The following is a 144,179-nucleotide window of genomic DNA, read 5'->3' as shown; positions in this document are numbered from 1 at the left end:
TGATGCTCGTTGGGGAAGAGGGCCGACTTGTTGAAGGCGGTGGCGGCGAGTCCTTCGTTGTCGGAGTCGGACGACAAACAATCCGAGTCCCACTCCTTTCCAAGGTGTGCCTCGCCCTTAGCCTTCTTGTAAGCCTTCTTCTTTTCCCTCTTGTTCCCTTGTTCCTGGTCACTATCATTATCGGGACAATTAGCGATAAAATGACCAATCTTACCACATTTGAAGCATGAGCGCTTCCCCTTCGTCTTGGTCTTGTTGGGATGCTCCTTGCGACCCCTTAGCGCCGTCTTGAAACGCTTGATGATGAGGGCCATCTCTTCCTCATTGAGTCCCACCGCCTCAACTTGTGCCACCTTGCTAGGTAGCGCCTCCTTGCTCCTTGTTGCTTTGAGAGCCATGGTTTGAGGCTCATGGATTGGGCCATTCAATGCATCATCCACGTATCTAGCCTCTTTGATCATCATCCGCCCGCTTACGAACTTTCCAAGTATCTCCTCAGGCGTCATCTTGGTGTACCTAGGATTCTCACAAATATTGTTCATAAGATGTGGATCAAGGACAGTAAAAGACCTTAGCATTAGGCGGACGACGTCGTGGTCTGTCCATCGCGTGCTTCCATAACTCCTTATTTTGTTGACGAGGGTCTTGAGCCGGTTGTATGTTTGGGTTGGCTCCTCGCCCCTGATCATTGTGAATCTCCCAAGTTCGCCCTCCACCAACTCCATCTTGGCGAGCATGGTGACGTCGTTCCCCTCATGTGAGATCTTGAGAGTATCCCAAATCTGCTTGGCGTTATCCAAGCCGCTCACCTTATGGTATTCATCCCTGCACAATGATGCTAGAAGAATAGTAGTAGCTTGTGCATTTTTGTGAATTTGCTCATTGATAAACATGGGACTATCAGTACTATCAAATTGCATTCCACTCTCTACTATCTCCCATATGCTTGGATGGAGAGAGAACAAGTGACTACGCATTTTGTGACTCCAAAATCCGTAGTCCTCTCCATCAAAGTGAGGAGGTTTACCAAGTGGAATGGAGAGTAAATGAGCACTTGTACTTTGCGGAATACGAGAATAATCAAAGGAAAAGTTTGAATTAACCGTCTTCTTTTTCTCGTAGTCGTTGTCGTCATCCTTTTGGGAAGAGGAAGATTCGTCGCTGTCGTAGTAGAATATCTCCTTGATGCGCCTTGTTTTCTTCTTCCTCCCATCTTTTCTTTTGTGGCCCGAGCCCGAGTCAGTAGGCTTGTCATCTTTTGGATCATTTACGAAGGACTCCTTCTCCTTATCATTGATCACCATCCCCTTGCCCTTAGGATCCATCTCTTCGGGTGATTAGTCCCTTTCTTGAAGAGAACGACTCCGATACCAATTGAGAGCACCTAGAGGGGGGTGAATAGGTGATCCTGTAAAACTTTGAACTTCAATGCCACAAAACTTGATTAGGAGTTAGCACAATAAAGCCAAGTGGCTAGAGAAGAGTTCTTGCAAGACACGATAACCACAAGAAGATCAATACAGATAGACACAGTGGTTTATCCTGTGGTTCGGCCAAGTCCAACACTTGCCTACTCCACGTTGTGGCATCCCAACGGACGAGGGTTGCAATCAACCCCTCTCAAACGGTCCAAAGACCCACTTGAATACCATGATGTTTTGCTTTTTACTATATCTCGCTTGCGAGGAATCTCCACAACTTGGAGCCTCTCGCCCTTACACTTTGATGTTCACAAAGAAGCACGGAGTAAGAGAGGGATGAGCTACGCACACAAGACACAAAATCAGAGCGATAATACGCACACAAGTCACAACACGAGCTCTCAACACAACTCAAAGAGTTCTCTACTCAAATGGAGCTCTAGTTGCTATCACAAAGAATCGAATGCATGGAATTGAAGTCTGGGTGCTTAGGAATGCTTAGAGAATGCTTGATGTACTCCTCCATGCGCCTAGGGGTCCCTTTTATAGCCCCAAGGCAGCTAGGAGCCGTTGAGAGCATTCCAGGAAGGCAATTCTTGCCTTCTGTCGCATGGCGCACCGGACAGTCCGGTGCACCACCGGACACTGTCCGGTGCGGATTTCTTTCCTTCTTTGGCGAAGCCGACCGTTGGTGGTTCAAAGCCGTTGGCGCACCAGACACTGTCCGGTGCCCCTTCTGACCGTTGGCTCTTGCCGCGCGTCGCGCGCGGATTATGCGGCCGACCGTTGGCCCGGCCGACTGTTGGCTCACCGGACAGTCCGGTGCACCACCGGACAGTTCGGTGATTTATAGTCGTATGCCGTTAATTGCTTCCCGAGAGCAGCCAGTTGACAGACGCCGGCCTGGCGCACCGGACACTGTCCGGTGCACCACCGGACAGTCCGGTGCACCCAGTCTGAGCAGACTTTTGGCTGCTTCAAGCCAAGCTTTTCCAATTGAATTTTCTCTAATTCTAGCACTTAGACAAACATGTTAGTACACAAAAACCAATGTACTAAGTCTAGAATCATACCTTTGTATTGATTTGCACCTTATCCATTATTTGGCATAGTTTATCACTTAAGCACTTGTGTTGGACACTAAATCACCAAAATACTTAGAAATGGCCCAAGGGCACATTTCCCTTTCAGTTTCGGCTCCAGTGGCTGTGGTTTCGGCAGTGACAGCGCTTTCAATAAATGGTATTTTTGACACCGATGTCGGTGGCGGTGTCTGATGAATGACATCGGCCACTTGGATAATTCTCCGTTTTTTCGGCTTAGCGGGACTTTCTGTTGCCAAAGGTTCTTTTTCCTTCTGAAAAAACTTCGTTAGTTCTGGCGCCAGCGGACTTAGCTTGATGGGCAAAGGTTTAGTCATTACCTTTAGAATCTCTTCCACTTCGGCAGCAGAAGGTGTTGCAGGAGCTTCCTCCTCTTGGGCCAACGTCTTTGGTTTTGGGGATGCAACTTTTCTTTTCTTTGGAGCAGCTATCTTCGGCTCAGGCCTTCTTTGTCAAGGACACTGGCAATCCTTTTTCTTTTCTGGCCTTCAGCATCTCCACCCAGTTGCTCATAGTCAGGGTAATCAAAATTCAAGGCATCCAGCACCCGATTCAATCTTCGTTTCGGACGAGTGTCGAAGGCTGGAGTCATTAACTGATCTTCTTTCTTAGAGTAGTTGCCGAGGATCTCGTTGCACATAACCTCAATTGTGTCCAGCCACTCTTGGCAGGGTGCTTTAAAATGTTTCTTAAACTTGTAGTGATAAGGCAATCGAACAAGTTCTCCCTTCTTCTTTTCTCCCTCTAGCTTCGGCATCTCCCATTCCCTCAGTGTTGGGAACACTTTAAAAGCCAAAAATTCCTGCACTAAGTCTCTAGTGCCAATATGATCTGAAATCACTCGAAATTCAGCCAAAGCAATCTGACTCGGGCTCCCCATTATCATGTTGCATCGGGGCCTCGTCTCTCCGAAGGTTAGTTCTAGCGGACTCTGGACCAATTTATCTTCATCTTCATCAACTTTAACATAAAACCATTCAGACTTCCATCCGGCTGGCCATTTGCTTCGGTAGCTTATCACTGGAAACTTCGTAGTCTTGCGATAAGCAAAGTTGTAGCAGCCAAAATTCTCGTGCAGACCATCTCCTCTGGCTTTAGTCTGGTAGTGTAATTCATGAACTCGGCAGAAACCCTCACCGAACGGTTCCACTCCCTGGCTACGAAGGGCCCAAATACAAACACTTAACCTAACGATAGCATTAGGGGTCAGCTAATGAAGGTAAATCCCAAACTTCTTTAGTACAATAGCAATCATCTTGTTTAGGGGGAATCTTAAACTAGCTTTAAGAAAACTTTTGAAGACTACTACCTCATCCTTTCCTGGCTTTGGGATAGTTTCTTCTCCACCAAAACGAATTAATTCCTTCTTGGCCTCACTAAAATAACCCAGCTTCACCATTTTAGGAAGATCAGCTTCAGAGATGGTGGACTTTCCAAAGTCCAGATGACTAGGTTTACTTGGCACCCCGCAGCTGTACTCATCTTCGGAACCAACTTCTTCAACATCAGCTTGTGTTGCTTCGGCAGCAGGTGTGTACTCTGATGAAACCAGCCCAGAACGCCTCATTGCTTCCCGGCAACGAGCTCAGGGAAGGTGTTTTTCGGACCTTCGGCTTCCCGAAGCCTAAGAGACTTTTTTCACGGATCAAGCTCATTACGAAAAACGATCTAGCACCGCGAAGGGGCTACTGTTGGGACCATGCTTCGTCGCCGAAGGTCTTTCAGGAAGAAACACCTTCGGCAAAACCTGTTTATAGCGTATCCGAAGATGAAGGATCGAACTGACTTAAAGATGGAATGACTTTTTAGTCCATAAGGGTCTGATTCATAATTGTAATCTTTTGTAAGGGGTATGATTGTAATTTCTTACAGGCTGCGTCCTGTGCCTATAAATAGTGAACAGTACTCCTTTACTGTTCACGCAATCCTGTAATTGTCAACGCATTACTCTAGAATTATTGTTTCCTGCTAAGGCGAAGGTATAAATGTAACTTAACATCATGTTTTAATATTTTAGTTTATATTATAAAATAAGTAAATAATGTTATTTATTCTTGGTATTCTTTAACATTTTAAATTTTATATTTCATTTCGCATTGTTTTATTTCTGAACACGAAGCTAGGACCTTCGTGATTTGTCATCCATGACCTTCGTCCGAGGCTCATTAAATCCTCAGGGAAATAATGCTTCAGCGGACGGAGGGCTTTAACATTTAACATTTTATGTTGCCTTGTTCTTAATTCATAGCATTTGAGAACAAGTCCCCAACACATAGCATTTGAGAACAAGTGACCAACACCAGTCCACTGTGGTAGCGATCTAATCGTGACCCTCAGTTTTGATCGAGCGGCCAGTATTGGAAAATATTCCTTAGGCGTGGAATTTTGCATAACTGGCCCTTGGGTTTTGTGAAACCAACCCACAATCCACACAGAGGCAAACATTAGAACACATAGGTTCTAGAATGTGTGCAGCCCAAAGGTTATGGCCACAGCCCAAAGGTTAAATAAAATGAGGAAATTAATATAGAAAAGGATTTCTAGTATAAAAATAATTCCAGAAGCTTGTTTAATTCATAAGTAATTCATTTTAACTCTAAATTGATCAATTCCAGTTGCATTAGATTCATATTAATATTATTTATCATCGGTAACTTGAGTTTGCTATTAAACCTAGATTAAAAATTATGCACTTAGTTCCTTTTATATCCGACACTTAAATCTTTAGAAAATCATAACCCTTTAACCGTAACTCTGAATTTAGTGGTTCTCGAACCTAGGTTCTCATTACAATGTGTAGAACCTTATTATGAAATTTGTTCTTCTGTTTCGTGTGATTTTAATTTTGTCTATACTATGTTTGTTTGTATTGCTACGATTAGCAGCGAGGTGACGAGTCATCTGAAGATCAAGTGGTACCTAGGAATCTCGAGTCTCAGGCAAGTTGTGCCCTTGATCACTTTTCTGTACCTAATAATATTTCTGTTATTCACTGTGACATGCTCAAGTTAATTTGATGGGACCCAATAGGTTTCCCTAGCATTATTTATACCTACCTTGCAAACAGAAGCACTATTGGGTAGTTTTGCTATTTCTCTACTTGGTTTTAGGAAATTAATGTTATATTATGATCATGTTCCAGTTATACTATTGTTTTAATTATTATTCATGACAAGATCATTATGTTAATTGGAACAAGGAGCGACCACCCGGGAAAATAGAGCTACCACAACGGTGGTATGGGACGCCCTTTGCTGACTAATTAGGAAAGCTAGTAGAAGACTACCTTACCCAAAAGGGGCAAGGGCGGTAGAGGAGCTGCATATAGGGAGGTTCTCGAGTCGATCATGCTGCGATGGCTTTTCGGATGAGGGATTCCTATATTGCCCTTCTCAGAAACCATAGCGGGTTTTCGGAAGCTAGTGGAACTTTGTAAAGGCCTCGTAGTGGTATCGTGCCTCGTCTCCTCGGTAGAGATGAATGGGAAGTCATGATCCCTTGGCAAATGGGTAACACGACTTGTGCGTTAAGATGTGCAACCACTGTAGAGTGTAAAACAGGTATATCAGCCGTGCTCACGGTCATGAGCAGCTCGGACCCTCACATGAGTAATTTACGGAACTAAACTTAATTTGTCATTTGCATTGCATTGTGGGCATTGTTATTAATTTGATATCTTATTTAATTGGGTTTGTATCTACTTATACTTAGTAACTGATAATAAAATTTTGACCAACTCTAAAAGCAATGCTCAACTTTAACCATCTCCTTTGGTAAGCCTTACACTTCACATGAGCTCCCACTTTTGGTGAGTTCATGCACATTATTCCCCACTACTTGTTGAGCAATGAACGTATGTGAGCTCACCCTTACTGTACTCACACCCCCCGGTCAAGAATAGGTACCACATGATGAGGCGCATGAAGGATGGTGCGATGAGTTCATGAGAAGTCTAGGCCATCGTCTCTCAGTCAACTATGGTTGCTGGATCGTTGTCTTCTTATGATGTAATTATTTAACTATTTTGTACAGAACTCCATTATATATTAATGATGTGACATTTATTCTGTACCATGAGTCATCATATGTGTTAGACTTGATCCGAGCACACTTGGTGAATTTCGCGCCCGAGTTTTGGCCCATAAAACCTAGGTGTGACAAAGACTATATTCCCTTGTTTTTGAGTCATAACCAAGTAAAAAACCTTCTATTGCTTTAGGACCAAATTTTTAATTTCTACCTTTCTTAACAAGAATAAAGAACTTGCTCCCAAAAAATCTAAAATAAGAAACATTGGACTTTTTACCGGTGAGGAGTTCATATGATGTTTTCTTGAGAATTTGGTGAAGGTAGAGTCGATTGATGGAGTAGCAAGCGGTGTTAATCGCCTCCGCCCAAAACCGTTCCGATGTCTTTATTCCTCAAGCATGGTCCTTGTCATATCCAAAAGAGTTATATTCTTTTTCTCCACTACACCGTTTTATTGAGGTGTGTAGGGAGAAGAGAACTCATGCTTGATGCCCTCCTCCTCAAGAAATCCTTCAATTTGAGAGTTCGTGTACTTTGTTCCATTGTCGCTTCTAATCTTTTTGATTCTCAATCCGAACTCATTTTGAGCCCGTCTCAAGAAGTTCTTTAAGGTTTCTTGGGTTTGTGATTTTTCCTGCAAAAAGAACACCCAAGTGAAGCGAGAATAATCATCCACAATTACAAGATAATACTTACTCCCACTGATGCTTATGTAAGCAATCGGACCGAATAGATCCATGTGGAGTAGCTCAAGTGGCCTTTTTGTTGTCATGATGTTCTTGTGTGGATGATGAACTCTAACTTGCTTCCCTACTTGACATGCACTACAAATCCTGTCTTTCTCAAAATGAACATTGGTTAGTCCTAAAATGTGTCCGCCTTTTAGAAGCTTGTGAAGATTATTCATCCCAACATGAGCAAGTCGACGACGCCAGAGCCAGCCCATATTAGTCTTAGCAATTAGGCAAGTGTCTAGTTTAGCATTATTATTAGTGAAATCAACTAAATATAGTTGACCATTTAACACTAACTTAAAAGCTAGTGAATCATCTTTTGTTCTAAAGACGATAACATCAACATCAGTAAATAAACAATTGTAGCCCATTTTGCATAATTGAGACACGAAAAGCAAGTTGTAACCTAGAGATTCTACAAGAAGTACATTAGAAATGGAATTGTCAGGTGAAATAGCAATTTGATCCAATCCTTTGACCAAACCTTGAATTCCATCCCCAAATGTGTTTGCTCTTTGTGGATCTTCATTTTTCTCATATGAGGAGAACATTCTTTTCTCCCCTGTCATTTGGTTTGTGCACTTGCTGTCGATTATCCAACTTGTTCGACCGAATGCATAAACCTACAACACAAATTTAGGCCTTGTCCTTAGGTACCCAAACAGTCTTGGGTACTTTAACATTTGAAACAAGCACCTTGGGTACCCAAACACAAGTCTTTGGACTCTTGTGTTTGCCCCCAACATATTTGGCCACTACTTTGTCGGATTTGTTAGTAAGAACAAAGGATGCATCAAAGGTCTTAAATGAAATGCTATGTTCATTTGATGCATTAGCAATATTTTTCTTAGGCATCTTAATATGAGTTGTATGCCTAGAATTAGAATCCTCATTTCTGTAAATGTAAGCATGATGAGCAACATGATGACATTTCTTAGCATGAATTCTTCTAGTCTTATGCTTAGAATAGTTTTCAGGATATAAAATGTAACCTTCTCTATCTTGCACCATGGGAGCCTTGCCCTTAACAAAGTTGGAAATCTTGTTTCTGTGGGCATTAAGTTTGATGCTATTTTTGCTCCCAGGTTGGAAGCCAACCCCATCCTTAATGCTAGGGCGTCTCCCATTGTAAAGCGTACTACGAGCAACTTTATTTTTTCATTTTCAAGTTCATGCTCGACAATTTTGGCATTCAACTTAACTACGTGATCATTTTGTTCTTTAATCATAGCAAGGTGACCATTTATAGCATTAACATCAATATCTCTACATCTAGTGCAAATAGTAACATGCTCAATGGTAGATGTAGGAACATGGCAAGCATTCAATTCATCAATCTTAGCAATTAAACTAACATTTTCAGTTTTGAGACAAGAAATTGAATCATTGCATGTATTTAGCTCTTTAGTCAAGTTTTTGTATTTTTCATCTTCAAGAGAAAAAGCATCTTTTAGCTTAACAAACGTTTTGTTTTCCTTAACGAGCAAGTCTTCTTGGCATTCCATGATTTCATCCTTCTCGTTAATGGTTTTTATCAATTCATTGATTTTTCCTTTTGTTCTATGTAAGTTTTACAAAAAGAGAAGACAAATCATCATTCTTTTCTCTAGAGCTACCCTCATCATCGAAAGTAGTATATTTGGGGGTGTCTCAAGAGTATACCTTCTTCAATTTGCTTTCCTTGGCCATGAGGCACTTGTGGCCGACGTTGGGGAACAGAAGACCTTTGTTGATGGTGATGTTGGTGGCGTCCTCGTCGGAGGAGTCGGTGGAGCTCTCGTCGGAGTCCCACTCCCTTCCCATGTGTGCATAACTGCCTTTCTTATTGTTGTAGTACTTCTTCTTTATTTTCTTCTTCCATTTCTTGTCCTCGTCCCTGTCACTATCACTTGCATATGGACATTTAGCAATATAGTGACCGGACTTACCACAACGGTAGCAAACCCTCTTGGAGCGGGGTTTGTATTCCTTCCCCTTCCTTTGCTTGAGTATTTGTCGAAAGCTTATAATAATAAGAGCCATCTCCTCATTGTCAAGCTTGGAGGCATCAATTGGGAGCCTACTTGTTAGTTTAGGCTCTTCCTTCTTTTCTTTGGTTGCCTTGAATGCAACGAGTTGCACCTCGGGTGTGGAGGTGGCACCTTACTCCAAGTTGAGAATGTGCTTGGAGTCTTTGACAATAAGTTCAAAGCTCACAAACTTGCCAATCACCTCCTTGGGAGACATTTGCTTATACCTAGGATTCTCACGGATTAATTACACTTGAGTGGTATTACGAAAAACAAGAGATCTTAGAATAACCTTGACAATTTCATGGTCATCCCACTTGGTGCTCCCGAGGTTGCAAACTTGGTTCCCATTGTCTTGAGCCAGTTGTACGTGGCTTGTGGCTCTTCTGCTTTGTCGAGGACGAACAGACCGAGTTCTCCTTCGATCGTTTCCCACTTGGTGATCTTGGTCACTTCATCCCCTTCGTGTGCCGTCTTGAGGACATCCCAAATTTCTTTGCCATTTTTCAACCCTTGCACCTTGTTGTACTCCTCTATACACAAGGAAGCGAGGAGTATGGAGGTGGCTTGAGAGTTGAAGTGCCTCACTTGGGCGGCCTCACCGGAGTCATAGTCCTCATCACCCACTTGTGGTGCCTGCGCTCCAAACTCAACAATATCCCAAATACTTTCGTGGAGTAAGGTTAGATGGTGCCTCATTTTATCACTCCACATACAATACTCTTCACCATCAAAGTATGGTGGTTTGCCTAAGGGAATGGAAAGTAAAGGAGCATGTTTAGGAATGCGAGGATAGCAAAGAGGGATCTTACTATACTTCTTACGCTCTTGGCGCTTTGAAGATGTCGACTCGGCGTCGGAGGTTGAGGGCGTGGAAGAGTCGGTCTCGTAGTAGACCACCTTCTTCATCTTCTTTTTCTTGTTGTCACCCTTCTTGTGTGATTTGATGGAGCCGATAGATTCATCCTTGTCCTCCTTGTGCTTGTTGTCGGCCTCCTTTCAAGGAGTCTTGCCTTCATTCTTGTTTCCCGAAGATCCGGGCTTTTCTCCGGTTATCAACTCCCTTTTGGCATGTTCTCCTGACATCACTTCGAGTTGTTAGACTCTAATGAAGTACCGGGCTCTGATACCAATGGAAAGTCTCCTAGAGGGGGGTGAATAGGCAAAACCTGTAAATTATAAACTTTGAACACGAACTTCACCCGGGGTTAGGATTAGAAACAAATAATAATGAATATGGAGTGCGTAAGAGAGTTCTTGCTATGAGTTGTTCAATCAATGCAGATGACTTTGGGAGCCAACTTAAAAGATTGTGAGCAAGAGAACTTAGAGAGAGGGGAGAGGAGGAATCAAATCATAAGATGAAGATCAACACAAATGAACACAACGACTTGTTCCCCGAGGCTGGGTCTTTTTCAACCCTTTCCCTCTCTCAAACGATCACTTAGACCGGATGAGTGCTTCTTCTTAATATCAAGGATCAGTAAGACCCTTCAAGGACCACCACACACTTAGGTGTCTCTTTCTAGCTTTACAAGTCACTAGAGAATTTAGAAGGAGATGAAGAAAGCATGATTAAAAGCTAAGCAACAAGAGCAACAAATGAAACACCTTTCAGGATAGGTCTACGGGCTAGCAAGAGAGGGGGTGCAAAGAGTTCGGGATATTTGGCTAGCAAAGAGTTCGGGATATTTGGCTTTTAGATCATCTTCTATTTCCTAGGTTGCTTCTTCCTCTGAATGGTGGCCCCACTTGACTTTACACATTCTGATGGTGCTTCTTCGAGTGACTCTGTCTGTTGTCTCTAGAATCTAAATTGGCTTCTCGATATATGTCAAGTCTTCTTGAACTTTGAGATCCTCGGTTGACAATTGCTCTTCTGGTACTCACAAACACTTCTTCAACTGAGACACATGGAACACATCATGCACAACTAACATACTTTTTGGTAGGATGAGCTGATATGCCACTTCACGTCTTGCCTGAATCTGGTATGGTCCGATGTATCGAGGTGCTAGCTTGCCCTTGACTCTGATCCTTTTGATTCCTCTGATCGGTGACACCTTTAGGTAAACATAATCTCCCACTTAGAAACTCAGCTCTCTTCTTCCGGTGTCAGCATAGCTTCGCTATCTAGACTGTGTTGTCTTTAGATTCTCTCGAATCATTTTAATATTCTCTTTGGCTTAAAGCAAAATGTCTGGACCGAACACCTGCCTTTCGCCGGGCTGGTCCTAGTGCAATGGGGTTCGACAATTCCTCCCATAGAGTGCTTGAAACGGTGACATCTTCAAACTGGCCTGATAGCTATTGCTTTAGGAGAATTCTGTAACACCCCAGGTGTTACTTAGGGTCTTCACTCAAGACTACACAAGCCAAGCCCATCATCACATGTGGTTTAACTGGAGCAAAGTACACCAAACTTGGAACTCAAGATCCTAAGTAAGTGCAACCCATCTTAGATGTCATTCCTTAACTTATCATGAACATATAATGGGGAGAATTGCCCAAACCCTAATTCAAACCCCTTTGGACAAGTGGAGCACTAGAAGTATGAACAAAATGGTATGAAAACCACATGATAATGACTTGGGCCAATTATAAAAGATGTAGTACACTTAATACCCTACAAATGATAGTAAGAAAGTGACCCCAAAAAGAATTCAGAAAGCCCCAAAAGGTTCACCATAGGGTTGAGCATAAGAGAAAAATCAGAATTCTTCTAAGTCCAAAACCACCCCTTTTCTAAAGATCAAACATGTTCACCTTGATCCCAAACTCAAAACCACTTCGCCCAATTGACAAAGTGGCGCCAAAATACCCCTAGAACACCCTGGAAAAGTTTGAACCCAACCCTAAGTCGTTTGACACAACTTGGCGCAAGAATTGTCTCGGTTTGGACAGCTAGGACAAAGACAACTTCCCACCCCCATATCTCTCTAACCCGACCACATCTCCCCTTGGAACTCACATGAACTAGGTAGCCCTAGGTGCAGGGAAGAGATCTCTCACAGGTCATAGGGAAAGATTCGCACGTTTTGGCCACTTAGCAGAGGGTAGAACAAGAACAGAAACAAAGAGCCACGTGTTCGACGCGCTCTGAGCTCGCCAGAGCACGCCCGACGCGCGCCCTCGCGTGCCCCGCGTCGCGCCAAAGCCGAGCCGGCGCCGTTGCTCGCGCCCGCGCCTATAAAGCCCCCAGGGACTTCGACCATACCCCTCCGCGCGCGCTCGACCTCACCGGAGCACCAGATCACCGGCATTGCCCCGCGCACGGCGTGCCCGCAACCACCCGATCCCCCGCCACCGTAGACCGGCCAGCAGAGCCTCTCCCAGCCGCGTCTGACCCTCGGAGTAGGCCGTGCATGCCTTGGTGAAGCTCCCCGAGCAAGGAATCGAACTCTGCCTCGCCGGAGAAGCTAGTCCACGGTCGCTGGACTTCACCCGACCGCCGGTGAACGTAGACCGAGCTCCACGGTGAGTTGTTCTTCAATTCCTTGCACGTGTCGACTCATTAACACCCCGTGAAGCTTCCCGTGCCCTTGGATTGACCTATGTCTCCGTGGTTAGGCCGGAGCACTCGCCACCGACGAGTTCACCCGCCTGCGCACGTGGACCGGCCGATTCCGACCACCACCGTCGTCGAGCCGTACCTCGCTGTGACCGCCAAGACCTCCCGGAGCCAACCCCGCCCCTCGCCGGACCTCTCTTGCCGCCGGTAAGCCGCGCCGCCCTTTTTCCTTCTGCGGTTACTGTTTTCATAAGGGGAGGGACCTCGGGGGAGAAGAAGAAAAGGGCAGGGGGTTTTGTGCATTGTCAGCGACTCAAAGGAATAGTGGCGCAGGGGTATAAATGAAGGGATTGATTTAGAAAGAACCCAGGGTCTTTGGTGCAAAGTGGATTTCCAGGAAACCTTTTTAAATATTCTGATTTAAATTCCAACAGAACTTGAGAAATTCATAACTTCAGTTTGGTTCATCCAAATCAAGTCAAATCAATTTTGCCAGATCCTAAATAATATAAACTACTTAGGAAAAATATAAAATCCCTAAGTGTTGCAGAAAACTTTAAAGTTATGATTTAATTGATTAACTGGTCAAAAGCTAAAGAAAATAAGAAAAAATAGCTACACTATTAGACTGGGTTTAAGAAAATTCAGAGAAGTACTTAATCACTTCCTAACCTGTCTAAAAATAATAAACCCCTCTGTACACCAAATTAAGATAGAGTTTGCCATTTAAATCATTTTTAGCCTAAAGTTAGAGAAAATATAAAAGGTAGTTTAAAATAAGAACTAGGTAGCACCCACATTTTTGTTGGCTCCCTTATTCAGTGTAGTTCACTAGAAAAATTTATTATACCTTTGTTTAGTACAAGAGAAAGGAGATACCTTTTATTTTAGGAAAACAAGGAAAACTTAGAAAAATCCTAGAAAAATAACCCTGAGGAGAAAACACCCCAAACCTTGGGACAACTAATGTTTGGTATTGTAAACATAGAAAAATTATGAGTTCTGCTGTTTGACAGTTTTCAAATAACGAGTTAGTTATAAATATCTTTTTAGCATTAAACTTTAGAAAATCATAACTAAATAACCACTAAGTAACCTTCTGTGATTTTTGGCACAGAAGCATGTTATTACCTATAGATACCAGCAAAAATGACTCTTAGTACAGAACGCACCCCTAGTTAAGAGTTGTAGTGCAAAGTGACCCCTTTGCCCCAACTTTTTGTTATTTTTGTCGAGGGCATATTCTACATATTCTGGACCTCAAATTTATAGGACAGCATGCAGTGATAAATAGTAACCCACTGTAATTTTTACAGAATTTTTGGAAAAAGTTAAATCACTGTTGTAGTTCAAACCCACATTAAAATTCATAAATAGAAAATGAAAAAGGGGAATTAATAGTGGAGACTAATGTTACCCTAACCCAACCAGCAAAACCCCTTGAGTGCCTACTAAAGCATTTAAGAGGCAATCCAAGTCTTAATCCATTATGCTTAGGCAAAATCTCAAACCTAATTTGGTAAGCATAAACCACTAAGAGCCTTTTATGATAAGGAAACCCTAAGTTATCAACTAACTTGGTTTTTCTTCACTAGGCATAATTGTTAATAAATTTTACATATCATAGCATGCATATATCTTATTCATTGCATTCGATAGATTGTAACCTCGCAAACGGAGAATACATCCTCGTGCCGGAGCAAGGAGTTGCTTAGGAGGTAGCCCCAGATCTAGCACCAGAGCCTGCCCCAGAGGATCTGCCTGCCCCAGCTTTGGAAGGCAAGCCTGTAAACCCTGGAATCTAGCTTCTAAAGCCCTAGCCAGTCAAAAAAATGAGATGAGGAATCTATGTTAATCATGTATCCTATTAATGAGGCATGTTTCTTTTAAAGAAATGCCTTCTTTTATAAGGGGAGGGGTATATAACAAGATACTTATATGGGTAATATATTTATAAACACTTCCTTGAAATATCTAAGTAAACATATGACCTATATTAGAAATTAATTTAAAAATATATATATATGTAATAAATACAATTCGAAATATACAAGTGACATATTCAAAAGCATTTTTATAAATAAAATAACGAATAGATTAATAAAAATATATTCAAGTATTCGTATTTAAGTTCTGACTAAATATGTATTTGAAATTTGAAACTAGAATTCTGTTTGATTTTGGAATTTAAAATAGAAAACAGTAAAAGAAAAACAAAAGAAAATCCTCACCTTTACCTGGGCCGAAACCGGCCCAATTCTCTACGGTGGCCTGCCTGCGCGCGCCTTGGCTTGCTCTGCTGCCGCTGACGACGCAGGCCCACTGCCCAGGAAGATCTCGCGCTCGCGCCTGTTTCGCTGACACGCGGGCCCTATCGCTCAGTTTCCCCTCCACCCACTAACTCATGGGGCTGCCTGTGTCAGCTTCCTCCTCCGGATAGGAACAGAGTCCGCGACGGACGCGCGCATTCCCTCCATGCCGAGAACTCCGGGGACCGAACCACCAAGGCGAGATTTGGGCTCGGGTTCTGACTACTTCGGCCGTGCTCCTCGGAGTATAAAATCGGGGCCCCTCCTACCAATGCCACGCACCAGGAGAGCAAAAGAAGAACACGAGAGAGAGAATGAGGAAGTTGCGCCGCCACCGTATTCCAGGTTCATCGGCGGAGGGCGAGAAGGGGTTGCCGCCGCGCTGTCGTGCTGGCCTGAACGAATCGAGGGGGTGAGAGAAACCACAGGCCGCGTCGTCGGGATCGACTCCAGGGAACCACATAGTGGGCACGCCATTTGCGCCCGGGAAGAATGGATTTCCGCCGCTACGGCTGATTCGCGTGGGCGTCGCGTTGGGTGTCTCGGACCAAGCCTGAGGGCTTCGCTGCGTCTTCTTGGGAGTGCCAGTGACCTTCACGGGAGGGGGAAAACCACTCGGTTGCCGGTGATTTCTCACCGGGATCACAGTACCTCCGCCGGGCCGCTGTCCAACGTTGCCAACCGCGCTCTGTCCGCTATCAACTCCAGTAAGTAGCCAATGCAGTTAGCCTTGTTCTTCTCTTTGTGTTGCTCGGTTCAATTTCAAATTTGGGGCTCGGGGGCACGTGAATCGTGGTCACCGGCGTCTGCACCGCCGTTAGCTTGGGGGCGCTGCCGCTACAGGGCATCCGGTTGGGGAAGAATGGCACCAATCGTTGATCGTGGAGTGGACGCTCCAGATTAGACGGGAGAGTACCCTTTCGCGTGATTGATCTGGGCCACTGATCTGTTAACAGGCGGATCCTGTTGGATCTCATTTCATAAAATCGTGACCGTAGAATTAGGATCTTGCGGCCGGGATCGCGTACCGTTTCGGGTGGGTTAGAATCTAATCCTAACCCTAGGATTTTGATCTGGCGGCTGGTGTTAGCTCCTACCCCTTTGCCGCGGTTATTTTTCTAAAGAGCCCCTAGGATTATTCAAAAACAACCTGCAGTCCATCACTGAATAACTATGTGTCTCAGAATTTTTTATAGTTTAGCCCTTGATCTCTTAGGAAATAATGCGCCCAGTCCAGTGAGCAGTGAAATTAGATAATAAATTGTGGAAAATGATTTTTTTTAAAAAAAACAATGTAGAAAATTGTAAAATTCATAGAAAATTCATATTAAGACCAATTTGATCCATTCCAGTTTCTATAATTTTATAATATTATTGTTTATCAACTAGTGTCTCTGTTTTGACATGAAAACCATATTAAATTTAATCTCCTAACTAATCTTGTACCTAGCACATAGAACTTTTGAAAATTCATAACTTAAAACCTATAACTCCAAAATTAATGATTCTTGTTCCTACGATCTAATTACGTAGCGTAGAATATTATTACACAGTTCATTCTTATGTTTGGTGTGATGTTAATTTTGCCTATACCATGCTTGTTTGTATTGCTACGGCTAGCGCGAGGTTACGAGTCACCTGAAGATCATCCTGGTACCTGGAATCTCAAGTCCCAGGCAAGTTGTGCCCTTGATCACTTCTTTTTACCCATTCATGTTCTGATTAATCATAATGATCTGCATAGGTTAATTTTGATGCGACCCAATAGGTCACCCTAGTTTGACTATCTTTATGCCTTGTTTACCACTAAACTTCTGGGTAGTACTTGCTAGTGCTTTATGTGGATTTGGGCATTGAGATACACATTATTCATGATTATACTTTTGTTATCTGTTGTTATTTACTGTTCATGATAAGATCATTATGAACATGGAGCGACCACCCGGGAAAACAGTGCTACCACAAGGGTTTATGGACGCTCTTGGCTGATTAATTAGGAAAGCTAGTGGAGGACTACCTTATCCGAAAGGGGCAAAGGCAGTAGGGGAGTGGTCAGTGTAGGGAGGTCCTTGGTTGATTTTGCTGCGATGGCAGTCAGGCAAGGGATCCCTGCATTGGAGCTTCCTATAAACTGTAGCGGGTTTTCTGAAGCTAGTGGAACTTTGTAAAGGCCTCGTAGTGTTACCCTGCCTCGCTTCCTTGGTAGAGGTGTATAGGGCCCGTACAACCCCGTGGCAAATGGGTAACATGACTTGTGGTTAAAGATGTGCAACCTCTGCAGAGTGTAAAACTGGTATACTAGCCGTGCTCACGATCATGAGCAGCTCGGACCCTCACATGATTAATTTATGGAACTAAATTCAATTTGTCATATGCATTGCATCGCAAGTGATGTTATTACTTTTTTTAATTGGGTTGGTATTTACTTATACTTAGTAACTGCTAATAAAATTTTGACCAACTTTAAAAGCAATGCTCAGCTCTAACCATCCTCTTTGGTAAGCCTTACACTTCACGTGAGCTCCCACCTTTGACGAGTTCATGCACATTATTCCCCACAACTTGTTGAGCGATGAACATATGTGAGCTCACTCTTGCTGTCTCACACCCCCCATAGGTCAAGAACAGGTACCACGGGATGAGACGCATGAAGGATGCTGTGATGTGTTCGTGAGAGATCTAGGCCGTCGTCTCCCAGTCTACTTTGGGTTGCTGCACCGTTCTCTCCTTATAATGTAATTACTTATTTATTTTGTATAGAACTCCTATTATGTAGTAAAGATGTGACATTCGATCTTGTGCCATGATTCATCATATGTGTGAGACTTGATCCCAGCACACCTGATGATTGTGTTCGCGCCGGGTCTTGGTGCCCCAAAATCCGGGTGTGACAAAGCCCCAGTTTATGCATAACCAGTTCTATATATTATTTTACTGCACTTAATGATTGTAGGCTTGTATTGTGCACTTAAGTGTAGGAGTTGCCTAAAACCCTAGTTGCATTACCTCTGGATTTCCTTTGAGATGGATACTAGTATGCTAGGTCGAGTAGCTTCTTTGCTAATTAGGGATCTTGGTAGAAGTCGAGTGATTTTTCTAGCACTCGCGCGAGGTCAGGAATTTGGTTGTATCTACTTTCATATCATACTGATATTGGTCGGTAGACACGAATCCATGGGGATGCGTGGGCTACAAGATGGAATTGGAATAAGGATTAACGTGCGGATACCTGTGTCAAGCGTTTGAACGTACTAAGCACATGCCGAGAAATATGGTAAATCGGTAAGCCTAGTACCTGATTGAACCTGGCAGTGGACTTTACCCCTCACACGACCTGAGACGTGGTCTCCCATTCCGGTTAAGGTGGGTACAAGTGCGGTCACTGCACGACGGCAGTCGGGGTCAGTGAGGCATTGTACGCCAAGGAGGTGAGCCCTGATCTGCTGACGAGGAATCGATGGGGACGGTTGATGTGTGTGGGGACGGAGTGCCTCGCCACGTCGTGTGTTTAGGTTTACCTTGCAAGGATAAAAACTTGATTCGAATCGTCTGCTTCTCGCAGCTAATGAGACTGCTTGATCCATTGTACTGCATTGAGTAACAAGTGGAAATGTGATGATCTGGCAAAAGATGTTGATTGCTAAATTGCTTGATACCATGAATGAGTAGATAGTACACATCTAGTCTTAAGAGAGTCACACTAAAACTTGACAAAGCTAAAACTTGATTTTTAGACTCAGCTAGTGCTTTTGGCAACCAAACCCCTCAGCCAAACAGCTGCATGTCTAGAGGTAGAGGAGTAGAGTCCTCACACCGGGTAAGTCTAGCTGAGTATTAGTATACTCAGCCTTGCTTGTGGCATAATTTTTCAGGTTCTCTGGAGGACATGGTTGCTGGAGTGACTTGGCCGTCCATCTTGCCACCGGGCTGGACAGTCGAGTGGGACCCTACCTCGGCTGAGGAGGAGCATGAGAAGTGATGGGACAGGCTTCCCCATCTCTTTGTTTATTTATCGTTAGTTTTATTCCGCTGCGTTCCGAACAATGAGGACTACTTTTGTTAAAACTCCGATGATGATGTAATAAATTTAATACTCCTCAATATATGGTTTTATGCTTTATTGTATTTGCTCTGTGCCTCACCATCGAGTGAGTACGTGGTACTTGATTCTGTTAGTGGCCTCATCGGACTAGATCCGAGGGACTGACGTGTTATTCCCATTTAAGTGTGGTCTAGCCTCTAAGGCAGGACTTAGGCACTTAAGTTGGAATAATTCGGGCGGTTCGACCACAGCTGGTATCGGAGCTCGTACCACCACAGAGGAATCAATAAACTATAAATACCATCCTTTTTTCAAAGTAAAACTTGGTAGAAACAAATGTTGGATAGACCGTAGGACGATCAGGATAGACCTAGGACGTGGAGCCTTAGGATGATAGAAGGGTAGCTAGGTGGCTAATTGTGTAAGCCCTACAGGCTACTATAAGGGATGGGAGTCCCCCCTATTCCCTCTAAATTGAAGTGAGGTCGTTCAGGACGAGCATGCATGCATCCTTAATTAAACTACTTAATAGTTGGGTAAGAACTTTAATACACAATGATGACCAATTTAAGTACCCCAATACCATTGTCGTAGTTATAGAGAGGCTGAGTTGCGATCCCCTTTCTTTTTATAATTTTTTTTCTTTTACTTACGCTTAACCGTACACAGATGACTTCTCACGGATCCTCGGACGAAGGGAATCCACAATCCCACACAGACGGACTTGCACGAGAGGGTTTCCCCCGTATCTTGTGGGAGGTACTTTAGGGAGCTGGTTACACGACGCCTCCCCAGTACGCGGTGCAGCTGTTTGAGAAGCACCGAGTGCCCCGCTGTAGGGTGAGGATGACCCTAGAGCCTCACCCCCTACAGCCAGGCTGGCGTTCGCTGTACTCTGAGTCTTTTGGATACCGGGCTGAGGATACTATCGAGGTGATTGCTCTTCATGGACTCACCACCTTCTGTGGTTTCCATCCCTTGGAGCTGTCCACTCACCCCATTGGTTTGTTCCCCGCGGAAGAGGACGACCCAATGTGGAAGGACCGAGTGGAGCATGCTAAGGATATATGGGCTATCTACCTAGGTCAGACTGCTCACTTGACGGTGCGGTGTATGAATGCCCTGTATCGTCTGCAAGTAATGCGAGGAGAGGCAATGTCTCATCTAATGGCATTATTGGAGGCTACCAAGATCACCTTGGATAACAGGGAGGAACTTGTGGTAGACTTGTCCACTGAGATGGTGGAAAAAGACTTACAAGTGGAACAATTGTAAAATGAGATCCAAGAGCTTGAGGAGCTAGTGGGAACCAGGGAGAACACCATTGAGGTTCTCGAGGATAAGCTAATCAACACTCAGCAGCAGCTTGCAGAGGCTAACCAGCATTTGGATATGCACCACCAGGAGATCCAGGACATGGAGGCCAACGAGGATGTCGACATCGAGGGAGGAGAGGAGCCTGCCTCCAGCTTGGACACTCCTGGCTCAGGGAGACCACCTTCCCCCAAGTCGAGCGTTGCCTCGTTTGCTCACTAGGTCACAGAGATAGAGTTAGAAGTCTGTGACGGTAGAAGTCCTCGAAGCTAGCTTAGCTTTTGCACCCTCGGGGTACTAGGCTAGATAGAGTTGAGTCTTTTGAGTTATTGATGTAATCATGACAAACTCTTTTGGAAGCATGGTTGATGAATGATGTCAGTCTTAATTTAAGAAGAAAAGTTTATGCCATGTGGAATCTTTTATAATTATGCAAGAATATATTGGTTTTACCCTTTCGACTCTTTCACCACGATTGAACCTTGAACCTCAGGAATGTGATATTGAGAATATACATGATTTTTCAGATGGCAGGAAGAGCGCGTTGTGGACAGAATGAGCGCATTCCTCCACCACCGCCACCACCTCCTACTCTGCAAGAGCTGATAGCTCAACAGAACGAGATCTTGCGATAGCTAGCTCAGCGTCAGCCACCACCTCAGCACTATGGTGGTGGTGATCATCAGCGTCACCCTACGGCAGCCACTTATCAGGAGTTCCTCAGTACCCAGCCACCGTTGTTCACTAGGGCAAAGGACCCACTTGATGCTGATGTATGGCTTAGGGTAGTGGAATCCAAATTCCCAGTACTCAATGGAGTTTGTTCTGAGGTGACTAAGGTCAGGTTCGCCACCCAGCAGCTTCGCGGACCTGCGCGGACATGGTGGGACCACTACCTTTCTATGCAACCAGTTGACCATGAGGTGGAATGGAGAGAGTTCAAGGCAGCTTTCAGGGGACATCATATTCCAGCAGGCATTATGGACCGCAAGCTCAATGAGTTTCTAGCACTCGCTCAGGGGAACCGGATAGTGTTACGGTACGCTTAGGCCTTCAATGACCTGTGCCAGTATGCCGGATATCATGCAGACACCGACGAGAAGAAGAGGGACAGGTTCAAGAGGGGGCTCAGCACTAAGCTCCGTGACCGTCTCAACACAGTCAGGGCCAATAGCTATAATGAGTTAGTCAACATGGCCATTTCTCAGGAGGACTGTATCACAGCTCGTCAGGCAGAGAAGAAGAGGAAGACCCCTATGGCAGGACCTTCAGCTCAGCCACAGCGCTTCAGGATCGTGTCTGACACTCAGAACAGAGGACCTCAGTAGCAGTAGGGACGTTGGGTGATCCGACCACAGCAGCAGCAGCAGGCACCCAGCCGCACCCAGTTTCCAGTTCAGAGGAACAATCAGCCATAGCAGCAGCAGTACCGTCAGGTCAATGACAACAAGTGTTTCACTTGTGGTAACACCGGACATTATGCTAAGAATTGCCCCAGAAACCAGCAGAGGCAGGGACAGAATGCCAACCAGAACCAAGGCAAGAGGCAGAAGGTGCAAGTGAGGCAAGGCAGACTGAACTTCACCACCATGGCTGACATTCCAGAGGGAGCACCCGTCATGATTGGTATCTTTTCAGTTTTGAATTATCCTGCTATTATTCTTTTTGATTCTGGTGCATCACATAGTTTTATCAGTGCCAAATTTAGTGCCAAGTGCCAATTACCTTTTCACCACACCAATGGGGGTATTACAATTTCAACACCAGGAGGCAGGGTTGCCACCTATCAAATCAACAGACATGTGCCTATAAAGTTTGGTAGTCTGATAATTAAAACCACCCTCCTCATTTTGGGTTTGGATAGCGTGGATATCATATTGGGAACTGACTGGTTAACAAGACATCAGACAGTAATTGATATTGCAGCTAGGGCCATTGAGGTGCACTCGCCGACTTGTGGTGAAACCACGTTATATTTGCCCGATCAGGGTTGTATCTGCTCCTATGCATTCACTATGATAGAGTCCCCGGTTGAGAGAATCTCTGTGGTCTGTGACTATCTAGATGTTTTTTTGGATGAATTGCCAGGGATGCCACCCGATAGAGACATAGAGTTCGCAATTGAAATGCAACCCGGGACTGCGCCTATATCCAAGAGGCCTTATAGGATGCCTCCAGCGGAATTGGCAGAATTGAAAAAGCAACTGCAAGAGTTGTTGGAAAAAGGGTTTATTCGCCCAAGTACTTCACCATGGGGATGCCCAGCCTTGTTTGTAAAGAAGAAGGATGAAAGTCTGAGAATGTGTGTCGATTACCGCCATCAAGAACAAATACCCACTGCCCCGCATTGATGTTTTGTTTGATCAGTTGGTGGGAGCCAAATTGTTCTCCAAGATAGACCTTCGCTCGGGCTACCATCAGATCAAGATCCGTGCCAGCGATATTCCCAAGACGGCTTTCTCTACAAGATATGGGCTTTATGAGTTTTTGGTGATGTCTTTTGGGCAGATCAATGCCCCAGCTTATTTCATGTATCTAATGAACTCACTATTCATGCCAGAGCTGGACAAATTTGTGGTGGTTTTCATTGATGATATTCTGGTCTATTCCAAGAATGAAGACGAGCATACTGAGCATCTACACATCGTGCTTCAGCGACTGCGCGATCATCGTTTATATGCTAAGTTGTCTAAATGTGAATTCTAGCTGAGGGAAATTAAATTTTTGGGTCACACAATTTCTCAGGATGGGATATCAGTTGATCCTGAGAAGGTACAAGAAGTAATGGATTGGAAACCTCCTACCACAGTGCGGCAGATACGAAGATTTTTGGGATTGGCAGGGTATTATCGACGATTCATTCCGGATTTCTCCAGAATTGCCAAGCCAATGACTGAATTGTTGAAGAAAGGAGTCAAGTATGATTGGGGCCAGAAGTGTGAGGATGCCTTTCATACACTAAGGCAGCATTTGACAACAGCACCAGTGCTAGCTCAACCTGACAACACCAAGCCCTTTGAAGTTTATTGCGATGCTTCCGGTACTGGATTGGGATGTGTCTTAATGCAAGACAACAGAGTCATTGCTTATGCCTCCCGAGCACTCAGACCCCATGAGTAGAACTACCCCACACATGATCTGGAGTTAGCAGCTGTGGTTCATGCTCTCAAGATATGGAGACATTACTTGATGGGAGCTCACTGTAACATTTACACTGATCATAAGAGTCTCAAATATATCTTCACCCAGGCTGATCTTAATATGAGGCAGAGGAGATGGTTAGAGCTAATCAAGGACTATGATTTGGAGGTGCATTACCATCCTGGCAAAGCCAATGTTGTGGCAGATGCCTTAAGCAGGAAGGCCCATTGCAATTGTATGAATATGGATGCAAGAATCACCACCCTATGTGATGAGTTGTGCAAGTTGAAAATAGAAGTCATTTCCTCCGGTGCCTTGAGTTATATCTCAGTGGAGCCCACTTTACAAGAACAAATAGTCATGGCACAGATTGGTGACAAGGGTGTTCAGGTTATCAAGGAAATGATCGAACAGAAAGCAGAAAAATACAAATGCTTCCAATAGGACAGCAAAGGAATTCTATGGTTTGGAGACCGACTGGTTGTCCCCAAGAACCCTGAGCTCAGAAAGAAGATATTGGATGAAGCTCACCTTTCAAAATTCTCCATGCACCCCGACAGTAATAAGATGTATCATGACCTCAGATCCTTATACTGGTGGACCAGAACGAAGAGGGAAATTGCTAAGTATATATCCGAATGCGACACCTGCCGGAGAGTCAAGGCCAGTCATTTGAAGGTAGCAGGTACCTTGCAGCCCCTCCCCATACCATCTTGGAAATGGGAGGATATTTGCATGGATTTTATCGTGGGATTTCCCAATACCTCCCGGCACCATGATTCTATTTGGGTCATTGTGGATAGGTTGACCAAGACCGCTCATTTCTTGCCAGTGCATACCACCCACAAGACAGAGAAATATGCAGAAATCTATGTTGATCAAATAGTGCGTTTGCATGGCATTCTGAAGACCATTGTATCTGATAGAGGAGCACTATTTGTGGCACGCTTTTGGGAGCAGCTACAAGAATCACTTGGGACCCATGCAATAAGAAGCTTCGCATACCATCCACAAGCAAATGGTCAGACAGAAAGAGTGAATCAAATCCTCGAAGACATGTTGCGAGCTTGTGTGCTACACTATGGTAAAAATTGGGACAAGTGTCTTTCTTTGGCAGAGTTCTCCTATAATAATAGCTACCAGTCCAATCTAAAGATGGCACCTTTTGAGGCCTTATATGGGAGAAGGTGTAGGACACCGCTCAATTGGTCTCAAGCGAAAGATAGGGAAATATTTGGACCAGACTTGGTACTTGAAGTAGAGGAAAAGGTCAGAGTCATTAAGAAGAACCTAGAAGCTGCTCAGGCCCGGCAGAAGAGCTATCATGATAAGAGGAGGAAGCCTCTATAGTTTGAAGTGGGAGATCATGTTTATCTTAAGGTGTCACCCACCAAAGGTGTTCAGAGATTTGGAATCAAGGGCAAGTTAGCTCCTCGCTACATTGGACCCTATGAGATCAAAGCAAATTGTGGACCCGTAGCATATCAATTGAAGTTGCCACCCCACATGTCAGCAGTTCATGATGTGTTCCATGTATCCCAGCTACGGAAATGTGTCCGCTTACCCACTGAAGTACTACCTGAACCGGAAATTGAGATAGAACCAGACTTGTCCTATCAAGAGCACCCCGTCAAAGTATTGGATCAAAAGGAGAGATCAACGCGGGCAAAGTCGATCAGAATGTATAAGGTTCAGTGGAGTCACCATTAAGTGGAAGAAGCTACCTGGGAGACTGAGGATTTTCTACGTTCTCGCTTCCCCGACTTTCTGCCCCAGGGAGTCGGTACGTAATCCAAAAACCCCACCCCCACCTACCCTTTGAATTTAAATATAAGAAAAACTTAGATGTTAAAGGTATTGTAAGCTTTAGAAATGACTCAAAAAGGACTTCCTTCTGAAGTTGCAAAGAGAATGACATTCGAAGAGCAGTTAACTAGAGAAACTTGGATAAAGGAAGGAGCAACACACCAGCACCTTCATGGCACCCCTCCAAAAGGACTCTACCTAAAATCTCGGGACGAGATTCCTTTAAGGGGGGAGGGTTGTAACACCCCAGGTGTTACTTAGGGTCTTCACTCAAGACTACACAAGCCAAGCCCATCATCACATGTGGTTTAACTGGAGCAAAGTACACCAAACTTGGAACTCAAGATCCTAAGTAAGTGCAACCTGTTGGGGGCCTTCGGCTTCCGAAGGTCCTCAAAAACATGATTTGACAATGTTTTCCAAGTGAAATATGTGAACAGGTATCTTCGGAATCGGATCACGGGTATACAAGAGTATGGTCAAGACGAAGCTTGAGTAGGACGGAAGGCGATCATGACGAAGGATAAGATGATCACGAAGCTATGCGCAGAAAAGCTTCGGCATGACAATAGAAAAGGGGAACCGACTTAAAGATGAAAAGCCAAATTAGACCTCGAAGAATTACTATAGAGTTATTGATAAATGCAAAGGGCATTAATGTAATTCTACATGGGCTGCATCCCGTGCCTATAAATAGATGAACAGTACTCCCGTACTGTTCACGCTGACTTGGCATTCGCTTTTTGCATCACGCCTGTACCTTTACTTTCCGTCAATCCGAAGGTACATTTATAATTTGTTATTACAAAGATGATAATGCAAATAAAAATAAGTCAATGATAATATCTGTATTATTATTCGTATTTCATGTATGAATTCTTTTTTATTATCTATGGAGCTTACGAAGGGTTTTTCCTTCATAACCTTCATCCGGAATTCATTATATCCGAAGGGATATAATGTTTTGAAGGACAAAGGACTTTAACATTTAACACTTTTTATGTTGCCTTGTTCTTAATTCTTAGCATTTGAGAACAAGTCTCCAACATTGGCGCCCACCTCCGGTGAACTCACGTCCATTTTTTGAGTTTTGAACATCTTCGGCAAGCATCACCTTCGTCATGCCGCCGAAGAAAGCTTCAGCCACAGGGGCTGCCACTCTGCAGCCGCTGGATCCCAATCAGGATGTCCTTTCTCTTAGGGAGGCTCGAAGTCAGAAGAGGAAGGCCACTAGTCCAACGCCTCCGGAGGACGACTTGGATCAAGAAATCCAAAACTTGGAGATGCTCCATCAACAGGTCCAACGAAAGAAGGAAAAGATGGCTCGTCTAGCTGACCTACAAAGGAAGATAGACGAAGCCTCTGAAGAAGTTCGTCATCTTGCTCAAGATGACCAGAACCGAAGGCCTCCGCGCAGAGAGCTTCATCAGGAGGGCTTCTACAACGAGGACGACTGGTATGAAGATTTCCATCATGGAAATTTTGCTTTTGATGATACTTCTCCTCTGTCAACAGAACTGCAGGCTACACCTTGGCCCCAGTCTTACAGGCCACCCCAGCTCCCCATGTATGACGATCATTCAGACCCGAAGCAATTCTTGATGAGCTATGAAGCAACCATATCTTTTGTATGGTGGTAATACTGCGGTCATGGCAAAGTCTTTCGTCATGGCTGTAAAGAGTGTTGCACAAACCTGGTATTCCTCTCTTTGGCCAGGAACATTCACCTCATGGCAAAAGCTGAAGGACATGCTGATAACCAGCTTCCAAGGGTTTCAAACAAAGCCAGTCACTGCTCAAACTTTATTCCAGTGCACCCAGGACCACGAAGAATACCTTCAGTCATATGTCCGAAGGTTTCTGCGTCTGAGGGCACAGGCACCAACAGTGCCCAATGAAATTGTCATTGAGGCCATGATTAAGGGGCTTCGGCCGGGACCTTCAGCTCAGTACTTTGCCAGAAAGCCTCCTCAATCTTTGGAGAAGCTGCTCCAGAAGATGGACGAGTATATTCGAGCTGACAATGACTTTCGCCAAAGAAGGGAGGAAGCATTCAGGTTCTCTGAAATGACCAGGGGCTTCGGAGGAAGATTCCATCCGAGGCACGTCAGGTCAATTCAGAACTCTACTCAAAGTGATGATAGAGGGAGTCAACAGCAAAGGCCACAGTACTCCTCGCAAGCTTCGGGGCAGCAGCAAAGCTCTTTCCGGCCGCCAGCACCAAGGGGTAGAGGCGCCAGGGGCTTCGGGGGAAGATTTGGGGATCAGCCAAGAAAAATTTACTGCCTATTCTGTGGTGAAGACAAGGGCCATACCACCAGGATGTGCCATGTTACCATCCAGAAGCAAAAGGAGATAGCAGAAGCTGCAGCGCAACAGAGCCAGCCGAAGCAAGTCATGCATACTGCTTCGTACCATTCGCCTTACATTCCAGAATATGTAGGCAATCACCCTGCAGCTTCTGTTGCTTCGGCAAGTCAACCCCAAGCATCTTGGCAACAGCCTCCACCGCCACCACCAACGTAACGAGGTCAGCAGCCAGAAGGGAGTCAGCACACTCACCTTCAGCGGGACTTCAGAGAGGAGTCCGAAGCTCGCACAGTCAATAGCACTGTGCCAGAGTCGAAGCATATTTACTGACAAATATCCTACCTCGACAGCAGCTTTTCGCATTTTCGCATTCAGTATTACTTTCTTTTTAATGAGGAACAATTATGGGAAGTTTAAGTGCTTTTTATCGTTTTTCAATCTCTTGTAACATTTTCGCTTTTTATCATAATGAAAATATATCTTCTCCATAGGCTTAAGTTGCCGAAGCATAAGAGTTTATGGTGGCAAGGAGGACCTTCGAATTATCAAAAATTTGTTCTAAGGAACGTAGTGCAATTTCTTCGAAGCAGCAAAAAGTCGTTCCTAAGGGAGCGCAGTTTAAGTTTTCTGCTCAAAAGTCGTTCCGAAGGGAATGCAGAGCCTACAGCGAAAAATAAGCGTTGATTCCGCTGAAAGTAAAAGGCGAAGAAGCTCCTAAGGGAGGCTTAGAGCGAAAAATAAGCGTTGATTCTGCTGAAGTAAAAGGCGAAGAAGCTCCTAAGGGAGGCTTACATCGAAAAATAAACGCTGATTCCGCTGAAGTAAAAGGCGAAGAAGCTCCTAAGGGAGGCTTACAGTGAAAAATAAATGTCAACTTTCGGCAAATATCATTTTGCATAACATCACATCATTACATCATTTGCATAGCATAACATCATACATCATAGTGCATTAATAACGCAAGAAGGGGGGTCTCGATATTGATATTCGAAGATTGTTTTGAAGAAATAGTGACACGACACAAAAAATAGCCATTGAAGAATTATACCTTCGTCAAAATCTGAAATGGAGAGATCTATTGATTATTGATTTTACAAGGATTGGTTACTGATTTTATGAGAACACGGATATTATTTACGAAGCATGAAAAGAAGGGAAGGTGTTTTTTCGCCGAAGGCTCAAAAACGGTATGTATATGATGTTTCATGCATAGTAAAGAATAGAATTATAAACAGCTAATATACTACATCCAAAGTTACACAATATTACACATGATTCTCAACAAACATTACATTCTAAATGTTTTTACAACAGCATTTAATCTTCCCTTAGGACTACTTCTGCAGCTTCATTTAGTAGCTGATCAACAACTTTATCCATGATGGCTTCGCCCATTTGTCTAATTTCGTCATCCCCCTTCGTGTGGGGGCTTGGAGATGGCTCAGCAGGTTCTGAGGGAAGAGTAGATACGGATATATTACTATTACAAACCGTGAACAAGTTCGAAATCAAAAAATTACAACAAAGAGTCAAAACCACTAGTTAATACCTATTTGCCCTTCGGGCTTTGCGCTTTTCTCAGCGGCCTTTGCTACTTTTCTAGCATCATGGATGCCTTTTTTGCTTTTTTGAATAATTTCTTGGGCCATTTCCCGGCCACCATTGTCCCAGATGTCGGTGAAAAATTTTCCACCGACCAGGCTTGCTTCGGCCAAGGGGTCTTTTATATCTTCGGAGGATAAGGCAGTTTCGGATTGTGCCAAAGATTTCACATGCTCGCAGCCTTTTCTCTCCAAAATAGTAGCAATCCCCCTGGCACCCGAAAAGGCACATATGTCTCCGCGGCTATTCAAAATTTCCTCAAAGGCCTCAGCTTCGTGACTGATCCATTCAATCGGGCCTTCGGGGTTACCCCTTGTGAAGTTTTCCTCGCTCGAGAATGCGCCAACGCTGGCGAAGCTGGTTTTTATTTTCATAGCGCATTCTATAGATTTGTCATAGCACCTTTTCTTGGATGCACGAAGCTCTTCAACGTTTCTTTCTAAATGATTTGCCCACTGATAACTAAGTTCTCGTTTCGTCTCTTCAAGTATGCGTTCTTCTTTAGCTCTGGCTAACTGTTTCCGAAGATCCTCAATTTCGCGCTTCTGAGCCTCAGCTTGAGCTTTAGAAGTAGCTTCGCCTTCCTTTATCTTATCCACCAATGTAAGCAGAATTTTATCTTTTTCCACAGCTTCGTTCCTCAGCTTAATAACCTCTGTTCGTAGGTTGTTGAAAGCAATATTATAGCTCTCGTCTTCAGCATTCTTTTGCGCTCTCAAAGCGTTGCTAAGTATTAAACCCTATATGAAAAGAATTAGTATAAGAATAAAATAATAATTCAAAAATTATAAACTTCCAAATATACAATTTTCATACCTTCAGACTATTATATGCGAGGCTATCTGCAAGATCGTCCTTTGTCATAGCGCAGAGGCCAGCTTCAAGCTTCGGGAACCCCATACTTCTAGCCATCTCCCGGCAGACAGATAATTCTTTGTTGTCTGGGAGACAGTATAAGAAGTCATTTTCGTCTGTGCCATTGAATACTAAGGCCCCCTTTGGATACTTCAGTTCTCGGGCATAGTGATTAGCTTAAAAAATCTCTTCTTCAGATAATCTTTTTCCCGAAGCATGGCGTACAATATAATCAGGTACTGCGGAAGATGCTTCGGGGGCAGTAGTGCCAGTTTCTTCAGCCAAAATTTGTTCTGCCGTTTCTGTTTCTTCGGTTTCCAAGGATTTCACCTTGGCGGGCTCGGAAGGCCCAGCTTCAGTTTCTGCCTGGTTCTTTGAAGCTTCGGCAACAAAGGCTTCAGTTTGCACCTCGGAAGTTTCAACAATTCTCTTCGGAGTAGTGCTTGAACATTTTATTGTTTCCAAAACATCCAGAACATTAACCATCCTTTTTCTTTTGGGGGTCACTGCTGGACCCTTTTGGTTTTTTGCTGCCTCAATTTTTGCTGAAGGACTTAAAATTTCATGTGTCCTTGTTTCCGTAGCCTCCGGTTCTTCCATTTTCTTCATTTCCGGTATTATAATTGGCTCTTTAACATTCGGTAGGAGAGTAGGCTCCTTGGTTTCGGTGGCCGAAGAGGTCTCACCGACGAATTCAGGCACTGTGGCCGGTTCAATATAGCGTGGCCGGTGTGTGAGAACCTTGACCCTTTTCCTCTTCGGCGCCGGCTCGCTAGCAGCGGCTGAAGCAGCTTCCTTTGCAGAAGATGTATTCATTCTTTTTTGACCCCGCGCTGGATAACGGTAGTCGGGGTAGACAAATCCAATTGCATCAAATACTCGATTGAGTCTCTTCTTCTTCCGGCCTCCGAAGGCTGCTGATAGTGCAGTGTCTTCGGCTTTCGAGTACAATCCAAGCAATTCATCGCTTATGGCCTCAATACTTTTCAACCAGTCATCATCTGGCTCAACGAACTTATCTCCGTATTTGAATGTGTATTTTAGCCTGACTAGTCCACCTTCGTCAGGTTCCTTGATGGTTTCCTTCGGCATTTCCCAGTTATCTGCAAGTGGCCATACTCTGAAGGCAATGTGTTCTTGCATTAAATCCCTTGTCCCAATAAAAGAGCACACCGCGCCGAAGGCTCTCTGGCATTCTTCGGCTGCTTCGTCCATCTCCACCTTCGGCCTCCGGAGGCCGAAGCGTTGCCAAATAGGGCGCATAATGATACCTTTAATATCTTCCCGAGTTTTTAAATCATTATTCACATAAAACCATTCCGTCATCCAGTTGTCGGGCCATCTTTTTTGAAAGGTTGGAACGGGACAGCTGAGAGCACCTAGAGGGGGGGTGAATAGGTGATCCTGTGAAACTTGAAACTTAATCCACAAAAACTTGATTAGGCGTTAGCACAATAATGCCAATTGGCTAGAGAGGAGTCTCAACAAAACATAATAACCACAAGAGATCAATCACAGAGATGGCACAGTGGTTTATCCTGTGGTTCGGCCAAGACCAATGCTTGCCTACTCCACGTTGTGGCGTCCCAACGGACGAGGGTTGCAATCAACCCCTCTCAAGCGGTCCAAAGACCCACTTGAATACCATGGTGTTTTGCTTGCTTTACTATATCCCGTTTGCGAGGAATCTCCACACTTTGGAGCCTCTCGCCCTTACACTTGAAATTCACAAAGAAGCACGGAGTAAGGGAGGGATGAGCAACACACTCAAAACAAGAAATCACAGCAACACCACGCACACAAGTCGCAACAAGAGCTCACAACACAACTCAATGAGTTCACAACTCAACTAGAGCTCTAATTGCTATCGCAAGGAATCAAAAGCGCGGAATCGATGTCTTAGTGCTTAGGAATGCTTTTAGAATGCTTGGTGTACTCCTCCATGCGCCTAGGGGTCCCTTTTATAGCCCCAAGACAGCTAGGAGCGGTTGAGTGCATTCCAGGAAGGCATTTCTTGCCTTCTGTCGACTGGCGCACCGGACAGTCCGGTGCACCACCGGACACTGTCTGGTGCGAATCTCTTTCCTTATTTGGCGAAGCCGACCGTTGGCGCCTTGGAGCTGTTGGCGCACCGGACACTGTCCGGTGCACATCGGACAGTCCGGTGCCCCCTTCTAGCCGTTGGCTCGGCCACGTGTTGCGCCCGGATTAAGCGGCCGACCGTTGGCCCGGCGACCGTTGGCTCACCGGACACTGTCCGGTGCTTTATAGTCGTACGCCGTTAATTTCTTCCCGAGAGCAGCAAGTTCGCCTGAGCCAGCCTGGGGCACCGGACACTGTCCAGTGCACCACCGGACAGTCCGGTGCACCCAGACAGAGCTGACTTTGGCTGAACAAAGCCATCTCTCTTCCAATTCGATTTCTCCTATTTCCAGTACTTAGACACAATACATTAGTCTCTAAAACAATGTACTAAGTCTGAGAAACATACCTTTATACTTGATTTGTACTTTGTCCACCATTTGACACTTAGGCACTTGTATTGGACACTAAATCACCAAAACACTTAGAAATGGCCCAAGGGCACATTTCCCTTTCAATCTCCCCCTTTTTGGTGATTTATGCCAACACATCATAAAGCAAGTAGAACAAGTATAAAATCAATTCAAATAAGAACTCAAATTTGTTTTGAATCAAATTTGGCATATATGGATCATCCTTTGCCACCACTTGGTTTGTTTTTGCAAATAAAACTCAATTTCCTATCTCTAAGCCAAACACACATGTTGAAACATAAAGAGAGGTATTTCACGAGAAATTGATCAAAGATTCAAAAATTCCCTTTTTCCCATAATTAGGCCTTCTCCCCACAAGAGACCAACTTTTAACAAAAATAGACAAACAAGAGTATTTTGACAACCAAAAACTCTAACTCTACTTTTTCAAAATTCTCAAGTGGTAGCTGATCCATTATTGCTTTGGCCTTATTTTCTCCCCCTTTGGCATCAAGCACCAAAACGGGATCAATTTTGGCTCTTTAACCCCATTGCCTCACCAAAATCTTCAAGCAAGAGTAAAAAGGCAATAAGAGTACAAGGATGAACTTGGAATAAGTTACTCTTTCATTGGAGTGCAGTGGAAGTCTTGCATGGTCCAAGTCCACCTTTTTGCTGTCAAACCTCCTTTAAGACTAAATTAAGCAAACTCAAGCACACAGTTAGTCTCAAAGGGTCAAGTTGTAGCACATCTCCCCCTAAATATGTGCATCACTTGCAAGTGGACTTGTGAGGTCCGGGGAGTGTTTGTACAACTTGGGCACCATAAATAAACAACAAAATGCTTAAGGAACATGATTAAGGCATAAAACACATGTATGCTATAAATCAATCCAAGTTCCGCGAATCTAAGACATTTAGCTCACTACGCAACTTGCAAAAGGTCTGCTCATCTAAAGGCTTGGTAAAGATATCGGCTAGCTGGTTCTCGGTGCTAACATGAAACACTTCGATATCTCCCTTTTGCTGGTGGTCTCTCAAAAAGTGATGCCGGATGTCTATGTGCTTTGTGCGGCTGTGTTCAACAGGATTATCCGCCATGCGGATAGCACTCTCATTATCACATAGGAGTGGGACTTTGCTCAGATTGTAGCCAAAGTCCCGGAGAGTTTGCCTCATCCAAAGTAGTTGCGCGCAACACTGTCCTGCGGCAACATATTCAGCCTCAGCGGTGGATAGGGCAACAGAAGTTTGTTTCTTAGAGCTCCATGACACCAGGGACCTTCCTAAGAATTGACACGTCCCTGATGTACTTTTCCTATCGAACTTACATCCAGCATAGTCAGAGTCTGAATATCCAATTAAGTCAAAGGTAGAACCCTTTGGGTACCAGATCCCGAAGCAAGGCGTAGCGACTAAATATCTAAGAATTCGCTTCACAGCCACTAAGTGACACTCCCTTGGATCGGATTGAAATCTAGCACACTTGCATACGCTAAGCATAATATCCGGTCTACTAGCACATAAACAAAGTAAAGACCCTATCATAGACCGGTATGCCTTTTGATCAACGGACTTACCTCCTTTGTTGAGGTCGGTGTGTCCGTCGGTTCCCATTGGAGTCTTTGCGGGCTTGGCGTCCTTCATCCCAAAACGTTTGATCAAGTCTTGCATGTACTTCGTTTGGGAGATGAAGGTGCCATCCTTGAGTTGCCTCACTTGGAACCCAAGGAAATAGCTTAGCTCGCCCATCATCAACATCTCAAACTTTTGAGTCATCACCCTGCTAAACTCTTCACAGGACTTTTGGTTAGTAGAACCAAATATTATGTCATCGACATAAATTTGGCACACAAAAAGATCACCATCACAAGTCTTAGTAAAAAGAGTTGGATCGGCTTTCCCAACCTTGAAAGCATTAGCAATTAAAAAGTCTCTAAGGCATTCATACCATGCTCTTGGGGCTTGCTTAAGTCCATAGAGCGCCTTAGAGAGCTTACATACGTGGTCGGGGTACCGTTCATCCTCGAAGCCAGGTGGTTGCTCCACGTACACTTCCTCCTTGATTGGCCCGTTGAGGAAAGCGCTCTTCACATCCATTTGGAACAACCTGAAAGAATGGTGAGCGGCATATGCTAGCAAAATGCGAATGGACTCTAGCCTAGCCACAGGAGCAAAAGTCTCCTCAAAGTCCAAACCTGCGACTTGGGCATAACCTTTTGCCACAAGTCTAGCCTTGTTCCGTGTCACCACCCCGTGCTCATCTTGTTTGTTGCGAAACACCCACTTGGTTCCCACAACATTTTGCTAGGGACGAGGCACAAGTGTCCAAACTTCATTTCTCTTGAAGTTATTGAGCTCCTCTTGCATGGCCAACACCCAATCCGGATCTTGCAAGGCCTCCTCTACACTGAAAGGCTCAATAGAAGAGACGAAGGAGTAATGCTCACAAAAATTAACTAATCGAGATCGAGTAGTTACTCCCTTGCTAATGTCACCCAATATTTGGTCGACGGGATGATCCCTTTGAATCATTGCTCGAACTTGGGTTGGAGGTGCTGGTTGCACTTCTTCCTCCATTACATGATCATCTTGTGCTCCCCCTTGATCACACGCCTCCTCTTGATGAACATGTTCATCTTCTCGAGTTGGGGGATGCACCATTGTTGAGGAAGAAGGTTGATCTTGCTCCTTTTGTTCCATTGGCCTCACATCTCCAATCGCCATGGTGCATATTGCGGCCGTTGGAACGTCTTCTTCATCTACATCATCAAGATCAACAACTTGCTCTCTTGGAGAGCCATTAGTCTCATCAAATACAACGTCGCTAGAGACTTCAACCAAACCCGATGATTTGTTGAAGACCCTATACGCCTTTGTATTTGAGTCATAACCTAACAAAAACCCTTCTATGGCTTTGGGAGCAAATTTGGAATTCCTACCCTTCTTCTCTAGAATGTAGCATTTACTCCCAAAAACTCGAAAATACGTAATGTTGGGGACTTGTTCTCAAATGCTAAGAGTTAAGAACAAGGCAACATAGAAAATGTTAATCGTTAATATCCTTCGTCCTCCGAAGCATTGTTTCCCTTAGGATATAATGACTTGCGGACGAAGGTGATGAAGGTCATACCTTCATCAATTCATCAAACAACGACGAAGGATGAAATACAGAGAATGTAAAAGAAAACATGAACAACCATTTATTATTATTGAGCATAAACGAAAATATTATTGAACTACAAGTGTACCTTCAATCGGAAGGAAATGATAGTACAAGCGTGACGCACAAAGCGAATGCCCAGTCAGCGTGAACAGTACGGGGATACTGTTCACCTATTTATAGACACGGGACACAGCCCTTACAAAATTACATTCATGCCCTTTACATTTGATAATAACTCTATAGTAGTCTATTGAGGTCTGAATAGCCTTTTCATCTTTAAGTCGGTTCCACTCTTTGCTGTTACGCCCCAAGCTTTCCTGCTCGCACCTTCGGCTCTGTATCAACCTTCGTATTATTCTGGTCTACTGCAATGCCAACTTTAGTCCGAAGGTACCTGTTCACACATTGTACTACAGAAATGCTGTTAAATCCTGTTTTTGAGGACCTTCGGACGCCGAAGGTCCCCAACAGTAGCCCCTCGCAATTTTAATTTGTTTGAAATAATAAATTTAGATTGCGATATGGACGAAGGCTTTACGCCGAAGGTCCGAAAAAACACCTTCCCTTCGCTAGAATAGCAACATTCAATGACAAGTGGGGTCTTTCAGCTTTCAACACACCAAGCATATAAATACGGCCATACCGCAAACTCATTTTGCGCGCTTTCTGGCGAACCACTCCTGCTCACTCAATTTTTAGCTCTTGTGCACTGTGATTTGCTAAGCTTTTAGCTTTGAAGCTTCGGCTTTGAAAATAGTTTTTTAGCGTCTCCGAAGATGTCTGAAGATAAGAAGGCTATTGCTGAGATGAAGCTGAGCCTTGACGAAGAGAAAAACCTGGGGTTTCTTATAGCGATGTCAAAGACCAATACAGAAAAGATTACTAAGGAGATTCTGGAAGGTTTGTCCGAAGATACTGGTGACAGTGACAGCTATGATGCGGACAGTGGTGGCGAGGACTCCGAAGATCGTCCATGGCGACCAAGCCATTCAGTTTATGGTAAATCAACTATCAAAAAAAATCATCTTGTCAACATGAGAGGAAGGTATTTCCGGGATTTGTCCATTGTGAGGGCCGATGAAGGCGAAAAAACTTGCCCACACCCTGAAGAGAATGAAGTCGTAGTGTACCGAAGCTTTCTGAAAGCTGGACTGCGATTTCCTTTGAGCAGCTTCGTTGTGGAGGTACTGAAAATATTCGAAGTTTATCTCCACCAACTTACGCCCAAGGCAATTATAAAACTGAATGTCTTCGTGTGGGTCGTGAGAAGCCAAGGTCCGAAGCCTGACGCAAAAAGCTTCTGCAATATACATGAATTATTATATGAAACAAAACCTTGGGGTAAGGAACAGTATCACAACAATTTTGGCTGCTACAGTTTTGTTTCTCGGTCTGGGTCAAGCTGCCCCGTGCCGACCTTTCGGAAAAGATGGCCCGGAGACTGGATGACAGAATGGTTCTATGTGAAAAATGACCTGAGCGCGCGAGAAGATATCAAAGGCATAATTATGCGCCCTATTTGGCAAAGCTTCGGCCTTCGGAGGCCGAAGGTTGAAATGAATGAAGCTGCCGAAGAATGCCAGAGGGCCTTCGGCGCAGTGTGCTCTTTCATTGGAACAAGAGATTTAGTTCAAGAACATATTGCCTTCAGGGTATGGCCACTTGCGGAGAAATGGGAAATGCCTCAAGAAACAGTAAAAGAGGCCGACGAAGGTGGTCTTATCAGGTTGAAGTACACTTTTAAATTTGGAGATAAATTCGTCGAGCCAGATGACGACTGGTTAAAAAGTATTGAAAATTTAAGTGATGAACTGCTTGGGGCTTATTCGAAGGCCGAAGATACTGCAATGTCGGCAGCCTTCGGAGGCCGAAAGAAGAAGAGGCTGAATCGGGTATTCGATGCAATCGGGTTTGTCTACCCTGACTATTGCTATCCCATTCAAAGGCAGAAAAGAAAAAACACAACCTCTGCAAAAGAAGAAGCTACAATTGCTTTTGACGAGCCAGAACCAAAAAGAAAGAAAATAAAGGTTCTCACACATCGGCCGCGCTATATTGAACCAGCTTCGGTGCCTGAGTTTACTGGAGAAATTCCTTCGGCCACCGAAGCTGAAAAACCAACCGAGCCAACTTTGCTGCCAGAAGTCGCAGAAGCGGCCAAAGTGCCAACAGAGACAAAATTGGAGCAATCAAAGATTTTGATATCAGAAACGAAAGAGAAGGCCGAAGCGCCATCCACAGAAAAATGGAAGAGGTAAAGGAAGTAACTGGGAGTTCCAAAACATCAGAAGTTTTGAGTCCTGCAGCAAGCATTGGGAGGGCAAAAAATGAAAAAGTGCCAGCCGTAACTCCGAAAAGAAAGAGAATGGCGAATGTGCTAGATGTACTGGAAACGATTAAATCTTCAAGCACACCTCCGAAGAAGGCTGCTGCAACTCCCGAAACAACTGAAATTTCTGATTCTAAAGCTCCAAGTCAAGAGACTGAAACCGAAGCTGGGCCTTCAGAGCCCGCAAAGATAAAACCCTTGGAAAGTGAGGCAGAAAAAATATCAAAGCCAACATTTGCTGAAGAAACCGGTGTTATTGCCCCCGAAGCATCCTCCAAAATTCGTGACTATATTATTCGTCATGCTTCAGGGAAAAAACTATCAGAAAAAGAAGAACAAGAGGCCCAGCACTATGCCCAAAGACTGAAATATCCAAAGGGGGCATTAATATTCAATGGCAGTGGAGAAGAAGACTTCTTGTATTGTCTCCCCGACAGCAAGGAAATTTCTGTCTGTCGGGAGATGAGCAGGAGCTTCGGGTTTCCAACTTTAGAAGACGGTCTTTCGGTGCTGTCAAAGAATGATCTGGCTGACAGCCTAGCTTACAATAGCTTAAAGGTGCGAGAAATGAAATTCTTGTATTTTTTCAAAATTTTTCGTTTGTTTAAATCTAAGGATACAAACATACTCTTCTTTGCAGGGCCTGATACTCAGCAATGCCCTCAGGGCGCAGAAAGATGCTGAGGACGAAGGGTGTACTATAGCCCTGAGCAACCTTCGTTCTGAAGTAATTGAACTGAGGAACGAAGGTCTCGAAAAAGATAAAATATTATACTCATTGATAAATAAAATAAAGGAAGACGAAGCTGCTTTTAAAAGTCAAGCTGAAGTTCATAAACGCGAAATTGAAGACCTTCGGAAGCAACTGGCCAGAGCCAAGGAAGAGCGCATTCTTGAAGAAACAAAACGTGAACTTAGCGACCAATGGGCGGATCACCTAGAAGTGACTGTTGAAGAGCTTCGTTCGTCCAAAAAGCGATGCTACAACAAGTCTATAGATTGTGTTAAGAAATTAAAGGCTAGCTTCGCCAAGGTTGGCGCGTTCTCAAGTGAGGAAAACTTTTCGAGAGGCAATCCCGAAGGTGTTATTGAATGGATTGGCCACGAAGCTGAAGCTTTCGAAGAAATTTTAAGTAGCCGAGGGGATATATGTGCCTTCTCTGGCGCCAGAGGGATTGCCACCATCTTAGAGAAAAAGGGCTGTGAACATATAAGAATTTTGGCACAGTCCGAAGCTGCTTTGTCCTTTGAAGATACAAAAGATCCTTCGGCCGAAGCTAGCATAATTGGTGGAAAGTTTTTTACTGATATCTGGGATAATGGTGGCCGAGAGATGGCCGGAGAAATTATTCGAAGAAGTGAAAAGGGCATTCACGATGCTAGAGAAGTAGCTGAGGCTGCTAAAAAGAGCGCAGAGGCCGAAGGTCAATTAGGTATTAACTAGTAGTTTTTATCGTATTGTAATCTTAGGCTTTAAGATTTGTTTACGATTTGTAATAGCAATGTAGCCGTGTCCTGCTTCAGGTCCGACTAAAGCGCCTTCGGACCCCCAGCCGAAGGGGGACGACGAAATTAAAAAGATGGCCGAAGATATTATGGACGAAGTCGTCAATCGGCTCCTGAATGAGGCTGCAGAAGTCGTTTTGAGAGAGAATTAAACATTTTTGTAAAAAACTTCTGAAATGTAATATAGTGTAACATTTTGTAACCCCGAATGTAATATATCTATTATTGCTACTCAATTCTTTACGATGCATGAAACTTTACACACGTACCGTTTTTGAGTCTTTGGCGAAAAAACACCTTCCCTTCTTTTCATGCTTCGTGAAGAAGAATTACCATTTATCACAACAATATCCGAAGTATCCTGAAAGAGTGTTGAAGCTTCGTAGAAACATGCTTCAAGGCTATACTTGAGAGATCAATATTGTTTCTCCTTGTGACGACATGATTTGCCCCTTTTTCAAAGCGTTTTCCCGAAGATTGGTATCATACTTCTTTCTTATGCCACATGCAGTATGATGTATGATGCTTATGTTATGCAAAGATGATGTGATGATGTTATGCTATGTAAGGTGATGTTCCGAAGATACACACATATCTGCGCGATAAAACACATAAATCAGCGTTGACTTTTCGCTATAAGCTCTGCATTCCCTTAGGAACGTCTTTGGAGCTTCTTCGCCTTTTACTTAGGCGGAATCAGCGTTGACTTTTCGCTGTAAGCTCTGCATTCCCTTAGGAACGTCTTTGGAGCTTCTTCGCCTTTTACTTAGGCGGTATCAGCGTTGACTTTTCGCTGTAAGCTCTGCATTCCCTTAGGAACGTCTTTGGAGCTTCTTCGCCTTTTACTTAGGCGGTATCAGCGTTGACTTTTCGCTGTATGCTCTGCATTCCCTTTGGAACGACTTTGGAGCAGAAAACTTACACTGTGCTCCCTTCGGAACGACTTTTGTGACTTCGTCAAACTTACTCTGCGTTCCTTAGAACGACTTTTTGTTGCTTCGAAGAACTTTCGATAGTCCGAAGGTCCTTTTTATTATCACAAGCCTGTGAAGAAAACATATTTCTCTTGTAGGGATGAACGAAACTAATTACATGTAACCTAAACAATGTCCTTTATTACAGAAAACAAAACTGAATGAAAAGATTGCTTATTAAGGTAGGATATTTGTCAATAGATGTGCTTTGACTCTGGCACAGTGCTGTTGACCGTGCGAGCTTCGGACTGTTCTCTGAAGTCCCTTTGATGCGGAGCATATTGGCTCCCTTCTGGCTGCTGGCCTTGTTGCAACGGAGGTGGAGGCGGAGGCTGTTGCCAGGAAGCTTGAGGCTGACTCGCCGAAGCAACAGAGACTGCAGGATGGTTGCCCACATATTCTGGGATGTAGGGCGAATGATACGAAGCTGTATGCATGACCTGCTTCGGCTGGGCTTGCTGTGCTGCTGCTTCAGCTATTTCCTTTTGCTTCTGAATAGTAACATGGCACATCCTGGTAGTATGGCCTTTGTTCTCACCACAGAATAAGCAAAAGATTCTTCTCGGTTGATCGCCAAATCTTCCTCCGAAGCCCCTGGCGCCTCTGCCTCTTGGAGCTGGTGGTCGGAAGGAGTTTTGCTGTTGTCCAGAAGCCTGTGAGGAGCATTGTAGCCTTTGTTGTTGGCTTCCTCTGTCATCATTTTGTGTAGAATTGTGAATTGATCTCACATGCCTCGGGTAAAACCTCCCTCCGAAGCCCCTGGTCATTTCAGAAAACCTGAAAGCCTCCTCCCTTCTTTGACGAAAGTCATTGTCAGCTCGAATGTATTCGTCCATCTTCTGGAGCAGCTTTTCCAGTGTTTGTGGTGGCTTCCTGGCAAAATACTGTGCTGACGGCCCTGGCCGAAGCCCCTTGATCATAGCCTCAATGACAATCTCATTGGGCACTGTTGGCGCTTGTGCCCTCAATCGTAGAAACCTTCGGACATATGCCTGAAGGTACTCTTCATGGTCCTGGGTACATTGGAAGAGAGCCTGAGCAGTGACCGGCTTCGTCTGAAACCCTTGAAAGCTAGTTAACAACAAGTCCTTCAGCTTCTGCCATGAAGTGATCGTTCCTGGTCGAAGGGAGGAATACCGGGTTTGAGCAACACTTCTGACAGCCATAACAAAAGATTTGGCCATGACTGAAGCATTGCCACCGTACGAAGACACTGTTGCTTCGTAGCTCATCAAAAACTGCTTCGGGTCTGAGTGGCCATCAAATACAGGGAGCTGAGGCGGCTTGTAAGACGGAGGCCAAGGTGTAGCCTGCAGCTCAGCAGACAGGGGAGAAGCATCATCAAAAACAAAATTCCCATGATGGAAATTGTCATACTAGTCATCTTCGTTGGGAAAGCCCTCCTGATGAAGATCTTGATGTTGAGGCCTTCGGTGTTGTTCATCTTGAGCAAGATGACGAACTTCTTCAGAGGCTTCATCTATCTGCCTCTGCAGTTCAACTAGCCTGGCCATCTTCTCTTTCTTGCGTTGAACCTGCTGCTGAAGGATTTCCAGATTTTGAATTTCCTGATCTAGATCATCCTCCAGAGGTGTTGGACTGGTAGCCTTCCTCTTCTGGCTTCGTGCCTCTCGAAGAGAAAGGACGTCTTGATTGGGGTCCAGCGGCTGCAGCATGCCAGCCCCTGGTGCCGAAGTCTTCTTTGGCGGCATGACGAAGGTGATGCTTGCCGAAGGTGTTGAAAAGCTCAAGAAATGGAAGTGAGTTCACCGGAGGTGGGCGCCAATGTTGGGGACTTGTTCTCAAATGCTAAGAGTTAAGAACAAGGCAACATAGAAAATGTTAATCGTTAATATCCTTCGTCCTCCGAAGCATTGTTTCCCTTAGGATATAATGACTTGCGAACGAAGGTGATGAAGGTCATACCTTCATCAATTCATCAAACAACGACGAAGGATGAAATACAGAGAATGTAAAAGAAAACATGAACAACCATTTATTATTATTGAGCATAAACGAAAATATTATTGAACTACAAGTGTACCTTCAATCGGAAGGAAATGATAGTACAAGCGTGACGCACAAAGCGAATGCCCAGTCAGCGTGAACAGTACGGGGATACTGTTCACCTATTTATAGACACGGGACACAGCCCTTACAAAATTACATTCATGCCCTTTACATTTGATAATAACTCTATAGTAGTCTATTGAGGTCTGAATAGCCTTTTCATCTTTAAGTCGGTTCCACTCTTTGCTGTTACGCCGAAGCTTTCCTGCTCGCACCTTCGGCTCTGTATCAACCTTCGTATTATTCTGGTCTACTGCAATGCCAACTTTAGTCCGAAGGTACCTGTTCACACATTGTACTACAGAAATGCTGTTAAATCCTGTTTTTGAGGACCTTCGGACGCCGAAGGTCCCCAACACGTAACATTGGGTTTGTTACCGGTTAGTAGCTCATACGAAGTCTTCTTGAGGAGACGATGAAGGTAGACCCGGTTGATGGCGTGGCAAGCCGTGTTCACGGCTTCCGACCAAAAGCGCTCGGGGGTCTTGAACTCTCCAAGCATCGTCCTCGCCATGTCTATAAGCGTCCTGTTCTTCCTCTCTACCACACCATTTTGTTGTGATGTGTAGGGAGCGGAGAACTCGTGCTTGATTCCTTCCTCCTCAAGATACTCCTCCACTTGAAGGTTCTTGAATTCGGACCCATTGTCGCTCCTTATCTTCTTCACCTTGAGCTCAAACTCGTTTTGAGCTCTCCTTAGGAAGCGCTTGAGGGTCCCTTGGGTTTCAGATTTATCCTGCAAAAAGAATACCCAAGTGAAGCGGGAAAAATCATCAACTATAACAAGACCATACATACTTCCTCCTATGCTCAGATAGGCGACGGGTCTGAAGAGGTCCATATGAAGTAACTCCAGGGGTCTTGATGTTGTCATCACATTTTTGGCATGATGAGAGCTTCCCACCTGTTTCCCTGCTTGACAAGCTGCACAAGGTCTATCTTTTTCGAAGGTAACATTAGTTAGACCTATCACGTGTTCTCCCTTTAGAAGCTTGTGAAGGTTCTTCATCCCCACATGTGCTAAGCGGCGATGCCACAACCAGCCCATGCTAGTCTTAGCAATTAAGCATGCATCTAGACCGGCCTCCTCTTTTGCAAAATCAACTAAATAGAGTTTGCCGTCTAATACACCCTTAAAAGCTAATGAACCATCACTTCTTCTAAAGACAGACACATCTACATTAGTGAATAGACAATTATATCCCATATTGCATAATTGACTAACATACAACAAGTTATATCCAAGCGACTCCACTAAAAACACATTAGAAATAGAGTGCTCGGAAGACATAACAATTTTTCCTAACCCTTTCACCTTGCCTTGGTTCCCATCACCGAATATGATTGAATCTTGGGGATCCTTGTTCTTGACGTTGGAAGAGAACATCCTCTTTTCCCCCGTCATGTGGTTTGTGCATCCGCTGTCGATAATCCAGCTTGAACCCCCGGATGCATAAACCTGCAAGGCAAATTTAGGCTTGGGTCTTAGGTACCCAACTCTTGTTGGGTCCTACAAGGTTAGTCACAATTGTCTTAGGGACCCAAATGCAAGTTTTATCTCCCTTGCATCTTGCCCCTAACTTCCTAGCAATCACCTTCTTATTCTTTCTACAAATGGCAAATGAAGCATTGCAAGCATGATATATTGTAGAAGGTTCATTAATTTTCCTAGGAACATTAACAACATTTCTCCTAGGCATATGAACAACATATATCTTAGACATATCTCTACCATGCATATAGGAAGAACTAGAAGCAAACATGGCATGAGAGTCAAAAGCATCATAAGCATTACAACTCCTATAAGACTGTCTTCTATCATGGTACATAAAAGCATGGTTCTTTTTAGCACTACTAGCCATAGGGGTCTTCCCTTTCTCCTTGGCGGAGATGGGAGCCTTATGGCTTGTTAAGTCCTTGGCTTCCCTCTTGAAGCCAAGTCCATCCTTAATTGAGGGGTGTCTACCAATCGTGTAGGCACCCCTTGCAAATTTTAGCTTGTCAAATTCATTCTTGCTAGTCTTAAGTTGGTCATTAAGACTAGCTAATTCATCATTCAATTTGGAAATTGAATCTAGGTGTTCACTACAGGCATCAATGTCAAAATCTTTACATCTATTGCAAATCATAACATGTTCTACACAAGAGTTAGATTAACTAGCTATTTCTAGCTTAGCATTCAAATCATCATTTATGCTCCTTAAACTAGAAATTGTCTCATGGCAAGAAGATAGTTCACAAAAAAGCATTTCATTTCTTTTAACTTCTAAAGCATGAGATTTTTGTGCCTCTACAAATTTGTCATGCTCTTCATATAAAAGGTCCTCTTGTTTCTCTAAAAGTCTATCCTTTTCATTCAAGGCATCAATCAATTCATTAATCTTATCTATTTTAGTTCTATCCAATCCCTTGAACAAACTAGAGTAATCTATTTCTTCATCACTGGACTCATCATCACTAGAAGAATCATAAGTGGCATTGTTTCGAGTACATACCTTCTTCTCCTTCACCATGAGGCATGTGTGACGCTCGTTGGGGAAGAGGGATGACTTGTTGAAGGCGGTGGCGGCGAGTCCTTCATTGTCGGAGTCGGATGACGAGCAATCCGAGTACCACTCCTTGCCAAGGTGTGCCTCGCCCTTAGCCTTTTTGTATGCCTTCTTCTTCTCCCTCTTGTTCCCCTGTTCCTGGTCACTATCATTATCGGGGCAGTTAGCGATAAAATGACCAATCTTACCACACTTGAAGCATGAGTGCTTCCCCTTTGTCTTGGTCTTGCTTGGCTGCCCCTTGTGACCCTTTAGCGCCGTCTTGAAGCGCTTGATGATGAGAGCCATCTCTTCATCATTTAGCCGTGCCGCCTCAACTTGTGCCACCTTGCTAGGTAGCGCCTCCTTGCTTCTTGTTTCCTTGAGAGCAAAGGGTTGAGGCTCATTGATTGGACCATTCAATGCGTCGTCCACGTATCTCGCCTCCTTGATCATCATTCGCCCGCTCACGAACTTCCCAAGAGCTTCTTCGGGCGACATCTTGGTGTACCTAGGATTTTCACGAATATTGTTCACCAGATGTGGATCAAGTACAGTAAAGGACCTTAGCATTAGGCGAACGACGTCGTGGTCCGTCCATCGCGTGCTTCCGTAGCTCCTTATTTTGTTGATGAGGGTCTTGAGCCGGTTGTATGTTTGGGTTGGCTCCTCGCCCCTTATCATTGCAAATCTCCCGAGCTCGCCCTCTACCAACTCCATCTTGGTGAGCAAGGTGACGTCGTTCCCCTCATGAGAGATCTTGAGGGTGTCCCAGATCTGCTTGGCATTGTCCAAGCCGCTCACCATATGGTACTCGTCCCAGCATAAGGAGGCTAACAACACAGTAGTAGCTTGTGCATTTTTATGAATCTGTTCATCAATAAATATAGGACTATCCGAGCTATCAAATTTCATTCCATTCTCAACAATCTCCCATATACTTGGATGGAGAGAGAACAGGTGACTATGCATTTTGTGACTCCAAAATCCGTAGTCCTCCCCATCAAAGTGTGGAGGTTTGCCAAGAGGGATGGAAAGCAAATGTGCATTTGAGCTATGCGGAATACGAGAGTAATCGAAAGAAAAGTTCGAATTAACCGTCTTTCTTTTGTCGTAGTCGTTGTCGTTGTTGTCCTTTTGGGAAGAAGTGGACTCATCGCTGTCATCGTAGTAGACGATCTCCTTGATGCGTCTTGTCTTCTTCTTCTTCCCATCTTTGCGTTTGTGGCCCGAGCCCGAGTCGGTAGGCTTGTCATCCTTCGGCTCGTTGACGAAGGACTCCATCTCCTTATCGTTGATCACAATTCCCTTCCCCTTAGGATCCATCTCTTCGGGCGATTAGTCCCTTTGTGAAGAGAACGTCTTTGATACCAATTGAGAGCACCTAGAGGGGGGGGGGTGAATAGGTGATCCTGTGAAACTTGAAACTTAATCCACAAAAACTTGATTAGGCGTTAGCACAATAATGCCAATTGGCTAGAGAGGAGTCTCAACAAAACACAATAACCACAAGAGATCAATCACAGAGATGGCACAGTGGTTTATCCCGTGGTTCGGCCAAGACCAATGCTTGCCTACTCCACGTTGTGGCGTCCCAACGGACGAGGGTTGCAATCAACCCCTCTCAAGCGGTCCAAAGACCCACTTGAATACCACGGTGTTTTGCTTGCTTTACTATATCCCGTTTGTGAGGAATCTCCACACTTTGGAGCCTCTCGCCCTTACACTTGAAATTCACAAAGAAGCACGGAGTAAGGGAGGGATGAGCAACACACTCAAAACAAGAAATCACAACAACACCACGCACACAAGTCGCAACAAGAGCTCACAACTCGACTCAATGAGTTCACAACTCAACTAGAGCTCTAATTGCTATCGGAAGGAATCAAAAGCGCGGAATCGATGTCTTAGTGCTTAGGAATGCTTTTAGAATGCTTGGTGTACTCCTCCATGCGCCTAGGGGTCCCTTTTATAGCCCCAAGGCAGCTAGAAGCCGTTGAGTGCATTCCAGGAAGGCATTTCTTGCCTTCTGTCGACTGGCGCACCGGACAGTCCGGTGCGGATCTCTTTCCTTATTTGGCGAAGCCAACCGTTGGCGCCTTGGAGCCGTTGGCGCACCAGACACTGTCCGGTGCACACCGGACAGTCCGGTGCCCCCTTCTAGTCGTTGGCTCGGCCACGCGTTGCGCCCGGATTAAGCGGCTGGTCGTTGGCCCGGCGACCGTTGGCTCACCGGACACTGTCCGGTGCTTTATAGCCGTACGCCGTTAATTTCTTCCCGAGAGCAGCAAGTTCGCCTGAGCTAGCCTGGGGCACCAGACACTGTCCGGTGCACCACCGGACAGTCCGGTGCACCCAGACAGAGCTGACTTTGGCTGAACAAAGCCATCTCTCTTCCAATTCGATTTCTCCTGTTTCCAGTACTTAGATACAATACATTAGTCTCTAAAACAATGTACTAAGTCTGAGAAACATACCTTTATACTTGATTTGTACTTTGTCCACCATTTGACACTTAGGCACTTGTATTGGACACTAAATCACCAAAACACTTAGAAATGGCCCAAGTGCACATTTCCCTTTCAACAGCTTGATCCAGATCGGGCGCCGAAGCTGTAGCAGCCAAAATTGTTGTGATACTGCTCTTTACCCCATGGTTTCGTCTCGTACAATAGCTCATGTATGTTGCAGAAACTTTTTGCATTTGGTTCTAAACCTTGGCTCCTCACGGCCCACACAAAGATGCCCATCCTCATGATTGCTTCGGGAGTAAGTTGATGAAGGTAGATTTCAAATATCTTCAGTATTTCCACGACAAAACTACTCAAGGGAAATCGCAGTCCAGCCTTTAAGAAGCTTCGGAATATCACGACTTCATTTTCCTCGAGAGTCGGACAAGTCTTCTCTCCTTCGTCAGCCCTCACAACAGACAAGTCCCGAAAATATCTGCCCCTCATATTGATAAGATGACTTTCTTTAGTACTGGATTTGCCAAAAACCGCATGGCTTGGTCGCCAAGGTCGATCTTCGGAGTCTTCACCACCACTATCCACATCATAACTGTCACTGTCACCAGTATCTTCAGATAAACCCTCCAAAATCTCCCTAGTAATCTTCTCTGTATTAGTCTTTGATATTGATTGAAGAAAGCCCAGATGCATCTCCTCAGAAAGGTTTAGCTTCGAATCACCAACAGCTTTCTTATCTTCAGACATCTTCGCAAACGCTGAGAAAATGCTCTCGAAACCGAAGCTTAAAAATTTAAAAAGCCAAGCAAGTGTTGTTGCGCACAGGCTAAAAGTTGGGAGAGTAAGAGCAGATGGCAAGAGAGCGTGCCAAACAAACTCGTGGTGAGCTCTTATTTATACACCTAGTGCGTTGAAAACTAGAGGGTCCCGCTTGTCAAAGACTTTTGCTATTCTAGCAAAGGGAAGGTGTTTTTTCGGACCTTCGGCTTAAAGCCTTCGTCCATGTCGCAATATGAATTTATCATTCCAGCAAATTAATATTGCGAGGGGCTACTGTTGGGGGCCTTCGGCTTCCGAAGGTCCTCAAAAACATGATTTGACAATGTTTTCCAAGTGAAATATGTGAACAGGTATCTTCAGAATCGGGTCACGGGTATACAAGAGTATGGTCAAGACGAAGCTTGAGTAGGACGGAAGGCGATCATGACGAAGGATAAGATGATCACGAAGCTATGCGCAGAAAAGCTTCGGCATGACAGTAGAAAAGGGGAACTGACTTAAAGATGAAAAGCCAAATTAGACCTCGAAGAATTACTATAGAGTTATTGATAAATATAAAGGGCATTAATGTAATTCTACACGGGCTGCGTCCCGTGCCTATAAATAGATGAACAGTACTCCGTACTATTCACGCTGACTTGGCATTCGCTTTTTGCATCACGCCTGTACCTTTACTTTCTGTCAATCCGAAGGTACATTTATAATTTCTTATTACAAAGATGATAATGCAAATAAAAATAAGTCAATGATAATATCTGTATTATTATTCGTATTTCATGTACGAATTCTTTTTTATTATCTATGGAGCTTACGAAGGGTTTTTCCTTCATAACCTTCGTCCGGAATTCATTATATCCGAAGGGATATAATGTTTTGAAGGACGAAGGACTTCAACATTTAACACTTTTTATGTTGCCTTGTTCTTAATTCTTAGCATTTGAGAACAAGTCTCCAACACAACCCATCTTAGATGTCATGCCTTAACTTATCATGCACATATAATGGGGAGAATTGCCCAAACCCTAATTCAAACCCCTTTGGACAAGTGGAGCACTAGAAGTAAGTATGAACAAAAGGGTATGAAACCACATGATCATGACTTGGGCCAATTATAAAAGATGTAGTACACTTAATACCCTACAAATGATAGTAAGAAAGTGACCCCAAAAAGAATTAAGAAAAGCCCCAAAAGGTTCACCAAAGGGTTGAGCATAAGAGAAAAATCAAAATTCTTCTAAGTCCAAAACCACCCCTTTTCCAAAGATCAAACATGTTCACCTTGATCCCAAACTCAAAACCACTTGGCCCAATTGACAAAGTGGCGCCAAAATACCCCTAGAACACCCTGGAAAAGTTTGAACCCAACCCTAAGTCATTTGACACGACTTGGCACAAGATTTGTCTCGGTTTGGACAGATAGGACAAAGACAACTTCCCACCCCCATATCTCTCTAACCCGACCACATCTCCCCTTGGAACTCACATGAACTAGATAGCCCTAGGTGCAGGGAAGAGATCTCTCACAGGTCTTAGGGCAAGATTCGCACATTTTGGCTGCTCAGCAGAGGGTAGAACAAGAACAGAAACAAAGAGCCACGTGTTCGACGCGCTCTGAGCTCGCCAGAGCATGCCCGACGCGCGCCCCCACGTGCCCCGCGTCGTGCCAAAGCCGAGCCAGCGCCGTTGCCCGCACCTATAAAGCCCTAGGGACTTCGACCGTACCCCTCCATGCACGCTCGACCTCACCGGAGCACCAGATCACCGGCATTGCCCCGCGCCCGGCGTGCCCGTAGCCACCCAATCCCCCGCCACTGTAGACCGGCCAGCAGAGCCTCTCCCAGCCGCGTCCGACCCTCGGAGTAGACCGTGCATGCCTCGGTGAAGCTCCCCGAGCAAGGAATCGAACTATGCCTCGCCGGAGAAGCCAGTCCACGGTCGCCGGACTTCACCCGACCGCCGGTAAACGTAGAACGAGCTCCACGGTGAGTTGTTCTTCAATTCCTTGCACGTGTCAACTCATTAACACCCCGTGAATCTTTCCGTGCCCTTGGATTGACCTATGACGCCGTGGTTAGGCCGGAGCACTCGCCGCTGATGAGTTCACCCGCCTGCGCACGTGGACCGGCCGATTCCGACCACCACCGCCGTCGAGCCGTACCTCGTTGTGACCGCTAGGACCTCCCGGAGCCAACCCCGCCCCTCGCCGGACCTCTCTCGCCGCCGGTAAGCCACGCCGCCTTTTTCCTTCCGCGGTTACTGTTTTCATAAGGGGAGGGACCTCGGGGGAGAAGAAGAAAAGGGCAGGGGGTTTTGGGCACGGTCAGCGACTCAAAGGAATAGTGGCGCAGGGGTATAAATGAAGGAATTGATTTAGAAAGAACCCAGGGTCTTCGGTGCAAAGTGGATTTCCAGGAAACCTTTTTAAATATTCTAATTTAAATTCCAACAGAACTTGAGAAATTCATAACTTCAGTTTGGTTCATCCAAATCAAGTCAAACCAATTTTGCCAGATCCTAAATAATATAAACTACTTAGGAAAAATATAAAATCCCTAAGTGTTGCAGAAAACGTTAAAGTTATTATTTAATTGATTAACTAGTCAAAAGCTAAAGAAAATAAGGAAAAATAGCTACACTATTAGACTGGGGTTAAGAAAATTCAGAGAAGTACTTAATCACTTCCTAACCTGTCTAAAAATAATAAACCTCTCTGTACACCAAATTAAGGTAGAGTTTGCCATTTAAATCATTTTTAGCCTAAAGTTAGAGAAAATATAAAAGATAGTTTAAAATAAGAAACAGGGAACACCCACATTTTTGTTGGCTCCCTTATTTAGTGTAGTTCACTAGAAAAATTTATTATACCTTTGTTTAGTAAAAGAGAAAGGAGATACCTTTTATTTTAGGAAAACAAGAAAAACTTAGAAAAATCCTAGAAAAATAACCCTGAGGAGAAAACACCCTAAACCTTGGGACAACTAATGTTTTGTTATTGTAAACATAGAAAAATTATGAGTTCTGCTGTTTGTCATTTTTCAAATAACGAGTTAGTTATAAATATCTTTTTAGCATTAAATTTTAGAAAATCATAACAAAATAACCACTAAGTAACCTTCTATGATTTTTGTCACAGAAGCCTGTTATTACCTATAGATACCAGCAAAAATGACACTTAGTATAGAACCCTCCCCTAGTTTAGAGTTGTAGTGCAAAGTGACCCCTTTGCCCCAACTTTTGTTATTTTTGTCCAGGGCATATTCTATTTATTCTGGCCCTCACATTTATAGAACAGCCTGCAGTGACAAATAGTAACCCACTGTAATTTTTACAGAAGTTTTTGAAAAAGTTAAATCACTGTTGTAGTTCAAACCCACACTAAAATTCATAAATAGAAAATGAAAAAGAGGAATTAATAGTGGAGACTAATGTTACCCTAACCCAACCAGCAAAACCCCTTGAGTGCTTACTAAAGCATTTAAGAGGCAATCCAAGTCTTAATCCATTATGCTTAGGCAAAATCTCAAACCTAAATTGGTAAGCATAAACCACTAAGAGCCTCTTATGATAAGGAAACCCGAAGTTATCAACTAACTTGGTTTTTCTTCACTAGGCATAATTGTTAATAAATTTTACATGTCATAGCATGCATATATATTATTCATTGCATTCGATAGATTGTAACCTCGCGGACGGAGAATACATCCTCGTGTCGGAGCAAGGAGTTGCTCAGGAGGTAGCCCCCAGAGCCTGCCCCAGACGATCTGCTTGCCCCAGCTTTGGAACGCAAGCCCCGGTTTATGCATAACCAGTTATATATATTATTTTACTGCACTTAATGATTGTAGGCTTGTATTGTGCACTTAAGTGTAGGAGTTGCCTGAAACCCTAGTTGCATTACCTCAGGATTTCCTTTATGATTGATACTAGTATGCTAGGTCGAGTAGCTGCTTTGCTAATTAGGGATCTCGGTAGAAGTCGAGTGATATTTCTAGCACTCGCGAGAGGTCAGGAATTTGGTTGTATCTACTTTCATATCATACTGATATTGGTCGGTAGACACGGATCCATGGGGATGCGTAGGCTACAAGATGGAACTGGAATAAGGATTAACGTGCAGATACCTGTGTCAAGCGTTTGAACGTACTAAGCACATGACGAGAAATATGGTAAATCGGTAAGCCTAGTACCTGATTGAACCTGGCAGTGGACTTTACCCCTCACGCGACCTGAGACGTGGTCTTCCATTCTGGTTATGGTGGGTACAAGTGCGGTCACTGCACGACGGCAGTCAGGGTCAGTGAGGCATTGTACGCCAAGGCGGTGAGCCCTGATCTGCTGATGGGGAATCGATGGGGACGGTTGATGTGTGTGGGGACGGAGTGCCTCGCCACGTCATGTGTTTAGGTTTACCTTGCAAGTATAAAAACTCGATTCGAATCGTCTGCTTCTCGTAGCTAATGAGACTGCTTGATCCATTGTACTGCATTGAGTAACAAGTGAAAATGTGATGATGTGGCAAAAGATGTTGATTGCTAAATTGCTTGATACAATGAATGAGTAGATAGTACACATCTAGTCTTAAGAGAGTCACACTAAAACTTGACAAAGCTAGAACTTGATTTTTAGACTCAGCTAGTGCTTTTGGCAACCAAACCCCTCAGCCAAACAGCTGCATGTCTAGAGGTAGAGGAGTAGACTCCTCACACCGGGTAAGTCTAGCTGAGTATTAGTATACTTAGCCTTGCTTGTAGCATAATTTTATAGGTTCTCTGGAGGACATGGTTGCTGGAGTGACTTGGCCGTCCATCTTGTCACCGGGCTGGACAGTCGAGTGGGACCCTACCTCGGCTGAGGAGGAGCATGAGGAGTGATGGGACAGGCTTCCCCATCTCTCTGTTTATTTATCGTTAGTTTTATACCGCTGCGTTCCGAACAATGACGACTACTTTTGTTAAAACTCTGATGATGATGTAATAAATTTAATACTCCTTAATGTATGGTTTTATGCTCTATTGTATTTGCTCTGTGCCTCACCATCGAGTGAGTACGTGGTACTTGATCTAGTTAGTGGCCTCGTCGGACTAGATCCGAGGGACTGACGTGTTATTCCCATTTAAGTGTGGTCTAGCCTCTAAGAAGGGACTTAGGCACTTAAGTTGGAATAATTCGGGCGGTTCCGCCACAAATTCTGCATAAGGTAGCCTTTTATCTCAACCTGACTTATCCTATAAAGCATAGGCTCTCAACATGTCTTCTAAGATCTAGTTGGTTCTTTCAGTCAGACCATCTATTTGCGGGTGATAAGATAAACAGAATTTCAAGTATGTGCCCAAAGCTTCATGCAACTGCTGTAAAAAATTAGAAGTGAATTGGGTTCCGCGGTCAGACACTATCTACTTCAGAAAACCATGCAAGCATACAATCTGGGTCACGTATAGCTCTGCCAACACTGCACTATTATAGGTGGTCTTGACTGGTGTGAAATGAGATGTCTTTGCTAAGCAATCCACTACTACCCAAATGGAGTCTTAGCCGGCTCGAGTTTGAGGCAACCTGACTACAAAGTCCATCCCAATCTCATCCCACTTACATTGAGGAATCTGCAACTGCTGCAATAAACCTGCAGGCCTTTGATGCTCTGCCTTAGTTCTCTGACAACTGTCGCAGTTGGCCATGTACTCAGCGATCTCCCTTTTCATACCGTACCAACAAAATCTTTTCTTTAGGTCCTAGTACATTTTCTCGCTGCCAGGGTGTATGGAAAAAGCTGTTTCATGAGCTTCCTTGAGAATCAGCTCCATAATTGATTTGATGTTGGGAATGCCAACCAATCTTTGAACCATACTATGACTTCCACGTCTTCCTGGAAATCTTTGCCTTTCCCATCTAAGATCCGCTGCCGAATTTCATTGATCTTCTCGTCATTTTTCTGCCCATCCTTGATATCTCGTTCTAGAGTGGGTTCCAGCTCAACAGTCACTCCTTGGGTGCTGTTTAGAAATCCGAGACTCAGCCTGTCGAAACCCTTCACTAGTTCATATGGCATCGGATGAGCGGCCATCATGTTGACTTGGCTTTTTCTGCTCAAGGCATCTGCAACCACATTAGCGTTGCCTGGATGATAATGTATCTCCACCTCATAGTCTTTGATCAATTCCAGCCATATTTGCTGCCTCATGTTTAACTCTGACTAGGTGAATATATACTTGAGACTCTTGTGGTATATGTAAACATCACACTTCTGCCCATATAAATAGTGCCTCCAAGTCTTCAATGCATAAACCACTGCTGCTAATTCTAGGTCATGTGTTGGATAATTTCTCTCATGAATCTTCAACTGTCGGGACGAGTACGCCACTACTCTCCCTTCTTGCATTAGCACACATCCCAGTCTGGTGTAAGAAGCATCACAATACACTAAGAATGGCTTGTGAACATCAGGTAGAATCAACATCGGAGCTGTAGTCTGCTTCATCTTCAATGTTTCAAAGGACTCTTGGAACTCTAGGGTCCACTTTAATTCAACTTTCTTCGCTAGCAGGGCTGTCATTGGTCTGGCAATCTTGGAGAAACCTTCAATGAAACGCTGATAGTATTCAGCATTCCAATGAAACTCTTGATTCTCCGGACATCTCTTGGTGCTTTCCAGTCCAGAAAATCTGCTACCTTCTTCGGATCCATAGCTAATCCATCTCGGTTTATGATATGACCAAGAACAGGACTTCACCAATCCAAAACTCACATTTGCTCAGCTTGGCATACAAGTGACAATCTCGTAGCCTCTACAACACCTTCCTCAAACGCTCTTCATGTTCCTCCTCATTCTGGGAATATATGAGAATATCATCGATGAACACCACTATAGACTTGTAGAGGTAGTCCATGAATACACTATTCATCAAGTACATGAAGAAAGCTCGCACATTTGTCACACTGAAGGACATAACTATGTACTCGTACAACCTATACTTGGTGATGAATGTTGTCTTCGGTATGTCCGAAGGCCGAATCCTAAGCTGATGAAAACCTGACCTCAGATCTATCTTTGAGAATACACTGACTCCTCTCAATTGATCAAACAGATCTTCTATTCTGGGCAGGGGGTACTTGTTCTTTATAGTGACTTCATTCAAACCTCGATAATCTATGCACATCATCTTCATACCATCCTTCTTCTCCACGAATAACACTGGGGCGGCCCAAGGCGAGGTGCTGGGTCTAATGTAACCCTTCTCCAATAACTTGTCTATCTGCTTCTTGAGTTCCACCAATTCTAGTTCGGACACTCTATACGCTCTTTTAGAAATAGGGGTGGTGCCAGGGATAAGCTCTATGTCAAATTCTAATTTTTCTCTCAGGTGGCATGCCTGGTAAATCCTCAAGGAACACATCCGGGAATTCTAATACTACTTTGATGGCTTCAAGCGGATTGACTGTCTCACTATGGGCAGTGATCTGGTGACAATTTCCTTTCATTGGTCCAAACAAGACCAACTCCACCAACACTTCCTCTCCTAACAAGGACACTAACTTCACGGTCCTCTTATCATAGCTAAGGCCTGCTTGGTACTTGGTCAACCAATTCATCCCTAGGATGACATCTATGTCTATATCCCGGGTACCCATTACTATCAGATCAGCGGGGAACTCTATCCCCCTTATTTGAACTCTTGCACTTGGGCAAAATCTATCTGTTTGGGTCCTCCCACCAATTGAACTAACCCTCATAGGTAGGTACATGGGTGCTACTTGTATGTTGTGTGTTTCGACCCATGATGCAGTCACAAAAGAATGTGTTGATCCAGTATCAAATAACACATTTGCAGAACAAGATTCGACTGAGAACATACCTAGTGCCACTCCTGGGGTCTCCTGGACTGTGTTAGCCTCTAGGTGGTTCACCTTTCCATACTGAGCACAGGGTTGTCCATGGTTGTTTGCTCCTTGCTGAGGTGCATTCTGTCTTGTTGGGCCATTAGGACCTGAGTGATGCTGAGCTGCTTTCTTTAGGTAATGTGACACCCAGTGGTCTTGTTCCCCATAGTGGAAACATCCTCAGCCTCCTCCTTGCGCTGAGGCTATCTTGTTGTTCTGATTGGTTGCTGGGCCAGGAAGGCGGGGTGCCTGGTTGTTCTGTCGCTGATACTGGTTTCATCTCGGTTGGTTGTTCGGGCGGTACTGCTACTGCTGAGGGAACTACCTCTGATACTGTTGTTGATGTTAATGATGTTGTTGGTGTCCTTGATGGTGACTTTGCCTAAACTACTGGGGTGAATTGCCTGAGAACGGGGGACGACTGTTGCTTCCGGCCTGAGCTCCACCAATCTTGCGCTTCCGGTCTTCCATCTCCCACGCTTCCTCTCAGTCATTATTGCTCTATCTATCAGGTACTGAAAGGTAGGGAAGGTATGGTTCATCAACTGGTAGTGAAGGGGTCAACCAAACCTTTCAAGAACATGTACTGCCTCTTGGCATCAGTGTTGACATCCTCAAGTGCATAGTGAGATAGTTGTAGAAATTTGTCCCTATACTCATTGACAGACAGGGGGACTTGCTTCAATGCCAGGAATTATTCCTTCCTCACTATCATCAAACCTTCGGGCACATGGTATCTGCAGAAGTTGTCTCTGAACTCCTCCCATGTGATGGCTTTAAGGTCGGCATGGGTGGCGATGTAGGACTCCCACTAGGAATGAGCTGCTCCCCTTAGTAGACGGGGACCATATAGAACCTTCTCTCGATCGTTGCACTAAGCGGTATACAGCTCCTACTCCATCATGCGCAACCAGTCTTCGGCGTCCATGGGGTCTGCAGAGTGGGAAAACACATGGGGATGTCATCTCATGAACTCTGTTCGCTTGTCTCTCGGCATCTGCGACATCTACACTTGCGGTTGAGGTTGAGGCTGCTGTTGCTGCACCTGTTGCATGGCTGCCAGGGTCTAACCAATTGCATGAACTACCTAAGTCTGCATCAGAAACATCTGCTCTATTGTCATTGGGGGTGGTGGTGGAAACTACTACTGGGATGCCTCATCCTGTGGTGCTTGCTGCTCTGGCTGGGCATGCCTTCCACCTCGGCGCCTGTTGTCAGACATCTATAGAAAGCATACACACATCAGACCTGACCTTGCAGTCTTTCAACATAAGAAAAGATATATAGAAGTCTTCATGACACTGAACAAATGACCATTTTCACTAGCTGTCAATACAACCAACACAACTTATCAGATAAAGAGGAAAGTGGAAATAAAAGGTTGCCCAACTAAATGACTAACTTTATTAATAACTACACCAAGTTGCATCTGGTACCCACACTTTTGTGACAATCATTATAAAGAGTCAAATCTATCATATGTTCATCACAACAAACATGGAAACACATGATAAGCAAAATAAAACTAATTAAGACTAACTAAGACTCAGACACTGACTTAAGCATTATTACAAACTCTGACTATAGCGATCTAAGGATCCAAGTTTATCTAGGTCCTACAGTCAAGGGTGCCATAAGCATAATGAACTCGGGGCGGCGAGCGGTAAGGGTGTTGAGTCCCAATAGGGGCAGGAGAAAGATCCTCCTGATGGCAGTGCTCCACACGCTCAGCACGTAGTTTTGCAATCTCTGCCCGAGCCTTGCACAACTCATCAAGGGCGTGGTCCAGCTCGGTGTTAAGCATATTGACTAGGTTGATCATGCTGCTCAATCTAGGATTGCCCTCACCTACAGGTTAGACAATCACCCCTCCCATACTACCAGTCGAGCGGCGGGGGTAGTACTTCAGCTCGAGACCGTCAGCCACCCCACTAAACAACGAACAATACTACAAAAGTGCACGTCGTGCAGCATCCTACACGGTTAACTCAACGATGTCCCGCTCAGTGATAGAATAATGCTCCAAGTAGGCCTCTGCACCTCGAAGATCATCGTCCGAACGGCGCACCAAGCAGGTAGCCTCCCATTGGTCCGGGTATAACCCGCGACTGTGCTGGTAGACTACACAGCGGTACTCGATAGACCAAGTGTGTCGGTTGAAGGCCTGATGCAGCAAGGTGTCGAGAGCGTCGTGCAAATGACAACCGTGAGCGGCGTCCCGAGTGATAGGTCGGGTGACCCATCCTTCTGGCTCCTACTCCTCCTAAAGCTTTGTGCTGTGGCTTGAATTGCCACCGTCGTCATCGTTTCCGTCAGGGTCTCCTCCAGCAGCTGGGGTGTCCTGTGGTGGTGTAGGGGGCACCTCTAGCTGAGGCACAGGGGATGGCTGCCTCCTAGGCTCCACTCCTGCTGAGGCGAGGGGGAAGAGTCCTAGTGCTCCCGCTCCTGGCATCAGTGTTCCTGCTCCTTGTGCAAGCGGCAGTGAAGTCTCTCCAGGTGACTCGACTGCCTATCACCGTGCGGCACAGTGGATGCTCCGCAAGGCGAGAGGGCAGGAAAGGGATCACTGACTTACGTGCAGTGCATCTAAGACGGGCCATCTACAAAAGATGTCGTAAGCACAAGAGTGAGAACAGAACTATATGACGAGCAAGTAAACCAAAAGAAAAATAAGATAAATTTTTTATAAGGTGAGTATATAGATAGTAATATAACATAGAATTGGTCGAGATGACCAACTTTTGAAGTAACACCAAAGGTCAAGGTGAGGGTAAGGGTCTATAGTCCTTAAAGCGACCATTCTAGTCTAGGTTAGTGGTTCTACAGTCTGCAAGGCTTTGATACTACTTATGTCACACCCGATTTTGGAAGCCAAACCGAATGCGAACCATGTACGTGCCAGGATCAGAAACTCACATACACAGCAATTACAAAGTTGGACATCATCACACATTGCACAAAGTAAATAGCAGAAAAATACTTTATTACATCAAGATGTCCAAGACATCCACATAGTCATTAATATAAGTCTTAAACATAATCATAGTGCGAATTACGAAACGTAGTACGATAAGGCCTTCACATGCAGTTGACTAGGGGTTTGCCACTAAACACAACTAGAACTCGTAAGTGCTAAAACTCCTGAAAGTCCTCCATGTTGCCTTCAGCTTCTCCTGAGCACTGATTGCAATGGGGACAACCTATGGTTGGGTGATTTTTAAAGCAAGGGTGAACACACATCAACATACTTAGTGTTGGGTCTATGCTTCGTCGCCGAAGGTCTTCAAGGGAGAAGCTCAAAAGATACAAAGGTTGACACAGCGCCGAAGCTGTGAAGCAGGAAAGCTTCGGCATGTTCGCAGAAAAGGGAACCGACTTAAAGATGAAAAGGCCATTTAGACCTCGATAGAGTGCTATAGAATTATCACCAAATGTAAAGGGCATGTATGTAATTTTGTATGGGTCGTACCCCGTGCCTATAAATAGGTGAACAGTACCCCCGTACTGTTCACGTGGACCTGGCATTTGCTTTTGTGTCACACTTGTATTTTCATCTCCTTCCAAGCCGAAGGTACATTTATAATTCGATATTGTTTCTATTTCTCTATGATGATATAATAAAGTTAAATGGATAATGTTATATGATTATTCATGCTATCTTTTATGTTTCATATGCTTCGTCTTTCATTAATGTATACTGTGATGATGAAGGTTCGTCCTTCATGACCTTCGTCCGAAGATCGTTATATCCTAAGGGAAATAATGCTTCAAAGGACGAAGGACTTTATCGTTTAACATTCTCTGTGTTGCCTTGTTCTTAACTCATAGCATTTGAGAACAAGTCCCCAACATTGGCGCCCACCTCCGGTGAACTCACTTCCACTTTTTGAGCTGATGGCTTCGTTCAACGACCAAGCTGGAGCTGCTTCGGACCCGAAGCTGGTGCTCCCGATCACAGGTGGCTCGTCCTCAGAGCCAGCTAACAAGAAACAGAAGAAGGAAGCACAGAGAAGGGTACAGCATGTTGGGGTGCAAGGACCCTTCATCAAGTCAAGATGGTCTCACATTCCTATTACCTTCTCCCAAGAGGACCTTCAGCTCAAAGATTACCCACACAACGATGCCATGGTTATCTCTTGTGTTATCAAAGGATTTCTGGTCCACAATGTCTTGGTTGACACAGGCAGTGCAGCTGACATCATATTTGCTAAGGCCTTCAGACAAATGCAAGAGCCAGAAGATAAGATTCATGATGCTACACATCCTCTCTGTGGCTTCGGAGGAAGACAGATTGTAGCATTGGGCAAGATCACCATGTCAGTGACCTTCGGGTTCATCAACAACACTAGAACTGAGCAAGTTGTGTTTGACATTGTTGACATGGAATACCCTTACAATGCAATTATTGGTCGTGGCACCCTCAATGCTTTCAAAGCAATTCTTCATCCTGCCTATCTTTGCATGAAGATACCTTCGGATCAGGGACCCATCGCTATCCATGGAAGTCAGGAAGCTGCAAGAAAGGCCGAAGGTAATTGGACTGACTCAAAAGCAATCCATAACATAGATGGAGCTGAAGCTTGTGAACAGTACAAATTCAGAAGGGAGAAAGCAGCTTCAGCAGACCAGCCGAAGCCTATGCTCTTATGTGAGGACATAGCAGAGCAGAAGGTGCTGTTAGGCTCTCAGTTATCCGAAGAGCAGGAGAAAACCTTGATAAGGTTTTTGTTCAATAACAAGGATGTTTTTGCATGGTCAGCCAATGATCTCTGCGGAGTTAATAGAGATGTTATCGAGCACTCACTCAATGTCGATCCATCCTTCAGACCCAGAAAGCAAAGGCTTCGGAAAATGTCAGATGATAAGGCCGAAGGTGCTCGCAACGAAGTCAAAAGACTCCTCAGTGCAGGAGTTATCAGAGAAGTGAAGTACCCAGAATGGCTAGCTAACACTGTTATGGTAAAAAAGGCCAATGGCAAGTGGCGAATGTGCATCGATTTTACAGATCTTAACAAGGCTTGTCCGAAGGATGAATTCCCATTACCAAGGATAGACTCTTTAGTTGATGCAGCAGCTTCTTCAGAGCTCATGAGTCTGTTAGACTGTTATTCAGGCTATCACCAAATTTGGATGAAGAAGGAAGATGAGCCGAAGACTAGCTTCATAACTCCAAGTGGCACATATTGCTATCTTCGGATGCCTGAGGGGCTCAAAAACGCTGGAGGAAGTTTCAGCCGAATGACTGCGAAGGTTCTCCAATCTCAAATAGGCAGAAACGTGCTAACTTATGTTGATGACATCATTGTCAAAAGCACGAAGCAGGAGAATCATATTGCTGATCTGCAGGAGACCTTCGCCAGTTTCAGGCAAGCTGGCTTGAAGTTAAATCCAGAAAAATGCGTTTTCGGAGTGAAGAAGGGGAAATTTCTTGGATGTTTGGTTTCAACAAAGGGGATTGAAGCTAATCCAAGTAAAATTGAAGCTATACTTCGGATGGAGCCACCAACTACAAAGAAGGGGGCTCAAAGATTGACAGGAAGATTGGCATCTCTCAATAGATTCATATCCAGATCAGCAGAGAGAAACTTACCATTCTTCGAAGTGCTGAAGTCAGCCGAAGTCTTTCAATGGGGACCAATCCAACAGAAGGCCTTTGAAGAGCTAAAACAGTATTTAATAGATCTAACAACATTGACTCCACCAATGCCAGGGGGCTCCTTTGTTATTATATGTGGCAGCTTCGCACTCAGCGGTAAGTGCAGCGCTTGTCCAGGAGAAGCTTGATGGTCAAGTCAAGAGGCAGGCCCCAATATATTTTGTATCCGAGGTTCTTAGTTTGTCAAAGAAAAATTATACAGAACTGGAGAAGGTATTGTATGCTGTCTTGATGGCCTCCAGGAAGCTTCGACACTATTTCCAAGCTTACAACATAATTGTTCCTTCATCACAACCTCTGAAGGATATTATGAGGAATCGAGAAGCTACTGGAAGGATTGGAAAATGGGCTGCAGAGCTCAATGAATTTTGTATTGAATATGTTCATAGATCTTCGATTCAGTCACAGGCGCTGGCAGACTTTATTGCTGATTGGACGCCAGGGGCTCAGGAGGAGGAAACGAATAAAGACAACGAAGCCTGGACAGTGTTTTGTGATGGATCTTGGGGAACCTTCGGAGCAGGAGCGGCTGCTGTGTTGGTTTCACCTTCCAAAGTCAAAATTTGTTATGCGGCAAAACTTGATTTTAATTGCACAAATAACATTGCTGAATACGAAGCATTGGTTCTAGGTCTTCGGAAGTTAAAAGCAATGGGAATCAGAAGGGCCATACTTAAAACTGATTCCCAGGTTGTTTCGGGTCATATTGACAAAAGTTGTAAGGCTAAGGATCCGAAGCTTGAAAAATATCTGGATATGGTTCGAAGAGTCGAAGCTTCCTTCGAAGGGTTTTCTGTCAAGAATATTCCTCGAGGACAAAATGAGCATGCTGATCTGCTAGCTAAGTCAGCAGCACAGGGGCTGCCTTTACCTTCGGATGTGTTCTTCGAAACAATAAAAGCACCTTCGGTGGAACTTCTTGAAAGAGCAGTTCTTAATATATCTCCTGTTTTTAGCGAAGATTGGAGAACCGAGATCATCTCTTACCTTCAGGGTAAATTTCTTTCAGATGACGAAGCTTATAACAAGAGGATAGAAGCAAGAGCTCGTCCATATGTCATGATAGAAGGGGAGTTGTACAAACATGGAGTTTGTGCTCCGCTGCTCAAATGCTTATCCAGAACCGAAGGTATAGAGTTAATGAAAGAAATACATGCAGGCCTGTGTGGATCTCACATCGGATCTAGGCCGTTACTCGGAAAAATTTTCCGTCAAGGGTTTTATTGGCCGAAGGCAGCTTCGGATGCAGCAGAATTGGTTCAAAAGTGCGAAGGTTGTCAGAAATGTGCAAGAGATCAAAAACAACCTTCGTCCCTAACACAGCTCATACAACCCACTTGGCCATTGCAAAGGTGGGGCCTTGACTTGTTAGGTCTGTTACCACCGGCCCAAGGGAACCTGAGATATGTTGTAGTAGCTGTGGAATATTTTTCTAAATGGATTGAGGCGAAGCCTTTAGCAACAATAACTTCGGCCACCGTCCAAAAGTTTTTCTGGCAGAATATTGTTTGTCGTTTCGGGGTGCCAAAGGCCATCACTGTGGACAATGGGACACAGTTTGACTCCGAAGCTTTCAGAGATTTCTGTGACCAAATTGGTACGAAGATCCATTTTGCATCAGTTAGGCACCCGGAGTCAAATGGACTCGTTGAAAGAGCCAACGGCATTATAATGACAGGAATAATGAAGTTAATCTTCAATCAACCCAGAGGAAAATGGCCAGATCAGTTAATCAAAGTGGTGTGGAGCCACAACACGACAACATCAAGGTCTACAGGCTTCACTCCATTCAAGTTGTTATTCGGTGACGAAGCAATAACTCCAGAGGAAGCTAAAACCGGATCAATAAGGATAGTAGCTTCGGCAGAATCAGATTCCGAAGCTGCTTATTCTATAGAAAAAGATGCTTTAGAAGGGATCAGACTGCAAGCCGTGGAGAATATCAATAAGTATCAAGCTGAAACAGTTAAATGGCGGGATAGAAAGGTTCGGCTAAAAAATATTGAGCCAGGGCACTTGGTGCTTCGGAGGGTGGCCAACCCGGAAACAGTGGGCAAATTGCAGTTGAAATGGGACGGGCCTTTCTTAGTAGCATCTTCGTCAAGACCCGGTTCATACAGATTGAAAGATATGGACGGCAATGACATTCCTAGATCTTGGAATGCGGATGAGCTTCGGCGATATTATGTATAATTCGATGTAATTTTTCATATTTTTTATTTTTTATTTCTTCTTTCATGGCACCCTTTTCCTTTCCGAAGGGGGAGAAAGGTTTTTAATGGGGCCATCACGTGTAATTTTCTTTTTTAGTTCTATAAGAGCAAAATCCCCCAAAGAATGTAAATGTAAAAGCTGAGAATGCACTATCGAGTGCCAAAAAGAAAAAACGAAGCTCCAAAGACGTTCCTAAGGGAATGCAGAGCTTACAGCGAAAAGTCAACGCTGATTCCGCCAAAAGTAAAGGCGAAGAAGCTCCAAAGACGTTCCTAAGGGAATGCAGAGCTTACAGCGAAAAGTCAACGCTGATTCCGCCAAAAGTAAAGGCGAAGAAGCTCCAAAGTCGTTCCTAAGGGAATGCAGAGCTGAGGTGTGATTGTTTTTAAGAAAATAATGGCTATGAATATGGCTTCGGATACGTGTTTGGCCATTCATTTGCACATCACATTACATCATCGCATTTGCATTCATAAACATTCATCTAGGCATATGTAGGATAATCATCTTCATCGCATAAAATGGTTGCTTCGGCAAGAAGAGAAAAAAGAAAGGGAAAAAAAGAGCTTCGTGCACAAAGAAGAAGGGAAAATGTTGTTTTCTATGAAGGAAGAGCTTCGGGAAAAAGGAAAATGTTGTTTTCTATGCTTCGTTGCGTACGAAAAGAAGGGAAGGTGTTTTTTCGCCTTCGGCTCAAAAAAGGAAATTTCGTCCACATCAAAGCATTTCTCATACATCAGTGAAAGGTTAAGGATATATTACAAGGTATGAACAGCATACATTAAAAACAAGTTTTTGTTTACATTTACAAAAGTTATCTCAAAAGTTTTTCAAGTACTGTCTGCAGTCTACTATCTAAATCTCCAAGGAGCTTCGGCTTCGGCGTTATTTTTGATCATCAGCTTCGGCTTCGTCGTCCTACATGAATAAGATCGTTGTAAGTCAAAATCGAGCTTACAAGAAAAGGTAAACACAAGGTATGGTTTCTTACTGGTTCAAGGTGGCTACGAGCTTCGTCTCCTGCCTTTTCTCGCCCACCTTTTGTCCATATCATTTTTATGAATCTATTCGAGATACTTCGGGCAAGATCAGGAATGTCGTCCAGGATTGATGGCGACAAAGTGAAATTTGGCCTATTCACAATCCTTCCATGCTCGCAGCCAGCCTTCAGGAAAGCCGCAGCAGTGCCTCGGGAAGCCACCCAGGCACAGAAGTCACCATGCCCAGCTATGACTTCGTCGAGCTCGTCAATCTCCCCCTCAATATGTTCGAAGGTTTTTGGCAGATCTTCAGCTGAGGGGGTAAATTTTCCACTACTGGCTCCAACCGAGTAAAAAATCTTTCTTAGTCGTTGAATGCACTTGTTGCTAAATTCCAGGCATTTTTCTTGAAGATTTGTCAGTAGTTTTCTCAAATCCGAATTTTGCTGAGCTTCGGCTTCAAGTTTTGCATTGAGATCTTGTTTTTCCCGTTCGAACTGCTCAGACTGGCGGAGAAGCTTTGTGTTCAGTTCTGATATTTTTGCTTCAGCTTCCGCCAGTAAACCTTCGGCTGCCTGGAGCTCAAAGTTCTTTTTCTCAAAAGCATCTGATTGCTCCTTTATTTTGTTTTCCAAATTTCCAATTATAACTTCATGCTTTTTATCTTCAAGATCTTGCTGCATTTGCAAGGCTTTGCTCAATAGCATGCTCTACATAAACACAACCTTCGTCAGACATGTTTTTATTTGAAACAATAAAAGTTAAGGGACAAGTCATTCACCTTGAAGTTGGAGTAAAATAAACTACCAACGACATGTTGTCGTCGGTAGCGGCTGATGTCTGTTTCTAGTTTCGGGAATCCAATACTCTTGGACAGAGTACTGATAACTTTGGCCCCTGTTTGGTCCCGAATACACTCTAATTTCTCGTCATCAACGCCTCCGAAGAGGAGTGCCCCAGGTTTGTATCCACAGGATTGGGCATACTCTATAAGCTCTTCTATTTCAGCTTTTGTTAGATGTTCTCCAACTAAGTTTTGGAACGCGAAGGCTTCGTTTTCTGAAGCTTCATCAGCAATTTCTTTTCCTTTCTTTGACGCTGCGGTCACAGTCTCTTCGGCAGCAGTGGCAGCTTCTTCTACAGCCATGTCTAGCAGCATTTGGTCAATATGTTCAATTGTGCTCTCTAAATTCAAATCTTCAGCTGAGGTAACTTCGGCGGCTGCGGCCTCCGAAGGTGCAATTTCAATATCTGCCCCCTCTGCAGCTGCTCGTGTTTTTTGGGCCGAAGCTCTTGGCGGCGTTTTGTCAATTACCTCTGTCACGGTAATGATTCTTTGTTTCCTTGCCTTGATTGTTTTCTTCGATTTCTCGGGCTCCTTGTCCTTCTGAAAAAACTTTGTCAGTTGAGGACCCAGTGGACTTAGCTTCGCAGGTAAGGATTCAGTCATTACCTTCAGAATTTCCTCAACAACAGCAGCAGAAGGTGATGCGGGAGTTTCTTCTGCTTCGGATATTTGTTGCTTCGGAGAAGAAGTTTTCCTTTTCTTCGGAATTTTCTTTGTTACTGGCTCTTTTTCACCTTCATCTAAGGCTTCAGTTACCCTTTTCCTTTTTTGGCCTCCGGCACCTTTGTTCAGATTTTCGTAGTCTGGGTATTCGAAACCCAAGGCGTCCAACACTCGATTTAGCCTTCGTTTCGGACGAGTGCCGAAGGCTGCGGTCATCAATTGATCTTCTTTTTTGGAATAATTGCCAAGTATTTCATTACACATTGCTTCAATCGTATCTAGCCACTCTTGGCAAGGTGCTTTAAAGTACTTTTTAAACTTGAAATAGTAAGGTAAACGTACGAGTTCACCTTCTTTCTTTTCCCCCTGTAGCTTCGGCATTTCCCATTCTCTCAAACTGGGAAAAACTTTGAATGCTAAAAACTCTTGAACCAGGTCCCTTGTGCTGATATGCTCTGCAATAATTCTGAATTCACTCATTGCTTGTTGTGTTGGACCTTCGGGTGTCATATTGCAGCGAGGTCGGGTTTCTCCGAAGATTAATTCCAGCGGGCTTTGTACAAGCTTTTCCTTGTCGTCATCAACCTTGACATAGAACCACTCTGATTTCCAGCCTGCTGCCCACTTGCTTCGGTAGCTAATTACAGGGAACTTTGTAGTTTTCCGATATGCAAAGTTATAGCAACCAAAATTATCGTGCAATCCATCTTTTCTAGCCTTTGTTTGATAATGTAGCTCGTGAACCCGGCAGAAGATGTCTCCAAATGGTTCCACTGCTTGGCTTCGGAGTGCCCAGATATAAACAATAAGCCTAACGATAGCGTTAGGGGTCAGCTGATGAAAATAGATACCGAACCTCTTCAGTACCTCTCCTATAATCCCATGTAGGGGGAACCTTAATCCAGCCTTTAGAAAACTTTTAAAAATAACAATCTCATCCTTCTCTGGCTTCGGGGTAGTCTCTTCTCCACCGAAGCGCAACAGCTTCTTCTGATTTTCAGTGAAAAAGCCCGATTTTACCGTCTTGGATAGATCAGTCTTTGAAACAGTAGATTTCCCGAAGTCCAAGTGGCTCGGCTTGCTTGGCATGGCAATGCGGTAATCATCTTCGGAATCAGTTTCCTCAATATCTTCTTCCTCTCCTTCAGCGATTGCTTGTTCTGTATCATCATGAGGGATCTTTCCCGAAGTCACTAGACCCGATCGTTGCATGGCTTCGGAGATGGGGAGAGTCTCCGAAGCTTCAGTTTCTTCTCCCTCGCGCTCAACCCTGGCGGTAGAGCGGACTCTGGCCATTCAATTATGAACTTGTGAAACTTTAAAATTTTCTTCCTCCGAAGCAGGTTTCAAACTGCAGCTTCGTTCGGTTCTAACAGACAAGCTTCGGTGATGGTTAAAAATTTTGGCAGGAAAACAGTGCAAATAGCAATGAATGCTGTGGTAACTTCACACCTACTCGTCTGTTTATATAGTGCTGCAGGTAAGAAGGCGAAGCGCCAGAGTTTTTACACCAGGCGCACACCCGCTTGCGTTCGCTGCGCAGTGGACCGCAGGGACAAACAGTAAACTCTGCAAGGTGGGACCGATACGTGCTGGGAAATTAAATCGTTTCTCGGCAACGAGCTCAGGGAAGGTGTTTTTTGGACCTTCGGCTCCCCGAAGCTTAAGAGACTTTTTTCACGGATCAAGCTCGTTACGAAAAACGATCTAGCACCGCGAAAGGGGCTACTGTTGGGTCTATGCTTCGTCGCCGAAGGTCTTCAAGGGAGAAGCTCAAAAGATACAAAGGTTGACACAGTGCCGAAGCTGTGAAGCAGGAAAGCTTCGGCATGTTCGCAGAAAAGGGAACCGACTTAAAGATGAAAAGGCCATTTAGACCTCGATAGAGTGCTATAGAATTATCACCAAATGTAAAGGGCATGTATGTAATTTTGTATGGGTCGTACCCCGTGCCTATAAATAGGTGAACAGTACCCCCGTACTGTTCACGTGGACCTGGCATTTGCTTTTGTGTCACACTTGTATTTTCATCTCCTTCCAAGCCGAAGGTACATTTATAATTCGATATTGTTTCTATTTCTACAAAAGATGTCGTAAGCACAAGAGTGAGAACAGAACTATATGACGAGCAAGTAAACCAAAAGAAAAATAAGATAAATTTTTTATAAGGTGAGTATATAGATAGTAATATAACATAGAATTGGTCGAGATGACCAACTTTTGAAGTAACACCAAAGGTCAAGGTGAGGGTAAGGGTCTATAGTCCTTAAAGCGACCATTCTAGTCTAGGTTAGTGGTTCTACAGTCTGCAAGGCTTTGATACTACTTATGTCACACCCGATTTTGGAAGCCAAACCGAATGCGAACCATGTACGTGCCAGGATCAGAAACTCACATACACAGCAATTACAAAGTTGGACATCATCACACATTGCACAAAGTAAATAGCAGAAAAATACTTTATTACATCAAGATGTCCAAGACATCCACATAGTCATTAATATAAGTCTTAAACATAATCATAGTGCGAATTACGAAACGTAGTACGATAAGGCCTTCACATGCAGTTGACTAGGGGTTTGCCACTAAACACAACTAGAACTCGTAAGTGCTAAAACTCCTGAAAGTCCTCCATGTTGCCTTCAGCTTCTCCTGAGCACTGATTGCAATGGGGACAACCTATGGTTGGGTGATTTTTAAAGCAAGGGTGAACACACATCAACATACTTAGTGTTGGGTCTATGCTTCGTCGCCGAAGGTCTTCAAGGGAGAAGCTCAAAAGATACAAAGGTTGACACAGCGCCGAAGCTGTGAAGCAGGAAAGCTTCGGCATGTTCGCAGAAAAGGGAACCGACTTAAAGATGAAAAGGCCATTTAGACCTCGATAGAGTGCTATAGAATTATCACCAAATGTAAAGGGCATGTATGTAATTTTGTATGGGTCGTACCCCGTGCCTATAAATAGGTGAACAGTACCCCCGTACTGTTCACGTGGACCTGGCATTTGCTTTTGTGTCACACTTGTATTTTCATCTCCTTCCAAGCCGAAGGTACATTTATAATTCGATATTGTTTCTATTTCTCTATGATGATATAATAAAGTTAAATGGATAATGTTATATGATTATTCATGCTATCTTTTATGTTTCATATGCTTCGTCTTTCATTAATGTATACTGTGATGATGAAGGTTCGTCCTTCATGACCTTCGTCCGAAGATCGTTATATCCTAAGGGAAATAATGCTTCAAAGGACGAAGGACTTTATCGTTTAACATTCTCTGTGTTGCCTTGTTCTTAACTCATAGCATTTGAGAACAAGTCCCCAACACTTAGCAAATGTCTTGTTTGGCTAAAGTGGACTAGCTCTATGTGGAGTTAAGCTTAAAGCATTTGCTTTTAGTTGGTCAGGTATTTATTACTGGTAGAAAGCCAAGTTTTAGTAATAAACCCATGTTATTACCCAAGTGGCACTCCCTCCAAGAGGAGATACCCAAAGTACCATAAAGATAGTCATCATCATAAATCATCATCATAAAGTATCCAAAGTTATTCTAACCGAAGAGGATCCTAAGGTTGCTCTTAACTATGAGCACGACTTATATACCAGTTTCTAACACTCTATAGAGGTTGCACACTTTACCCATGAGCCGTGATTCCCTTTCTGCCCGGAGAGCGCTACTCCCCATTAACCACTACTTAGATGGCCTGGCAGGGCATCACTATGTAGCCTTTACAAAGATTCCCCTAGTGTGCTGTTGCTCGTTAGGTTTCGCCAGTCATAGAAACATAGTAATCCTCCGTAAGGTGGGTGACTAACAAAACAAAATCAAATGAACCTCGGCACCCCCTTAGCAGAGCAAGCACTATGCCCCGACCCCCATTGACGGCCCTACGACAAAGACAACTACACCCCCAAGTTCATCTAATTAATCAGCTAAGGGCGTCCCATTCCACCCTCATGGTTGTACTGTTATCTTGGGTGGTCTCTCAACAAACAGGTTCTTACAGAGAGGTACTCAGAAAACAGCCTGAGTCCCCTAATGTATCACAAGTTCATCATCATAATCCAGATAATGCCATCGTATCATAAATGTTCTCATCATGTTCGTTGATTAAAGTAAAGCACTAGCATGAAGCTAACCAAAATAACCCAAAAGGCAATCAAGGACAAGGTAAATACAAAGCTAGTCAATCCTTAGGTTGATCATGTTATGTAGGATAGTGAATTATAAAGTAAATAAGACATAATGGGTTAGAGGACACTTGCCTTCACCAGGTTGCTGCTCAGGGAAGTGTCCCCCAATGCACACGGAAACCTCGGACTGCTCGTTGTCTATGCAAAGCAATCATTCATTCATCGCATTTGGGCAATGACAAAGAACAGTACACCAATCATATGCAATAGACTGAACACAAGTTCAATTGAAAAGTACAATCACAAAAGTGAAATCTAGGTTCTAGGGTAGGTTAATATACCTAGAGGTCTGTGGTTTTCCAACCATTGTCTATCTCAGTGGATTACATAACTTAACTATAGCTATCTTAATGAATTACCAAAGTTATTCCAGGGGTGGGATCATATATTACATGAGATTAATTTCATAAAGTTAACCACTTAACTATTCATTAGTGTTTCCTTTTTATTTTCCAATAATCCATCACTTTAAATGAACCTATTGTCTAGTCATAAAATTTAGACATGTCAACTGTGAAAGATTATAATTTAAATTGGTAGAGAATAATTTTATGAATATTTTGCAATTTGAACCACCCAATTTGGAGCTCATATGGAAAATATATGAAATAGACAAGTTTTGGAATTCAAAATACTAAATTAGACCTATTTCTGTGCTAAAAGTAAAGTCCAAGGGCTTCTCTGCGAGAAACCAGGGGTGTGAGCGCAAGAATCAAGACTACGAGTTCTATTTCTAAGAAACCGGGGAGTTCTTTAACAAAATAGCCAAGCGTAGGGATACAGGGTGCCCTCAGCCATCCGATCATGGATCGACGACCGAGATCAGCCCTGAGTGCGAGGCCAGGGAAGTTAGCAGCTCTATGGTGAGGTAGGCTGACCGGCCAGGCCCAGTTGCAGGGGCCCGGGTGAGGGAATGGACCCGAGCGGCCGGATCCCGAGCGGACGATTAGGATTAGATCTAATTTATTTAAAACAGGGTCGTTCGACCCAGGATAGGTGTCTAAGATCAGACGGCCAACCCTCGTCAGCTCTCCCTGGCTGGCAGCGGCAGCGCCACTCGACTCCATGGTGGAGCTTCGCCGGAGGCAAGGGCGCGGGCACGCCGGGGGCCCTGGGGCGCTGGGAAGGGCTCAGATGGGTTGGCGGTGACACGACAAACACAACCAAGGGCACGACACCAGCATTGGAGCACTAGAGGGTGGCGGCCCGTGGCGGAGTGGCTCAGCGGCGGTGCAACTCAAGTCCGGCTAGCGATTGCGCACACAGTGTAACACCTCAGGTGTTACCAATACACTGGCTTCATACTTGCACTGATGACTTGTTATCACATGTGGTTAATTGGAGGAGAAGGAGCACCTAAAACCTTGGAAACATGGGTTAGCTAAGAAATGTTAATGACAAAAGCCTTACCCAAACATTTTGAACAATTGTGATCTTGAGCCAAAGAGGTTAAACCCTAGACCCCTAAACGCACTAGACTTCCATACAAGGGATCAGTGGATAAGTTAATCAAGTGGCCAAATCTTGATTCTAATCTTTAACCAAAGTTAAGTACACACTAAAACCTATAAAATGCAGAAGGGAAACATTACAAAAAGGCCCCTCAAAGACCCCAAATCCACTCCTTAAGTACAGAGCACACTAGAGCTCTCTAATCTTCTCTAAGTCAAAATTTAAGCCTAATCTAAAGATCAAACGTGTTCACTTAGTAAATGGCGCCAAAACTACTTGGTCTGAATACCAAAAAGGTGCCAAACTACCTAAGTAAACCACTGGAAAAATTTGAACCCGAGCCAAAACAATTTGACATGATTTGACATCACTTTTGTCTCAGGGTGGACAGTGAGACAACCCAGATTTGGCATCCGCAAATCTTCTGACCTAGGGCTTATCTCCCCTTGGAACTCACATACAAGAGATAGCCATAGGTGCCAGGAAGAGGTTTGCGCCGGATTTTTGCCAAGATTCACACGTTTGCGATCTCAGCAGGCATTTGAACAAGGGCAGAAACGCACCTCCACGTGTTTGACGTGCCCTGACCTTGCCAGAGCACGCCCGGCGCCCGAACCCGCGTGCCCCAAGCTGCGCCAAGCCACGCCCGTGTCCCATGCCCGCGCCCGCGCCTATAAAGCCAGCCAAGGCTTCAGCCGCACGCCCCCGCGCGCTCTCGACCTCACCGGAGCACGAGATCGCCAAAGTTCGCCCTGCACACGGCGTGCCAGCGGCCGCCCGAGCACCCGCCACCGTAGGCCATCCAACCGAGCCATTCCCAGCCCCGTCCAACCCTCGAGAGAGACTCTACGTGCCTTGGTGAAGCTCCTAGAGTGAGGAATCAAGCTCTGCCTCGCCGGAGACGCCGGATCAAGGTCACCGGACTTCACTTGACCGCCGGCGAACGTAGACCAAGCTCCACGGTGAGTTGTTCTTCGATTCCTTGCACGGGTTGACTCATTAGCACCCCGTGAAGCTCCCCATGCCCTTGGATTGACCTATATCGCTGTGGATAGGCCGGAGCACACGTCGCCGATGAGCTCACCCGCCTACGCTTGTGGACCGGCCGATTCCGGCCTTCACCGTCATCGAGTCGTACCTCGCCGTGACCGCAAAGACTTCCCGGAGCCAACCCCGCCCTTCGCCGGACCTCCCTCGCCGCCGGTAAGCCGCGCCGCCCTATTTACTTCCGCGAGTACTTATCAAAGGGGGGAGGGACCTCGGGGAAGAAGGAATAGAAGTCAGGGGGGTTTTTGAATTGTCAACGACTCAGGGGAATAGTTGGCATGGGTATAAGTTAAAGGATTGTTTTAGGAAAAACCCAGGGTCCTCGGTGTAAGCTGGTTTTCCAGAAAACCTTTTAAGCATTTCTCATTTAAATACAAACAGAGCTTGTAAAATTCATAACTTCAGTTTTATTTAGCCAAAATTAGTCAAACCTATTTTGCTAGGTTCTAAATAATATGAACTACTTGGGAAAAATACAAAACACCCTAAGTATTACAGAACATTTTAAAGTTTTGAATTAAATAGTATTCTGACCAAAAGCTAAATAAAATAGGGAAAAATAGCTACACTGTTAGACTAGGGTTAAGAAAAATCAGAGAAGTACTTAACCATTTAAACTTATTTTGGCTCAAAGTTAAGAAAAATTAAGGAAGGATTTACCATTTAAACTTATTTTGGAAGATGTAAGTTAAGAAAATAGTACACCCCTCCTGAACCTAAGCTGTTTAAAAATAGTACACCCCTCAGTACACCAAATTAAGGAAGGGTTTACCATTTAAACTTATTTTGGCTCAAAGTTAAGAAAAATAGAAAAGGGGATTTAAAATAAAAACCAGGGGGTAGCCACCTTTTTGCTAGCTCACTTAATGAACATAGTTCACTGGAAAATTTTAATAGACCCTCTGCTAGTACAAAAGAAAAGCACTACCTTTTATTTCATGGAAACAAGGAAAACTTAAAAAAATCCTAAAAAATAACCTTGAGGAGAAAACACCCCAAACCTTGGGATAACTAATAATATGTTATTATGAATCTAGGAAAGATGTAAGTTCTGTTGTTTGGTATTTTTCAAATAACAAGTTAGTTGTAAGTACCTTTTTAGCATTAAACTTTAGAAAATCACAACTAAATATCCAATAGGTCTTTTTTGTTGTTTTTAACATAGAGGCCTATATTCACCTATGAATCTTGAAAAAAATAAAATTTGGTACAGAGACCTCACTTAAATCATAGCTATAGTGTAAAATGCCCTTTTACACATGTTTTTGTTAATTTTGCACAAGTAGTATCTGAATCAATCTCCACCTCAAATTTTTAGGAGAACCCACAAATGTCAATATTTACCCACTGTAATTTTATAACACATTTGGAAAATGTTAACTACCCCTGATAGTTCAAAAATGCTTAATAAGAAGCAATAGAAAGAAAGAGGGAAACTTTGGGAGAAATAGATGAAAATACAAAACCCTTAAGTATATCCAAAAAGAAGCCCTAGAGAAACACTAAAATTAATACTATTTTACTATGCATAACCTTTCCAAATGTTCATATCATTTTTATGCATATATCTTATGCATTGCATTCGATAGACTGTAATCTCACCGACGAGGAATACATCCTCGTTCCGGAGCACGGAGCTCCTCAGGAGGTAGCCCAGGAGCCAGCACCAGAGCCTGCCATCGAGGATCTTCCTGTGCCAGCTTTGGAAGGCAAGCCCCGGTTTTATGCATAACCAGGTCTATATATTATTTTACTGCACTTAATGATTGTAGGCTTGTATTGTGCACTTAAGTGTAGGATTTGCCTAAAACCCTAGTTGCATTAACTCAGGATTTCCTTTTGAGATGGATACTAGTATGCTAGGTCGAGTAGCTGCTTTGCTAACTAGGGATCTCGGTAGAAGTCGAGTGATTTTTCTAGCACTCGCGCGAGGTCAGGAATTGGTTGTATCCATTTTCATATCATATTGATGATGGTCTGTGGACAACGATCCATGGGGATTGGTTGTCTATTAGACAGAAATTGGAATAAGGATTAAGGTGTGGTACCGTGTGTCAAGCGTATTGAACGTACTAAGCACATGCCGAGAAATATGGTAAATCGGTAAGCCTAGTACCTGAGTGAACCTGGCAGCAGACTTTGCCCCTCACGCGACCTGAGACGTGGTCTTCCATTCCGGTTATGGTGGGTACAAGTGCGGTCACTGCACAACGGCATTCGGGGTCAGTGAGGCATTGTACGCCAAGGCGGTGAGCCCTGTTCTGTTGACGGGGAATCGATGGGGACGTTTGATGTGTGTGGGGATGGAGTGCATCGCCATGTCGTGTGTTTAGATTTACCTTGCAAGGTTGAAACTCGATTCGAATCGTCTGCTTCTCGCAGCTAATGAGACTGCTTGATCCATGCTGCTACATTGAGTAACAAGTGGAAACGTGATGAATTGGCAAAAGTTGTTGATTGCTAAATGTTTGATACCATGTATGATTAGATAGGTATACATTTAGTCTTAAGAGATTCACACTAAAACTTGAAAAGCTAAAACTTGATTTTAGACTCAGCTAGTGCTTTTGGCAAACCAAACCCCTCAGCCAAACAGCTGCATGTCTAGAGGTAGAGGAGTAGACTCCTCAAACCGGGTAAGTCTAGCTAAGTATTAGTATACTCAGCCTTGCTTGTGGCATAACTTTTACAGGTTTTCTGGAGGACATGGTTGCTAGAGCGACTTGGCCGTCCATCTTGCCACCGGGTTGGACAGTCGAGTGGGATCCTACCTCGGCTGAGGAGTGATGGGATAGGCTTCCCCATCCCTCCATTTATTTATCGTTAGTTTTATTCCACTGCATTTCGAACAATGATCTCTACTTTTGCTAAAACTCCGATGATGTTGTAATAAATTTAATACTCCTTAATGTATGGTTTTATGCTTTATTGTATTTGCTCTGTGCCTCACCATCAAGTGAGTACGTGGTACTTGATCCTATTAGTGGCCTCGTCGGACTGGATCCGAGGGACTGACGTTTTATTCCTATTTAAGTGTGGTCTAGCCTTTAAGGTGGGACTTAGAGACTTAAGTTGGAATAATTCGGGCGGTTCCGCCACACACACATTGGCAGGAAATGCGAAATTAGGGGCATAGGTGTAACACCCCTGGTGTTACTGGCACTAAAACTTGAGCATGACATCATATGCATTGACATTTCATTTGGGTTGTCACCCCTAAAATGCATTCACTAGGTAAAATTTCAAAACAAGTGTGATGTGGTGACTTGAAGTGTGCTTAACCCTAGGATAGGGTACTTAACCCTAGGATTAGGGCATGTGGAGAATAGTAAGCCAAAGTGAGCAATATCTCAAAAAGTCATTAGAAATACTCAAAAGAGATCAAGAGTGTTGAAGTTGAGTGGCACAAAAACCCTAGAGTGCCCAAAACCCTAAAAGAAACCCTAGGAAACCCTAAATTATACGCTAGGGGGTAAATTCAAATTCTATGCACTTTTGGACCAAAGTGCAAATATCAAAGTGATAGAACATCAAAAACCAAGTAATTTTTACATTGGAAGATTTTCATGTAGTATGGAGTAATTTGGAATTAATTGCTAAAAGTCCTAAGGACACCCATGTGGCTAAGTTTGAAATTCAGTGAAATTGAGCCAACATAGGAGCCTTGTACTTTTTAATTCTTGAGGATTTTGCCCTAGGTCAATACATCAAACTTGTAGAGCTATGATAGGAGTCCAACTTTGATTGAGTAACTAGGCATTCGTGTTGTACAAAAATTGGAGAAAAATGGGCACGGAGCTGGACTGTCAGTCACCACTGAAGACTGAACTTGGCTGACAGTGAACACAGAAGAACTTTGGAGTTGATTTAAGCTTGATCGAGTAAGTAAATGATCAAGGTTCCTATAGTCGAATTGTAGCTTGATTATACATGCTACAGAGGGCTGGTTAAGTTGTCACATAAAAATTGAAGAATTAAGCCCTCTAACTCACTCTGTGAGGCGCTCTGAAGAAAGGTTTCAATGGTACAGTACTGAAAAAGATCAGCAGATGCACCGCACCTCACCGCCGGTGACCTCCGCGCCCAGATTCGCGTCGGCGCTACGATTTGTGCTCTCTGGGGTGCGGATTACGACCGACAGTGAAAAGATCTTACCGCGGATGAGGTCATGTTCTAGCCGTCGTACCCACTTGCTCTGCGGCCAGCTAAAATGAACCTCGTCGGAGTTGGTCACTTGCCGCCCATGCGCCATGTAATCAGTGGTGTTACCACGTCACAGTAGACCGCTATAGGTAGCCTATCCATCGCCTGTGACAGTGCCCCGGTGAATGCCATGATAGATAACTCCGGTGACTCCTTCCCTTTCTCACTGCCTGCCCTTCCCCGCCTAAATTCGTCGTATTCACGATCGCTCTCTATATATTGAGCGCTCAGCGTGCTCCGTTAGGTTGTTACGTGCCCAGTACACCAGCCCTCGCCTCCGATTAGCCACCGTAGCGCTTCAATTTGGAATTTCCCCCAAATTCGGTTCTCCGCGCCGCCGTGAGCCACCGCGCCGTGGACCGCCGTCTCCAGGTCCGTTCTCGCTCTCCTCACCCTTGTTTTAGCACTCAGGCACGCTTGGCATGCTTGTCGGCCTGATCAATTGAGCTAGACCACACTTAATCACCGGGAATGCCTCGGTTTGTCCTTTGCGTTCGTCGTCGTCATGGGCAGACAAACTCCGGGCCAAATTAATGTAATTAATGGAGGGATTAAGGTCGCCAGGGGTAGGATTAGGTGTCGACCAAGTTAGAGACTGGTGGTTACGCATCTCGGCCGGTACAAGTTCGCCGGAGAGCGCGCTCACTATCGTTCACTATCGTGGACTAGACGTTGTGAAGAAATAGAAGTGCGGGGGCTTATGTGTGAATGTCAGAGAGGCAGTGAAATAGTGCCAAGGATTCTTTACTAGTTATTTGAATAGTCGAGGTCCTCTATGCAAGATCGCCAGCACGGGCGGGCGCGGGCGCATTTCGCCTGGACTTGGGCCGAGTTAGGCTAGTTTCAGCCCAATACCGTTCCTTCTTTTCCTTTTTCTTTTTCTAGCCAAGCTTGGAGATTTATAAAAAATTATACAGAAATGATAAAATCATGGGACCAATTTTACTAGACTCCTAAATTCATCTAGTATTTAATAAAAATAGTTTCAAGTTTTTTAGTCCCAACCATGAATTTTTGAGCATTTAAAGAAGCCTAAACCTAGTCTTTTAGAATTTTAGAAGTGAGTTAGGAGCTCCAAAAATCATAAAACCTTTTGGGTAAGGTTAATAGGATAATTAAAACCCTTGGGTAAAGTTTGGCATGTTTTGGATATTGTTTGATCCCAAACCCCTAGGTTCCTAAGGTAAAACTAGCCTAACCCTAATAGGGTACTAACTCAGGAAACCCTAGTAACTCAGGTGTACCGTGAAGGAAAGTTATATTCAAGATACAACTTGGTGTGTTTTGTTATATTTGCATATTCATAGCATTACATGAGCAATCATGTATAAGTATTGCTACGTATAGAAACGAAGAAGAAGTGATTGTCGAAGAAGAAACTGCACCACAAGCTGAATCTCCACCAACCGGGAATAGTTTCTACTTTGATATTTGTGGAACAGATCCCAAGTCTCCTACAACACAAGGCAAGCCCCGGTGCATTTACCCTTTTCCTTGTTGTTTTAAACTCTTTATCACTTGAAATGATGCATTAGGTGATAGGAGTTGAGTGATAAACTATTGCTTCATTTCCTTCCTTGGAACTGTTTACCCTTCCTTGATACATGTTTTACTTAAAAGTTTTCTGATGCTTAGTCTTGCCTTAGAAAACAAAATGATTTGTTTTAAACAAAGATGATGCTTCATATGGGAAGGGAAGTTTTCAAAGAAAAGACGTGATGGTGGATCCATCATGGCCGTGATGGGTTCAACATCGGAAAAGATGTACCTCTGCCAGGTACCAAACTTTGGGATTGTAAATGATAAAGACGAGACCGGGCGGGTGACTTGCACGAGAAGGAAGTCTCGGTGTAGTGTCTCCATCTGAGTCGCTTAAGGACCGTGTCGATGTGAGCCTGCTGACCGAGGACCCTTTAATTGGTCACATGCCTCGTCATGGGTAAGCTTTGCCTCGGGCAGACCAATACCAGAAAGGCCTACACGCAATGGGAGTGGAGAGATGGCGAGAGTAGAGTGTACTCTCCGTGGCAAGAGGCTGGACGGTGGTGTATCTGTGCTCTCGGTTGGCGTGAACCCGGTCTGGTCTTGAGAAACCCGGTGGCGAGTTGACATATGCAAGGGTTAAGTGCTACATATGTCGTGTGATTGGAGATCCTTAGCTGAGTATTAATCGATTCGGATCGCCGTTACTTCTCGGACATGAAGACTTGGTCACTGACTTACACGTAGCAATCCAGTGAACTGAAAGGGTGATAGAAGACGACTAGTATTGGCCAAGTGTTGAACTAGGATAGAAAGAACTCTAGATGCAGGTGATGACGTAACTTGATAATAAAACTGGATTTTTAAGGATCCACTGTTAGTAAGCATTTCTGCAAACAGAGTCTTTGATTTTTTATTAGCCTTATTTTGACTTCCCCCAGCCCGCATATCCTTGAGTCTTTTAATTTGTCGGGTAAGACTTGCGAAAGTACACTATGTACTCAGGGTTTTCAAACCCATGTTGTTGTAGGTTAGGAAACAGTGGAGTTTTGTTGTTTCTGTTCAAAGGTGGTACCAAAATAGGAGCCAAAGCAGTGATCGAGTGTGCGGGAGCATGTCTGTCTCCCAGTTTGAAAACAATAAACTTTTGTGGTGGAGGGTGTTTTGCCTCCATGGTTTGTAATAATACTTTATGCACCCCTAACACCCGGTATTGTAATAATACTCTCTCTCTATATTTTATAAATATAAATTAAGTTATTGTAATCCGCTTCCACTTATTCTTTCCTCCGATGTGATGTAATAATTGCGTGATGGGTGAAACGCTCTTGGGCGATGTAAAGAGGATACAGAGTACCGAACTTGTCGAGTGACTACGTGCACCTACATGATTGTCCGAGGTCCTTAGGACAAGGACATCTGTAGGTGGGCCTAATACCTCAGGAGGTTTTGTCACAGCTGGTATCGGAGCGAAACCCATCTTCTCAGATATTACATAGTACTTCAAAAGAATTTTCAAACACTCACCTAGAAATATTCTTTCATTCTTACCTTATCACTTTCTGGTAGTCCCTTATCTTGTAAAGTCGGGTAACAGAGTGCAATATATGTAGGAAGTGGGGAATCAACGAAGGTTGATTCCATAATTATTAGATTATGCATGCATCATGTTTAAAACTATACTAATAAATCTTCTCCTCTTGTGGAGATATGGCACGCACTAAGACTACCCAACGCAAATCAACTTGACCTCATGGTGTGCCACAACATCAGCTAGCCTCCAGGCACGAAGGGAGTAGCAGTGGCAGTAATGACCCGATTGGAGACCTGGAAGACCGAGTGGAGCAACTTCGGTTAGAACTATGTCACACGAATAGGGCACATGAGCGGGATAGCCACCGTATTGCGGAGCTGTCAGCCGAAGTGAGTCGTTTGCAGTACGAAATTTCAGAACGCGATACGACCATCGATTGGGTCATCAACTCGCGCTCTTTCGCTTGGGACTGTGAAGCGAAAGCTCTAGCCCGTGTGGCAGAACTTAGCGCGTCTCTCAAAAACCTTCAAGCATACTGTAATACCTTACATGAAGAAGTGCATGTATTGTATGATCGGCTGCACCCAGACGTGCCACCAGACGTTGCTGCAATGGGAGCCGGACCATCGGGAACAGCTAATGAAGGACCTAATGGGGAGTTGGACCTTTTTAGGCCCCCTCCTTCCATGAACCTTGCTTACAAATGGTATCCTGCAGCAGACAATGGAGCAACGAAGGATGAAGAAGATTAGAGTAGTATAGTCTAAGTATTGTACTTATGTAAAATAAGTAAGACAAGTTGAGTTGTATAAAGGAGTCTGTATAATTATTACATTTCGACAATGTAATATGATGGTGTATGTTGGCATGTTACATTTTTCAAATGTTTCTTTGCCTCAGATGCCATCACGGACTTGCGCACATGATGGTGCGGGGACATCCCGCGATGGGGAGGACACTCCCAACCCGCCACCGGTACCACCAACATTGGCCGAGGCTATCGCTGCCTTGGTCAATGCCACCTCTGATAATACGCGTTTCTTTCACGAAATGGTGGGCAACCAATTCCAATAGCACGGAGGCAGAGTTCCCCCTCAAGGACCTCGTGATACTACTTATTTGGAATTCTCTGAGACTCGATCGCCGCTCTTCGTCAAAGCAAAGGAACCCTTAGAAGCCGATGAATGGGTGAGAGTAATGGAATAGAAGTTTGGGTTGATTCGATGCACGGATACGCAAAATCCCCTGTTCGCAGCTCAGCAGCTAAGAGGGCCTGCCAGTACCTGGTTGGCAAATTTCTCAGCAATCCAGCCTGTTGGACATCATATTACCTGGGAGGAGTTCAACTTGGCATTCCAGGAGCATTATGTTCTAGAGGGAGTACTCCAGATGAAACTAGAAGAGTTTATCCGGTTAAGGCAAGGAGGAGATACGGTAATGCAGTATCTCAACAAATTCAACCACCTCTCTCAGTATGCCATTGACCAGGTGGATACCGATTTGAATAAGAATTGTTTTATGAGGGATTGAACGACAGGCTTCAACGAAAAATGGCAACATGCTTGGACCTCACCTACAGTAAGGCTGTCAGTATAGCACTAGAAGTGGAAGCCAAAAATGCGGGACATGAAAAATCAAAGGGGTTTGGAGGTGAAAGGTCAAATCAAAGGCCTGAAAAGAGAACCAGGTTGGTGATCCGACCTTTTAATCAAAATCGTTCTTTGCCTCGCCCACCTTCATATCCATTCAAGCAGTCCGTCTTTATTCGTCCCACTACTGCCCTGTTCCTAACAATCAGCCGATTGCCCCTGGTACTCGTTTCCCTGCCCTTCCCAGTTCTTCCAGTGGGTGCTTTAACTGTGGAAAAGTCCGGACATTTCATCAAGGATTGCCCATATACGAAGCAAAATAAATCCAACTTTCAACAACCCTCTAGGAACTCAAATCAAGGAAAGGGGAACACGACCAACACTTCAACGGGCAAGAATTTCAAGAAAACTAGACGAGTCTATTATACCCAGGTGGCTACCACACCAGAGGGTGAACCGGTGATGATGGGTACGTTCCTTGTTGCCAATCACCCCGCATTTATCCTCTTCGATTCTGGTGCATCACATAGCTTCATAAGCAAGAATTTTGTGGAGAAATATTGCATACATTGCACTGAATCAAGGGAGGGATTTGTTATCCACTCACCCGGGGGACGTATATTTACTAAGGAAGTAGCCTTCCATATACCAGTAACATTGGCCAGACGGGAATTTCCTACAAATATGATTGTTATAAAGGGGCAAGTTATTGATGTAATTCTGGGCATGAACTGGTTAGCCCAGCATAAGGCCATCATCAATACAGACTTAAGGACCAATAAATTAAGCCATAGTCATGAAGAGATCCAGTTGTCCATCCCTATAACTGTCCCAGCTAAAGCATCTGGACGAGTTTATGAGGCTATCATACCAGAAATCCAGGATATTCCGGTGGTATGTGAATTTCCGGATGTCTTTCCTGAAGACTTGCCTGGGTTGCCTCCAGAAAGGTATGTGGAATTTGTGATTGAACTAAAGCACGGTACGACTCCTATTTCTAGAAGGTCGTACCAAATGCTGCCTAATGAGCTGGCAGAACTCAAGACTCAACTACAAGATTTGCTCGAGAAAGGGTTCATTAGACCGAGTTCATCACCATGGGGATGTCCAGCAATTTTCATCAAAAAGAAGGATCGAACACTACGAATGTGTGTGGACTATAGACCCCTCAATGAGGTTACCATCAAGAACAAGTACCCTCTTCTTCGGATTGATATCTTATTCGACCAACTTACTATGGCTCAGGTATTCTCCAAGATTGATCTCAGGCCAGGCTATCGCTGTGGCAGAACCTCCCAAGTTATTGGGCCCACATGCACCTGCCCTTGTCTCAAAGACCTCAGACGGCTATGCATATGCACTAGATAACTTAACAGGATCTATCCGAGTGTCCCATGGACCCCGGATAAACCACTTACAACCAGGACTGCAGGATTAAGTAAACACAAATCACACACCAACAATTTGCAGCGGAAATCTAATTACCAAATTTTACAAGTTACAACAAATTTACATTATATTTATTGAAGTGGTTACAAAAGTGGTTCAAAGAAATAACTTTGAACTGTTATAAATTATTTATAGTTTTGAAATGTATGCTAGCTCAATGACCATCCTCAATAAGAAGTATAGAAGAGTTACTTAGACTTATAAGAAGGTCGTGCCCACCGGCGCTTAACACCATCCACAGCAGCACAAATCTAGCACCTGCAACAACATGGGTTCGAAAACCCTAAGTACGAAGTGTACTTTCGCAAGTCTTACCCGTCTAAGGAAAAAACTCTCAAGAATATGCTGGCTTTTGGGAATCAAGGTATGGTTTATGAAGAATCAAATACTCTTTTACAGAAAAGCTAACTATGAGTGGATCCTTAAAAATCCATTTTACTTGTCAGGTTAAGTAAAGTTACCTGCATCTAGAGTTCTTTCTATCCTAGTTCAAGCACTTGTCCTATACTAGCCGTCTTTTTATCATCCCTTCAGTTCACTAGATTACTACGTGTAGGGCAGTGACCAAGTCTTCATATCCGAGAAGTAACGGTGATCCGAATCGATTAATACCCAGCTGGGGATCTCCAACCACATGACATATGTAGCACTTAACCCTTGCATATGTCAACTCACCACCGGGTTTCTTAAGACCGGACCGGGTTCACGCCAACCGAGAGCACAGATACACCATCGTCCAGCCTCTTGCCACGGAGGGTACACTCTACTCTCGCCATCTCTCCACTCCCATTGCGTGTTGGCCTTTCGGGTATTAGTTTGCCCGAGGCAAATCTTACCATGACGAGGTATGTGGCCAGTTAAAAGGTCCTCAATCAGCAAGCCTACATCGACACGGTACTTAATCGACTGAGACGGAGACACTACAATGAGACTTCCTTCTAGTGCAAGTCAACCGCTCGGTCTCAGCTTTACTATTTAAACCCAAAGTTTGGTACCTGGCAGAGGTACATCTTTTTAGATGTTGAACCCATCACGGTCGTGATGGATCCACCATCATAAGTCTTCTCTTTGTAAAAATTCCCATCCACTGTGAAGCATCACCTTATGTTTTTAAAACAAGACATTTTGTTTTTCTAGAGCAAGGCTAAGCATCATAAAAATCCTTTTCATAAAAGTGTATCAAGGAAGGGTATTCAATTTTCCAAGAAGGAAATGCATCAATTGTTTAGCACACAACTCCTATCACCTAATGCATCAAACAAGGTGATAAAGATTTTAAAAAAGCAAGGAGGTGGCAAATGCACCGGGGCTTGCCTCGAAGAACACTAGGTTAGTGTTTGTTAGATGACGTCCACTTGGTGATCATCCTTTGTTCCGATACTTGCTTCGTCTGTCCATCTTTAGGTTCGTCCATCAGCATCATCATGTGGAGTAGTCCACATTTAACATCATCTTGTGGTCGACTCAGGTCTGGTTCTCCATATCACGTAGTCAATAAACGTACCTAAATGATTTGCATAATGCACATGAATGCATATAAATAGGAATATCACAAACCTGAATAATGCTACACGACAGCGAATTAAACACCTAGCGATGAGGCGTTGTACCATTTCATCCGGAAACACTAGTTATCGACGTACGACTAAGCGCGATAATAACAAAATAATAAACTATACATACTAACTACAACACTCGTGTTTCTCCTGTTTAATCATATCTAATCAAGCAAGAATAAATTATAAATACACACTATCATCCTTAGTTACAATATATCATTGGAAGTCTAATAAAGTTAGACTCACCATTATTGAAACCGAAACCTTAAAATCAGCATATGAACAATCTAACTACCCTTTTAAATCGCATTTCTCAATTATCTTGAATTCCACACTAATTAACTAGCTCGATGCCATTCACTGTTAATTACTCGAGGTAAATTGCACATCTCTCATGACATCGAACTAAACACCAAACCTAGAATAACCTAACTAATTAAGCAGGGTATCGACTACATTAATTAACCAAATCGACATAATAACACTAGAAAATCTATTAACTAGCCGATAGAAATACTAAACCTATCTTTTACGTCATCATCTCGCCCAAATATCACATAAATTAATCTACCTTTCCCATTACTAACTCCATCGTACTTCACATATATTTAAAACTACCACAACGCGTGTGGCAGAACCTCCCAAGTTATTGGGCCCACATACACATGTCCTTGTCTCAAAGACCTCAGACGGCTATGCATGTGCACCGGATAACTTAACAGGATCCGTCCGAGTATCCCAAGGACCCCGGATAAACCACTTACAACCAAGATCGCAAGATCAAGTAAACACAAATCACACACCGACACTTTTGTAGTGGAAATCTTATTACCAAATTCTACAAGTTACATCAAGTTTACAATTTACATGATCGGAGTGATTACAAAAGTGATTCAAAGAAATAAATTTGAACTGTTATAAATTATTTATAAGTTTGAAATATATGCTAGCTTAAGTGGCTATCCTCAATAAGAAGTATAGAAGAAGTACTTAGACTTATAAGAAGGCCGAGCCCACTGGCACTTAGCATCAATCATAATCAAAGTGACTCGTAACCTGCAGGAACAATAGGAATAAAACCCTAAGTACACAAGTACTCAGCAAGACTTACCCGACTAAGGACAAAAACTCTCAAGGATATGCTAGATTTGGGAATCAAGGAAAGGCTTTTAGCAAGAATCAACATTAATAGTTTGCAGAAAGCTTACTAAAATGAGTCCTTACTTTCAACATTTTAATGCTAGATTAAATATTAATAGACCTTGTTTACTGTAGGAAACGGTGACGCCTAAGAGGGGGGGGGGTGAATTAGGACTTCTAAAACTTTAACTAAACTAGGCCACAATTAAATCCCTAGAGCAAAACCTATGCAAATAAACAAACTAGAATGTGCAAACTAGGTTTTGTCTAAGTGTTGCTATCTCTACCGCAAAGGCTAAGTTTCAATCTACACTAGATATGTATGAATACAAGATTGAAACTTAAATGCTTAATATAAATGCGGAAACTTAAAGAGCAAAGTAGAGAAGCAAACTCTCGTGGATGACGCCGGTATTTTTACCGAGGTATCCGGAACCGTGCAAGGTCCCGACTAATCCTCGTTGGTGCCCCTACGCGAAGGGAAGCCCACGCGAGGGCCAAGCACCTCGGTCGAGTAACTCCGTAGAGAGCCGCGGGTCTTCTCCACACGCAAGTGGTGCTCCGCTTCCGGCTCCTCTCGGACGCTCCCCGCCGTCTCCACTATCGAGCTTCCGGCCGAAACGCCGCGGGCCTCGTTCCCTCCGGTACACGGTGGCGGCCGTGACACAAACGCGGTTGTCACGGTCTCGCAAGACTCTCGCCCCACTCGGTACAATTACAATGGCTCACGCAAGAGCCGAGGGGTTGTGAGGTTTATCTAAACTCACTCAACAATCTAGGGTTCACCTAGAGCAAGCGCTAAAGCGGTCTAACTAACCTAAGCACTTCGCAAAGCACCTACGCTAATCACCGAGTGATTCTATTAAGCACTTGGGTGTTTGAGCACTTGGAAATGTCTACAATATGCCTTGGTATGTTGCTTGGGCTCCCACACATGAGAATGGCCGGTTGGGGTGGTATTTATAGCCTCCATACCCCAAACTAGCCGTTGGACAGAAAGCAGCAGCTTTCTGTCATCGGGTGCACCGGACAGTCCGGTGCACCACCGGACACTGCACAGTGGATGTCCGGTGCACGCCACGTCAGCCGACCGTTGGCGCCTGTAGCAGTCGACCGTTGGATCCGACCGTTGCCGTCTGCCCATGGCACACCGGATAGTCCGGTGCACACCGGACAGTACGGTGCTACAGCCAGAGAGCGCCTGTCTGCGGCCTCTCTGCGCAGACTGTCCGGTGCCTCACCGGACAGTCCGGTGCACACCGGACATCAATGTCCGTTGCGCCACCAGGCGCTGGTTGACAGCCCTCATCTTGGATTTCTTCGCTGATTTCTTCGGGCTTCTTTTGTTCTTGAGTGTTGGACTCCTATGCATCTTTTTATGTCTTCTTTTGAGGTGTTGCATCCTCATTGCCTTGGTCCAATTCTCTTTGCATCCTGTGAACTATAATTATAAACACTAGCAAACATATTAGTCCACGGATTGTGTTGTTCATCAAACACCAAAACTCAATTAGCCAAAAGGCCCGGGGTCCATTTTCCTTACATTTACATCTAGTCTAATTTCATCATCACATTAATCAATACAACATGATTTTTGCTCATTATGATTCCATCCATGACTTAGATTGCAGGGCAGTGACCAAGTCTTCATGTCCGACAAGTAACGACGATCCGAATTGATTAATACCCAGCTAGGGATCTCCAATCACATGACATATGTAGCACTTAACTCTTGCATATGTCAACTCGCCACCGGGTTTCTTAAGACCAGACCGGGTTCACACCAACCGAGAGCACAAATACACCACCGTCCAGCCTCTTGCCACAGAGGGTACACGCTACTCTCGCCATCTCTCCACTCCCATTGCGTGTTGGCCTTTCTGGTATTAATCTGCCCGAGGAAAAGCTTACCCATGACGAGGCATGTGACCAATTAAAAGGACCTCGATCAGCAAGCCTACATTCTCTATAATCCTTAATCAACGTGGGTAGAACATCACCTGTTCCTAGCCCAAGTCCCAATTTAAGTACTTCCATTCTTAGGATTGTTTGTGTTCCTTAGGATGAAAAGAGCATTATAGGGAGCTTTTGCAGTAAGATCCCACCACGCTCTCAATGATAATAATCTTGCAGGCAGAAGCCATCCTTCCTCAGGATAACCCCTGAGCTAGGCATTAGTGCAAAGGACAAACTCTATCCGCAAGATTTACCTCTAGGTAGGGCTAAGCAATTTTTGTAAATCATAATTGATACTTCATCAGAAGTATCTATAAAAGGAATGGATTTCAAGGTAGCCAATGCATCAAAGGGTCTCCAAGCAACTCCTATAAACCTAATGCACATTTCGCTAGACTTAAAGTGTGTAAAAATTTTATTTAAAACACAAGGATAGGGTTGCATGCACCAGGGCTTGCCTGGAATAAACACTATGTTAATGTTGTTAGATGACGTCCACTTGGGGACTGTGACACCCCAGTGTCACCTAGGGTTTTTCTCAAAGTGCCAAACCAAGAATCATCATTTTATGTGAACCAAATTGAGCATGAGCATCAAATTGACTTAAGAATGAAGAATCCACCAAGCCTATACTTAAAAGTATCATGAACAAAACAAATGGGTCTTTCAAAAAGGTAATAATGTTGCAACCCTAATAAAAACCCTAAGTAAGCCCTATGTGAAATATTCAAGAAAATGGGGAAAAGGGTATGAAAAATTTAAAATCATGGCTTCAGCCAATTATAAATATTGAAGTATATTCATTAAGCAACAAGAAAGGTTCAGAAAGCTTGGCCAAAATAACTCAAATAAAACCCCAAATGAAGCTTCTCATATGGGGACTCAATGGGGAATTCTGAATTTCAGACCTTGAGCCAAAGATCAAGTGTGTTCACCTTGATCCCTAACTCAAATCCTAATGGCCCCACTAACAAAAATGTGCCTAACTAACCCCTCTGTCGTGTGCCAGAAGATGGCATTGGGACGCGAGCCCTAGACACGACAAAACCCTAGATTTGCCTCAGGTTTGAGCAGGGAGACAGACCGGATTTCCGGGCTCCATATCTCTGCAACCAGTAGGCAAAATCCTATGACCCCCACACAAGATCGGTAGCTTGTAGGGAGGAGAAGAGGTTTTGTGCACTGACCAAGGCGAGAGCAGGCTCGGATGTGCGACCACACGCGCCAGAACTTGGGCAGAACGCACGGGCACATGTGTTCGACCCTGGTCGGCTCACCGACGCTCGCCCAACCCGAGCGTGCGCTCGTCCCAGCGTTCGGTCAAGTCCGCCGCGCGCCCTTGCCCTCAGTCGTGCTGCCCGCGCCTATAAAGCCTCCCCGGGCGCGCCTCACTTCACCCCACGCTCACCATCACCGGTCAGCCACCCCTCCTTAGCTCCGGCGAGCTCTTTTTCGCCCGCCATCGCCGCCAGAGCTTCGGCCACCGTGGCTAGACCCCTCCAGCCATCCCCAAGTCGAGCCAGTGCTTCGGCTAGCCCCGCAAGTGGCCCGTGAAGCTTTCCAAGCCCTCGGACCCGGCAGGACTTCACCGGACTTCGGTCGCCCGCCTGCGCGCGTGGACCAAGCTCTCCGGTGAGCCATTCTTCAATTCCTCGCGCACACCCCTTCCTTGTTCCCTGATGAAGCTCTCTGACCCGTTCAATTGGACTATCGCGCCGTGAGCAGGCCGGACTCCTCGCCGCCGACGAGTATCCCCGCTTGAGCACGTGGACCGGCCAACTCCGACCATCCCCGACGGCGACCCGCACATCGTTGTGATCCCCGAGACCTCCCCTACGTCCTCGACCACCTCACCGGAGCAATCTCGCCGCCGGTAAGCCCCTCCGCCCTTTCTTCCGCCGTGGTTACTGTTTAAGTTGGGAGAAGGACCTCGGGTTAGGATTAGAAGAACCTAGGGGGTTTTCTGTAATGTCAGTGACTCATTTGAATAGTAGCCCAGGGACTGATCCGTGAGGAAAAGCTTAAAACACCCGCCAGGGACCCCAGTGCAAAGTAGTTTTCCATTTAATCAATTCTGTTAATCTTTTTAAATAACCAGAGAACTTAGAAAATCTATAACTTGATAATTTCTTAATCAAAATTTGTCAAACTAATTTTGCTAGATCCTAAGTATTATGAACTATCATTTAAAAATAATAAACCATATGCTTTCTGTTCTAATTTTTAGAGTTTAAAATTAAAAACAAAAACTGACCAAACCTTGTTTAATTAAGGAAAATTAGTTTTGCTTCTGTGCTGAACCTAAGAAAATTTATAGATGTTCAAACCTCATTTAAGCACTGTTTAAAAATAGTAGGAACCCCATTATTGAAGAATATAGTGTAGATATCCATTTAAAGCTATTTTGCCCAAAACATAGGAAAAAACAGAAAGGCATTAGCAAATTAATGAACAGTGAGTGGAATTATTTTTCCTAGTTTGCTTAAGTAACAAAGAACCTAGGAAAAATAAAGAGACCTTTAGTCCAGATCAGTTTTAAAATAAAATGTTTTATTTAGCATTATTTGAACTGGAAATCAATTATTAGAATTACAAAGCTAGACCCAAAATTGATAATAAAAATTTAGTGGACTTATAACCACCAGAACCCCACTGTAAAAATAATGAACACCTCAGCCCAACATTTTAAGTAAGGAAAATAAATATAAGATGATAATGAGGCATTTTCCAAATAAATCATGAATAACCCATAATGATGCAATAATGGGCAACCAAAATTTTGCTAAGTCCATAATAAGAAAAACCACCAAAGAAAAATGCAAACCCATTGAAATGATGCAAAAATAATGCCTATTGCTAATATCTTATAAGAAAGGCCATTTAATCCACTTGATGCATACCACCCCTTCCCTTAAGCAAAAAGATGCCAAACTTCAGAATGATTGCTCTTGCGCAAAATAAAAGCTAAGAAAAATCAGAACTCTGTTGTTTGATATTTTTCAAATATAGTGGTAGTAGAAAGCACCTCTTTGGCTAGAAACTTGAGAAAACCCTAGTAAAATAACTAATAGGTATTAATAGCTAAAATTTTGTGACAAGTCATGTTATAGCACCTAAAAGCCAGCAAAAATAAGTTTAAGAGAATTACCTACTGTTAAATAATAGTTGTAGTTCAAAGCACCCCTTCTACCCTAAAATTTGGTAATTTTGTCCAGAGAAAACTATTCACTTTCTGATCCCCAAATTTTGAGGCAAAGAATTATACACCAGTACCAAGCCACTGTAATTTTTGCAGAATTTTTGGAATTTTATTAAAGCAACTTGTAGTTCAAACCCACTCCAAAACATTAAAGAGAATAAAAGAAAAAGAAAGAAGAAATAAACCCCACCCCAATAAGTCCAACTTGAGTACTTATCAATTCTCACTAAGGCTTAAAAAGAATTCAGTGGAACCCCAAAAATAAGCCTACCACTTACCTTAGCTAAGTTTGACCCAATTTACCAAGTATACCACCCAAAGGTCTTACATAAGTGAAGTTAACCTTGTCTAACTCAAGAAGATCATGCACCGTCAAAAGTTGTAATTTCTGAAAGCACATATCATATCATGCATATATCTTACGCATTGCATTCATTAGATTGTAATCTTGCCGACGGAGAGTACGTGCTCATCCCCGAGCAAGGATCTGTCCAAGAAGAGGACCAGGAGCAAGCTTCCGAGGCTGCTATCGAGGATCTTCCCGCAGCCCCAGCAATTGAAGGCAAGCCCCGGTTTATATGCATAACCGTATTATTATATGCTACTTTACTACACTTAATGCTTGTAGGATTGAAATGTGCACTTAAGTGTAGGAGTTGCTTGAAACCTCTAGTTGCATGAACTTAGGATTCCTTTTTGAGATGAAGACTAGTATGCTAGGTCGAGTAGCTGCTTGCTAATCAGGATCTCGGTAGAAGTCGAGTGATTTTTCTAGCACTCGCGCGAGGTCAAGAATTGATTGTATTCATCTTGATAACGGGATCTATGTTGGTCTATCGACTCGGATCCAGGGAGGATGCCTTGACCATGAGACGGGAAAAGGAATTAAGGATTAATGTGTGGATACCTGAGTCAAGCTTTTTGAAAGTACTAAGCACATGCCAGGAAAAATGGTAACCGGTAAACCTAGTACCTGAGTGAAGCCGGGCGTGGACTTTATCCCTCATGTGACCTGAGACTGGCTCTCCCATGCTAGCTATGGTGGGTACAAGTGCGGTCACTGCACGGCGGCAGCCGGGGTCAGTGGAGCATTGTATGCCAAGGCGGTGAGGCCTGGACGCGAACGGGGAATCGATGGGGACGGTTGTCATGTGTGGGGTCGGAGTACCCTGACATGCCGTGTGTTTAGGTTTACTTTGCAAGGTTAAAACCCGATTCGAATCGCCTGCTTCTCGCAGCTAATGAGACTGCTTGACCCCTTGTATTGCATCGAGTAAGAAGTGAAATGAGGTTACCAGAGATAATTTGTTGATTGAACTAAATGCTTGTTACCATGTATGCTTAAAAGGAGCAAATCTAGCTAAGTTAATGAGGATAGAAATTTGAAAGTTAAAAATTGATTTTAGAAACAGCTAGTGCTTTTGGCAAACCAAACCCCTCAGCCAAACAGCTGCATAGTCTAGAGGTAGAGGAGTAGACTCCTCACACCGGGTAAGTCTAGCTGAGTATTAGTATACTCAGCCTTGCTTGTGGCATAATTTTTGCAGGTACCATTCAAGAAATGGTTGATGGTGTGACTTGGCCTACCACCCTGCCACCGGGTTGGACGGTCGAGTGGGATGTTGCTCGGGCAGGAGAGGAGCACGAGGAGTAGTGGGCCAGGCCTTGCCCATTTCCTCGATACCGACGACATCGATTATCCGCTGCATTTTATTTTGTGAACTCTTATTTGCTACTCAAAAACTCTGATCTATGTAATAACTCAGCACTTAATTTGAGGTTTCATGTTTTATTGTATTTCTTCTGTGACTCACCTTCGAGTGAGATTGTGGAATTTGATCCTGGTTAAGTGGCTCTATCAGACTAGATCTGAGGGACTGATAGGTTATTCCGATTTAAGTGTGTTACGGCCCCTGAGGCGTGACTTAGGCACTTAAGCTGGAATAATTCGGGTGGTTCCGCCACAGCTGGTATCAGAGCAAATTCCACCACAGAGAAGGACAGAAAACCCTGAATACCAATTTTCAAAATCTAAAACTTGCCTAGAAACTGCTACGAATCGTCAGGACTAGACCGCTAGACCTAGGACGAAAGGCCTTAGGCATAGAGGGAGAAATAGGTGGCTAATTGATCAGGCCCCGTGGGCCAGTACTTATATTTCTAAGGATGCCCTAAAAAGCACCCTATTTTTGGAGAGGCAACGTTACTTCCAGCATGCATGCATTATAAACACAAAGAGGAATTAAAAACTTGAGCTAACCCACTTTCTTTAAAACCATCCGGGCTCTCTTTTTCTCTTTCCTTCCACCATAATCTTTACCTTTGGTTCCCTTCCGCAGATGAATTCACCCACCCCCGCCAGTGGAGGAGACACTCGTTTCAGTTCCGACTTCCTTTCTCGCGATGGCTTTCCTTCCATCTTGTGGGAAGTGCTTAACTCTGCCGGTTACCCTACGCCCCTTTGTACACGGTGCAGTTGTATGAGGAGCATCGGGTACCTCGTTGTCGGGTCTAGCTGACTTTGGAGGCTCATCCCCTTCAGTCGGGTTGGCGTTCTCTTGATTCTGAGACAATTGGACTCAGGACGGACGACACCGTTGAAGCAGCAGCCATGAAGACCCTGACGACTTTCTGTGGCTACCATCCCTGGAGATGGTGATGCACCCCTTGGGACTCTTCCCTGCTGAGAAGAAGGATGATCCCATGTGGTGTAACCGCGTGAGCCATGTGAAGGATGTGTGGGCAATGTATCCTGACTTGGTTGGGAGGGTCACCGTTCAGTGCATGAGTGCGCTGTACCGCCTTCAAGCCCTTCAGAGCGATGCTATGGCACTCCTTGCTAACACCGCGCAAACTGCCAAGCTCACTCTCGACAGTCGAGAAGATTTTGTGGTTGATCTATCCACCGAGTTGGTAGAGAAGGATCTGCAGGTGGAGAGGTTGAGCCAGCGCATCACCACCTTGGAGCAGCAGGTGGAGATCCGAGACAACACTATTGATGTCTTGGAGAACCAGCTCCACAATGTGCAGAGGGAACTCGAAGAAGCGAATGACCACCTGGACATGCACCACCTGGAGATGGAGGCCAATGAAGTCGGAAGCGAGGGAGAAGAGGCTCCCGAGGAGCTAGGACCAGCCCCTAGTGCCCATGGAACTACCTCCGCGATGCCTCCTTCACCCGTATCCAGTGTCGCTTCAACCGCTCAGGGTTAAGCAGTCACTTCGACACTTTTAGGCGGATAGAAACCTATGCGAGCTTAGTTAATGTCAGATTTTGGACTAGGCTTACGGGTACTTTCCCCTGATTGATGTAACCCTGTGAACTTTTGAAATCTGTGGGATGTTTGTCACCATGTTACCTTCATTTGGAACCTAATATTATGATTATGGCATTTTTCCTTCCATATGAGATTATATCTTGTCGTTCGAAACTGTGAGTTGGGATAACAATGGCGACAATCTCTATTTTCATATGGCAGCTAGGCAGCGTCGCGGGCATAACGAGCAGGTTTCCCCGCCACCTCCTCCAGCTCCCACAGTGCAGGAGCTGATGGCCCAGCAGAACGAAATTCTGCGACAGCTCTTGCAGCGCCAGCCCCACCCTCAGCAGCATGGTGGAGGCCAGCATCAGCGACCTCCGGCAATGGCAACTTACCAGGAGTTTCTGAGCACGCAGCCACCTTTGTTCACCAAGGCAGAGGATCCGTTGGACGCCGACGTGTGGCTTCGCGTCGTTAAGTCCAAGTTTCCCCTCCTCACGGGAGACTGCCCTGATGAGGCCAAGGCTCGCTTCGCCACACAGCAGCTTCGCGGCTTTGCTCGGACTTGGTGGGACCACTTCCGTGCTATGCTCCCCGCTGATCGTGAAGTGTCTTGGGAGGAATTCAAGACTGCCTTCAGAGGACACCACATCCCAGCTGGCATTCTTGATCGGAAGTTGAATGAATTTCTGGCCCTTAATCAAGGAACCCGCACGGTACTGCAGTATGCGCAAGCCTTCAACGACTTATGCCAGTATGCAGGGTACCATGCTGATTCTGATGAAAAGAAGAGGGACCGCTTCCGCAGGGGTCTTGAAAGGGAAATGTGCCCTTGGGCCATGTCTAAGTATTTTGGTGATTTAGTGTCTAACACAAGTGCTTAAATGTAAAATGGTGGACAAAGTACAAACCAAGGATAAAGGTATGTTTCTCAGACTTAGTACATTGTTTTATGGACTAATTTATTGTGTCTAAGTGCTGGAAACAGGAAAAATCCAATTGGAAATGTCTTGGCTCGAGCAGCCAAGAATCTGCTCAGTCTGTGAGCACCGGAGTTTCCGGTGGTGCACCGGACAGTGTCCGGTGCGCCAGGCCGGTTCGAGCGAAGTGGCCGCTCTCGGGAATTTACCGGCGACGTACGGCTATAATTCACCGGACTGTCTGGTGTGCACCGGACTGTCCGGTGAGCCAATGGTCGGCCGGGCCAACGGTCGGCCGCGCGATCTGCGCGGGACACGTGGCCGAGCCAACGGCTAGAAGGGGGCACCGGACTGTCCGGTGTGCACCGGACATGTCCGGTGCGCCAATGGCTCTTTGGCTGCCAACGGTCGACTTCGCCGTAGAAGGAAAGAAATCGGGCACCGGACACTGTCCGGTGTGCACCAGACTGTCCGGTGCGCCAGACGACAGAAGGCAAGAATTGCCTTCCCAGATTGCTCTCAACGGCTCCTAGCTGCCTTGGGGCTATAAAAGGGACCCCTAGGCGCATGGAGGAGTACACCAAGCATCCTTTGAGCACTATTGATCACTCACACAACATTCTTGCGCACTTGTTCGACATTCTAGTGATTTGAGCTCCGTTCTAGTGTGCTAGTCTCTTGAGCTCAAGTCTGGGTCTTATGTGTGCGTATTTGCTGTGATCTTTGTGTCTTGTGTGAGTTGCTAATCCCTCCCTTGCTCCGTGCTTCTTTGTGAACTTCAAGTGTAAGGGTGAGAGGCTCCAAGTTGTGGAGATTCCTCGCGAACGGGATTAAGAAAAGCGAAGCAAAACACCATGGTATTCAAGTGGGTCTTTGGACCGCTTGAGAGGGGTTGATTGCAACCCTTGTCCGTTGGACGCCACAACGTGGAGTAGGCAAGCGTTGGTCTTGACCGAACCACGGGATAAACCACTGTGTCATCTCTGTGATTATTCTCTTGTGGTTATTGTGTTTTGCTAAGACTTCTCTCTAGCCACTTTACGATTATTGTGCTAACGTCTAACCAAGTTTTGTGGCTTAAGTTTAAAGTTCTATAGGATCACCTATTCACCCCCCCCCCCCTCTAGGTGCTCTCAATTAGTATCGGAGCCATTCTCTTCAAGAAAGGGACTAGCCGCCCGAAGAGATGGGTCCTAAGGGGAAGGGAATCGTGATCAATGACAAGGAGAAGGAGTCCTTCGTCAATGAGCCGAAGGATGACAAGCCTACCGACTCGGGCTCGGGCCACAAGCGCAAAGACGGGAAGAAGAAGAAGACAAGGCGCATCAAGGAGATCGTCTACTACGACAGCGACGAATCTTCCTCTTCCCAAAAAGACGACGACGACTACGAGAAAAAGAAAACGGTCAATTCGAATTTTTCTTTTGATTACTCTCGTATTCCTCAAAGTACAAATGCTCATTTATTATCTATTCCACTTGGTAAACCTCCTCATTTTGATGGAGAGGACTACGGATTTTGGAGTCACAAAATGCGTAGTCACTTGTTCTCTCTCCATCCTAGTATATGGGAGATTGTAGAGAGTGGAATGCACTTTGATAATACGGATAGTCCCATGTTCATTAATGAGCAAATTCATAAAAATGCACAAGCTACTACTGTTCTTCTAGCTTCATTGTGCAGGGATGAATACCACAAAGTGAGCGGCTTGGATAACGCCAAGCAAATTTGGGACACCCTCAAGATCTCTCATGAGGGGAATGACGTCACAATGCTCACCAAGATGGAGTTAGTGGAGGGCGAACTCGGGAGATTCGCTATGATAAGGGGAGAAGAGCCAACCCAAACGTACAACCGGCTCAAGACCCTTGTCAACAAGATAAGAAGCTATGGAAGCACGCGATGGACGGACCACGACGTCGTCCGCCTAATGCTAAGGTCTTTTACTGTCCTTGATCCTCATCTTGTAAACAATATTCGTGAGAATCCTAGGTACACCAAGATGACGCCCGAGGAGATACTTGGAAAGTTCGTGAGCGGGCGAATGATGATCAAGGAAGCAAGATACGTGGACTACGCATTGAATGGTCCAATCAATGAGCCTCAACCTCTTGCTCTCAAGGCAACAAGAAACAAGGAGACGCTACCTAGCAAGGTGGCACAAATTGAGGCTGCCGGACTTAATGATGAAGAGATGGCTCTCATCATCAAGAGATTCAAGACGGCGCTAAAAGGTCGCAAGGGGCAGCCAAGCAAGACCAAGACAAAGGGGAAGCGCTCATGCTTCAAATGTGGTAAGCTTGGTCATTTTATTGCTAACTGTCCCGACAATGATAGTGATCAGGATCAAGGGAACAAGAGGGAGAAGAAGAAAAACTATAAGAAGGCAAAGGGCGAGGCACATCTAGGCAAGGAGTGGGATTCGGATTGCTCCTCTTCCGACTCCGACAATGAAGGACTCGCCGCCACCGCCTTCAACAAGTCATCCCTCTTCCCCAACGAACATCACACATGCCTTATGGCAAGGGAGAAGAAGGTATGTACTCGAAACTCTACTTATGCTTCTTCAAGTGAGGACGAATCTAGTGATGAGGATGAAATAGATTATTCATGTTTATTTAAGGGCCTAGATAGAACCAAGGTAGATAAAATTAATGAATTGATTGATGCCTTGAATGATAAGAATAAGCTTTTAGAAAAACAAGAGGATTTGTTGTATGAAGAACATGACAAATTTGTAGAAGCACAAAAATCTCATGCTCTAGAAGTTAAAAGAAATGAAATGCTTTCTTGTGAATTATCTTCTTGCCATGAGACAATTTCTAGCTTAAGGAGCATTAATGATGACTTGAATGCTAAGTTAGAAATAGCTAGTAAATCAACATCTTGTGTAGAAATTGTTGAAACTTGCAATAGGTGTAAATACTTTGATATTAATGCTTGTAGCAAACACCTAGCCTCAATTTCTAAATTAAGTGATGAGGTGGCTAGTCTTAATGCCCAACTTAAGACTAGCCAGAGTAATTTTGATAAACTAAAATTTGCTAGGGATGCCTACACAGTTGGTAGACACCCCTCTATTAAGGATGGACTTGGCTTCAAGAGGGAAGCCAAGAACTTAACAAACCATAAGGCTCCCATCTCCGCCAAGGAGAAAGGGAAGGCTCCTATGGCAAGTAGTACTAAAAAGAACCATGCTTTTATGTACAATGATAGAAGACAGTCTCATAGGAGTTGTAATGCTTTTGATGCACATGCCTATGATTCTTATGCTATGTTTGCTTCTAGTTCTTCTTATTTGCATGATAGAGATATGTCTAGGAGTTATGTTCATCATGTGCCTAGAAAGAATATTGTTCATGTTGCTAGGAAAGTTATGGATGGTCCTTCTACAATTTATCATGCTTTAAATGCTTCCTTTGCTGTTTGTAGAAAGGATAGGAAGATAGTTGCTAGGAAATTAGGGGCAAAATGCAAGGGTGATAAAACTTGCATTTGGGTCCCTAAGACAATTGTGACTAACCTTGTAGGACCCAACAAGAGTTGGGTACCTAAGTCCCAAGCCTAAATTTGCCTTGCAGGTTTATGCATCCGGGGGTTCAAGCTGGATTATCGACAGCGGATGCACAAACCATATGATGGGGGAGAAGAAGATGTTCACCTCCTACGTCAAAAACAAGGATTCCCAAGATTCAATAATATTCGGCGATGGGAATCAAGGCAAGGTAAAAGGATTAGGTAAAATTGCTATTTCAAATGAGCACTCTATCTCTAATGTGTTTTTAGTTGAGTCTCTTGGATATAACTTGCTATATGTTAGTCAATTATGCAATATGGGATATAATTGTCTATTTACAAATGTAGATGTGTCTGTCTTTAGAAGAAGTGATGGTTCACTAGCTTTTAAGGGTGTATTAGACGGCAAACTTTATTTAGTTGATTTTGCAAAAGAGGAGGCCGGTCTAGATGCATGTTTAATTGCTAAGACTAGCATGGGCTGGCTGTGGCATCGCCGCTTAGCACATGTGGGGATGAAGAACCTTCACAAGCTTCTAAAGGGAGAACACGTGATAGGTCTAACCAATGTTACTTTCGAAAAAGATAGACCTTGTGCAGCTTGTCAAGCAGGTAAACAAGTGGGAGGAGCGCATCACAGCAAGAATGTGATGACCACATCAAGACCCCTGGAGCTGCTACATATGGACCTCTTCGGACCCGTCGCCTATCTAAGTATAGGGGGAAGTAAGTATGGTTTAGTTATTGTGGATGACTTTTCCCGCTTCACTTGGGTATTCTATTTGCAGGATAAATCTGAAACCCAAGGGACCCTCAAGCGCTTCCTAAGGAGAGCTCAAAACGAGTTTGAGCTCAAGGTGAAGAAGATAAGGAGCGACAACGGGTCCGAGTTCAAGAACCTTCAAGTGGAGGAGTTTCTTGAGGAGGAAGGGATCAAGCACGAGTTCTCCGCTCCCTACACACCACAACAAAATGGTGTGGTAGAGAGGAAGAACAGGACGCTCATCGATATGGCGAGGACGATGCTTGGAGAGTTCAAGACCCCCGAGTGCTTTTGGTCGGAAGCCGTAAACACGGCTTGCCACGCCATCAACAGGGTCTACCTTCATCGCCTCCTCAAGAAGACGTTGTATGAGCTGCTAACCGGTAACAAACCCAATGTATCGTACTTTCGTGTATTTGGGAGCAAATGTTACATTCTAGTGAAGAAGGGTAGAAATTCTAAGTTTGCTCCCAAAGCTGTAGAAGGGTTTTTGTTAGGTTATGATTCAAATACAAAGGCGTATAGAGTCTTCAACAAATCATCGGGTTTGGTTGAAGTCTCTAGCGACGTTGTATTTGATGAGACTAATGGCTCTCCAAGAGAGCAAGTTGTTGATTGTGATGATGTAGATGAAGAAGATGTTCCGACGGCCGCTATACGAACCATGGCGATTGGTGATGTACGACCACAGGAACAAAAAGAGCAAGATCAACCCTCTTCCTCAACTATGGTGCATCCCCCAACTCAAGACGATGAACAGGTTCATCAACAGGAGGTGTGTGATCAAGGGGGAGCACAAGATGATCATGTGATGGAGGAAGAAGTGCAACCGGCACCTCCAACCCAAGTTCGAGCGATGATTCAAAGGGATCATCCCATCGATCAAATTCTGGGTGATATTATCAAGGGAGTAACTACTCGATCTCGATTAGTTAATTTTTGTGAGCATTACTCTTTTGTCTCTTCTATTGAGCCTTTCAGGGTAGAAGAGGCCTTGCTAGATCCGGACTGGGTGTTGGCCATGCAAGAGGAGCTCAACAACTTCAAGCGCAATGAAGTTTGGACACTGGTGCCTCGTCCCAAGCAAAACGTTGTGGGAACCAAGTGGGTGTTCCGCAACAAACAGGACGAGCACGGGGTGGTGACGAGGAACAAGGCTCGACTTGTGGCAAAAGGTTATGCCCAAGTCGCAGGTTTGGACTTTGAGGAGACTTTTGCTCCCGTGGCTAGGCTAGAGTCCATTCGTATTTTGCTAGCATATGCCGCTCACCATTCTTTCAGGTTGTTCCAAATGGATGTAAAGAGCGCTTTCCTCAACGGGCCAATCAAGGAGGAGGTGTACGTGGAGCAACCCCCTGGCTTCGAGGATGAACGGTACCCCGACCATGTGTGTAAGCTCTCTAAGGCGCTCTATGGACTTAAGCAAGCCCCAAGAGCATGGTATGAATGCCTTAGAGATTTCTTAATTGCTAATGCTTTCAAGGTTGGGAAAGCCGATCCAACTCTTTTCACTAAGACTTGTGATGGTGATCTTTTTGTGTGCCAAATTTATGTCAACGACATAATATTTGGTTCTACTAATAAAAAGTCTTGTGAAGAGTTTAGCAGGGTGATGACGCAGAAATTCGAAATGTCGATGATGGGCGAGTTGAACTACTTCCTTGGGTTCCAAGTGAAGCAACTCAAGGACGGCACCTTCATCTCTCAAACGAAGTACACGCAAGACTTGCTGAAGCGGTTTGGGATGAAGGATGCCAAGCCCGCAAAGACTCCGATGGGGACCGACGGACACACTGATCTCAACAAAGGAGGTAAGTCCGTTGATCAAAAGGCATACCGGTCAATGATAGGGCCATTACTTTACTTATGTGCTAGTAGACCGGATATTATGCTGAGCGTATGCATGTGTGCTAGATTTCAATCCGATCCTAAGGAGTGTCACTTAGTGGCGGTGAAGCGAATTCTTAGATATTTAGTTGCTACGCCTTGCTTCGGGATCTGGTATCCAAAGGGGTCTACCTTTGACTTAATTGGATATTTAGATTCCGACTATGCTGGATGTAAGGTCGATAGGAAGAGTACATCGGGGACGTGCCAATTCTTAGGAAGGTCCCTGGTGTCATGGAATTCTAAGAAACAAACCTCTGTTGCCCTATCCACCGCTGAGGCCGAGTACGTTGCCGCAGGACAGTGTTGCGCGCAACTACTTTGGATGAGGCAAACCCTCAGGGACTTTGGCTACAATCTGAGCAAAGTCCCACTCCTATGTGATAATGAGAGTGCCATCCACATGGCGGAAAATCCTGTTGAGCACAGCCGCACAAAGCACATTGACATCCGGCATCACTTTTTGAGAGACCACCAGCAAAAGGGAGATATCGAAGTGTTTCATGTTAGCACCGAGAACCAGCTAGCCGATATCTTTACCAAACCTCTAGATGAGAAGACCTTTTGCAGGCTGCGCAGTGAGCTAAATGTCTTAGATTCGCGAAACTTGGATTGATTTATAGCATACATGTATTTATGCCTTTGATCATGTTCCTTATGCATGTCGTTGCTTACTTATGGTGCTCAAGTTGTACAAACACTCCCCGGACCTCACAAGTCCTTTTGCAAGTGATGCACATATTTAGGGGGAGCTGTGCTACAACTTGACCCTTTGAGACTAACCATGTGCTTGAGTTTGCTTGTTTTAGTCTCAAAGGAGGTTTGAAAGGGAAAAGGTGGACTTGGACCATGAAAGACTTCCACTGCACTCCAATGAGAGGGTAACTTACTCCAAGTTCATCTCATGCACTCTTATTGCCTTTGTATTCTTATTGAAGAGTTTGGTGACGCAATGGGGTTCCGGGGCCAAGATTCATCCCGTTTTGGTGCTTGATGCCAAAGGGGGAGAAAATAAAGGCCAAAGTGATAAATGGATCAGCTACCACGTGAGAGATTTTGAAAAAAGTAGAATAGAGCTTTTGGTTTGTCAAAGCTCTTTTATTGTCTCTCTTGTCAAAAGTTGGCTTCTTGTGGGGAGAAATGTTGATTATGGGAAAAAGGGGAGTTTTTGAAATCTTGAATCAATTTCTCTTGGAATGACTCTCTTTATGTCTTAACATGTGTGTTTGACTTAGAGATAGAAATTTGAGTTTGATTGCAAAAACAAACCAAGTGGTGGCAAAGGGTGATCTATATATGTCAAAATTGAATCAAAACAATTTGAGTTCTTATTTGAATTGATTTTGTATTTGTTCTACTTGCTTTATATTGTGTTGGCATAAATCACCAAAAAGGGGGAGATTAAAAGGGAAATGTGCCCTTGGGCCATGTCTAAGTATTTTGGTGATTTAGTGTCTAACACAAGTGCTTAAATGTAAAATGGTGGACAAAGTACAAACCAAGGATAAAGGTATATTTCTCAGACTTAGTACATTGTTTTATGGACTAATGTATTGTGTCTAAATGCTGGAAACAGGAAAAATCCAATTGGAAATGTCTTGGCTCGAGCAGCCAAGAATCTGCTCAGTCTGTGAGCACCGGAGTTTCCGGTGGTGCACCGGACAGTGTCCGGTGCGCCAGGCCGGTTCGAGCGAAGTGGCCGCTCTCGGGAATTTACCGGCGACGTACGGCTATAATTCACCGAACTGTCCGGTGTGCACCGGACTGTCCGGTGAGCCAACGGTCGGTCGGGCCAACGGTCGGCCGCTCGATCTGCGCGGGACACGTGGCCGAGCCAACGGCTAGAAGGGGGCACCGGACTGTCCGGTGTGCACCGGACATGTCTGGTGCGCCAACGGCTCTTTGGCTGCCAACGGTCGACTTCGCCGTAGAAGGAAAGAAATCGGGCACCGGACACTGTCCGGTGTGCACCGGACTGTCCGGTGCGCTAGACGACAGAAGGCAAGAATTGCCTTCCCAGATTGCTCTCAACGGCTCCTAGCTGCCTTGGGGCTATAAAAGGGACCCCTAGGCGCATGGAGGAGTACACCAAGCATCCTTTGAGCACTATTGATCACTCACACAACATTCTTGCGCACTTGTTCGACATTCTAGTGATTTGAGCTCCGTTCTAGTGTGCTAGTCTCTTGAGCTCAAGTCTGGGTCTTGTGTGTGCGTATTTGTTGTGATCTTTGTGTCTTGTGTGAGTTGCTAATCCCTCCCTTGCTCCGTGCTTCTTTGTGAACTTCAAGTGTAAGGGCGAGAGGCTCCAAGTTGTGGAGATTCCTCGCGAACGGGATTAAGAAAAGCGAAGCAAAACACCGTGGTATTCAAGTGGGTCTTTGGACCGCTTGAGAGGGGTTGATTGCAACCCTCGTCCGTTGGGACGCCACAACGTGGAGTAGGCAAGCGTTGGTCTTGACCGAACCACGGGATAAACCAATGTGTCATCTCTGTGATTATTCTCTTGTGGTTATTGTGTTTTGCTAAGACTTCTCTCTAGCCACTTGGCGATTATTGTGCTAACGTCTAACCAAGTTTTGTGGCTTAAGTTTAAAGTTCTATAGGATCACCTATTCACCCCTCCCTCTAGGTGCTCTCAGGTCTCAATACCAAGTTGCGGGAACGACTCAACACTGTCCGGGCTGATAGCTTCAATGAGTTGGTCAACATGGCCATCTCCCAGGAGGATTGCATTGTAGCTCACCGGGCAGAAAAGAAGAGGAAGGCACCAATTGCAGCACCATCCGTTCAGGTTCAGAGGTTCCGGATTGTTTCTCACAATCAGAGCAGGGGTTTTCAGCAACAGGCAGGCAGATGGGTGATCAGGCCACCTCAGCAGCAGCAGCCGGCACCCAACCGCTTTCCAGCTCCCGCTCCAAGGAACAATCAGCCTCCGCAGCAGTAGCAGTTCCGCCAGGGCAATGGGAACAAGTGTTTCACTTGTGGCAATGTGGGCCACTATGCCAAGAATTGTCCCAGGAACCAGCAGAGGCAGATGCCAGCACCAAATCAAGACAAGGGAACAAAGCAGAAGGTGCAAGTCAGGCAAGGGAAGCTCAACTTCACTACTCTGGAGGAAGTACCTGAGGGAGCTCCTACCATGACCGGTATCTTTTCAGCTTATAATCAACCTGCTTTAATTCTGTTTGATTCTGGTGCATCTCATAGTTTCATTAGCCAAAAGTTCAGTGCTAAATGTGAACTCCCATTCTCTCACTCTAAAGGGTCATTCTTGATAGTCACACCTGGGGGTAAAATTTCAACTAATCAATTGAACCAATGTGTGCCTATTCAACTGGGAAGCCACATTGTCAAAACCACTCTTCTTGTGTTGGGTTTGGAAAATGTGGACATTATTCTGGGAGCTAATTGGATGACCTTGCACCAAGTTATGCTTGATGTAGCCAGCCGTACCGTGGAAGTTAATTCTCCGTTCTGCGGGAACTTCACCTTAATTCTGCCCAGTCGAGGTTCTACTCAGTCATGTGCTTTCTCTATGATGGAGTTACCTCTGAAGAAGATCCCAGTGGTCTGCGAGTATGCGGATGTCTTTCTTGATGAATTGCCAGGAATGCCACCAGACCGGGATATTGAATTTGCCATCGAGTTGCAATAGGGAACAGCCCCAATTTCCAAGAGGCCCTACCGAATGCCACCCGCTGAGTTGGCAGAATTGAAGAAGCAATTGCAAGAGTTGCTGGATAAGGGATTTATTCGCCCAAGTACTTTGCCTTGGGGATGTCCAGCACTGTTTGTAAAGAAGAAGGATGAAAGCTTGAGGCTGTGTATAGATTATTGCCCTCTTAATGCGGTAACTATCAAGAACAAGTATCCTTTGCCTCGTATTGATGTTCTTTTTGACCAGTTGGTCGGGGCCAAGGTGTTTTCCAAGATAGACCTTCGCTCTGGCTACCATCAGATCAAGATACGAGCAAGCGATATTCCGAAGACGACATTCTCAACCAGATATGGGCTATATGAATTCTTGGTGATGTCATTCGGGCTGACAAATGCACCAGCATATTTCATGTATCTGATGAATTCTGTTTTCATGCCTGAATTGGACAAATTCGTAGTGGTGTTCATCGATGATATTTTGGTGTACTCAAAGAACGAAGAACATATCGGGCATTTGCATGTAGTGCTTCAACGTCTGCGAGAGCACCACCTTTATGCCAAGTTATCCAAGTGTGATTTTTGGCTAAAGGAAATCAAATTCTTAGGTCACACTATCTCTCAGGCAGGAATAGCTATTGATCCTGATAAAGTGCAAGAGGTGATGAACTGGAAGCCACCAACGACTATCCGTCAGATTCGGAGTTTTCTGGGATTAGCTGGTTATTACCGAAGATTTATTCCGGATTTCTCTCGAATTGCGAAGCCTATAACTGAGTTGCTGAAGAAAGAAGCCAAGTTTGTTTGGAGTTAGAAGTGCGAAGATGCCTTCCATGCATTAAGGCAGCATCTGACCACAACACCAGTATTGGCGCAACCCGACAACAGCAAGCCTTTTGATGTGTATTGCGACGCCTCTGGCACTGGGCTAGGTTGTGTCTTGATGCAAGACAACCGAGTCATCGCTTATGCCTCAAGAGCACTCAGGCCTCATGAGCAGAACTATCCCACTCATGACCTCGAGTTGGCAGCAGTGGTTCATGCATTAAAAATGTGGACGCACTATTTGATGGGGACCCACTGCAACATCTTCACTGATCATAAGAGCCTTAAGTACATTTTTACTCAGGCTGATCTCAACATGAGGCAGAAAAGATGGCTAGAGCTGATCAAGGATTATGACCTGGAGGTACATTATCACCCAGGAAAAGCTAATGTGGTAGCAGATGCCTTGAGTCGGAAGTTGCAATGCAATTGTATTCTGATGGATTCTCGCATTAACACCTTGTGTGATGAGTTGAGCAAGATGCAAATTGAAGTGATTCCTTCTGGTTCTTTGTCTCACATTTCTGTTGAGCCAGCTTTGCAAGACCAGATTATCATGGCCCAGCTCAGTGACAAGGGAGTGCAGATTATCAGGAAGAATCTCCATCAGAAGGTTGAGAAGTATAATTGTTTCCGCCAAGATGAAAAAGGTGTATTATGGTTCAAAAGCAGATTGGTGATCCCTAAAAACCAGGACCTTAAGAGGAAAATCTTGGATGAGGCTCATCTCTCCAAATTCTCTATGCATCCGGGAAGCACCAAGATGTACCATGACCTGAAGCCTCTGTATTGGTGGACTAGAATGAAGAGGGAGATAGCTCAGTATGTATCAGAATGTGACACCTGTCAGAGGATAAAGGCAAGCCACTTGAAATCAGCTGGAGCTTTGCAACCCCTATCTATACCTTCGTGGAAGTGGGATGACATCAACATGGATTTCATTGTGGGTCTGCCCAACACCTCTCGTCATCATGATTCGATTTGGGTTATTATGGACCGACTGACGAAAGTGGCACATTTTCTCCCTGTGCACACCACTGAAAAGGCTCAGAAGTATGCAGAATTGTATATTGACTGGATCGTGTGTTTGCACGGATTACTTCGGACCATTGTTTCTAACCGAGGAGCCCAATTTGTTGCTAGGTTTTGGGAACAATTGCAAGTCTTTGGGAACCAAGCTAATTAGAAGTTCAGCTTACCACCCACAGACTGATGGCCAGACGGAAAGGGTAAACCAAATCCTGGAGGATATGCTGAGAGCTTGTGCAATCGATTGTGGCAAGAACTGGGATAAGCACCTCTCCTTGGCAGAGTTTGCTTATAACAACAGTTATCAATCCAGCCTAAGGATGGCACCTTTTGAAGCTCTGTATGGAAGAAGGTGTAGGACACCACTCAATTGGTCTCAACCTGGAGAAAGAGGAGTTTTTGGACCTGACTTAGTAACTGAAGCCGAAAGGAAGGTCAAACTAATCAGGAAGAATCTAGAAGCTGCTCAGGCCAGGCAGAAGAGTTACCATGATAGAAGAAGGAAACCTCTCCAGTTCGAGGTGGGAAGTTTTGTATACCTCAAGGTATCACCCACCAAGGGAGTGCAGAGGTTTGGGATCAAAGGCAAGCTAGCCCCTCGTTACATTAGACCTTATGAGATCATAGAAGCATGTGGACCCGTGGCATATAAGCTGAAGTTACCTTCAAAGATGTCTGCCATTCACAGTGTATTCCATGTATCTCAGCTGAAGAAGTGTGTTCGATTACCGACCGAGATCATAGCAGAGCCAGAATTGGAGATAGAGCCAGATCTATCGTACCAAGAGTACCCTTCCAAGATTCTGGATTGCAAAGAAAGATCAACTCGGGCTAAATCGATCAAGATGTACAAGGTCCAGTGGAGTAATCACTCAGAGTAAGAAGCTACTTGGGAAACCGAGGAATTCTTGAGATCCAACTTCCCCGATTGCCTACCTAGGGAAGCTGGTACGTAATCACACCCAACCCCTCCTCCTGCCCTTCGAATCTAATTTTCAAAAATATGATCTTAATTCAGAATAAAGTAAGCATGAAATAAAACTTAAAAGGGCTTCCTTCTGAAGTTGCAAAGAGAATGACATTCGAAGAGCAGTTTTACCCTAATAATAACAATAATCACCCCCTTCCTCTAAGTCTCACCCGTCGCTTCACCCCGGGAGGACTCTGGCCCGAATCTCGGGACGAGATTCCTTTAAGGGGGGAAGGCTGTGACACCCCAGTGTCACCTAGGGTTTTTCTCAAAGTGCCAAACCAAGAATCATCAATTTATGTGAACCAAATTGAGCATGAGCATCAAATTGACTTAAGAATGAAGAATCCACCAAGCCTATACTTAAAAGTATCATGAACAAAACAAATGGGTCTTTCAAAAAGGTAATAATGTTGCAACCCTAATAAAAACCCTAAGTAAGCCCTATGTGAAAAATTCAAGAAAATGGGGAAAAGGGTATGAAAAATTTAAAATCATGGCTTGAGCCAATTATAAACATTGAAGTATATTCATTAAGCAACAAGAAAGGTTGAGAAAGCTTGGCCAAAATAACTCAAATAAAACCCCAAATCAAGCTTCTCATATGGGGACTCAATGGGGAATTCTGAATTTCAGACCTTGAGCCAAAGATCAAGCGTGTTCACCTTGATCCCTAACTCAAATCCTAATGGCCCCATTAACAAAAATTTGCCTAACTAACCCCTCTGTCTTGTGCCAGAAGATGGCATTGGGACGCGAGCCCTAGACACGACAAAACCCTGGATTTGCCTCGGGTTTGAGCAGGGAGACAGACCGGATTTCCGGGCACCATATCTCTGCAACCAGTAGGCAAAATCCTATGACCCCCACACAAGATCGGTAGCTTGTAGGGAGGAGAAGAGGTTTTGTGCACTGACCAAGGCGAGAGCAGGCTCGGATGGGCGACCACACGCGCCAGAACTTGGGCAGAACGCACGGGCACATGTGTTCGACCCTGGTCGGCTCGCCGGCGCTCGCCCAACCCGCGCGCGCGCTCGTCCCGGCATTCGGTCAAGTCCGCCGCGCGCCCTTGCCCTCGACCGTGCCCGCCCGCGCCTATAAAGCCTCCCCGGGCGCGCCTCACTTCACCCCGCGCTCACCATCACCGGCCAGCCACCCCTCCTTAGCTCCGGCGAGCTCTTTTCCGCCCGCCATCACCGCCAGAGCTTCGGCCACCGTGGCCAGCCCCCTCCAGCCATCCCCAAGTCGAGCCAGTGCTTCGGCTAGCCCCGCTAGTGGCCCGTGAAGCTTTCCAAGCCCTCGGACCCGGCAGGACTTCACCGGAAGCCCGAGATCGACTTCACCGGACTTCGGTCGCCCGCCTGCGCGCGTGGACCAAGCTCTCCGGTGAGCCATTCTTCAATTCCTCGCGCACACCCCTTCCTTGTTCCCTGGTGAAGCTCTCTGACCCATTCAATTGGTCTATCGCGCCGTGAGCAAGCCGGACTCCTCGCCGCCGACGAGCATCCCCGCCTGCGCACGTGGACCGGCCAACTCCGACCATCCCCGACGGCGACCCGCACATCACTGTGATCCCCGAGACCTCCCCTACGTCCTCGACCACCTCACCGGAGCAATTTCGCCGCCGGTAAGCCCCTCCGCCCTTTCTTCCGCCGTGGTTACTGTTTAAGTTGAGAGAAGGACCTCGGGTTAGGATTAGAAGAACCTAGGGGGTTTTCTGTAATGTCAGTGACTCATTTGAATAGTAGCCCAGGGACTGATCCGTGAGGAAAAACTTAAAACACCCGCCAGGGACCCCAGTGCAAAGTAGTTTTCCATTTAATCAATTCTGTTAATCTTTTTAAATAACCAGAGAACTTAGAAAATCTATAACTTGATAATTTCTTAATCAAAATTTGTCAAACTAATTTTGCTAGATCCTAAATATTATGAACTATCATTTAAAAATAATAAACCCTATGCTTTCTGTTCTAATTTTTAGAGTTTAAAATTAAAACCAGAAACTGACCAAACCTTGTTTAATTAAGGAAAATTAGTTTTGCTTCTGTGCTGAACCTAAGAAAATTTATAGATGTTCAAACCTCATTTAAGCACTTTTTAAAAATAGTAGGAACCCCAGTATTGAAGAATATAGTGTAGATATCCATTTAAAGCTATTTTGCCCAAAACTTAGGAAAAATCAGAAAGGCATTAGAAAATTAATGAACAGTGAGTGGAATTATTTTTCCTAGTTTGCTTAAGTAACAAAGAACCTAGGAAAAATAAAGAGACCTTTAGTCCAAATCAGTTTTAAAATAAAATGTTTTATTTAGCATTATTTGAACTGGAAATCAATTATTAGAATTACAAAGCTAGACCCAAAATTGATAATAAAAATTCAGTGGACTTATAACCACCAGAACCCCACTGTAAAAATAATGAACACCTCAGCCCAACATTTTAAGTAAGGAAAATAAATGTAAGATGATAATGAGGCATTTTCCAAATAAATCATGAATAACCCATAATGATGCAATAATGGGCAACCAAAATTTTGCTAAGTCCGTAATAAGATAAACCACCAGAGAAAAATGCAAACCCATTGAAATGATGCAAAATAATACCTATTGCTAATATCTTATAAGAAAGGCCATTTAATCCACTTGATGCATACCACCCCTTCCCTTAAGCAAAAAGATGCCAAACTTCAGAATGATTGCTCTTGCACAAAATAAAAGCTAAGAAAAATCAGAACTTTGTTGTTTGATATTTTTCAAATATAGTGGTAGTAGAAAGCACCTCTTTGGCTAGAAACTTGAGAAAACCCTAGTAAAATAACTAATAGGTATTAATAGCTAAAATTTTGTGCCAAGTCATGTAATAGCACCTAAAAGCCAGCAAAAATAAATTTTAGAGAATTACCTACTGTTAAATAATAGTTGTAGTTCAATGCACCCCTTCTACCCTAAAATTTGGTAATTTTGTCCCCAAATTTTGAGGCAAAGAATTATACACCAGTACCAAGCCACTGTAATGTTTGCAGAGTTTTTGGAATTTTATTAAAGCAACTTGTAGTTCAAACCCACTCCAAAACATTAAAGAGAATAAAAGAAAAAGAAAGAAGAAATAAACCCCACCCCAATAAGTCCAACTTGAGTACTTATCAATTCTCACTAAGGCTTAAAAAGAATTCAGTGGAACCCCAAAAATAAACCTACCACTTACCTTAGCTAAGTTTGACCCAATTTACCAAGTATACCACCCAAAGGTCTTACTTAAGTGAAGTTAACCTTGTCTAACTCAAGAAGATCATGCACCGTCAAAAGTTGTAATTTCTAAAAGCACATATCATATCATGCATATATCTTACGCATTGCATTCATTAGATTGTAATCTTGCCGACGGAGAGTACGTGCTCATCCCCGAGCAAGGATCTGTCCAAGAAGAGGACCAGGAGCAAGATTCCGAGGCTGCTATCGAGGATCTCCCCGCAGCCCCAGCAATTGAAGGCAAGCCTTGGTTTATATGCATAACCGTATTATTATATGCTACTTTACTACACTTAATGCTTGTAGGATTGTAATGTGCACTTAAGTGTAGGAGTTGCTTGAAACCTCTAGTTGCATGAACATAGGATTCCTTTTTGAGATGAATACTAGTATGCTAGGTCGAGTAGCTGCTTGCTAATCAGGATCTCGGTAGAAGTCGAGTGATTTTTCTAGCACTCGCGCGAGGTCAGGAATTGATTGTATTCATCTTGATAACGGGATCTATGTTGGTCTATGGACTTGGATCCAGGGAGGATGCCTTGACCATGAGACGGGAAAAGGAATTAAGGATTAATGTGTGGATACCTGAGTCAAGCTTTTGAACGTACTAAGCACATGCCGGGAAAAATGGTAACCGGTAAACCTAGTACCTGAGTGAAGCCGGGCGCGGACTTTATCCCTCATGCGACCTGAGACTGGGTCTCCCATGCTAGCTATGGTGGGTACAAGTGCGATCACTGCACGGCGGCAGCCGGGGTCAGTGGAGCATTGTATGCCAAGGCGGTGAGGCCTGGACGCGAACGGGGAATCGATGGGGATGGTTGTCATGTGTGGGGTCGGAGTCCCTGACATGCTGTGTGTTTAGGTTTACCTTGCAAGGTTAAAACCCGATTCGAATCGTCTGCTTCTCGCAGCTAATGAGACTGCTTGACCCCTTGTACTGCATCGAGTAAGAAGTGAAATGAGGTTACCTGAGATAATTTGTTGATTGAACTAAATGCTTGTTACCATGTATGCTTAAAAGGAGCAAATCTAGCTAAGTTAATGAGGATAGAAATTTGAAAGTTAAAAATTGATTTTAGAAACAGCTAGTGCTTTTGGCAAACCAAACCCCTCAGCCAAACAGCTGCATAGTCTAGAGGTAGAGGAGTAGACTCCTCACACCAGGTAAGTCTAGCTGAGTATTAGTATACTCAGCCTTGCTTGTGGCATAATTTTTGCAGGTACCATTCAGGAAATGGTTGATGGTGTGACTTGACCTACCACCCTGCCACCGGGTTGGACGGTCGAGTGGGATGTTGCTCCGGCAGGAGAGGAGCACGAGGAGTAGTGGGCCAGGCCTGGCCCATTTCCTCGATACCGACGACATCGATTATCCGCTGCATTTTATTTTGTGAACTCTTATTTGCTACTCAAAAACTCCGATCTATGTAATAACTCAACACTTAATTTGAGGTTTCATGTTTTATTGTATTTCTTCTGTGACTCACCTTCGAGTGAGATTGTGGAATTTGATCCTGGTTAAGTGGCTCTATCAGACTAGATCTAAGGGACTGACGGGTTATTCCGATTTATGTGTGTTACGGCCCCTGAGGCGTGACTTAGGCACTTAAGCTGGAATAATTCGGGTGGTTCCGCCATAGGGACCATCCTTTGACTTGGCATTCATTCAGTCCATTCACATGTGGTCCATCGACACTGTTTCTCAGAGTAGTCGACTCTTTGCATTACTTGGGGTCACTCGGCTTTAGTCCCCCGCATCATGTGATCAATTAGCGTACCTAAATGATATGCATAATGCATATGAATGAGAACAAGGAAGAGTAACGCAAGATATTATGATGCTCCACAGTATAAAATTAAGTACTTAATGATGAGGCATCATAACACTTCATAAACACTAGTTATTGACATATGACCAAGCGCAATAATCACACTTCTCTAGATTAACCGAATCTAACGCAAACATCACGAAACAGCAAACTATGCACACCAAGCATAAGACTCATGTTCCTCCTCTCTAATTGGATCTAATTCCGAAATGAAGCAAGAATAAATTATTTAATCTGCACTATCATCCATAGTAAAATATTTCATCGGAAGTCTAATAAAACTTGGACTCGTCATTATTGAATACCAACAACTTAAAATAAGTATAAGAACAATCTAATTAACTCCTTAAACTATGCGTCTTAATTAACTTGAATTACACACTTAACTAAATCAAACATCACAATATTTACTCTAACAGATACAACATTAACAGATAACATAGCGTTCGGTAAAACTAATTTCTCAGCGACTTAAATATCTAGAGTACTTATGTACACTGGCCAACGACAGATGACTAAGTACAACAATCATGCTTCTCAAGATTAGTCGAATCTAATACGGCTACCCTAACAAAACATGTCAGCTAGCTGATTTAATAATAAACCTATTTTTAACGTCATCGATTCACTAACATCGTATACTTGTCTACCAAAATCTCCTTCGCCTAAACCATATTTTCAACCCGAGCTTTACACGATGTGTCTACGCCACAACTGCGATCACAAGCATATCGCAAATATTAAATCAATTAAATTACCCTAGTCATTCGTATCCACCACCAAAGCACTCCTCGCCTAAATTACATTGTCGCCTAAACTTTACTGTATACATATAAAACATCTAATTAATAATTATTACCAAAAATTGCATAAACATTAATAACCGATTTTAAATAAAAATAGCATATAATGACTATCATTACGACCAATAATTTAATCCAACGCATCCAATCATTAAAACAAAATAATAGAAGTAGCGAATTAGCTTACCTAAATCCGACTTGGAATTCGTAGAAATAATAACGATAATATGTTCAAGAAGTTTATCGAATATTTGACGAGCACCACGCGAGAATCGCTTCTTTACCCACTCTCGGGATTTCTTGATGACGCACGGTACGACGACGAGCTCGATAACGCACATGTGTGATAAGGCAGGGTATGTGGAGATGTGCGCAACAGAAGATAAGCTCGTGGTGCCGAGAGTCGGCGGCGTGGTTTGAGACGGGCAGACGGCTGGGCAAGCAGACGAGCTACGGACAGTCCCAGTGCAGAGCACGACGTCGAGGGTCTGGTGACACAGCTGATGTTGGAGGAAGCGCGGATGCAGAGCTCAGTACAGGACATGGCGCAGTTCTGTACGGATGCGAGTAGGGAGCATCGCGTGCAGACGGGTCGCGCGACATGGACGAGCAGAGACGACGAACGGTGCGCGACGCCGCAGACAGTAGCTGGGCAAAGGCAAGCAGTTTGGCGTGATGGGGAGGGCACGAACAGGGAGGTCGACGGCGAGGTTCGAGCACCGGCGAACCAGCTGCAGCAGGGACCTCGGCAAGACGTGGCCATGGAGGAGAGAGAGAAAAGCAGGGGCGCCATGAGCTGGGAAGCAGGGAGGAAGCTGGAGCCAGGGCACGACTTTGGAAGATGGAGCTTGGCCAGCGAACTGTGGACGACGCAGGATGTAGACCAGCACAGGAGAGTCCCGACGAGCTTGGGGAGATGGGCGCGTTGGAGCCGGGCGCCGGGAAGAAGAAATCCGAGCTGGGCGCGATGAGCTGGGGAAGGACTCCAGGAGAGGGAGGGCTCGGCAGGGAGGAGTGGGAGGCTGCGGCGACCATGGGAAGGGGCTGCAGGAACGCGTAGGGAAGCTGGAGGAGGGAGCTGCGAGGAGGAGAAGCAGGGGAGGAGCGGCTTGACGCCGTGGCTTGGAGAGAGAAGACAAGGAGGTAGAGATAAATGCAAGAATCGGCCAGGAGATGAGCATCGCATGGGAAAAGATCAAGGGCCACGGGCGACCAGGGGATAGGTACGTGGGATTTTTTAGATTTTTTTCTTTTCCTTTTTTTTTGAAAATTGCAGATATTTTGAATAAAGATTTTAGCGATGCATAATAGGTCGATTATACGGGCTACACATCTTATTCTATTGATTAGCGAACCAAATTAATCACTAATTACTCGCTTTCCGTTCTAATTACGCGGTGTGGTTTGTTTCGGACTGAAAACCATTTTCGTCGAATTCTACTTAATTTGTTCGAGATAAAAATCATTCGAGTGGATCGAGCTTCCGAATTCATATTCTCTAATCTATAAATTTGAAACAGGCACACGACTCGATATATTGCGAAATAAATGCGCGATATCGATGCGGCATCGAGAACGTGATCCATTATGGAAGCAACGACACGCATCGTTTACGTGGTTGAGAGGCTGTGTGATGTTCAGATACGGATTTTGCACCCGCCACAGGGACCAGATTCAATTCCAAAGGTTAGAGTTCGGACAGGGTGTAAATGGACCGAATCCATGGCATCGGGATTTTAGATCATATTTAATACAGTCTAATTTTTACGATTTTCACCAGCTATCGATCATCTGATTTGACGCCAAGGATCACATGCCGAGAAGAAGAACAATTTAATTAATGAGTTGTCGCATTATTCTTTTCGGACAGCGTGGGGCTCCAAATTTTCATAAAATCAGAAGTTTTCTGATTTTCATATTCACTTGCGCGCGTAATCCGAACATATCCAAATTCGCCAGCAAACAAAGATTCCAAAAGATTCTCGAACCCCTTTTTAATTGCTTAGATTATGGAAATAAATACTACACCAAACTCGAACCTTTGCGAGATGATTAAAATTTAGTGTCCACTTTATTTACTGATATCCCGCGCTTAAATCCATAATCGCTATTTACAGGAGACAAACACCTGGGGTGTTACAACCCTCCCCCCTTAAAAGAATCTCGTCCCGAGATTCGAAGCGAAAGACTTTTAAGAGTAGAGAAGTATGTAACTCCTGTCCATATCAGCGATAGCACAAGACCATTCTAGGCGGGATCAAGGATCTCAGATGTTGTTTCTCTAGTGGATATAGCATCTATCGCCGTAAGCTAATTTAGAGATGTCCATTAGTAGAGGTGATGTCTGCCAGAAGAACACATAAGGTTCCATGTATGCAGTTTGCTTTTTCTTATGACACTGTACTATCTAAGTCTGTTGGGCGAGCGGTAGATATGCGATTTTACCCAAATAGAATTAGTTACAACCTCTTGGGTAAAACACACAGAATGAGGTTTACCAACAAGTGGTCATGGTAAGTTCATAGCACACGAGACGGGTGTGAATGTCGAATAACATCACAATTAACTCGTGTCTAGCCAGAAAATCCAAGTACAAGAAAAATGATAGAGATTCGAAAAATCACCAGCGAAGGGATCTGCAGATGCGGTCTTCGTGTCTAATCCATTTTATCAAGCACTAGGCATGGCTCAACTGGATCACAAATGCTGAAAAAGCACATGCGAGGTGATTGAGGCATGACTAGAGCGATAATTAGGTGGTTACTTGCCGACTTAATCTCGATTCTTATAAACACTTCCTTAAGAGGGGTTGTACAAAAGTGAGTTTAGACAACTCGATAAAATGATCTCTAGACTCAACCTTTGTTCACAATGTAGCTACGAGTTAGTAAAACCAACTTGTTGAACTACTTTTGACCGTGAGAAATTTTGTCTTATTACCCATCGTCAATCCAATGGTCGAGTGTTCACTCTTATTAACAGTTAATTATGCATTTGGGTAGAAATCCATTTGGTCATGTTGTTCATCCGTTTCTTCATGTGAGATGAATTATCCACTTGGTTAGAGAATACATGGATTAATTCAAGGAGCGTGAACAACTCCTGCATCTCAATAGCAGGGAAAACCAATCTCCATTTTGAGAGCTAATCAGCTGTTTTCCAACACTAAAAAGCTCCAAGGCTTCACCTTTACAACAAAGGATGCAAAGGGAAATTGTATGTGTGCAGTCACTACAAAAGTCAAGGGAAAATAGACAACACATAGAAGTGGTATGCCATTTTGATCCGACAAAGATGATAGATGTTGCTTGATCATTTGACAAAGAGCATAGAAATTGTTTCAAGGAGGAGATCTACGGAAGATAACATATTAGTGGTCCCGTAATGGATCATGACTAGAGACCTCGATACCAACTTGCGCCAAGCAGCATAACCTTGTGTGTACATTCACAAGGGGCTCTCAGTTTCGCTGCGGCACCATGAGTCATTAACCATAACACCATTACAGAACTGGCACCAATAATGAATCTCACGTAGCAAAAACAGATTGTGCTAAGATAACACATTGATATAGTCTCATAATAGATTACAACTACTAACCATGATACCAGCGCGTGCCGAGCAGCACAACCATGTGTGTACATTCACAGAAGGCCCTCAGTCTCGTCGTGGCACCATCGGTTTTAGTCATAACACCATTACCAGACGTAACTAATAAGAAATCTCGTGCCGCACCAATAGATTGAGCAAGGGTGACAATATACAAAGAGACTCTACCTATCAAAATGATTACGAGTAGAGAGCCAAATAGATCATGGCCTGATGAAATGAACAAGACATGGCCAAAACCTAAATTGGTTGATGAAGGGAGTACGATGAAAGACTGTTAATTCAGCCCCAAGCATATTTCTATGCCCATCATAGAGATTACAAGGTCAAGGATTAGCATTGATTAGATACGGAGGGAAAATAATCATAAGATTAATTGGTATGCCTTCGATAGATATGAGGAAACCAAAGGCACCAAATTAAAGAAAATGATCAGGCATGACATTCCTAGGTTAGGTTGATAAAACAACATGGCGATCCTTAAAAACAGGCAAACTGGATAAGGGGCATCAGCTTATGCCAATCGAGCAAGGGCATGGTCTAAGATGGAAATATGACAACTAAAACGTCACATATTAAATAGCGAGAACATGGACTCGAGATCCTAGCTTTAAGCTCATGCACATCTTGTGTTGGATAAAGAAATTATCCAAACATCCATTTGCATGAGTTTAGTCATGGAGTGATAATGGAAAATTCAAATTTGGGTCATGGTTTACTAAATACGAACATGGCCTAGTTTTGGGTTTAGGCAAACAGGTCACAAACATTCTATCGACACATCAATACAAGAGCAAACACATATAACACCTAAACATAGTACCTAAAGAATGGAGGACAACTATTTCATTGAAGTTCATAATACAACATTACACCACATTAGCTACAATCACCGATTACTAGAATAAAGATGAGAGAAGCATTTTGGATGTATAGGTGACAAACATGATGCAACAATCAGGATGCATGCTCGTCCTATGTGTCCTCACAATTTTTTGCCAATCTAATGTGGCAATAGCGTTCTATATCGGTGGCATACTTCGTCTCTCTCGGTATTTTGCTACTCGTCAGCTACACATATGTTTTCAAGGTTAGTGTACCTGCAGAAAATTCCATCACAGCCCAGTTTCCCATGATGCAATTCACACATGACAATTAATCATAGTTTATACTCCATATATTGCTATATGGAGGCCAGCTCGTCATTAAGCGCCGAGCCACGCATAGGCGCCGCTGCCACACTTTGACCATAGGGCAGCTCATTATGGTAACTCACCTTCTTACCTGAGCGTAGGTGCGTCGTTACAAGTACATCACACTTCTCAATATTCCCATGTTTGTATACCCATACACATCCATGGGTTACCGAATTCTCAAAAAAGTAAATACTCCATATCGCAGCCTTCATACATACATATGTAGAACATGTATATAATCAAGTGCTTTTTATGCTCTTCCCTAGACCGACGTTTGTTCGGTCATGCTCTCACATCTCACCTTACCTTGAGCATCGATCCATTCAAAACTGAATGGCCTCAAAAATAACATTACACATGTATGCAAAATCCACCCGGTTGTGGGTTAGTGTTTTGAACTAAGCCACCTGATAGTCCTTAGTTTTAGGGCTTAACAGAGGATGTCGCTAGCATTATAGTTTTTCAAATGTGTTTTTCAAAATCAAACAATGTGTTTAGTTGAAAATAGGTTTTCCAAAATAAAAACTTTGTTTTGAAAATACATATGTGACCGTATTATACTTAATCCTACTCTGATACCAACTGTGGCAGAACCTCCCAAGTTATTGGGCCCACATGCACCTCTCCTTGTCTCAAAGACCTCAGACGGCTATGCATGTGCACCGGATAACTTAACAGGATCCGTCCGAGTGTCCCAAGGACCCCGGATAAACCACTTACAACTAAGATTGCAAGATCAAGTAAACACAAATCACACACCAACACTTTTGCAGCGGAAATCTTATTACCAAATTCTACAAGTTACATCAAGTTTACAATGTACATGATCGCAGTGATTACAAAAGTGATTCATAGAAATAACTTTGAACTGTTATAAATTATTTATAAGTTTGAAATATATGCTAGCTTAAGTGACTATCCTCAATAAGAAGTATAGAAGAAGTACTTAGACTTATAAGAAGGCCGAGCCCACCGACACTTAGCATCAATCACAATCGAAGTGACTCGTAACCTGCAGCAACAATGGGAATAAAACCCTAAGTACGCAAGTTGATAGGAACAGGGGTGTCCGATCTTCCGTCAGTGAAGGTAACTATCGATTTGGTGGAGATGTCACACAAACGATCCGGCTTCCAATCAACACGACTAGAACCCCGCAATCGCAGCACCACTTCTCCTCTGGTTATCAACCGTGCACTGAGCGATTGACCTCGCCACGAGGGCTAGTTCCTGCCTGAGAATCAAAGACACAAGCAAGAACAAGAAAGAACACAATCTAGAATATTGCGGATGAATGATTAAGCTCACAAGTTGGGGTCTCACAAACCGATCTACGGCGACTGTTCTTGGCAGATCTAAACATAAGCAAAACCCGCCTCTAACAAGGATGTGGCAGCTATTAATAAAGACTCTAGGGTTACGCAAACCCTGGACGCGCCCCTAATGGGCTCAACGAAGATACATGGCCCAAAAGACGGTGTCGCAGCGCCGGAACAGATTCTGAACGTCAACTTGGGCCTCCATCTTGATCCCGACGTCCTAGCTGGTCCTCCCCTTCATTCCTAAGTACAATTAAATCATTAGGTAGCATACTACTCTCAAATGCACAAGAATAATTACTTAGGAACGAGATCACCTATAAATTCAATTGTCGAGCGCGTGCAAAAGTAATTGGGTAGTCAACTTGAGGAGTGTTGTTTGTATCCATGGGAGTGATGTCCTCATCACAAGTACTCAGCAAGACTTACCTGACTAAGGAGAAAGACTCTCAAGGATATGCTGGATTTGGGAATCAAGGAAAGGCTTTTAGCAAGAATCAACATTAATAGTTTGCAGAAAGCTTACTAAAATGAGTCCTTACTTTCAACATTTTAATGCTAGATTAAGTATTAATAGACCTTGTTTGCATCTAGTCTAATTTCATCATCACATTAATCAATACAACATGATTTTTGCTCATTATGATTCCATCCATGACTTAGATTGCAGGGCAGTGACCAAGTCTTCATGTCCGAGAAGTAACGGCGATCCGAATCGATTAATACCCAGCTAGGGATCTCCAATCACATGACATATGTAGCACTTAACCCTTGCATATGTCAACTCGCCACCGGGTTTCTTAAGACTAGACCGGGTTCACACCAACCGAGAGCATAAATACACCACCGTCCAGCCTCTTGCCACGGAGGGTACACGCTACTCTCGCCATCTCTCCACTCCCATTGCGTGTTGGCCTTTCTGGTATTAGTCTGCCCAAGGCAAAGCTTACCCATGATGAGGCATGTGACCAGTTAAAAGGACCTCGATCAGCAAGCCTACATTCTCTATAATCCTTAATCAATGTGGGTTGAACATCACCTGTTCCTAGCCCAAGTCCCGATTTAAGTACTTCCATCCTTAGGATTGTTTGTGTTCCTTAGGATGAAAAGAGCATTATAGGGAGCTTTTACAGTAAGATCCCACCACGCTCTCAATTAAAATAATCTTGCAGGAAGAAGCCATCCTTCCTCAGGATAACCCCTGAGCTAGGTATTAGTGCAAAGGACAAACTCTATCCGCAAGATTTACCTCTAGGCAGGGCTAAGCAATTTTTGTAAATCATAATTGATACTTCATCAGAAGTATCTATAAAAGGAATGGATTTTAAGGTAGCCAATGCATCAAAGGGTTTCCAAGCAACTCCTATAAACCTAATGCTCATTTCGCTAGACTTTAAGTGTGTAAAATTTTTATTTAAAAACACAAGGAAAGGATTGCATGCACCAGGGCTTGCCTGGAATAAATACTACGTTAATGTTTGTTAGACGACGTCCACTTGGCGACCATCCTTTGTCTTGGCATTCATTCAGTCCATTCACCTGTGGTCCATCGACACTGTTTCTCAGAGTAGTCGACTCTTTGCATTACTTGGGGTCACTCGGCTTTAGTCCCCCGCATCATGTGATCAATTAACGTACCTAAATGATATGCATAATGCATATGAATGAGAACAAGGAAGAGTAACGCAAGATATTATGATGCTCCACAATATAAAATTAAGTACTTAATGATGAGGCATCATAACACTTCATCGGCAAACACTAGTTATTGACATATGACCAAGCGCAATAATCACACTTCTCTAGATTAACCGAATCTAACGCAAACATCACGAAATAGTAAACTATGCACACCAAGCATAACACTCATGTTCCTCCTCTCTAATTGGATCTAATTCCGAAATCAAGGAAGAATAAATTATTTAATCTGCACTATCATCCATAGTAAAAGATTTCATCGGAAGTATAATAAAACTTGGACTCGTCATTATTGAATACCAACAACTTAAAATAAGTATAAGAACAATCTAATTAACTCCTTAAACTATGCGTCTTAATTAACTTGAATTACACACTTAACTAAATCAAACATCACAATATTTACTCTAACATATATAACATTAATAGATAACATAGCGTTCGGTAAAACTAATTTCTCAGCGACTTAAATATCTAGAGTACTTATGTACACTGGCCAACGACAGATGACTAAGTACAACAATCATGCTTCTCAAGATTAGTCGAATCTAATACGACTACCCTAACAAAACATGTCAGCTAGCTGATTTAATAATAAACCTATTTTTAACGTCATCGATTCACTAACATCGTATACTTGTCTACCAAAATCTCCTTCGTCTAAACCGTACTTTAAACCTGAGCTTTACACGATGTGTCTACGCCACAACTACGATCACAAGCACATCACAAATATTAAATCAATTAAATTACCCTAGTCATTTATATCCACCACCAAAGCACTCCTCGCCTAAATTACATTGCCGCCTATATTTTACCGTATACATCTAATTAATAATTATTACCAGAAATTACATAAACATTAATAACCTATTTTTAAATAAAAATAGCATATAATGACTATCATTACGACCAGTAATTTAATCCAACACATCCAATCATTAAAACAAAATAATAGAAGTAGCGAATCAGCTTACCTAAATCCGACTTGGATTTCGCAGAAATAACAACGATAATATGTTCAAGAAGTTTGTTGAATATTTGACGAGCGCCACGCGAGAATCGCTTCTTTACCCACTCTCGGGATTTCTTGATGACGTACGGAACGACGACGAGCTCGATAACGCACACGTGTGATAAGGCAGGGTCTGCGGAGATGTGTGTAAGAGAAGATGAGCTCGTGGTGCCGAGAGTCGGCGGCGTGGTTTGAAACGGCTGGGCATGCAGACGAGCTACAACAGTCCCAGTGCACAGCACGACATCGAGGGTCTGCTGACACAGCTGCTGTTGGAGGAAGCGCGGATGCATAGCTCAGTACAGGACATGGCGCAGTTCTGTACGGATGCGAGTAGGGAGCATCGCGCGCAGATGGGTCGCGCGGCATGGACTAGCATAGATGACGAACGTCGCGCGATGCCGCAGATAGTAGCTGAGCACAGGCAAGCAGTTGGGCGTGATGGGAGGGCAAGAACAGGGAGGTCGACAGCGAGGTTCGGGCACCGGCGAACCAGCTACAGCAGGGACCTCGGCAAGACGTGGCCATGGAGGAGAGAGAGAAAAGCAGGGGCGCCGCGAGCTGGGAAGCAGGGAGGAAGCTGGAGCCAGGGCGCGACTATGGAAGATGGAGCTTGGCCAGCGAACTGTGGACGACGCAGGATGCCGATTGCCGACCAGCGCGCAGGGGAGCAGGGCGCGAGCTGGGCAGAGGGAGCTGGGGGTTCGCGACGAGCTTGGGGAGGTGGGTGCGCTGGAGCCGGGCGCCGGGAAGAAGAAATCCGAGCTGGGCGTGATGAGCTGGGGAAGGACTCAGTGAGAGGGAGAGATCGGCAGGGAGGAGTGTGACGCTGCGGCGACCATGGGAAGGGGCTACAGCAATGCGTAGGGAAGCTGGAGGAGGAGCTGCGCGGAGGAGAAGCCGGGGAGGAGCGGAGGAGCGGCTTGACGCCGTGGCTTGGAGAGAGAAGACAAGGAGGTAGAGATAAATGCAAGAATCGGCCAGGAGATGAGCATCGCATGGGAAAAGATCAAGGGACACGGGCGGCCAGGGATAGGTACGTGGGATTTTTTAGATTTTTTTCTTTTCTTTTTTTGAAAATTGCAGATATTTTGAATAAAGATTTTAGCGATGCATAATAGGTCGATTATACGGGCTACACATCTTATTCTATGAACTAGCGAACCAAATTAATCACTAATTACTCGCTTTCAGTTCTAATTACGCTGGTCTGGTTTGTTTCGGACTGAAAACCATTTTCGTCGAATGCTACTTAATTTGTTCGGGATAAAAATCATTCGAGTAGGTCGAGCATCCGAATTCGTATTCTCTAATTTATAAATTTTAAACAGGCACACGACTCGATATATTGCGAAACAAATGCGCGATATCGATGCGGCATCGAGAACGCGATCCATTCTGGAAGCGACGACACGCATCGTTTACATGGTTGAGAGGCTGTGCGCTGTTCAGATACGGATTTTGCACCTGCCACAGGGACCAGATTTAATTCCAAAGGTTAGAGTTCGGACAGGGTGTAAATAGACCGAATCCATGGCATCGGGATTTTAGACCGTATTTAATCCAGTCTAATTTTTACGATTTTCACCAGCTATCGATCATCTTATTTGACGCCAAGGATCACATGCCGAGAAGAAGAACAATTTAATTAATGAGCTGTCACATTATTCTTTTCGGATAGCGCGGGGCTCCAATTTTTTCATAAAATCAGAAGTTTTCTGATTTTCATATTCACTTGCGCGCGTAATCCGAACATATCCAAATTCGCCAGCAAACGAAGATTCGATAATCCAAAAGTTTCTCGAACCCCTTTTTAATTGCTTAGATTATGGAAATAAATACGACACCAAACTCGAACCTTTGCGAGATGATTAAAATTTAGTGTCCACTTTATTTACTGATATCCTGCGCTTAAATCCATAATCGCTGTTTACGGGAGATAAAAACCTGGGGTGTTACAACGCGCCTGCGCTAAATACGAGGATCATCACGATTACCATATATATAATTACTCCACTCATAAATCCAAATAACATAAATAATAAATCAGCTTACCATGACCGAACCGACCCGATATTTGCAAGAACGACGATGAACATCGGGTTCAAGTGCTTTCTCGAGCCCCAAGAGAGCGCTTACAGGCCTCGCTTCTCTCGAACAACAAGGATTTCTTATCCAAAGTAACTCCAACTCGAAGCTTGCAAGAATGCTAATAGTCTGCGAATAAAGTCTTCATTCAAACACATGGCGAGCATTAAACTGAGTTTCACTTTCTCCTCAATCCACAACTCTTGGAATCTCTCCTTGACTGACTAATCTAGACGAACCGAACTTGAGTCGCGCATGATGCTCATTTGGCTTGGGTATTTCAGACGAGCAGCGTATGAGGCACGACTACAATAGTGGGGTAAACAACAACACCGCGAGGGAGGATGACCACGGTGTTGCCGAGGCATCGGACGAGACGAGCGCGAGATAGAAAGACGCGCGACCAGAGACCCAAGCATCCGCGGTAGCGATTTGGACGAAAGCGAGCTAGTGGCGACAACTCCCGGCCAGGCGACGATGCACCCGCACGAGTGTCGTGGCATAGCAGCACCATAACAGCAGGCGAGCTGTGAAGCGAAGTTAACGGCGGGAGCGAGATCGGCCACCTGGTTTCACGTTTCATCGAGTAGGTAGCACACGAGCCACCGGGAGGACGCGATAGGAACAGCTCTGCGCGCAAGACACGGCCAAGCATCATGGCATGACGGCGAAAACACCGGCGAGGCACTGGCGCTGGCGAGCTCCAAGGACAGGGAAGGCGCGGCCAAGATTGGGACGCCGAGAGCAGGGAGCAGGGCGCATGCAGAGCTGGAAACCAAGCGACGACGAGCTGGAGATGGAGCACAGGGAGATGAGCGGCCGAGCAGGGAGCCGGCCACGACGAGCAGCCGGAGCAAGGGAGGCACGCAGATGGCGTGGTTGCACGCGATACAGGGAAGACGGCGCACACAGAGGAGGAGCGACCGGTGCTGGGAACTTGAGGAGCGTGCGACGGGAAGGTGAAGGAGAAGCTCGGCTGGAGAGGAGAGCAGGGGCTGCGCGGCCCTGGGTGAGCGCAAGGCCGACAGAGGAAGCCGCCATAGGCGAGCAAGGCGCGAGCACGACCAGGGATGAAGCTCGTCACGGTGGACATTGTCGAGCAGAGAGGGGACGGGATGACTCGCAGGGGAGCTCTGGCCGGGCGTGACGCTAGAGAGCGAGCAGGGCGCGACACAGGGGGCTCGACTGGTGTCCACGCCATGGCCAGCAGAGAAACGAGAGGGAGATGGCGGCCGTGCAGAGGGAGGATGCAGCGAGTGGCCTAGGGAGGGACGCGCGGTTGGGGAAGACGACCGATGGATAAGAGCATCTTCAATAGTTATGTAAACAAGTCTCTAAATATGAATTTAACAAGTTTTCGAGAAAAACTCTTCTCCAACAGTTATGTAAATCAGTTCCCTAAATTTACAAACTCCCTACAAAACCCATTTCATCCCTACATTTACCAATCTTGTTGGGACTCCCTAAATCAACGTTGGTACTAAATCCATCATGAAAATCACACTTTTGCCGTTGTTTTGTGTTATCCTACTGTCCTGTTGACCACAAATCCATCTGCAGCGCCCAGATGTCTTGATGCCGCCACTCCTAGACAACCTCTTATGCCGAGGCGTCGTCATCTTGTGATGTCTTCACGCCATCACCGTGACCGTCTGGTCTTCAATCGATAACTTCGACCTCTCAAGACATCAGGGAAGGTTGTTGATATTGATTTCTACCGCCGGCTAAATTTAAAATAAAAAGCATGCTCACTTATTTTATGTTGACATAGACAACTTTCAAAATTAGCAACCAATAAATAGGGAACTGTTAGAGCACATACATTTTTCTACTCCTTAAAGTGTTTTAGCAATTTCTTAAATTTATAATTTAGGGTGCTAAATTTACATAACTATTAGAGATGCTCTAAGGTCACCTGCAGCATAAAAAATCAGAAGGGGCGGTGGGGGAAAAGATCCACAGAGGGCAGCTGAAAAAATCTATGGGGAAGCAGTTGAATATTTTTTTTCAATTTTTTTTATTTCTTCTCTTTTTTTAAGAAAGAATCACATATATTTTGATTCAAGATTTTTAGCGATAAACAAAGGGTCAACGTGCTATACGGCAAACGGCTACACACTCCATTTTCCGAATCACGAGATAGAAAAATCCGAGGATTACGATTCTGGCTAAACCTCGTTTGGATAATTTCCGTGACTATTCGGGGCACGATGTAAACAGACCAGATTGAAATGAGTTTGGCTTCGGTATTTTAATTTGTATTTGATTCAGTTGAATTTAGACGAATTCCATTCGCTACTCGAACACTCGACTAGAGAACAATTCAATTAAAATCCGTAGACGTGATGTCACGGTTGACAAAAGGGGACTAAATTTCCACATTCGTATTCGCTTAACTGATGAATTTTAAATAGGAGCATGACTCGCAAACTTTACGAACAATTACGTTCCAAAATTCGCGAAAACTTTAGGAGGAGTCTAAATAGACAGAAACAGATGCGATATTAAAATCGCGATAGACAAAGATGATTAAAATTTAGCATCCGTTTTATCCATTGTTATCACATGTTAAAGTCACACTCGTGGTCGAGCAGACGATAAACACCTGGTGTGTTATTTGAATATTTGGTCATATCTTTCAGATTAACAAATGCTCCAGCCCACTTCACATACTTAATGGACTCGGTATTTATGCTCGAGTTGGATAAATTTGTGGTGGTCTTCATTGATGACATTCTGATCTATTCCAAAAATGAAGAGGAGCATGCCAAGCACTTGCGGATCGTGCTAACGCGCTTAAGAGAACATCAGTTGTATGCCAAATTCAGCAAATGCACGTTTTGGGTGGAGGAAAACCAGTTTTTTGGACATGTATTATCTGCAAAAGGGATTGCGGTTGATCCCAGCAAAGTCAAGGATATTCTAGAATGGAAACTGCCTACTACTGTAAATCAAGTTCGGAGTTTCCTTGGACTGCTGGATATTACCGCAGGTTCATTCCGGATTTCTCCAAGATTGTTAAACCTATTACGGGTTTATTGAAGAATGATACAAAGTTTGACTGGTCCTCAAAATGCAATGAAGCCTTCGAGCAGCTGAAGGTGTTGTTAACCACTGCTCCGGTGTTAGCTCAACCGGATATTGAAAAGTCGTTTGATGTGTACTGTGACGCATCAGGCTATGGACTCGGATGTGTCTTAATGCAAGAGGGACGATTCATAGCTTACGCTTCACAACAACTACGACGACATGAGGAGCACTATCCAACTCATGATTTGGAACTAGCTGCAGTCATTCATGCCCTCAAGATTTGGCGTCATTATCTACTGGGAAATATTTGTCATTTATATACAAGTCACAAAAGTCTAAAATATATCTTTACCCAGTCAGAACTGAACATGAGGCAGGGAAGATGGCTTAAGCTAATTAAAGACTATGACTTGGAAATCCATTATCACCTAGGAAAAGCCAATGTGGTGGCAGATGCATTGAGTCGCAAAGTTTCCTGTCATTGTCTTACAATAAGGACACCTGACACCACCATATGTCAAGAAATGGAAAAGTTGAACATGGGTATGATACAACATGGATCTTTGACACATGTTGGTCACTTGTTCTCAAAAGCTACGAATCAAGAACAAGGCAACACAAATGTTAATGGTTAAAGACCTTCGTCCTTCATAACTTTATCTCCCTTGGAATATAATGATCTTTGGACGAAGGTCATGAAGGACATACCTTCTTCATTGCAATATACAAAGATAAAAAACATGATCGTGTGAAACATAGATAAAGCATGAATAATCATTTTAAATCATTAGATTATTCATGTTATCATCATATATCTTTGAACAAACATCAATGGTATTAAATTACATTTGTACCTTCGGCTTGACAGAAGGTAAGAATCCGAGAGTGACGTGCGAGTGATTACAAGTCAGCGTGAACAGTACGGGGGTACTGTTCATCTATTTATAAGCACAGGGCGCAGCCTGGAAAAAATTACATTTGTGTCCTTGATAACTAATTATAGCCATGACACAAATTATCAGGGACTAAGTGGTATTTTCCTCTTTAAGTCGGTGTTGTCGTTCGTCTCAAGCGTGTAATCATGCTGAAGCTCCTTCAATTGTAGCTTCGGCATATATCTTCATGTTGTGCCTGCTTGCATATCATCTTGCCGAAGGTGTTTTTGCTTAGAGGACCTTCGGCGAAGAAGGCCCAAAACAGTAGCCCCTTCGCGATGCTAGATCGTTTTTTTGTAACAAGCTCGATCCGCGAAAAAACTCGAAGGCTTCGGAATGTCGAAGGTCCGAAAAACACCTTCCCTAAGCTTGTTGCCGAGAAACGATTATAATATTCCAGGCATCGAGCGGTCCACCATTCAGCGAGTGCAGGTGGCCTAGCGGTTCGCCTTCCCCCCTGTAGCACTATATAAATAGACGGGTAGGTGAAGAGTTACCACAACATTCATTGCCATTGCACTGTTGTGCTGTGAAAAAAATTTAACCATAGTCGAAGCTTTCTGCACTACACTTTCAAGCGAACACTTCATCGTTTAAAGTTAGCTTCGTCAAACTGTAAAAATCCATCAAAATGGCCAGAGTGCGATCGACTGCAAGGGTGTCTCGTGAGAGGGACGAAACCGAGGCCACTGAAACGGCACCAATTTCAGAAGTAATGGAATGATCAGGTCTAGTTGTGACAGAGGGAGTTGTTGACGAAGGTGCTCCTGATGCCGAAGCTGAGCAAACTGTTGCTGAAGAAGAAAATGTTGATGAGAGCGAAGAAGATTATAGTATTTTGATCCAAACAAAGCCCAGTCACCTTGAATTTGAAAAGTCTACTGTGACAGAGGATGGCATGCCGATGATGATGAAATTGGGCTATTTTGGAGAAGCTGAAAGCAAACATGTCCGATTTGCTAGAGAAGAGACTACCCCAGAGCCGAAGAATGATGAAGTAGTGATTTTCAAGAGCTTCTTCAGAGCAGGGCTGCGGTTTCCCCTGAATGAGATGATTGGGGTAGTTCTAAAGAACTTCTAAATATATCTTCATCAGCTGACTCCTAACGCCATTGTTAGGCTCAGCGTTTTTATCTGGGCCCTCCGAAGCCAAGGGATGAGCCCAGATGCTAAAGCTTTCTGCCGAGTGCACGAGCTGCACTATCAGACGAAGGGCAGGGCAGATGGCCTTCACGAAAATTTTGGATGTTATCATTTTGCGTATCGAAAAGATACGAAGGCACCAGTCCTCAGCTATCGCACAAAGTGGCCAACCGGCTGGAAAAATGAATGGTTTATATGAAGGCTGATGAGAAAAAGAGGGAGAAGCTAATGACCATGGTCATGAGTCCCCTGTCTTTGAACTTCGGAATGACCCAACCCCTATGCAATATGCAACTGGGGTCACCATGTCAGTTGGCTGAAGTAGAGTTCAAAGTGGTGGCCACTTCTCCATGCCTTGCGAGAATCTGATACGGGCCAACATAGCGGGGTGCTAGCTTGCCTTTGACTCCGAATCTTCTGACTCCTCTGATAGGCGAAACTTTTAGATAGACAAAATCTCCGACTTTGAAACTAAGCTCTCTCCTTCTTGTGTCTGCATAGTTTTGCTGCCTTGATTGCGCTATCTTTAGATTTTCTCAAATCATTTTGATGTTCTCTTCAGCTTCGAGCAATATGTCTGGCCCAAACACTTGCTTTTCCCCAGGCCGATCCCATTGCAACGGAGTTCTACAACTCCTTACATAAAGCGCCTAAAATGGTGACATCTTCAAGCTAGCCTGGTAAATGTTGTTATAGGAGAACTCTGCATAAGGTAATCTCTTGTCCCACCCAGACTGATCTTGCAATGCACAAGCTCTCAACATATCTTCGAGGATTTGATTGGTTCTTTTGGTCTAACCATCTGTCTACGGATGATAAGGTGAGCTAAAATTCAGATGTGTACCCAAGACTTCATGCAACTGCTGCTAGAAATGGGAGGTGAACTGTGTTCCTCTGTCTGACACTATCTTATTTGGCACACCGTAAAGACAAACGATCCGGGACATGTACAACTCCACCAATACTGCACTGCTGTAGTTGGTCTTGACGGGTATGAAGTGGGCTGACTTGGTTAAGCAGTCCACCACTACCCAAATGGAATCGTAGCCGGCTCGAGTGCGAGGCAATCCGACTATGTAGTCCATTCCGATTTCATCCCATTTCCACTGAGGAATTCGCAACGGTTGCAACAATCCAGCTAGCCTCTGATGATCTACCTTGATCCTTTGACAATTGTCACATATAGCCACATGCTCTACGATCTCCCTTTTCATTCCGTACCACCAGAACTTCTTCTTCAGATCTTGATACATCTTCTCACTTCCAGGGTGTATAGAATAAGCTGACTCATGAGCTTCCTTTAGGATCAACTCCCAAATGGACTAGACATTGGGAACACACAAGCGGTCCTTGAACCATATCACACCTTCGGCATCTTCCCGAAAATCTTTACCTCTTCCTTCCAGAATCAGCTGCCGGATTTCACTGATCTTCTCATCATTCTTCAGTGCCTCTTTGATCTCTCGCTCTAAGGTGGGTTATAACTCAACTGTTACTCCTCGCATGTTGTTCATAAATTTGAGGCTCAACCTGTCAAACTCCTTGGCCAACTCATAAGGCATCGGATGAGCAACCATCAGGTTGACTTGACTTTTCCTGGTCAAAGCATCTGCCACTACGTTCGCTTTGCCTGGATGGTAATGAATCTCCAATTCATAGTCTTTGATCAACTCTAACCATCTTCGTTGCCTCATATTCAACTCTAACTGAGTGAATGTGTACTTTACACTCTTGTGGTCTATGTAAACATCGCATTTCTGCCCATACAGATAGTGTCTCCAAGTCTTCAGTGCGTGAACCACTATGCCAACTCTAGGTCATGGATTGGGTAATTCTTCTCATGAACCTTCACCTGTCAAGACGAGTAAGCCACAACTCTTCCCTCTTGCATCAACACGCATCCCAAACCAGTGTAACAAGCGTCACAATACACCGAGAAGGGCTTGTGTACATCAGGCAAGACTAAGACAAGCGCTGTAGTCAACTTCCCTTTTAGCGCTTTGAAGGCTTCTTGGCATTTCTGGGTCCACTTGAACTCAACCTTGTTGCCTAGCAAAGCTGTCATTGGTTTCGTAATCTTTGAGAACCCTTCAATGAATCGCCGATAATATCCGGCCATTCCAATGAAACTCTTGATTCCTCGAGCATCTGTTGGCGCTTTCCAGTTCAGAATGTCTGCCACTTTCTTTGGATCCACAACTAATCCTTCTTTGTTAATTATGTGACCCAAGAACAGGACTTCATAAATCCAGAACTCACACTTGCTCAACTTTGCATATAGCTGGTGCTCTCGCAATCTCTGCAATACCATCTTCAAATGATTCACATGCTCTTCTTCACTTTGAGAATATATAAGAATATCATCAATAAATACCACCACAAACTTGTCAAGATAATCCATGAATACACTGTTCATCAGATTCATGAAGAAGGCTGGTGCATTTGTTAGGCCAAAAGACATAACAGTGAACTCATACAATCCATACTTGGTAATGAATGCTGTCTTCGGAATGTCTGAAGGTCGAATCCTGAGCTGATGATAACCTGACCTCAGATCTATCTTTGAGAACACGCTGGCTCCTCTCAACTGGTCGAACAGATCTTCTATTCTAGGCAAGGGGTACTTGTTCTTGATCGTGACCTCATTCAGAGCTCGATAATCGATGCACATTTTTCTAGTTCCATCTTTCTTCTCCACGAACAGGACAGGGGTAGCCCAAGGCGAGGTGCTTAGCCGGATGTAACCTTTCTCTGACAGCGCATCAATCTGCTTCTTAAGTTCAACTAACTCTGGTCCAGAAACTCTGTAGGCTCTTTTAGAAATGGGGGCGGTGCCAGGAAGAAGCTCTATAGCAAACTCAACTTTCCGCTCTGGTGGCAAACCTGGTAAGTCTTCCGAAAACACACTGGAAATTCTGACACAACGTTGATAATCTCGAGTGAATCTGACTCCTTGCTATCAATAGCCATCTGCTGACAACTTCCTTTCCTTAGCTCAGGTGAGATTAACTCGGCTACCACTTCTTCTCCTAGTGGGGACATCAACTTAACTGTCCTCTTATCACAACTGATAATTGCTTGGTACTTATCTAGCCAATTCATCCCTAGGATGACATCTATTCCCTGAGTACCCATTACTATGAGATTAGCGGGAAACACTATCCCCCTTATTTCCACACTTACATTAAAGCAAATGATATCGACTCGAATTCTACCACCGGCTGAGTCAATTTGGATGGGGGTTGACATGGTAGTGATTGGAAGATTATGTGCTTCTACCCAAGATGCAGTAATAAATGAATGTGTTGCTCCAGTATCAAATAACACTTCTGCAATATGGGAGTCGACTGGGAACATATCTACTGTCATGCCGGGGGTTTGTGAACTGCTTCAGCCTCCAAGTGATTCAGTCTCCCATTGTTGTAGCATGGCTGAGAGCGGTTGCCTGCTCGAGGCTGAGACACATTCTTCTTTGCTGGGGCACTGGGGCCTGACTGCTGCTGGGCTGCCTTCTTCGGACATTGCATCACCTAATGGCCTTGCTCTCCACAATGGAAACATGCTCTGTTTCCACCCTGAACTGGTGCTGCCTGACTGCTCTGGTTGGTTGCTGGGGCGGGAAGACGAGGTGCCTGCTGATTCTGCCTCTAGAACTGATCTCCTCCTGACTGATTGTTCTAGCAATTCTGTTGCTGGTGCTGAGGATACTGCCTTTGGAACTGCTGTTGTTAAGGTGGACGCTGGTTCTGCCTGAACTGCTGAGGTGGGTTGCCTGAGAAACGAGGACGATTGCTGCTTCCAGGCTAGGGTCCACCAATCTTGCGCTTGCGATCCTCCATCTCCATGCGCTTCTTCTCGGTCATGATTGCTCTGTCGATCAGGTGCTGAAATGTGGGGAAGGTATGATTCATCAGATGATACTGCAGAGGATCAACTAAGCCTCTCAAGAAGCGATACTGCCTCTTGGCATCTGTGTTGACATCCTCAGGAGCATAGTGGGATAGCTGCAGAAACTTGTCTCAGTACTCGCAGACAGACATTGACCCTTGTTTGAGTGCCAGGAACTCCTCTTTCTTCACTGTCATCATACTTGTAGGAACATGGTACTGACGGAAGCTATCTCTGAATTCTTCCCAGGTGATAGTGTCAGGGTTGTCATGGGTGGCGAGATAAGACTCCCACCAAGACTGGGCTGCTCCTCTCAACAAATGGGGACCATACATAACTTTCTCCTTATCGTCGCACTGAGCGGTGTGCAACTCCCGCTCCACAGTGCGCAGCCAATCTTCAGCATCCATGGGATCAGAAGAGTGAGCGAACACTGGGGGATGACCTCTCATGAATTCAGCATGCTTGTCTCTAGGCATCTGAGGCTGAGGTGGTGGCTGCTGCTGCTGCTAAATGGCGGCCAGAGTCTGACCGATGGCTTGAACTGCCTGAGTCTACATTAAGAACATCTGCTCGATCGTCATCTAGGGCGGGGGTGGCAGCTGCTGACGGGGTGCCTCATCCTGCGGGGCTGCCTGCTCCTACTGAGCACGCCTTCCTCCTCTGCGCCTATTGTCTGACATCTGCAGAATGCAACCACACATCAGAACTGATCTTGCAACTTGCAGCATAAGAAAAGAGTATAGAATTATTCCACAATACTGAACAAAAGAACATCTTCACTGATCTCCAACACAGACCAACACAGCTTCTCAGATAAAGAGGAAAGTGGAATAAAAAGGCTTCCCAACTAGATAACTAATTTTATTAACATTTAACAGGTAAACCAAAGTGCAGGGGATACCCACACCCTGGCGACAATCATTACAAAGATCCAAATCCAACATAGTTCATCATGACAAACATAAAGGCACAGGATAAGCAAACTACCCTGTCTAACTAAGACTAACTAAGAGTAAGACTAATGCTAAGACTATAGCTTCTATATGTATATATTTTCGTATTAATTACAAGATCTGACGCTGACGATCTATGGTTCTAAATTTATCTTGGTCCTGCAGTTGGGGTTACCATAACCATGGTGTCCACGCTGAGGTGAGCGGTACGGGTGCTGAGTCCTGACGGGAGCGGGGGAGCCATCCTCCAGGTGACGATGCTCCGCGCGCTCAGCCCGCAGCTGGGGGATCTCAGCACGAGCCCTACCCAGCTCGTCTAATGCATGGTCCAGCTCCGTGTTTAGCACGACGGCTAGGTTGACTGCGCTGCTCAACCTAGGGTTGTCCTCACCGACAGGTGAGACAACCACGCCTCCTGTGCTGCCAGATGGACGGCAGGGGTAATACTTCAGGTTAAGACCATCGGCTACCCCGCCGAGCACTGAGCAGTAGTGCGAAAGCGCACGCCGTGCGGCATCTTGCTTGGCCGCCTCAACTGAGTCCCGCTCAGAGATAGAATAGTGCTCTGAGCAGACCTCCGCACCCCGGAGACTGTTTGTGGCGGAACCACCCGAATTATTCCAGCTTAAGTGCCTAAGTCACGCCTCAGGGGCCGTAACACACTTAAATCGGAATAACCCGTCAGTCCCTCAGATCTAGTCTGATAGAGCCACTTAACCAGGATCAAATTCCACAATCTCACTCGAAGGCGAGTCACAAAAGAAATACAATAAAACAGGAAACCTCAAATTAAGTACTGAGTTATTACATAAATCGGAGTTTTTGAGTAGCAAATAAGAGTTCACAAAATAAAATGCAGCGGACAATCGATGTTGTCGGTATCGAGGAAATGGGCAAGGCCTAGCCCACTACTCCTCGTGCTCCTCTCCTGCCGGAGCAACATCCCACTCGACCGTCCAACCCGGTGGTAGGGTGGTAGGCCAAGTCACACCATCAACCATTTCCTGAATAGTACCTGCAAAAATTATGCCACAAGCAAGGCTGAGTATACTAATACTCAGCTAGACTTAACCAGTGTGAGGAGTCTACTCCTCTACCTCTAGACTATGCAGCTGATTGGCTGAGGGGTTTGGTTTGCCAAAAGCACTAGCTGTTGCTAAATTCAATTTTTAGCTTTTCAAATTCTATCATCCTTAACTTAGCTAGATTTGCTCTTTCTAAACATACATGGTAACAAGCATTTAGTTCAATCAACAAGTTATCTCATGTAACCTCATTTCACTTCTTACTCGATGCAGTACAAGGGGTCAAGCAGTCTCATTAGATGCGAGAAGCAGACGATTTGAATCGAGTTTTAACCTTGAAAGGTAAACCTAAACACACGACATGTCAGGGTACTCCGACCCCACACATGACAACCGTCCCCATCGATTCCCCGTTCGCGTCCAGGCCTCACCGCCTTGGCATACAATGCTCCACTGACCCCAGCTGCCGCCGTGCAGTGACCGCACTTGTACCCACCATAGCTAGCATGGGAGACCCAGTCTCAGGTCGCATGAGGGATAAAGTCCGCGCCCGGCTTCACTCAGGTACTAGGTTTACCGGTTACCATTTTTCCCGGCATGTGCTTAGTACGTTCAAAAGCTTGACTCAGGTATCCACACATTAATCCTTAATTCCTTTTTCCCGTCTCATGGGCAAGGCATCCTCCCTAGATCCAAGTCCATAGACTAACATATATCCCATTATCAAGATGAATACAATCAATTCCTGACCTCGCGCGAGTGCTAGAAAAATCACTCGACTTCTACCGAGATCCTGATTAGCAAGCAGCTACTCGACCTAGCATACTAGTATTCATCTCAAAAAGGAATCCTAAGTTCATGCAACTAGAGGTCTCAAGCAACTCCTACACTTAAGTGCACATTACAATCCTACAAGCATTAAGTGTAGTAAAGTAGCATATAATAATACGGTTATGCATAAAACCGGGGCTTGCCTTCAATTGCTGGGGTTGCGGGGAGATCCTCAATAGCAGCCTCTGAAGCCTGCTCCTGGTCCTCCTCTTGGACAGGTCCTTGCTCGGGGATGAGCACGTACTCTCCGTCAGCAAGATTACAATCTAATGAATGCAATGCGTAAGATATATGCATGATATGATATGTGCTTTTAGAAATTACAACTTTGGAGGTGTATGATCTACTTGAGTTAAACAAGGTTAACTTTACTTATGTAAGATTCTTGGGTGGTATACTTGGTAAATTGGGTTAAACTTAGCTAAGGTAAGTGGTAGGTTTATTTTTGGGGTTCCACTGAATTCCTTTTAAGTCTTAGTGAGAGTTGATAAGTACTCAAGTTAGACTTATTGGGGTGGGGTATATTTCTTCTTCCCTTTTCTTTTACTCTCTTAAATGTTTTGGAGTGGGTTTGAACTACAAGTTGCTTTTATAAAATTCTAATATTTCTGCAAAAATTACAGTGGCTTGGCACTGGTGTATTTTTCTCTGTCTCAAAATTTGGGGATCAGAAAGTGAATGGTTTTCTCTGGACAAAATTATTAAATTCTAGGGCAGAAGGGGTGCTTTCAACTACAACTATTATTTAACAGTGGGTAATTTTCTAAAACTTATTTTTGCTGGCTTTTAGGTGTTATAACATGACTTGATACAAATTTCTAGTCATTAATACCTTTTAATTATTTTTCTATGGTTTTCTCAAGTTTCTAGCCAAATAGGTGCTTTCTACTACCACTATATTTGAAAAATATCAAACAACAGAGTTCTTATTTTTCTTAGTTATTGTTTTGTGCAAGAGCAATCATTCTGAAGTTTGGCATCTTTTTGTCTAAGGGAAATGGGTGGTATGCATTATTTGAATTAAGTGGCCTTTCTCATAAAACATTAGCAATAGGTAAGAGTTTGCTCCTTTTTCATGGGTTTGTATTTTTCACTGGTGGTTCATCTCATTATGGACTTAGCAAATTTTTGGTTGCCCATTATTACATTATTAGGGGTTGTTCATGATTTATTTGAAAAATGCCTCATTATCATATTATATTTATTTTCCCTACTTAAAATGTTGGGCTGAGGTGTTCTTTATTTTTGTGGTGGGGCTCTGGGGGTTGTAAGTCCACTGGATTTTTATTATTCATTTTGGGTATAGTTTTGTAATTCCAATAATTGATTTTCAGTTCAAATAAGGCTAAATAAAGCATTCTAATTTAAAACTGACCTGGACTAATGGTCTCTTTATTTTTCCTAGGTTCTCTGTTACTTAAGCAAACTAGGAAAAACAATTCTAATCACTGTTCATCAATTTCTAATGCCAACTGATTTTTCCTAAGTTTTGGGCAAAATAGCTTTAATTTTAAACTCTAAAATTTAGAACAGAAAGCATAGGGTTTATCATTTTTAAATGATAGTTCATAATATTTAGGATTTAGCAAAATTAGTTTGACAACTTTTTATTAAGAATTCATCAAGTTATGGGTTTTCTAAGTTCTCTGGTCATTTTAAAAAGATTAACAGAATTGATTTAATGGAAAACCACTTTGCACGGGGGTCCCTGGCGGGTATTTTAAATTTTCTTCGCGGATCAGTCCCTAGGCTACTATTCACATGGGTCACTGACGTTACAGAAAACCCCTCGGGTTCTTGAAATCCTAACCCGAGGTCCTTCTCCTAACTTAAACAGTAACCGCGACGGAAGAAAGGGCGGAGGGGCTTACCAGCGGCGAGATGGCTCCAGTGAAGTGGTCGAGGATGTAGGGGAGGTCTCGGGGATCACAACGGTGTGCGGGTCGCCGTCGGGGATGGCCGGAGTCGGTCGGTCCACGTGCGCAGGCGGAGATGCTCGTCGGCGGCGAGGAGTCCGGCCTGCTCACGACGAGATAGTTCAATTGGACGGGTCAGAGAGGTTCACGGGATGCCAGAGAAGATATGGGTGCAAGGAATTGGACGGAGACTCACCGGTTAGCTCTGTCCACGCGCGGCGGCGAAAGACCGAAGTCCGGTGAGGTCTATCTCGGGCCTCCGGTGAAGTCCGGCCTGGTCCGAGGGCTTGGAAAGCTTCACGGGCCACTGGCGGAGCTAGCCAAAGCACTGGCTCGACTTGGGGGTGGCTGGAGTGGGCTGGCCATGGTGGCCGAAGCTCTGGCGGCAATGGCGGGCGGAATTGAGCTCGCCGGAGCTAAGGAGAGGGGGCTGGCCGGTGAAGGTGAGCGTGGGGTGAAGTGGGGCGCGCCTGGGGAGGCTTTATTTGCACGGCGCGGTGCATGGGCGGCCGTGGACCGACGAGCGCGCGCGGGCGTGCACTGGGAGGCACGGTGCGCGAACGGGCGTGAACCGGAGGTGTCAGCCACGGTCGAACACGTGCGCCCGTTGCCTCTGTCCATGTTCAAGCGCTGGTTGGGTGCAAATCTTCACGAATTTGGGCAAGATCGCTGTGAAGGATTTGTTCACCTGACCTTGCTTTGTCTTTTGTGTATGGACGTCGCGCGGTTTTAGGCTAGGGACAGGGAGTTGTAGCGTCACCAAGGTGCCAGTGACAGAATGTCTGGTCCCGAGGTCAAACTGCGCCAAAACCGTGTCAAATGAATTTGGTTTGAGTTCAAACTTTTCCAGGACGTGTTCAATGCAAGGGAATTTGGCACAACTTTGATATTTGGATCTTCTAGTTTTGAGTTTCGAAAAACAGAGAACGCAGTTGATCTTTGGAAAGAGGTCTGAATTTCAGAAATTCAGAAATCTGAATTTCTCCAACGGTTCATGGTTCAAGGCTGATTTGGGAATTTTAAAAAGACCAAAAGGCCAAACTCTCTTACTATGTTTTGTTAGTTACTTGGTGAACTAAAGTTTTGTAATTTGATCATATCTAAATTTTTGCATTTTCCCTCATGACTTCTCCCAATTCCCTTATATGCTTAACTTGGCTTACTTAGGGTTTATTAGGGTTGCAACATTATTACCTTTTGGAAAGACCCATTTGCTTTGATCATGATACTTTTAAGTATATGCTTGGTGAATTCTTTATTCTTAAGTTAATTTGATGCTCATGCTTACTTTGGTTCACATAAGATGATGGTTCTTGATTTGGCATTTTTAAGAGAAACCCTAGGTGACACTGGAGTGTCACAGCCTTCCCCTCTTAAAGGAATCTCGTCCCGAGATTCGGGCCAGAGTCCTCCCAGGGTGAAGCGAAGGGTGAGACTTATAGGAATTGAGTGATTATTGTCATTATTAGGGTAAAACTGCTCTTCGAATGTCATTCTCTTTGCAACTTCAGAAGGAAGCCCTTTTTAAGTTTTACTTCATAGTTACTTCATCTTGAATTAAGATCATATTTTTGAAAATTAGATTCGAAGGGCAGGAGGAGGGGTCGGGTGTGATTACATACCAGCTTCCTTAGGTAGGCAATCAGGGAAGTTGGATCTCAAGAATTCCTCGGTTTCCCAAGTAGCTTCCTCCTCTGAGTGATTACTCCACTGGACCTTGTACATCTTGATCGATTTAGCCCGAGTTGATCTTTCTTTGCAATCCAGAATCTTGGAGGGGTACTCTTGGTACGATAGATCTGGCTCTATCTCCAATTCTGGCTCTGCTATGATCTCGGTCGGCAATCGAACACACTTCTTCAGCTGAGATACATGGAAAACACTGTGAATGGCAGACATCTTTGAAGGTAACTTCAGCTTGTATGCCACGGGTCCACATGCTTCTATGATCTCATAAGGTCCAATGTAACAAGGGGCTAGCTTGCCTTTGATCCCAAACCTCTGCACTCCCTTGGTGGGTGATACCTTGAGGTATACAAAACTTCCCACCTCGAACCGGAGAGGTTTCCTTCTTCTATCATGGTAACTCTTCTGCCTGGCCTGAGCAGCTTCTAGATTCTTCCTGATTAGTTTGACCTTCCTTTCGGCTTCAGTCACTAAGTCAGGTCCAAAAACTTCTCTTTCTCCAGGTTGAGACCAATTGAGTGGTGTCCTACACCTTCTTCCATAGAGAGCTTCAAAGGGTGCCATCCTTAGGCTGGATTGATAACTATTGTTATAAGCAAACTCTGCCAAGGAGAGGTGCTTATCCCAGTTCTTGCCACTATCGATTGAACAAGCTCTCAGCATATCCTCCAGGATTTGGTTTACCCTTTCCGTCTGACCATCAGTCTGTGGGTGGTAAGCTGAACTCCTGATTAGCTTGGTTCCCAAAGACTCTTGCAATTGTTCTCAAAATCTGGCAACAAATTGGGCTCCTCGGTCAGAAACAATGGTCCGAGGCAATCCGTGCAAACACACGATCCGGTCAATATACAATTCTGCATACTTCTGAGCCTTATCAGTGGTGTGCACAGGAAGAAAATGTGCCACTTTTGTCAGTCGGTCCATAATAACCCAAATCGAATCATGATGACGAAGGGTGTTGGGCAGACCCACAATGAAATCCATGCTGATGTCATCCCATTTCCACGAAGGTATGGACAGGGGTTGCAAGGCTCCAGCTGATTTCAAGTGACTTGCCTTTATCCTCTGACAGGTGTCACATTCTGATACATACTGGGCTATCTCCCTCTTCATTCTGGTCCACCAGTACAAAGGCTTCAGGTCATGGTACATCTTGGTGCTTCCCGGATGCATAGAGAATTTGGAGAGATGAGCCTCATCCAAGATTTTCCTCTTGAGGTCCTGATCTTTAGGAATTACCAATCTGCTTTTGAACCATAACACACCCTTTTCATCCTGGTGGAAACAATTATACTTCTCAACCTTCTGATGGAGATTCTTCTTGATAATTTGCACTCCCTTGTCACTGAGCTGGGCCATGATAATCTGGTCTTGCAAAGCTGGCTCAACAGAAATGTGAGACATAGAACCAGAAGGAATCACTTCAATTTGCATCTTGCTCAACTCATCACACAAGGTGTTAATGCGAGAATCCATCAGAATACAATTGCATTGCATCTTCCGACTCAAGGCATCTGCTACCACATTAGCTTTTCCTGGGTGATAATGTACCTCCAGGTCATAATCCTTGATCAGCTCTAGCCATCTTCTCTGCCTCATGTTGAGATCAGCCTGAGTAAAAATGTACTTAAGGCTCTTATGATCAGTGAAGATGTTGCAGTGGGTTCCCATTAAATAATGCCTCCACATCTTTAATGCATGAACCACTGCTGCCAACTCGAGGTCATGAGTGGGATAGTTTTGCTCATGAGGCCTGAGTGCTCTTGAGGCATAAGCAATGACTCAGTTGTCTTGCATCAAGACACAACCTAGCCCGGTGCCAGAGGCATCGCAATATACATCAAACGGCTTGCTATTGTCGGGTTGTGCCAATACTGGTGCTGTGGTCAGGTGCTGCCTTAATGCATGGAAGGCATCTTCGCACTTCTGACTCCAAACAAATTTGACTTCTTTCTTCAGCAACTCAGTTATAGGCTTTGCAATTCGAGAGAATTCCGGAATAAATCTTCGGTAATAACCAGCTAATCCCAGAAAACTCCGAATCTGATAGACAGTTGTTGGTGGCTTCCAGTTCATCACCTCTTGCACTTTATCAGGATCAACAGCTATTCCAGCCTGAGAGATAGTGTGACCCAAGAATTTGATTTCCTTTAGCCAAAAATCACACTTGGATAACTTGGCATAAAGGTGGTGCTCTCGCAGACGTTGAAGCACTACATGCAAATGTCCGGCATGTTCTTCTTCGTTCTTTGAGTACACCAAAATATCATCAATGAAAACCACTACGAACTTGTCCAATTCCGGCATGAAAACAGAATTCATCAGATACATGAAATATGCTGGTGCATTTGTCAGCCCGAATGACATCACCAAGAATTCATATAGCCCATATCTGGTTGAGAATGCCGTCTTCGGAATATCACTTGCTCGTATCTTGATCTGATGGTAGCCAGAGCGAAGGTCTATCTTGGAAAATACCTTGGCCCCGACCAACTGGTCAAAAAGAACATCAATACGAGGCAAAGGATACTTGTTCTTGATAGTTACCGCATTAAGAGGGCGGTAATCTATACATAGCCTCAAGCTTTCATCCTTCTTCTTCATAAACAGTGCTGGACATCCCCAAGGCGAAGTGCTTGGACGAATAAATCCCTTATCCAGCAGCTCTTGCAATTGCTTCTTCAATTCTGCCAACTCAGCGGGTGGCATTCGGTAGGGCCTCTTGGAAATTGGGGCCGTTCCCGGTTGCAATTCGATGGCGAATTCAATATCCCGGTCTGGTGGCATTCCTGGCAATTCGTCAGGAAAGACATCTGCATACTCAAAGACCACTGGGATCTTCTTCATAGGTAACTCCGTCATAGAGAAAGCACATGACTGAGTAGAACCTTGACTAGGAAGAATTAAGGTGAAGTTCCCGCAAAACAGAGAATTAACTTCCACGGTACGGCTGGCTACATCAAGCACAACTTGGTGCAAGGTCATCCAATTAGCTCCTAGAATAATGTCCACATTTTCCAATCCCAACACAAGAAGAGTTGTTTTGACAATGTGGCTTCCCAGTTGAATAGGCACACTTTGGTTTAGTTGATTAGTTGCAATTTTACCCCCAGGTGTGACTATCATAAATGACCCTTTTGAGTGAGAGAATGACAGTTTACATTTAGCACTGAACTTTTGGCTAATGAAACTATGAGATGCACCAGAATCAAACAGAATTAAAGCAGGTTGATTATAAACTGAAAAGATACCGGTCATGATAGGAGCTCCTTCTGGTACTTCCTCTAGAGTAGTGAAGTTGAGATTCCCTTGCCTGACTTGCACCTTCTGCTTTCTTCCCTTATCATGATTTGGTGCTGGCATCTGCCTCTGCTGGTTCCTGGGACAATTCTTGGCATAGTGGCCCACATTGCCACAAGTGAAACACTTGTTCCCATTGCCCTGGTAGAACTGCTACTGCTGCGGAGGCTGATTGTTCCTTGGGGCGGGAGCTGGATAGCGGTTGGGTGCCGGCTGCTGCTGCCAAGGTGGTCTGATCACCCATCTGCCTGCCTGCTGCTGAAAACCCCTGCTCTGATTGTGAGAAACAA

General features: G+C 44.4%; 1 protein-coding gene and 1 pseudogene across 1 annotated transcript; both read left to right on the top strand.

Annotated features, from left to right (window-relative positions):
• Nucleotides 1-55,384: 55,384 nt before the first annotated feature.
• LOC103652015 (uncharacterized) lies at nucleotides 55,385-115,367 on the top strand (annotated as a pseudogene).
• A 6,339-nt stretch (nucleotides 115,368-121,706) lies between these two features.
• Nucleotides 121,707-124,059, top strand: LOC100279658 (uncharacterized). The gene has a single exon (XM_020551083.1). The coding sequence runs from the start codon at nucleotides 123,298-123,300 to the stop codon at nucleotides 123,916-123,918; it is 621 nt and encodes a 206-aa protein (XP_020406672.1). The 5' UTR covers nucleotides 121,707-123,297; the 3' UTR covers nucleotides 123,919-124,059.
• The last annotated feature ends 20,120 nt before the right edge of the window (nucleotides 124,060-144,179 follow it).

This window comes from Zea mays, chromosome 3 (assembly GCF_902167145.1).
Source record: "Zea mays cultivar B73 chromosome 3, Zm-B73-REFERENCE-NAM-5.0, whole genome shotgun sequence".
Lineage (NCBI taxonomy): Eukaryota > Viridiplantae > Streptophyta > Magnoliopsida > Poales > Poaceae > Zea > Zea mays.
This window is presented reverse-complemented; position numbering and strand designations above follow the sequence as displayed.

Coding starts and splice junctions, on each gene's coding strand:
- LOC100279658 (XM_020551083.1), top strand. CDS start 123,298: ATGCAGACGAGCTACAACAGTCCCAGTGCACAGCACGACATCGAGGGT.